The sequence below is a fragment of the Sturnus vulgaris genome, chromosome 3 (genome assembly GCF_052056855.1).
Source record: "Sturnus vulgaris isolate bStuVul1 chromosome 3, bStuVul1.hap1, whole genome shotgun sequence".
Lineage (NCBI taxonomy): Eukaryota > Metazoa > Chordata > Aves > Passeriformes > Sturnidae > Sturnus > Sturnus vulgaris.
In genome coordinates this window covers 38,193,369-38,314,509 of record NC_142245.1, presented here as the reverse complement: position 1 = coordinate 38,314,509, position 121,141 = coordinate 38,193,369, and the positions used below count along the sequence as shown (strand labels likewise).

Genomic DNA, 121,141 nt, shown 5'->3' with positions numbered 1-121,141 from the left:
CTTTGCTATTGGGCCCAGATTTCAGTACTGATTTTAGGAATAATTTAACTGAATCCCACTATGGATGCTCAGTTCCTTTAAAAATTTAACTTAGTAAGGCATGTGGTTAAAAATGGTACTACATCTAGTTGAAAATGAGCTTATAAACTGAAATTATAAATTGTAATTGCAAGGCAATGTGCAGTAAGATGACAGAGTGCTAGAAAATGCTAATGAGCACTGGTCAGTCTCCAACAAATGGCATTTTTCTCTTAGGAAGTCTTTTAACATCACAACACACAGGGCATTTGCTTTCTTTGCACCATTTCTCTCATGAGCAGTTTTCTTACTGGTGTGCACATAAGATGCTTTAATGAACTTTCTCTTCAGTTTTTATTATCTGGATTGTTTCACCTTCCAAATGCCACTAAAATCTATGACCAGGCACCACCAGAATACCTCCTGTAGTCCTCCTTTGGATATAAGGCAAAAAAGCCAGAAAAAGAAATTCTGGCATTTTGCAAAGTTTTTAGATATTAGATGCATAACTATTATAGAAAATGGAATTTGAAAGTGTTTTGCTGAATTTCTTGGGTTTGCGGCCTTTTACTTTCAATTTTAAAACCAAAGTACAGTTAAAAACGGATGTAACGAAAGTAACAGCACAGAAAAGATGTCCAAAACCAAACAAGTAATTTTTCTCATTCTTTTTATTATGCTCAGCTATTTTTATTTACTTCAGTTGGTGAAACAAAGTGCTTGATGCAGACACCTGACACTAAGGCATGAAAACATGTCCCTCCTTTGAATAAAAATAACAGAACTCATTTGGGTAACAGTATATTCCTTTTAGTGATAAACTACTTGCATGTGATCTACCACAAAAAACTAAAGGGGAAATTCCAATATACATGTAAGTTTTGTGGTTATTTCAAAGTGTTCTGCTTTTCTGGGTGTCACTGAACCTGCTGCTTAAGGTAGTTAATTGGAACAGGTTGAGCATCCATTGGTCCCACAAGAAGGAGATCTGCAGTCTGCTGCACATCTTCAAAGATGAAATTCTTATCCCAGGAATTCTTACAATTGAATTAAGGTCGCTGATAAACACTGCAAGCCTTAGAATAGAAAGGTGAGAAGAGGAGAATAGTAACAGAAAATAAGTCTTTATATAGCTCATGCTTATTTTGTTGATTGAGTGCATTTCCTGAGCCTGGGCAGTGTGGCAGTCATTCTGCATATCTTGGAGGGGGTCAGTTTTAATACAATTGTACTAAACCACTCCCAGCAGAAACATCTTATCAGACAGATCACCATCCTGCTACTCTGTCTTACAACTATTTATAAGTAGTATGCTTCAAAACGATGTGTATGTTCGAAATACATTCCCAAACAAACAAGCAAAATTTCAGCCAAAAATCGACTGGATCTTCAAATACAAGCCAGCTAACAACAAAATACAAATCACATATAAAATGCTTGTGGATTTTAGAAATGAAGCTGAAGAGTTTTATGAGCACCTTTATTTCTCTGCTTTCACTTCTTTTGACTGCTAGCCCACTTTAATTGATTGAAAACCCTCTTCCCCTCCGGAGCCAGCCGCCAGCCCCAAGCAAAGAGCAGTGTTTCAGCCGTGGCAGCAGAGTCGGAGCCGTGGCAGGCACCGTCCCGCAGCCGGCGCTCAGGTAGGAGAGGGAGGAGGCGGGAAGCCATTTCCTAGCCTGCCATCCCTGCTCCCGGCAGCCAAGAGCACGCAAACTGCTTCGGGAGTTGCACCGCCTGATCGGTCAGGCAAGGATCGCTTTCGAACACTCGTACCGATCAGCTGCACAGCACAGGTCGTGTGCGCGCGTAGGAGGGGAAACAAAAAAACAACAGAAGCAAGCAAACAAACAACAACAAAAAAATCGCAAACTACAAAAAAAGCGGAGCGTGCTCCAGTCACAGCCGCCGGGGCCCGAAGCCCGGAGGGAGGCAAAGCGGGGCTGTATGGCCGAATCCAGCGGCAGCTCCCGACTGCCGGCCTGCTACACGTGACGGGGCGCCGGCCGCCGCCATTTTGTGCGGGCGTCCCCAGGCACCGCCCCCCCGCCCGGGCTCCCACCTCCCCCGCCCGGCTCGGGAGCGCGCAGGGCGGCGGGGAGCGCGCACGCCGGGGCGGGGGGGCCGGTCCGGAGGAGCCGCGGGACCCCCGGGCCACTGGCGCCATCATGTACCGCTCCGGCAGCGGCCGCTCCGGCCCCTCGTCCTCCTCCTCCTCTTCCCACCGGCTGAAGGAGGGCGGCTCGTCGGCGTCCCGCACCTCCCGCTTCAGCACATCGGGGCCGGGGCCAGGCCACGGCCGCCCTCCCCCGCCGATGCCCGCCGCCGCTTGCGCCGCCGCCTCGCCGCCGCGCTCCGCTTCGCCCCGTCCGCCGCCGCTCCGCCGCCACCGCTCCCCATCGGGCCACCGCGGACCCTGCCGCCGGTCCCCGTCGCCGCACCGCAGCCGGAGGTTGCCATCGCCGCCGGGAGGAGCGGGGCTCGGCGGGCCCCGGGGCCGCCGCGGCAGCGAGCACGGAGACGGCGGCAGCAGCCGGGTAAATACTGCCGTGCACCGAGGGGGCTCGGTGCGAGTCCTGCCCCCTCGCCCCGCGGGGCTGTCACAGCCCCAAACTTGGCGTGGCGAGGTCCTTGCGAAATTACACCGGCGCCGGGCTCTCCCTGTGCGGAGGGAGATTGGCACTTTCCCCCCTATTCCTTAAAGAGCCAAATGGGGAAAAATCTATTGATTTCCATTTTAAGTGATGTTTTCCCGCTAGTTTCCATTGCATTTTCATTTATCTTACTGGCTAGAGCCATTTTAGAGAAGGTTCAAAGATGATGCTGTATTTTCGTTAAGGCAGAGGATGTAACTGTTCGTTTTCCTCCATTTAACACATTGGGTTGTGTTAGTGCATAAATACCGTTTAACTTATGGGAATATAACTTTTCAGATAGCATGTTGAATGAGCACTTTGTCTGAATTCTTTCTGCTGTCACGGCGGGCGTACAAAGAGGGCTGTTACTGATTTATATTTTTGAGAGGTATTCTTTGGTAGGCACTGCTTTGTAGTTGGGGCTATGCACAGGGTGTTCTAGCCTTCTCACTTTGTCTTGGCAGTCTGATTTGGGCATGTGAAGCTCTGTTTTGGCAATTGTAGTGGATGGCATCTTGGATGCAGACACCTTCGTAATAAATCAAAATGGGAAGACTATTTTTTTGCGTGAGTGGGATTCGCTCACTTAGGTTTTGTCTTGCTGCTTCTTGGTGTGGTGATTGTTTTGTCTGGTGACTCTGAGCTGTGTGTGGTGTGTAAAAAGTTCATTGTGCGTTTATATTACCGTGAAAGAAGAGATTTTCATACGGGGGTATTCCAGGCAGTGGTTGCATGGTCACCCAAGTCCAGCACACATGCAGTTGGAAAGAACGATATGCTTGCCTTTTCCTCATGCTTTGCAGTATATTCTGCCCTCTCCAGTGTGCTCAGATGTTCCAAAGAGTGGAACTAAATATTATGGAAACATAGCACACAGCAGATATGTTAGGTTATCATGACTGGTTAAAGTTTGAATAAAATGTTTAGGGTTTTATGACTTAAGACCCTCTCTCTTCAGAAGCTTGAGAATACAGAATGTGCAGATGTGGAGAATTGCACAAATATATTAGTAAGTGGGATTTTGGAGCTGTCACTGAAAGGACATGAATCCAGAAGCCTAAGGAAGAGGAATTTAAGTTGCAACAAGGGAAAAGGACTTGAAAGAGGGGAGTATATGCATAAGGGTGGGAGATACAGTATATAGAATGAAGACACTGATGGGATAAGGGTATTGGGTTGAAATGGAGAAAATGTTTGAGTACAAGTTCCAGGTTATTGTCCCTATCCTGCATATGAATTGGAGTATGAAAGCAGCAGCCTTAGAGATTTCTTACTAAATTTTCTTGTTTCTGGGCGTTTTGGTTTGGTTTTTTTGTTGTTGTGATTTTTTTTCAAAAATTATTATTATTTGTGAGATCGAGTACATGCATTTCCAGTTTAGAGCATCGTTGTACATTTTGTTGTAGGTACCTGGGATGTTGACAGTGGAGCTGCGTATTGGATGTTGTAAGTAAGGGATGGCGTTAGTTTGTTAATAGCCGAGGAAAGCTTTGTAGTGATTGAAAGAACATGGAGTGACAGCAAAGATTTGGGGCAAGTACTGAGAAATGTAATGGAGGAGAAGAAGGTCAGGGCTTTACAGTGAGAGATTTTGACAGGCTTTTATTTGTTCTTGCAAGGCTGACACATGCTGTTTTTATTTATCCCTGCTGACCTGCGTGCTTGTTCTTTTTAAAGGTTTTGTTTTAGCTTCTTTGCTTTCTTGTAAGAAAATTGGCTGAGATTAGAGGACTGGAGCATGTGGGGTCAACAGAGAATGGAGAAATGACAAGCAGGTATGCAACCTGTTCAGTAATATGGCAGTGGTAACTGTGGTTTAGGTGACAGAACAGGAAGGGAGAAAAATGCAGTGCAATGTACACATAGGTATGACTAGTGGTGGTGTTCAGTGCTCCAGATACAAAAGCCTGTTAAAACTGGAATTTGTCCAGTTAAGAAAAAAATATTAAAAAATCGTGAAATTCAGAAATTTACTGTCCTAACTGCTGTCTCTGGGCAATTTGTATAGGTCAGTCATAAGCAATCCAAACATCCCAAACATTCTTAGTTTTCCTTTGTCCAGAGTTTGTTCTGAGATGTAATCATCACTTCTCTGTCTTCAGTGGAGGTGATTGTCATATATATATATATGCCCACAGTCTTCATGACAAGAAGATGGCCTTGAACATAGTAATTTCTTGAGGCAGCTCTCAAAATTCAGTGTTCCAATGGGCACAAGTGAGCTTTCAGAATGTATTTGTATGAGATACATGCACCTTGAATATGTTATATCTCAGCCAGGCTGTTGCAGGATCATATTGTGCTGGACAAGGGAATTGGTCTTAAAAAGTAATTAGTGTGTTTTGATAAATGCTGAGATTCAGCTTAATGGAACAAAACAGAAATCACTAGTATGTGTCCTTAAAATAAAGCTATATGCACAATGGATTCTAGTATACATTTGTACTGCAAGTGGATTTTGATAGGTAAACTAGTAAGGGAATTATTTTGCTTTTGGTGGAGATTATGTACTGTTCTTCTGGTCTCTTGGGGGAGGATTGAGCTGAACCTGCTGCCTGTTCTCAGGATGGATGCAGACAATTCAGTACACCTGCTGCTTGCTACTGCAGTTTTCAGCAGTCAAATTGGTGTGCAGTGCATGACTGGTTTGGCAGAACTGAAGTGGTTCACTGCTTCGTCGTGTTAAGCAGAATCTATATTGTGTTAGTTTAAAAAAGCAAATTAAGTATCTCTGTCTTTAGGCAGACTCATCTGGTTTTTATGGAACTCCCTCTAGCTCTGATCATTCCTGTATTCCAGTGCTATATTTTAGAATAATATGAGGTAGTTAAACATAACTTACTATTGATGTTGTTTTGTGTACTGTGTATGTGTACAAAGGAAGGTCTGTGCAGAGGCAATGAGCTCAAGTCTTTTCTCCCGTAGGTTTTTCAGAGGCAACTTAATTTAGTTTACTCTGGTTTATCTCTACCAGTAATAAATAATGGTAGTGGGAATTTTAGACACCTATAGAAGGTGTTTCTGTTGGCATTGGTGTTTTTAGTATTATGTTGTGTTTATCTGCTGAAAGCAGCATGAGGTGAGGAAAACTGTTAAAAACATCACTGCTAGGAAAATCTTTATTTACACTGGTTTATACTTTGGTTCATGTCGTTACTAAAGTTGTAAAGGGACAGAAATCCAGACGCTTTATTAAGAAATTCCTGGCAGTGCTTTTTATGTAATGTTTATTTAGCTGCTTCTTCTCACAAAGAAAGGAGAACAGCAGCAAATTTGGGACTTTGTGACTTTCTCTTTGGTTTTACATCTTCCAAAACGGTTCTTTATGAAATGTATTTGCGCTGAAAATTTACTGATAATTTAAATATAGAGCATGTTATTAGCACCTGGGATGAGAAGTTAAATGCAGTCAATACTTTCTCCTTTCTTTAGTAATTAAATAGAATTGAAGTATTTAGAACAGTTGTTCTTCTAGTTTGATTTTCTAGTAGATCCATCCCCCCAAGACAAATTTATTAAGCAGAGCAGAATCACTTTCCTTTCTGTAGCTGAGATTAAAATCCCGTGATTGATGGACTTGCACTCTTTCTTCAATTTCCAGAGGCGTTCACCGAGTCTCCGCTCTGAGTCTTCACTGGAGCACAGTTTGCGGATTACTGTTGGTAATGACCGGTACTGCATTGGCACACCGGAGCGAAGGAGGCTGCCTGATAGACTGGGCTCACCAATTGATAACCTGAATGACAGGTATGGTCCTCCACAGGTGGAGATTCACATGGGTGGGAATGGCTCTGCTGGATGAGACCAAACATCTCATTAATTAGCCCACTGAATGCCTAGGGAGTGAGGGTAAGCATGTAGAGATGCTTCCCAGGAATATTCCCCCAGCCTCTCCAAGTTGTAGTGCAGGGAATTCCTGAACAAAAGTCTCTGTGTAACTCGAAACAGATATTTCTTCTCTAATTTTTGTCAGCTGCTTCTAATCTCCATATAAACTAAGTATGCTCGTCATATATTGTAGGAGAGAGTGTGATGTTAATCCCTCCTGTGCTTCCTTCCCCTTAAGGGTGGGATGTCACATGGAGACGCTTCATTTGACATTTCACTACTTCAGCCACCTTCTGTTTCTTATGAACCTACCTAGTCCTTACTGAAAGGAAGATTGATTGGTATAAGGATAGTGTAAACCTTCAGCTTCCTAATTTAATGGGAGGAATTGTCTACTTTCCTCATTTTTGAGACTAGCCTAGAAGAAAACTCTAGAGCAGCTTGAAGATTATTATTTTGACTTTAAAAACCTTGCAGAAGGGAACATAGACAGTCTCATATATTATAAAGAAAGCGTTAGAATTCTTAGGATCATTTGACTGAAATTGGAGAGAAACAGTTAATGGAGAGAATTCTTTTGTGTTAAAAATACTGCTGTGAACAGTGAAGTATAAATATTAGTAGATGCAATTTGGAACTCTTTGCCTTCAGTAGGAGAACTGGTATAATCTGGCCAAAGAAAGAAAATCAGAAAACTGCAAATAATTCTCTTTGTTTTGAAATGCAAAATTAAAGATGGCATAGCTTGTGCCCTGGAGCATACAGCTGCACTTTCGGGTCAGGCATAAGCATCTAGCACAGAAAAAAAACCATTACCACTTCCATTTTTGATGCAAATATCAACTGTTAAAAAAAATATGAGAGAGAGGGAAGCGAGCAGAATAAATGAATTTCCTGTCTTTCTCAAGTGTAAAGTTAAGTTTCAGCAGGTGTAGAAAATCAAATGGGAGTTTGTTTTTTTGTACTGTCACTTTTATGCCTTGACCTCAGTTCTCCTGGCATCAGTGTTTGATTTGTAAATCCCCTGTGCAGTCTGCAATCTTCTAAATAAATGAGTGTATATGCTTGGGGAGTACAGTGATTGGAAGGAAAAGGAAGTGGTATGTCAGGAACTGGCACTTCTCTGGCAAATTAGGAACATTTAGGGGCAGGGGGTGGTGGTGTTTGTCCCATTGCTTCATGTTCTCAGATGAAATTTTAGATTTAACCTGTTCTGTGGTGCTGATGCATAGTTAGAAGTAACATCAGGTATAGCAGAGTTTAGTTAATGTAAGAGTGAGAAATCACAGAAGTTGACTTCTCTATTACAGAACCCATAGATGTGAAAAAGAATGGTAAGAATAGACTCCAGAGAAGGTTTAAAAGTGACAGATGAGTTAGAATGAGAAGAAGATAAAGTGAGACCGTGTAGACTTTAATCTTAAGTGACTTCTTTGTATTTGTAGTGTAAGTATGCAAGAACTTAATATTGTTACATTTGCTTTTTTTCTTTTTTTTTTGTCCAATCTGTGCTGGCTGCACTTTTCTGAGTGAAGCCCATTGTCCAGAAGCTTAAAGTATATGACAACCAAGTCACCTGTTAGGTGCCAAAAATCACCTTTTCCTAAATCATCTAGGTACTACTTCTGAATTCTAAGTTTCTTCACTGCTAGCCATTTTATTTGTTTTCAAAAGACGCTTAGTATTCAGTTAAGGACATTATTTATCAGGTATTTTGCATCAAGTATTTTTTCCCCTCTCTGAGAGGCTGCCCTGGTACTGGGACACTGATTTTATATCTATCACTGGGCTGTAAAATGGTTCTTACTGATACTGCTCATGTCACATTTTTATTTGGCATATGGTGTGTTCTCATTCTAATAAAAAAAAGGCAAAAGAAAAAAGCGTTTCCTGAAGATATATTTGAAGATATCTCTTCAAATTTTGAAGTAATTGGAGCAAATAATTCTGGATTTCATTATTCTCAGCTATTTTTCCTAACTATTCTACCTTGATATTTCAAGCAATCACTTTGACACATTTTTCTCTGTAATTTGTAGGCCTTGGGATGGTAGCGAAGTTCATTAGTCTGTAAAGGTAATAAAATATCAAAGGAGGGAAATCAGGGAGGGCTTTTAGAGTCTCCTGCAGCAGTGGATTTTCAAGATGCCCCAGGAGACTTTCTCAGGGTGTGTGTTCACATGCAGGTCCATCCTAGAACATCTGTAAGAACTTGCCCCAAGTTTTAGGGCAGTTGGTCTCCTGCACATGTCCAAATAGGCACACTGAATGCTGCTGGACCGGGTCTTCAAGGTCACCTAAGCAGCTTCAGTCTCCTGCTTGGACCAATAAGAGTGTTTTTTTGTCTTCCAGAATCTCAGTCTGTCAAAGTGAAAAATAAATCTTTTTCTCTCTCCCTGTCTTTCATCTCTCCAGCTTTCAGTATTTTTAAGACATTCTACTACTATCTGAGCTGGCATAAGATATAGAGAGCATCCCACCAATCCTTTCATCTGAGGTTAATACAAAAGATAGACCAAATTACTGCAGAGTCTTGGTCTGTGTTAAGCTGTGTTCTGAAATAGCATTTTTTGGCATAATATCAAGAGTAACAGTTGGCTTGAATATGAACAGCTCATCTGACTCCCTGTTCAAAGACTGTGTGTTAAAGTGGAGTCCTGCTGATTGCTGACAGCAGAATACCACTATTTATTTCTGTTTCTGTGTATGTGAATAAACATGCCAAAAAGTAAATTACCTTACATTAGTTGTAGGTCTCTGAGGCATCATGTGTGTGTAGCCTGTGGTATGTTTTCCATCTCTGAAACAGCAAATACAGTGATTCATGGATTCTTTGTTGGTGAAAGAATTGAGATGATCACAGTGGTACCACCTTGCATCCTCTCTTGGGGGTGCAGTAGTCAGTAGTGGACATCACTGGCTGAAAGCATCCAAACCAATTAAGAGGGATATAACACTATTGGACTGTACACACAGAAAACATGTTTCAAACAGTCCTTTAAGGCAAGTAATAATTTTTCTCATACCTGTATTTAATTTTCAGGTTTTAAATTTGCATTTTAGCTGTTTGAGTGTATTTGGAATGTCTTGCTAGTTTTAAATACATTAGGTTTGCTGTTCCTTTCCAAAGGATGATTAAAAATTGCTTTGTCACTGCAGTCAGTGTTTGAATTGTAGGTGACAGCTACCAGACATGCACGTAAAAAATTTTATTTGCACAAAAATCAGCTGAAGGTATATGGTGAAACACATCTGTTACTCCATCAGGTATGTTCATGCAGCTTGTACAGGTTTAGCAGGCTCTCAGAAAACATGCCACTGGGAATAGACATACCTTTGTGTCGGTTGTGAAAACAACGTTTATTTATGAAATTTAATTTAGCTATTTGTAGATGTTTTTGTGGTTTTGGAGGAGGTGGATATGTGTAGTTGGCTGAAAACTGGAAAGATACCATGTAATACAATGAGTACAGGTGCATGCCATATTTGTTTTATAAGATGTGTTGGACTGATACAGTATCTAATAAATGCTTTGCAATGATGCAAGGTAAGATGAAGCTTTGTGTTGATTTTGTTCTTAAATATGCATGTGTAAACTGTGAAAATACCTAAGAAAAAGACCTTACCTGTGCATCTCTGTTATTCTTTAGTCTGTTGTGATAAACTGGGGCTGTAATTTATTTGCAGATTTTTTTGAAGACGTTTTCTGGCATGACTTGATTTGTCCCTCCTCAAATATATGGAGGGACCTTTTTGAGTAGGAGGAGGTGGTTTTTGTGGATTCAGGCCATTATACATAGTTTATCTCAAATTGATTCACTCAGGAAAGAGTCTTCTGTCTCATTGATGTCACTTAGGGAGCACATTTTCTTTCTTGGACAATCATGCTAGATTTTGAAATATCAAGAAGTAAAACTGGCAGGTGGTATCTTTTAAAGTGGTTTGATTTGCTTCTGCCTTGTCTAAAGAAAAGTAACAGAAAAGTTTTTAGGCATAGAGAAAAAGACCTTAGTTAAAACAGTACCCCTAATTGTAGATGTCTGTAGGAACATGTTCAAAAGTAGATACTCCAAGAGACGAAGCTCGTTATTCTGGTGTTACGACAGTTGCACGTCCACTGTGTGTAATAGTGCAGGGGTTGGCACAGAAGAATGGTACCATACACCTAATCTCCCTGGTTTATAGATATCAGAAACTGTGCCTTTTTTTAGGTATGGGGTTCATGTGATTAGTGACAGTGCTGTCTGCATATCTGTTTGAAAAGAAAATATTGATAGAATTTGTGGTCCTTATCCGCAGCTGAAGATAAAAAGATCTGGTTGCATTTGCTAGTGTGAAACTGAATTACACCTTGAATAATTCATAGGAAATCTGACCTTGGCATCTTACTGGGAGAGGCGAGGAAAGGGATTGTGATCTGAAATATGATAGTAAGGGCTTTTTTAAAACGTGTAGTCTCTCACATTCACAGAAACGAATCCATCCTATCAATTTTTCAAGGCTCTTATTCCTCAGTATGAGTTAAATTGTTCGTGTCCCTGTGTTTGCAGATAACTTCTAGGAGGGATGTACAGTACCATTAAAATTAAGTCTCCCTCTCTACCCTGCCTTTTAAGTATGTAAAATGTTGGTTCTGTTTAGTGAGGGAGATGTAATTTTGAAACTGGTTTGGAAATATCTTACCCTTAAGTAGGAGTAAGACTTTGTTTACTCTGATTCAAGCACTTCTATTCTGTGTTTCTCTTACCACAGGGATGATATGGCTGATGGTCCAATATTCACAAGAGGCCTGACATGTCCTCGAGGCCTTGAGAGATACCCAGCACATGAAGATCAGCCTTCAAGTCCGTTCATTCCGAGGCACGATGAAGACTACCGCAACCGAGATGTTTTCCTCCACCGTTCAGATTACAGTCCGCACTATGGCCGTCGGGAGGAGCTGCCTCGTGGGAACGATAGAGACGGTGACAAACTGAGGAGATCCCCCTACCCACTGAGGGCAGAGGAGAGGGGACGAGAAATAAAGCGTCCACGGTATGAAAAGGATGAGAAGATGCATGGAGTGAGCGGGGAGCATCAGGGCTTCTCATCAGGAACACGAAACTACCGCAGACGAAGCCGCAGCCGTAGCAGAAGCCTGAGCCCATCATACCTGAATGAAGAATTCCGAGAGCTTGACCGAGCAAGGAGGAAAAGAGAAGAAGAAGAGCGCAGTAGAAACTTGAATCATGATGTTTCAGGCAGTGGCTACGCAATCCCTGGCTTGACTAACACATTACAGACTTCTGAGCCTCGGTATACATATAGGCCTGAAGAAATCCCACCCATGCCCAAAAAATCTATTTTGAAGAAACGAGTAGAGATGGAAGTAGAGTCTGCTGTTCAGGTTTGGTCTCTGTGTGTCTGTCTATGTGCTTCTACCTTCCAAAACAGTTACTTCATGATACAAAATTTTAGTTTGATTTCCAAAATAGAAAAGCCAAATCTTTGTTTCCCTGTCTTTAAGAGAACAGGTATCTTTCTGCAGGGCTGTATAAGTTCGAAGTGCATTAAAAACTTTAAATGGTTATGGCATTTAATCAGGAATCATACACACACACACACACATATATATGTGTAGTCTGAGACAGAATAAAATGTCTTTGTGGAAATTCAACCCAGGATGCAGAGGTCTGGGGCAGCTTTCATAGAAAAGCTGACTCTCATAGTACCACTGGCAGTCAGGATATTGATTGAAGCTTTTCGTGTGTTGCAGTGTCTCTTTCTTGTTTCTTTATAGACTTAGAGAGCTGCCTAATGTATCCTCAGTACCTCTGTCTGAAAACAACTTCTAAATGTCCTTATTTTTTTCACTTTAGACTATAGGCTCGGATCAGCCCTGCTTAATTTGTACCAAACCTATACCAATTGAGTCTCAAAATTAGAGCAATGGACAGATAAGTGGCTGTGACTACTGTGATAAACTGGCTTCTCATGTTTTAACACATTACTTTGATTTGCCTGGTGTACTGATCAGTGTTGGTTTTACAGTGACATATTTATCTCAGGAGTGCTCCGATACCAAAGATCCCATTCCATACCTATTACTGGAAATGCTATTTAATATGGCATTAATTATGGATATCTGAAGAAGTGGCTGAGAATAACCCTAATGCAGTAGTTTTTACCTGAATTAAGGTATTGAAATCCTGTGTGGCCATGACTAAACTCAAAGCATATCCCAAACTATGTAACAGGGTTTCAATTTAAAAATTTCAGTTCTTACACTTGCAAAAAATTTGTGAAATATAATTGTGATTATATGTGTTCTCTGAGATAAGCATTCATTGTTGGACATGGCATTCCAGAATCATCAGGCAACTTGGTTTGTAATCTGCTGTGTTCTCTTTCCACTGTATATTGTCTCTTCTCACACTTTTATTCAGCTGTGAACTCGAGGAGAAATGAACTTGTTCTGTGAGGTGCATAGTGCCTTTGAAGTAAATAGTATCTTCTCTCTTTCAGCCCGAGGGCTTTTCAAGCAGTCCAGCCCCCAGCAAGGATCTTCCTCTTTCTGGTCAGTCTTCTTTGCCCCAAAGCAACAACATAGCTCCTTTTGCCTCTGAAGTGGAAAACTTTCTCAAACGGTTTAACAAAGGCTCTCTTGTGGAGTCTTCAAACCAGGAGTTGTGTGAAGATGTGTATGAGTGGAACCCACTCTCTGGGCCTCCCAAAGACCAAACTTTGACGTTTGAAGAGAAGTTTGGAAATTTCTTAAGTCACAAAGAAAAAGTAGAGCCCAAGTCAGAGCCCACTGATCGCCATACTGACTTCCTGCTGCCTCACGAGAGGGCCAGTCAGGATGGCAGTGGTTTCTCCCGCATTCTGGGCATGATGGCTGATTCTGTCAGTGCTCAGGAGAAGAGGAGGCGTAGCTTTCCTGACATTGAAGATGAAGAGAAATTTCTTTATGGTGATGAGGATGAGGAGACCAAAATTGAATCTCTCCCCATAGAGAGGCCCTCAGAGAGTTGTGGCAATGAGATAATAATACAGAAATTGAGCCCGCCTCCTTCTCCTGCTCCAGCTGTCAAGACAGATCCTTTAGAAGAGCCAAATGCAGAGTATGCAAAGATCCACGACTTACTCAAAACCATTGGACTTGACATTGGTGTTGCTGAAATTGGAAAACTGGCTGTTCGTACCCAGGAACGCCTTCATGGCAAAAAGGTGGCGTCTCGTTCTCCGGATCGTCGCTCTTTGGACACTCGCAGACTGGACGCCTGGGAGCTGCGCCGCAGCCGCAGTGACACCCGTTCTCCTGAGTCAGGCCAGCAGCGTTCAGCATCACCTCCCGGCTCTTTCCAGCAGTCTAAAGATGCGTCCTCCCTTCAGAAATCAGACTATACTAAGAGCAAGGCAGTGGGACAGGAGATACCTCCACATGCACCAGAACAGCCTCTTCCTTCTGTGTCTCTCATTCCTTCAATTCCACCAACTCCTCCTAGTTTGCCAACTACACCTACTTCTGTTTCCCAATACCAAATTCCCAACTATTCCCACTACACTGCTGCTCAAATGCCCCAAAACTATCCCCCTCCCACAATGGCTCCTCCAGGATATGATGCATATGGGCACTACATGGCATATGCAGCCCCTGGCTGGCCCATGTATCCCCCTGCCCAGCAGCCTAATCCTACGCTACCAGAAGCTCATGGTCTTCTTACGATGGCCATGTCAGCGAACCCCACGCGTCCCAATCTCCGGGTGATCGAGACAGTCTCTCTGGGAAAGGATGTCCCTGATGTAAAGAGAGATGGTTCTGTGCTCGTTCAAGTCCCTACCACTCCTTCTCATTCCAAAGCACCCCTTCGTCTGTCGTCACACCCTCTCAAAAATACCACAGAGAGGATATCGGATGAAAAAAATCGGGCAGCTCAAAAGCAGAAGGTATGTTAGGTGTTCTGATATTTCAGAATGTGTTGGGTTGCATGGTTGGTGGGGTGGAAGCTTTTTCTCTTAAGGTGCATATGTTTTTTTTTTCCTGCATTGCTCCAGTTTAAAAATAGTTTGACCTAATTTATTTCTGTTAGAGATTTCTGAGCATTTGTCTGTATTAATCTGTGACACTTAAAAAAATGAATTTTGAGTCTCGCTAAGTTGTATGCCATTGGCTATGGCAGAACAGATGAAATCAAAAACGAAGTTGAATTTCTTTGGACCAGCCAAAATCTTACAACAAAAGCACACGGTTGCCACAGTTTGGCTTTATTCTGCTGAGATTCAGATATTGAAATACCTGAAGATATCTGGAGATATGTAAAAATCTGAAGGGACAGTGTAAAGAAAATAAAATGGCTTTTTTTACTGATGTCCAGTGGCAGAACAAGAGGCAAGAGGCACAAACTGAAATACAGGAATTTCCATTTGAACATGCTACATTGTACGAAATACCATGTATACCATGGTACCATGTATACCAGGTTATACCTGTGTTAGACATTCTTAAATACATACTAAAGGATATCTTAATTCACCATCACATACAATCTTCTCTCTAGATTTATATTAATTCTCTTAACAAAAATCACAACATGAGAAGAATTTAGGGAAAACTCTACTTGGAGGTTCTGACACCAGTTCAGGCCATGCATGTTAATGTTTTCCTCTTCTAATTGTCTTGGTTTGTACAATAATTGCAGAGTAGTGGGGAAGAATGTATTTTAAAATAGGAAAAATAGTTACACAATTGTCAAAGAACTGGCAGATTCCCAAAAGTTGTTTACATTTTCAGACTGGTGTCCACTTGGTCTTTGTTGTTAAAATAAGGGCATAGAATTATTTGGGTATGAGGGGACAATTAAAAATCATCTAGTTCCAACCCCACTGCCATAGACAGGGACATGTTCCACTACACCAGGTTGCTCAGAGCGCCATCCAGCCTGGCCTTGAATACTTCAGGGCTGGAGAGTCCAAAATCTCTATGGGCAACCTGTTTCCATGCCTCACCATCCTCATTGTAGAAAAAATACTTCCTTTAAATCTAGTTTAAATCTACCCTCTTTTAGTTTGAAACTGTTGCCACTTTTCTGTGACTACAGACTTTGGTAAAATATCTGTATCTATTTTTCTTTCAAACTTCCTTTAGCTGCTGAGGCTGCAATATGCTCTTTTAGTATAAGAGCCTTTTCTTCGCTTGTATGAAGTGCTACATCAACAATAAGTGAGCTTCCACTACTTGCTGGAATCCTTCAGATGACATAGCTGAAATTTTGTTCTTAATGAAATTTGGTACTTTTGGAAGAGCTATCTTGGCTAAAAGTACATGGTTTTCTCCTGCCCTGACATACCCTGGTAGCTCATTTGTGCATCTTGGTAGAACTTCTAAGGCTTTGTCTGCACTACAGAAATCTTTAACTTGAGCTTAGTCCACTGGGTTTTTCCTAGGATGGCTTGGAGTATAAAACTTCACATGCTCCACTTGATGCCTCCATGCTGCAGAAAACTCAGAAGAAGAGAATGGTGCTTTGATGATAAAAAAATAGCATACAAAACCAAAATAATAATGAAAAAATTCCTTACGGTATTTAAGATGTTGCTTAACTGTCTGCTTCAGGAAGGATTCAGGGATCCTGCCAACATTGACATTGCTGTAGTAGAAGTGATTGTCAAGGGAAGTCAAGATCACTTGTTTGTTAAGGGAGGAGTCTGTAGTAAGTTTTAAGAGCCTTGTGAAAGTAAAAAAATTGGGATTTGTCTCTTGAAAAATGAAGCTGGAAAAGAAACTGAAAGAACCTTTCAGGCTTCATTTTAGTATATTGCTTTGTTTCCTTCTATGAGAATCAATGAAAACCAGTGAAAAAAGGATTTGTGAGCTCCTGATGCCACAGATTACCTTAGTGAACAAGAAACAAATTTCATCCTGATGTTTCATGTCAGTTTGAAGCAAAACATAACTAATAGCTAAAATGGGCCAGAGTCAAAGCAGGAGGCAAGGTGAAGGGCTGTGAAGGCTGATGGACCATGCTAGCTTTACAAATACTGCATGAGTCTTGAACAGCCACATGACATTGATCTTGATTAGCCCTGTAGAAGATAGTCAGCTGAGCCTAGGGGCCTTGGGAAGTGGTGCAACAAACAGCAGTTTAGAGAAATACATTGCCCAAAAGAAATAAAAATTGCCTAAAAGCTTGTTTGAAGCATGACCACACGATAGTTACCTTCGGATACAGAGGAAGAGATGTATTTATTGTGTTAAAATACTCAAGTACATTTTGGGAATAATGAACAGTGTTCTGTGTCTGGAAAGCTGAGATCTTCCTGTCATTCTTGCAAGACTCTTTAACTTGTGTTGGGAAGAGAAGAAAATCCAGACACCTTCCAATTTATTTAGGTGATAGAAGAGAGAGAAAAACTGAAGAATGATCGAGAAGCACGGCAGAAGAAGCTTTACTATCTCAAGACTGAATTGGACAGGCTTCGTAAACAGCAAGGTAAAGTGCATTACCCACCCCCACAACCCCGTCTTCTTTTTTCTCCCCCATTGGAATGTGTCACAAGTCCTGGTATCCAACAGGAGAAGGAGGACCAAAATAATAACAGTCCATAATGTATTTTCATACTCCTGGCAATGCACAACTCTTGAGAAAGCACTGACCTAGTTACTATATTAAGATCAATTGCATCAAAATTTGAGCAAACAGTTGCTCTTGCATCTTCTTGCCTTGATAAACTAAAGGAATTGTACCTTATGCATTTTAGTGCTTCTTTAGAAGAAGTGAGAAATAGTCACTGAAAATGTTATTGTGCCTTTTCAATTTTTCATTAATCTTATCTGCAGATGGAAAAGTCCTCTCTCAAGAGAGCTAATTTTGATTCAAGTAAATACTTAATTCCCTCACCTTTGGAAAATGATACTTTCAGGTTAGAATATGCAATTTAACTTTTGCTTGTTTGGTCACACAGGGAAATAAGGATTATTAAATTGATACTCTGGAGGATAATGGTGCCTCTCTTAGGATGTGTGTTATCATAGTCCTTATGGAGGCACATCATGCAGATTTAGTGATGCTGTACCTGAGAGTCAGTTCCATCCTTACAACTTTATAGTGAAGATTTAGCCTTAAAATTTTATATTAGTATTTTACTTATTGCTGGAATTATTGTACAGATCTAAAGTCAGTTTTCCTGGTGCATTTCTGACTCTTCTGCTTCCTTGATTGCCTCAGGAGAGATGTTGAGGAAAAAGCGTCGTGAGAAGGACGGACACAAAGACCCGTTGTTGGTTGAGGTGAACAGACTACAAGAGAATATTATGAAGGAGATTGCAGAGCTGCATAAAGAATCTGATGCGGCCGACAAGAAGCAGTCTGAGCTTGACAAAGTAGCACAAATCCTGGGGATTAACATATTTGAAAAACCCCGGAAACCATCTGTGGAAACTAAAGATTCCTCGGAAAAGAGCAGCAAGTCAGAAAATGCAAAAGGTGTAGAGAAAACATCTTCCTCCAACAAGGTAAAGTCTTACAGTTTGTGTTCTAATGATTTTCCCACTAAGAGAAGAGGGCATTGGGGAGACAGCTGGTCCCAAACACTTACTAAAGGATCATTTGATATTTGTTACCACATCTCATACACTGGCTTTGATGGTGCATGCAGGTGAGAGTCAATGTATCAGTGTATATAATGTCCCTCAGGTTTTGTGCAGTTCAGCACCACTCACTGTTTTTTATCTTGGTTTTGCTGAGGTGTTGGTTGGATTGAACAGCATCATGAATGTGTGTAGCTGTTTGGTCTCAATACCATACCAGGAGGACAGACCTTTTTTTCCTCTACAGAATTTCTGTCATGGCCTTTCAGGGAGGAGTGTTTATAGCAGCAAAGCTCTCTGAAAGTTGGGAGCATGTTGGTTTTCTCACTGGGTAATGATAGTAACAAATCACAGGACTTAAAGATGATGGTCAGCGTAACATGTTTTATATGTACGTGTGTCCTCTCTTAAGAAATGTCAGTATGCATCAGTATGGTCTCTCTGACATGGTCTGTACTACTCTGTGCTGGATGTACCATAACAGGCTTATTGCATGCCAGAAGATAGTTTTACTTTGAAAGTAGGATGGATACTACTACTACCTACTGAAAGGTTATGCTTGTATTCAGGAAATCACTTATCCTGCTTTTCAGATGTTTACTCAAATATGTAGCAGAAATAGCTAATGGGAAATTGTAGATGAATTTTCTGTAGATCTTAGCATATATATTTTTTGCAGGGAGGAAAACATAAGTAGGATAAGAGGTATAAGGAAAACTGAGAGGGCACCTCATCAATTTATCTGAAGGGGGAATGTCAAGAGTGTGGAGCCAGGTTTTTCTTAGTGATGCTGAGCAATAGGACAAGAGGCAGTGGGCAGAAACCAATGGACAGGAAGTTCCAGCTGAATGTGAGGAAGAACTTCTTTAGTGTGTGGGTGACTGAGCACTGGAACAGATTGCCCAGAGAGGTTGTGGAGTCTTCCTCACTGGAGATAATCCAGTACCATCTAGACACAGTCCTGTGTCATGTGCTCTGGGATGTCCCTGCTTGAGCATGGACATTGAACCAGATGATCCACTGTGGTCCCTTCCAACCTTACCTGTTTAGTGATTCTCTGTTTCCTACAAAGCCACTCAAATCTGCTTATCCTGTAAATTTTCCTTATGCTTTACTGTGGTCTGAGAACTCATTAGGTACCTTTAATTTAAAGACTTGCTTTTGGTTTTTTGTTGTTTCTTGAAACATCTCTGAAGTTTACTGTCCACTTACTTTATCAAATCAGTTGCTTTAGTCACCACTTCATAAAACTAAATAGGCAAAAATGTTTGTTATGTTCTACATTGCATTAAGTTATATTGTTTTATTTTTCTGAGATATGCATGTATGAATATATTTTTTATTATTTTAATTTGCATTGTCTGTGTCATCCAAACCCATAATGACTTGATCTCCTTTTCATAGCTTCTTATTTTAACATGGAAAATAGTGAGTTCTGGACAGGAACATTTAATATTCTCATACATATGTACGCACATAGGACACGGCCTTCAGCCTCTAAAATTCACGTTGTAGTTCTGATTGTTAACTTTTTTTTCATGAAAGGAAAGATGGTGCAGGCCTTTCAGCAATGAGATTGGTTGACTCTGCCAACCTGAGGGCAAAAGCCTTTGCCTTTCTGCTTATTTGCAAGGTACCTTGTGGTCCCTTGCTGCTGACCCTGTGTCTGTGTGTTGTTACACAGTCAGTGCAGAGGTGAAGCCAGTGTTACTGTGCTGAACAAACAGATCACCCTGTCTGGGCTCTAAATAGTAGCAAATTATAAAGGCAGCTTTGAGCGGGTAATGCACAAACTGGAGTTAAAAGTGGGCTGTCACCTGTCTATCTGAGAAGCATTATCTTTTTAAAGTTCTAACTGAAATAGTATTTTTATAGGTGTATGTCTGCAAATAACCTAAACATTGATGCTTGTGTGACATAGTGAAAATCCTTCCATGCACCTCCTGCAGATAAGTTGATCTCGTTGTTCAAGAGAATGTCTGCTATGTTCTTGCTGACAGAATATGTGCAAATATTCATTGGGTCACTTCTTATTCTGCTACCAAGAACTCGATTATATTGGGATATGGATATCTGTGAGGTGCATAGTGACCTGGCTGTCTCTTCATTCTTTGATTTACAATGCATGTTGTGGGGGATGATGTTAAGGAATTTAAAGTAAGGCAGATGTTATTTGACAATTTTGAATCTGCTTAAATAAATTTGTTCTGTGCTGGTAGTGAATGACTTGGAAATCATGCAACCAACTTGAGTCTGCTGAATTAACATGCTGTTCTTTCCAGACTGCCATGTAAAATGATAACATGATGAACTTTATGCCATTGAAAATGTAACTTAGAACTCAAAATACGTCTAGTACTATTGTAATCTAAATTACCAGGGCTCATTCATGGTGTATTTCAGATAACACTTATTTTGCTACAAGTGTTAGTTTAGTATTAATTGTGGATAGAGTCCTGAAATGTCTGTATATCATTTTATGGTGTCTTTCTGTACAGATCAATGTAAGTGCAAACATCATATGTTTAAATCACAAGATCCTTCACCTTATATGCTTAGGTAATTAACAAAACTGTCCTTCATTTATTACTAAGCAACAAGTTTTCTGGAGAATTCAGGAACACTCAAATAATCTGCTAAAACCAATGGAGTTTAAATACTTTCAGTCAACTGATTTTTGCTTCCTTTTCCATTCTGCTTTCATCCAAGCTACTTTTACAGTAACTTCTGAATGCCTCTAGGGCAACCGTTTGAGGTCTTCTGGGCACTGTTTGGCTAGTATGGTAAATTGGAACTGTTATGTGAAACCAATAAAGTGGGAAGGGTGCATGCCACAGGGAACTCGTTAATTTGGTTCCTTGATTACCTACAACCATCCAGCCATTACATCTGGATCCCTTATTGGAAACTCTTCAATGCAGCCACGCAGCATCTTAGTCGGCAATACCAGCTCTCTGAAACAGTGGAATTAACCTGGGCGCTGAAAAGCAGGTGATATATTTATTTATTTTTTTCGGTGTGTATGGCTTCTGCTGGAGGCAGGTTGAGTTCTAGAGCATTTTGTCTGTCCTGCCTTGTCTTAGAGAAGTGTTTCATTCTGTTCAATTTAGGAATCAAAAACTACTAATGAAAAATCAAGAGGTAGAAGCCCGAAGCCAGCAGAATCCTCTTCACAGTCCTCCAAACATCCTTTCCAGTTGGCCAATATTTATGAATATTATGATGCAGGGAACCACTGGTGCAAAGACTGCAATACCATCTGCGGGACCATGTTTGACTTTTTCACACACATGCATAATAAGAAACACAGACAGGTATGTTGCAGGCTTCCTTCACTAAGTGCATTTCATATTGCTATGAATATTAACACTAAAACATACATCACAGACCTACATTTTACAAGAGAACCTGAAGTAAAACAAACCCAAGAAGTAGCCTATCAAATTCTTTTCCCCTAATATTGGACTTGAGCAGTTGTACAGCTACTGGTGTATTCCAAATAGTGTAAATGGGGTGTGTGTTCAGTTTGCTCGGGTTTGCCAGTTGTGTTTCACATGGGTACCTGTTCTTCACGGTCATTTACATTCCACACTTTTCACAGGTTATTTTGCCATTGTAAATTGCAAAAATGGGAGGGAAAAGAGAGGAAAACTAGTTCTTGTAAATATTTGCACGTTGATTTTAATATTCAGTGTTCTAAAAGGAAATTAAAAAGGAAAAAGACAAGTGTACTTGCCTTGCTAGTGTAATATATGAGCCTATATACCTCTGTCACTGTGCAAATAGACCCTGGATCCTTACAACAGACCTTGGGCTTCGAAGACCCAGAGTGAGACCAAACAAGACTCCATAAAACGCATTGATAAGATAACGGTTCCTGCCAAAGGTATGTTAATTTTTATTAACTCGACTATCATCCCTCTTTGCCCTCCAGCAGGTTCCACTTGCTCAGAGAAAGGAATTTTCAAAACTTTACCTTGGTGTATAGGAGCACATATAGATACTGTATTATTAGGAAAAAGGCAAATTAGTTAGTTTCTTAACTGTTCTTGTAGAAAAGGTCATGAAGCAAGAGTGTAGGAAAAATGTGTTTTCTTCTTTTCTTTTTAGAGATTAGTTTTTTATTTTGAATACCAGTTGTCTTTTAGTGTAGTTCTGAAGTAATTTTTGCCAATGTATTAGAATTTAGAGCATGACCACGAGAGTTGGCAGTGTTTGGGTAGATCTTGCACAGTACTCCACACAGTCTTGTAGTAGACTTTTCAGTATATTTTTAGCAGAGGTTTCCCTGAAAATTGACTGATGAGTACTTGTTACAGTGCAGATACAGAGAATCTGAGACAGACATATGGAAGGAGCTGTAACTGAGTTAAAAATTAATATAAGATTTAAAATATTAATGTCTAAAAGGCCTGCCAGTGATCAACTAATTTTATTAATCTGTTACATATTTCTAGTAGTCTAGTAGTGCCCACTAAAGAAGAATCTGCAGTGTCTTAGTAACTGTAACAGGTTCTGTAGGCACAAGGATGCAATCTTGCTGAACTTCAACGAAAATACTTGTGTTCTGTTTATAATCCAGGTGTTCAGTATTTGAGCAGACTATACCAGAAAGATGGAAAATAGATCAAGACTGTAGGAAATGTTAACCTACTTTAATGCTCGATTACCTTAATAGAATGGAGAACATTTAAATCTTGAACCATAGCAATAAACGTCTTCACTTTACATGTTTATTCCTGGTAGTGGTGGTTCCTATAATGTAACTGTAAGGAGAGCAGTATTAGCTGTTCTAAAAAGAACATTACTGGAGGTTTTGCTATTGTTCTTTGACCAGCTTTGTTAAGAGCTTGGCATTTATTAAGTTTTGTTTATCTGATAATTTTCTTTGGCCTTTTCAGGCTCTGAGTTTCTGATTCCCATCACTGGATATTATTGCCAGCTCTGTCATGAATTTTTTGGAGATCAAATCTCAGCAGAGCAGCATGTGAAAAGTCATCCCCACAATGAGAAATATAAGGTTGGTAACTGGTGTACTAGGAAAGAGACATTCCCTGCATTAGCTTATGCTTGTTCTGTCTTCCTTTCCTGAAGAATGACATTAACTCCTTGGACTGTATGTATTTGGTTATCTTCACTACATTCTACTGAGCTAAATAAGCAGAACTTCCCACTACATCAGCACATAGAGAGATATTTTATCTGCATGAAGCTGAAACAGTGTCTACTGTGAAGTGACAGCACTGCTGCAAGCAGTTTGTAGTACCTCAGTTTCTTGGTAGGAAAAACGTTCCCTGTTCTCTTAGTGTTGAGGTGGCACTTACTGAACGAGTCAAAATTGTCAGAGCTGCATTCATTTATTTTTTTTTTCATGGAAACAGTGGCTAAAATGTTGCTGTTTATTTCTACAGAAATACATAGATGAAAACCCACTCTATGAAGAGAGGAGAAATCTAGACCGTCAAGCTGGATTGGCTGTAGTTCTGGAAACAGAGCGCAGGCGGCAAAACGAGCTGAAACGGAAACTGGTTGAGAAACAGAAGGAAGAGAAGGATGAGAAAACCCCAAAAATAATAAAGAAGGAGGAAGTAAAGAACATCCCGGAGTCTGGAGAAGGGAGTAATGAAAGTCAAGGCAAAACAGATTCTTCCGGGCGAAAAATGGGTATCATGGTAAAGCTAAAGAAGGAAGAGAAGACAGAGGAGAAGAAGGAAGAAAAGAAAGAGGAATCTAAAAAGGAATCACCAAGCCAGACCTCCTTTGGGAAATTCAGCTGGAAAAAGACTGAGAGAGAGGATAAAACCCCAGGAGCTATTCCAAAGGAAGAGAATACAGAAGGAAACAAAGAGGAGAACAAGTGCCAGTCTGTGAAATCCCATATCAAACCCATTGAAATCAAGCTGTCTGGGAAAACTGTTATTCCACACACTAGCCCATGGATACCAGTTGTTTCTACACCAACACCAACAAAAATTCTCCCCAACCTACCAGTCCCCACCATGATTTTCAGGAAGTCTAATACTGCAACAGTTAGTAAACCACCACCTTTGAACACCTTTTTATCCATAAAATCCTCTGGAACTACCACAAAACCACTGCCAGTGGTAAAAGAAACAAGTGCAGATCTTCTACTGCCTCCAGATATCATATCAAAAGCTTTTGGAGGAGAAGAAGTAATTTTAAAAGGCTCAGAGGAGGATTTGAAAGCAGCAGAGAAAAATGAGTCTTCTCAGACTGTAGATAAACTACCTCCACCCCGTCCTCCACCAGCAGTCCAGCCAGCAGCTGTCATCCCTGCAGATGAAGTAGCTCCAGGTGTGTCCGAAAGTGAACAGACAATGTTGGCAACACCTGTGAGACCACCACCCCCTTCAACTGCTTTCAGTGAACAAGCAAAAAAGATAGAGAAACGAAATTCTTGCTTAGCCACAGCCAATGCTAAAGATCTCTATGATATTTTCTACAGTAGTGGTGGAAAGGCTTCAGCTGACAGCAAGCTTGCAAGTTCTGCTCTTCCAAATGGCGAAAACCCTAACATAACAAAACCTGCAGACTTATCTGCAAATCACAAAACAAATAATAGCTCATCCTCGTTGAAAGAGGATTCTGAGAATGTGGATTCCTCACAGTGTAATAATCAAGTGACAGGGAGTTTGGTTCCTGTTGAAAATCAGGCTGAAATTAACACAAAGTCACTTCAGCCTCACCTATCAGAAATGTCAGTCACAGAATTGTCAGAAAAGAATCCTGTTTCTGGTATCCAGATGCCTGCAGAAATTGGACTTGTTGATACAGGAGGTGGAGAGCAGGCAGGCAGTCTGGAATTCTGTCATCTACAGAAAACTGAGGTCCAAGAGAAGGTTGGACAGGAAGATGGAAATAAAACTCCAGTTACAAATGTTCCTGGTACCTTGGAGAAAGACACAAAGACAAAAGACTGGGAAATAAAAGCAGTAAAGCCTAAGCATAGCCTACACCCAAAGACTTTGTTACCTGAGACACAGAATGAAATTCAAAGTTTGGGAAATACCCACTTGGAAGGGGAAAAATTAAATGATAACTGTAGAACTCACTCAGAAATAGATAGTTCGGACTTACACTGGGGCACTTCCAAAACTAGTAATGGAAAGGAACAGGTAGTCACAACTCGTTCTGAAAGTGGTTGGGATCTATCAAATACTCCAAATCCAGAAATAAAATCTGGTTCTAATGAGGTTAATGCTTCAGAATTGACAGAGGGACAGACAGAAACTAGAAGTACCCTATTAAAAGTTCAAGAAAAAGTTCAACTTAAACCTTCAGGCCATGCAGTGTTGGATAACCAAACCCAGAAGCAGGGAGTTGAACGGTTAGTCAATACCTGCTCAAACATTGTTGAACTCAGATCTAGTCTAGAATTAGTAGCTGAAAATGAAAAAACGTCATTAAGACACACTGGATCTGATGCAAGATTAGATAATTTTCTTTTCAAGAGACCATCAGAGGATGTGAAACACATGAAGACACCCTCCCAGAAAGCAGAGCTTGAGTTGAAAAGCACTGATTCCAATTTGGGAGACAAGGTAAAACATGAATGTTTCAGCATCATTTCAGCAGGACTTTCAAAGGAAAATACAGAAGAAGTCACAAAACCAGAAACTATTGCGTCCATTAAGCTGGAGTCCAGTAAACTTAAAAAACTGGGCATTGAAAGAACAGTGAATGAAACTGAGATTACTGATTTTGCTACACTGACTTCTGGTAGCTGTGAAGATAAAATTTGCACACGGAAACCTATGCTGCAACCTGGATCACAGACCTCAAATAGTGACACTACAGAAGTGGTCATGCCAGTTCTAGAAATGCAGGGCATTTCTCCCACCTCTGAGATACGCGTGCAAGTGAAGGAGAGCAAAGGTGGTGCTGGTGAAATGCCATCACTGAGTTGTGACAGAGGCAGCACAGAAGGTCAGACTTCTGGGTGTGTGGAAACTTTAATGCCTGGGCTCAAAGAAACACTTGGGAAGGTGGGTGGCTCAGGAGGCAAGGGAATGTGCACCATCCAGAGCAAGAAGACTGAGCAAACAGAAGGTCCTGACAGTAGTTTGCAAACTACAATGAATTCAGGAATTGTTGAAAGCATAGCAGAAAGCCCAGTGGGTTGAAGTAAACCCAGCCAGTCCCAATATTTGAGGAGCCAGAGCTGGGATTATGTATATGTTTTTTGTTTGTTTTTCTTCCAGCTGAGAGTTTTGGGTGTATTTTGCATTCTGTGGTAGGACTTGACTAAACTGAAACGTAAATCATTGGAAGGCAGTCACATACTTTATTCTGTACATAATTAATTGTGTAAAATGTTTTTTCATGTGAATTTTTTTGCAAATTTCTTTTCTACACTCTGCTATTAAAATGGAATCTCGTTTATAATGCGTGCGTCTTCTTCATTTTGGGGGCTTCTATTCTTTGACTATTCCTGGGTGATTTCCAGCTCACCCAGTTTGTGTCAGTAACACCATGAGTAGCCCAGCTGCTGAGACAAGCTCAAGAACAGCACTTTTGAACTGAGGAAATGGAGACTTGAAGAAGAACTAAAACTGAAAATTTCTTTGAACTGTAACACATGGGTTTGTTTACTTTTGTTGTTTGAAATGCAGGAATGTGTTTAGAGTTCATTTTGTTTGTCTGTTTATCTGTCTCTGTGATTTGTAATTACTGTTGTATTACATCTGTACTTAAGGTGTTTCACTGTATTGTATAAGCACATGTATGGATGCCACATCAGTAAGCAAGGGGAGAAAATCTGTCCCGACTGGCTTTTGGAGAAGAAAACTAATCGGTAAGGCTCTGTGGCCTGACACCTGGACCAGACATATTGAGGTCACTTACGTGATTTGAAATGGGCTTTCTTTCATTTTATTGTGATCCAGTAACTATTTGTGTTAAATCATTTAGCAGCTGACCAGCTCTGAAGAAGTAAGAAGATCAGAACCCTGGTGTCAGGAATTGGACTCGCTTCATGTGATACAGACACATGCATGCCTACCCTGAATGGTCCTTGAACTATTGAGTGTGATGGTTCTCATTTGTATAGCTTGTTAAAGACTAAAGTATTAAATGTGTTTCCTTGGATAAATATAACATTTTTATTTGTAAATTGTTTAAAAAATAAACACATGGAGGTCAACAAGGCTTTCTTCTTGGTTTTGTTTTTTCCTTAACTCAGTAAAAGTGTTTTATTTCAATTAGTTTCTGACTCTTGTAGTAGTTGATAAAATTGAGAAACTGTAGAGGATGAAGATACTCAACAGTTAGCATGCTCAATAAAAACCAGTTTATTCCCAGCTGAAGTCAATGGAAGAGCTACTGTCAACATCATCAGTGAAAGTTTGTTTGAAGTCCTGAACCCTGTGTAAAACCAGAGGTGGGGCATCAGGGAGGGACCCCAGCACAGCTTGAATTTCTGTAATCACTACCTGCACGTGGACCTCTGGAGAAGGCAAAATCACCATTTGTCTTCGTTTTCCATGACTGTCAGGAAGGTATGAAATGTTTCTCAGAGTCTTATGGTGGTTTTCATACAAGAAATATAAGAACTATCTAAGCTGAATTTGGAAATATAGTATAAATGGTCAACAGTAAAAAGGTAATTAAGGGAAGAGAGTTTTGAGAAAGTCTCTTTGAGCTGTTTTTATGACGTTAAGCAGTTACTGCATTGAATAGGAAACCTTTGTTAGTATCATTGCCCTACTTTCATCACATAGCTGATTTACTGTCAAAACCAAAGAAAGCAAGGTTTGATATGCTTTGATAGTTTTAAATGGAGTTGGGCAATGAGAGGAGTTTGCTTAAAGTCCTTTGTAGTTGTTTCTTGGTTTTCTTCTGTATTTTTTTATTATATACCTGAGTTTGTTTGTTTACATTTGACAGATAAATTTTTCCCCACATTTTCTTTCCAATTTTTTCAGTCAAGTGCTTGGTCTCTTTTAAATCCACAGAGGAAGAGGGGAATTGATTTTCTTACCTGCCTTGTATTGAGAGATGTAAGTGCAGGGAAAGGAAATGTTAAAGGAAAGGCTGTATTTTTCTAGAGTTCTGCACTTTAGATGGTGCTGTTTTGGAATACATGTATGCATGCTTTCTGGTTAGTTTCCTCTTGCAGATTGGTTTTCATTAAGGTCTCAGTGCATACAGTGGCAAACTGAGTTATCTGGACAGTCTTCTTCAGACAATCTTATTCAATGCTGTGTTATCTGTTGTGGAACTTGATTTTAAAAATTAACTTTTTTGGGGGGGGAAAGGACAATATAATTCCGTTATCCTTGTTCTGTGCTCTACAGTTGCTTCTACAAGTAGTGGTCATGGTCAGTGCTGGCCCTGGCTGGCCATGAATGGAGAGGGGCTAGCACCAAGGGCAAGCAAGAACTTTGAAAAGGAGAAACTGGGAGTTGTTACCCCGTAAATGTCTAAAGATTTCCGGAATCTGAACTTTCCTGTGGTCTAAATTAAATACTATTTCTCCTCATGCCCTTTATTCTATTCCTGAGAGGAGGTAGGGCTCTTTACTCCTGGAAGGAAGATTAACTTGGTCTCTTTTGGGGAAAGAGTGCATGGTAATCCTTGAACCTCTGGAATGGACAAGGACATAATGGGTGACGTAGGTGATGATATCTAGGCCAGTTGGCAGACAAGAGGCATTAACTGTAATTTTATGAAATTGCATGTATTTTTATTTATGTATTTTTTTCTTTTTTTTCCCCTTTTTTTTCCCCTGTGGTTTCCAGAGGCTTGCAGTATATGATTTATCCACTGTACTCGTTCCCTGTGCTGGCAGAGCTGTAGCATAGTTCACTGACTGGGAAGCCTAATTTCTAGCCTGGCCTTGGACTCTTCCAGATCTCAGCAGGAGGGGTGAGTTAATGGGGATTTACTTGTCTGTTTGAATGGTGCAATACATTACCTCTCCTTCCTGACATAGTTCTCTAAAAACTGCATAAAGCATAAGAAGTTATCTTTTTCCTGGTTTTCAGAAGGCTTCTGATAGGAAGGAAACAAATACAGTTTGAATGTTTCTACCTTTACTTCAAACCAGGCACAAATACCTAGTAAATTCAAAGAACAGTGGATTAACTCTTGAGTCTTCATTTGATGCTGTAACCTTTAGTTTGTCATGATGGAGGCTAGCACATCCTTTCTCCTGGATGTTGCAAAACCAAGTTTGATTAAGAAGCAGTGGGAGAAGAGACATAGAAAAGCTGTGGTCATCCTGTCAGTCTGTTTGAAGGCCAGGTGGGTTTTTAATACTTCTTCCAGTCTCTTTGAATGTATGTTTTAGAAAGGAGAAGAAACCTTCAAATGTTTTAGGCAAAACACAGTAAATTTTCCTGGAGTGTGTTGGGTAGGTAAACCTTGCTTCCAGCTTGCTGAAATCTTGTCTTTGACTAAGGTTTAGCTAAGCAGTAGTAGGCTTTTGGGAGGATTTTTTGTTTTTCTAGAATTTTAAATAGTGTGTGAGCACAGAAGAAATGTAGCAGCCATCATTCTGTTAGTAATTTTTTTCCCAATGCTTTTGTGCCCTAGTAGTAAAAAGTATAAGTAAGGTCTCTTTTCCAGAATCATCATCCCTGAAAGCATTCAAAAGACACGTGGATGTGGCACTAGAGGGCATGGGTCGGTGGTGAACACAGTGGTGCTGGGTTAATGGTTGGACTCAATGATCTTAGAAGTTTTTTCTAGTCTTTGTGGTTTTATGATTCCTTAATTTTTGTCAAGGGTGGAAATAAATGCCTAATTCTTATCTAAGAGAAGGTCCACAAAGAACTTAAATTTTCTTATGGAAACGGTAAGAAATTTGGGCAAAGGTCAATTTTTTTTTTATCCTGGTAAACCCCTAACAGTTATTAGAAATACCTATAAAAGTGACGATAGCAGAAGGGTTTTTTTTAAAAACCCACAACCTTCCACCAAACCAGTGCATCCCAAAGCATGACAAAACTGCATTTCTTTACTGCAGAGGGCAAGAGAAATCACCTGAGACAGGTTTTCATGTGGCACCTGATGTAATACTGTGTTGGTTTATTCTTCTCTCAGCACATTACAAAAGGTTAAAGGGAGTAAAGTCATTCTCTGAGACAGAGCTCGGTCCTTTTGTGCCAGCTGCATGGTTATGTGCAAACAGCCTACGTGCCAGCAGTGTGGGAGTATAAAGCACCCATAAAATTTATTTTGCTTGACTCCTCTGCTTCTGTCTGGCATGAAGAAGAGAGAGATGCAAGTTACGGTTGCTAGACTATCCTTTCTGGCAGCTATTTTCAGACAATATGGATGGATTCATGTTTATAACTGACTTGAGCAGAATAACGCAGCTGCAGACTGTTATATTCTGCCTTAGAGCAGAAATCCAAGGCTCCACAGTTAGAATTAGTTTCTGGGTTTTGTTTTCTGATCCCACTTCCACCTCCTCTTGTGCTGTTGCTTGTGTGTGATGAGAAGGCTGATTTCGTGTGTTAGCAGTCCTAGGCTCTGGTAAAATGAGTCAGGCTTCTGTTACAATTCCCGTGAAGCTGTTCATCAACTGGGGCTGCAGAGAGCAGAGCCATTAGAACTGGTTGGGCAGGTGGTGGAGAATAGATGAACACTTGAAGGAAATAAAACCTACATTAGAGCTGCTTCAAGGCAAAAACAGCATTCCCTTTCCCAGCAGCCTGACTGAAGAATCTTCATTTTACAGACAGTAGAGCACACAAGGTAATGTTTTCAATTCTTAATCAAATACGATTTTTCTTCGAGAAGCTGCTTTTGAGGGGAAGTTACAGCCAGAACCTAAGCAACAGTGCAATACTACAAGCCATTTGTGTTACCACCCTGTTTAATTTGGTTTCAAACTTTAGATGAATGTAGAAACAAAATAACACTTTAGGAGCCCTGGTAGCTGTGATGGATGAAAAACCCTGTAATAGCTATCTGATAAAGAAATTACAGGGATGGCCTTCATATCAGACCTCACATTAAGCTGTATTCATATCTTGTCAGAGATGAAAAAAACAGGAATTAAATGCAAATGCCAATAATTAGATGAGAGGAGTCTTGTAGCTAGGTACCTGCAAGATGGGTATTTAGACATGCTTGATTAGTGAGGGGAAAAAAATAAAAAAGTCCATTAACAAAGGAATATCAGTCACTGCATTTTCTCTTAAGAACTGAAGGCTTAATGCAATTTAACCTATTTAACATGGTGCTTTCCAGGTACTCTTTAAATTTCATGTCCTCTGCTAGTTAGTTTCATGTGTTCTATTGCTTAACCAAGGTGAGAGAATGGTTCAAAACCAATGTATCTCTGTCGTGTCCAAGCTAGGGTTACAAAAGTGATTCACACTTCTATTTTATGTATTCAGTGCAATGAAGTCACGCAATGGATTCAGTTTGGCTGGCTGAAAAAAAATCCGGTATTTGCATTGCTGTAGTCCTTCATCATTCACATTTGATACAAGATACAGGCATAGACAACCTGCCTCAAGCTGCTACAAAGTCTACAGAAGAGAGATCATCCAAGATAGTAAATGACATGTAATTCCTTCTCCAAGAGTTGAATTTGTCCTTCAGAATGCAGAAAAGCTTACAGGTTGAAGGCTTGTTTCAGGTTTGTAAGATGAAACCTTATGCTTCATATGGTTAACTTCTTAGGCTAAAGTATCACATATATGGCTTTTAGTATCCTACTTCTTACAAATCCCTTGTCCTAGTGAACTGTCTACATTCACAGTATATTCATTGACAGCTGTTTTCATTTTGTATTATGCTTGTGTTACAACTCATCCCTGAAGGGGGATAACTGAGGTTCTTGCTAATAATACATCCCTGGAGTTAGATCAGAGTGAAATGACACTAAATGACCAGTGTTTATAAATATATATATATGCCAGGTTTATTTCAGAACAATTTGGTTGCAAAGGATAGGAGATATGTAGCTGGTTTGATTATTATCTGTAGAAATATAACAATACAGAAGCATAAAAATAACATGTAAGAAAACGTGTAAAGAAAAGAAAAAAGAGAAGATAAAAAGGGTAGGTGAAAGGCCTCAGAAATTAGTTTGAGGGCACTTTGGGGGTCTCTGTGGTTTATGACAACTAAGACATGACAGCTGCCTCTCATGACAGTGTAGTTTAGCTAGTTATGCCCTGTCGAGAGGGTTGAACACCTTCAGGCCTATGTGTGAATGCCCCCACTTCCAAAGGGTCTTTTTGTTGGCTTTCTCCCTCATCTGGCTCCAACCCCAGCTGTAGCCCCCTCTGCACCTGGGCTGTGACCGTTCACATTGTCAGCAAAGCACCTGCTGCTCTTGCAAGTGGCCGATTGTTTTGAGTCATTGTCCATTAAGTCTAACAAGTCTAACAGCTTGACAAATTCCTTCCAGACTAGCTGTTTAGCTATTGAAAAGTTTTGATGCAGAGCGGAGGGAAACGATTAAAAGGGCCTAAGGTTTGGGATTGTAACAGTCCCACCAGATGCTCCAGCAAGTGGGATTTTAGAATGAACATAGCTTGCTGTAACAAGTCTTTGTCTTTGCTGTCTTGATTGTTTTCCACAGGAGCTAAGAAAATGTTATCTGGAATTGCCAGACTTCTGGAAACCTGTTCTGAGAAGGTGAGTGAAGATTTGCATGACTGGAATGGTGTATTTTGCTGCTCTCTTTGGTATGAGGGCATATTCTTTTCATTATTACTAATGTGATTAATCACTGAGGCTTTCTCTGTATTCTTACTGGTTAAATCTGCTGGTCATGGGTATGTCTCTAATTTAAGCTCTTTTGCCAGCATCCAAGAAGACTCTGTATGTGTGGATTCCTTTCTCTTGATTAAATAGTGTTATTTTAAAAACAAACATTAAACTTTTATGAAATTGTACTGATTCCTGAGTGTTGTTTGTTTAAAAATGATTCTTTAAAGAGAGTTTAAAAAGTGCAAGCTACTACGAGGTAGTAATAGTGGCAAGAGAGAGCACTGGATTCTGAAACTTTTAGATTCATAGGGCCTTTATAGGCCTTTCTGTATCCCTTGGAAGAGCTGCTTAAAGGAGGGAAAAAGGCTTTTAAAGTTCCTGTCTCTATACTTAATTTGGAATCTTGCAGCTATTTTAAACTCAGCTACCCTGTTAAATTATTCATGCAAACTTCTTTGTCATGTGTTCACAGAAGTGCCTTGTTAACTCTTGTCACAAGTATTTCATCTCAAGGGAAGTGGTGCGCTGTGTTTCACCAACAAAAATGTCCTGGCAGCAGCTGCCAGCCATGTAAAAGAATAAAGACAGCCTGTGTTTATATTTTTTCCAAAGATTTATCATAGCTGTTTATTATTCTCAAAAATAATCTGTGAGAGATCTCTTTACAGTGTGTAGATAGGCTCATCCTGCTTTATATATGATAAAAACCCACAAACTAGTTTGTTGTTGCTGCTGCTCAGGGAAGAACACTTTAGAAATTCTTATTTTTGCCACACAAACTTCACACAGTCAGTCATACCCATCAGTATAATCTTAAGTATTGAATTGTCAGCTCTTAGCTTGTTGTGTTATAGATCCACTTTCTCCTTCCTTGATTGCTACTGCAGAGGCTGACAGGTAAACTAATTACCAGAGCACTGACATCTGTTGGCTAACAGAGGTGTAATCCAGGGGTGGATTCAAAGAGTCTGCCTAGAAGGGATGGCCTGTACTTTAATCCTAATCAAACATCACAGCAGCAGAGATCTGGCTGCTCCAGAAAATATTCAGGAACGTGGTCTGTACAGCTAGTAGCCCAACAGAAGTGAAGCTGCCTGCATTGTTGTCTCACCAGGTCCAGGCGATATCAAGGCTGTGTGTGTACTCCCAGTAAGCACACAAACACATCTATGTGTTTGCATGTGGCCAGCCACACAGATAAACACATACAAAACCAGAAAACAGCACTTCTGCAAATGGAAACAGGACCAATACCATAATCCTTTTCCCTCTCTGGAATGAAGGTCTGCAGTGGAACATACAGAGAAGACATACAGCATGAACCTCCTTAGTAACAAGACAGGTGCTCATTTATTCAGTAGCCAGCCCTGGATCCTTGTTCCCTCCAGCTGCAGATACCTGATCATGGCAAGACCTCAAGGCTCGCTGCCCCACTCAGTTTGCTGGCACCCACAGACTGCAGATCTGCTCACTGACCAGCCTTGGGCAATCCCCCTGTCAGCTGGCCCTGGTACACTCATCTCTAATCCTCTCAGGCAGAACCTGGTGACACAGCAGTAAGGACTGAAGAAAGTCCAGAGAGCTGAAAGTAGTCAGAGGCTGGGTGAATAGTAGGGGAAGTGCCATTTGTCATAGTCCTGCTCTTGATCTTTTGTGGATCTGGTTTCATTTAGTACTACCAGCAGGCCATCTGGCTAACCAGAGCATGCTGTGAGCCAGAGCTGACATTCCTCAATACCTGGCAAATCCAGCTGTATGTCTGGCAGACAGTGGAATTTTAGCTGAAGCACAGTGGCTGGATTCTGTTGCATACAGACTCTGAAGAAACTGTAGCATCCTCAGAGAAATTAGTAAAAAAATCGATTTTGATACCAAAGTGCTTAGCAGCACTTTACCACTCTGCACCTGGTAACACTCTTGTGTGTTTCATGCTGTTCTGCAAGTACAGATTTCATATTTCATGCCTCTGTCATGGGATTTTTGATGACCACAGAGCCAACAGGCAAGACCTGAGGTGGGGTGATGTACACCCTGTGAAAATAATTTGTCTGTAATGAAATAAAGCCTGCCTTAAAGTTGTTGTCTTTGGCTAGCTTTCCTGTGGAAGTGAGGTTTAAACCATTAGGGTGTGTCTTCAGTGACCTAGGCAAATTCAACAAGCCTCCTCCACACTGTTGACAGGTGGTTCTGGCGCAGCTGAAGGAGGGGCTACAGGCTTACTTTATTAATATTAGCTGTGAGAGAATATGCACGGGAGGAAGTAGTTTATATTCAGTCAGAGGTCACAGCATCTCAAACACCAAACCCAATCAATCACAAAAGGCAAGTACACAGAGAACCAATTGTCTTTGTTTAATGACAACTGGCATCCAAACAGTGGAGTTCCTCACACCTCTCAGAATAAATACGTTTGGGCTGCAGAGCCTCAGGCCATGCATGGGCTGCCAACTTCCTTAACCTGTATGTAACAACCTGGGAGCACCTGGCCAATATCCAGGACACATATCCCCATCCCTCCAAGGCTAAAGGGGCCAGGAAGGTTTACAGGGGTCCCATGAAGAGGACAGCAGCAGTCTGGGCTGGTTTGCTTCTTCCCATAGGAGAAATCAGCACTACATGGCTTTTCCAGTGGTAGGGAGTCCTGTGTGGCTCCAGCCAGGACGCTGCAGTCAAGCAGCCTGAGTGACATGCTGAACTCCCAGCCCTACAGCTCTCTGTGAGTGAGGGTGGGGAGGGAAGTAGCCATAACAAACCTGCCCCAGGGAGAGAACAAACCCAAGGAGAGTTGAGCTCAGTTCTGCAGGTTCACGAACCTGCAGAGCCTTGTGTAGCCCAGGGAAATCTACCCCAGTTACAGCCCTTTCCTGAGCCGAGAGCCCAAGTGGCTGCTGCTTTCAGAAGTAACCCGTCTGCAGAGCTCTGGATCTCATTGTGCAACAGCAAACTGCTCAGGACAATATTATTTTGTTCAAGGAGCACTTGTACTCAAGCCAATAATGTCCGGTGTCAAAATTAATTTCTTCTAGGGTGGCCAGGATGCTGCACAGTGGCCATTCACACCCCTCGTACCTCCAAAATTTGCATGGTGAGAAACCTTATGTTAGTAAGAAAAGAAAAAAATCACGACTAATTAAGACACAATGACGAAGCAAAGCTCTCATCCCTGTTCCCAGGAGAAAATTGTAGCTGCCTGCTCCAGGTTAGCATCCCCAGCCACAAAATCCTTATGTTTTTCAAGAAACTGCTGGTTCTCACAGCATAGAAGTGACATTAAAGCAGTAATGTAATTGAGTGATACAAACTGGAGAGGATGCCTTCCAAATTGTCCCTACCCTGCAGTGTTGGCACAACTGAACCCAAGAGAGAAATACATTTACTTGTTTCAGGAGGCAGATGTCATCAACTGGGTGCCAAAATGAACACAAACCTTCTGTGCCGATGCTTGTCTGAGCAGTAAATGTAGATGACAGCAAATGCCCTCATGAAATGAGCACAAAATCCTCACTTCTCAACATGTGCAGATCCAGGAGTGGACACAGGAACAGTGTCCATGGGACAAAAGGAATTGTTTCATGTACTGCTTGCTCCTGTGAATGCCTTTAAACCCTATATTTAGGGCAAGAAAAAAAGAAGGTTCATAAATAAGGGCTAAACATTATCATGACCACAAGTAGCAGCAGCAACTGAGCAGGGTCAGACTGGATGTACTGCCCGGTTTTGTACACTTACACCTGTGCAAGCAAGGTGAACCCAACCATTATATAAAACTTAAATGAAAAAATAAAATCCAAAACCAAAACAACAAAACAAAAACCAAACAGAACCCCCAAGAACCAAACAAGCAAAAGGTTTTGGTCACAAGCTTTCAGCAGCAGTATGGAATTTGTAGAGGAAAATCCTAATCTCCAGTTTAGACTATCCAACCAGGCAAGGCTCCCAAGAACAACACCTGAGATGCTTTGAATCAAAAATGAATGGACTAAAGGAAAATCAGGTAATTCTCACAGCCCACCAGTGATAAGGCAGCTTGCCAGAAGCTTTTATCTATTTTCTTTAAAAAAAAATTAAAGCAGGCTGTGTCTACACTGTACTAACCACTATACAACTTGAAGCAATTGAGCTTCTGTAAAAAGTGAACGCTGTTACACCCCTCCCCAGCTCCCCCCAGCCCCAGAATTTAAAATAATTTTTTAGAAAGCTGCCAGAGCGTCGCCTCGAGGAGTTTCCCGGCCAGCACAGAGTCGGGCAGCCTCAGCCCGCCCAGCGCTGCCTTCAGCATCCCTAAACGCCACGTCCCGACCGGGGCACAGCTGCATCCCGCGCCACCGAGCCACGGAGCAGAGGGAGAAGCGAGACCCGCGGATTCCATTTAGCAATTGAACTGAAACGCTTTTGAGTTATTTTTATTAATTGTATTAATTTTATTAATTGTATCCGGCGCCAGGCGCCCCCCACGAAACGCCGTGACGTGCGCAAGGCATGCCGGGATTTGTGGTCCCGTCCGTGACACGGGGTCCTGCGAAGTGGGGACGCACTCTCGCCCCCTGGCGCGGTTTGATCCTTCCGCCGCCCCGTCCGCCCCCCCTCCCCCTGTTGCTGCGACGCCGCTCGCCGCAGCACATTCCTGCGCGGGCTGCGCGGCGGGGAGGGAGGAGTCTTTCTTCCGGGTCTGCCTGTGCTGATGCCTGAACACAAAAGTGAGATCCTTGGCTCGTCCCGGACTCCTCTCCCACAAAAACGGCCAGTTGTTCGGCGTCGCACCCGTGTCCCAGTTTAGCAATGGTGCTCCGCTCGGCGGATAGGCGGAGACCGCCGCGGACGGAGGCGGCGCCGGTCAGGCAGCGGGGCGGGCGGTCCTAGAGAAGCCGGGTGAAGAGGGAGGCCGGGGGCCTGCGGCACCGGGCTCCCCGCCCTGAGATGCCAACCCGGCAGTCGGCGGCGCAGCTGCGAGCGCGGTGCGTGGGGCCGCGAGGCTCGGGGAGGAAGGAGGGCGGGCGGGCGGGCATGGGTAGCGAGGGCAGAGGGGCTGCGGCGCCAGGGGCTCTCCCTAACCGCTGGGCAGGGGGTGAGCGTTGAGTCTCCCCCACGAGGCCGGGATGGGCTGGAGAAGGGAGGAATGGCGGGCGGTGGGAGTGCGAGTGCGAGTGCGAGTACTGGTGGCGCTGAGTCCCGCTGTCGCGCAGGTCCACCCTTCGTGTCCCGCCGCAGGATGGAGTTCGAGCTCCTGGAGAACGATGTGCTGGAGTCGCTGGAGGACCTGGGGTACGTGTCCGGGAGTGGGCTTGCGGGGCGCTCCCAGTGTGGGCCGGGAGCAGAGGGCGGCCCCGGCATGGGACACAGCGCTTCAGGGCGGGGCGGCTGTCTCTCCGGAGGGCCGCGGCTCAGGGCAGCGCCTGGAATGGTCCCTTTTCGTCAGAGCCGCCCCCAGAGCGGGGCTCCTGCTGATGCCTCAGGCCAGACGGGGCAGGTTTTTAGCCGCACGGCATTGGCGAGCGTGTCACTGCTCCCTGCGAGCTGATCGCCTTGTTTCTTGGATGCCATCTGATCCGTTGCTCCTCTGTTCTGCACAGCGGCCCTAGCTGGGGATGGGAGGGGATAAAGAGATACGTCAGGCAAGAAGAAAACTTTCAGGCTTCATATTTTGGTGGGGGGGGAAGTAAAAGGAATTGCGAATGAGCAAGTGATTTTCCTCCTTACATTTTTTTAAAGTGTAATATAGCGTAGGGAACTTTTTCTGTGTAAACCTGTTACTTTTTTAGAGTCGGTAAAGGTTGTATAAGTATGAAAGGGAGAGCATGGAGAACACGTGCTGCTGTAAGCTCCCATGTCTGTAAACTGTTGAGAGGACAGGCAGCTACAATTTCACTTCTGTTGCTGGTTCTATGCAAACAACTGTATTTACTCACGTTGGCCCCATTCCCATAAATCACTTTGTGGCTAGAGTCGCTATGCTTTCACAAAGATTGTATTTCCAGGCTAGCCTCTTGAAGTGTTCGGCCTACTGTGGTCATGCAGTAGGGTTGTAATACATGGGATTACAGCTTCCCACCAGCTGCCAGTAGATTAACTGTGTCACAAATCAAGCTGTTCTGTGAGCTAGAAGTTATTTTTGAGTGTGGCTTTTTCATTTTATTTGGCTGAAGTAACAGGCCACTACAGTGAATGCCAAATGCTTTGTATATGGTATTAAGCACAGGAGCAGAGTGAAGAGAATTGTATTTCAATTTGAGATGGTTTTTTTTATTCCTGAGGTTTGCCAAGACTTGCCTGGACTCATTGGATTGTTGTAATGTGGTGGATGGCTTTACCCGGAAGTTTCCAAGAGAGATTTCTGTCGGTTATGGGCACTCTTGGGTGTTTTTCTCTTTTGGGGGCAGTATATCAAAATAATATTGTACATTTTCTTCCTAAAATACTCAGATAAACTCTGACTTGTCCTTCTATCTGGTTAATAAGGCAGCTTTCTCCCTACTCTTCATTCTCCTCCTAAGAGATTATCAGTCCGCAGATGGCCTGAAAACTATGTTTTGTAAGATCTGATCTATACACTGATGCTTTCTTACACTAGGTCTGATTTTTGGCATATTTTGCATATGCAAAGAAGCAATTCCATTAATTTTTCTTGTATATATTTGGGAAGGTTGGTTTTTCAACAGAGGATACTGTCATGCAGATCACTTTTGTAGTATTTCTATCAAAGGCTTTTTTTTGTAAGGCAACCCTTTCATATGTGATAGGAAATGACAGAAAAGATGCACTTGTTCAGCAGTAATTATCCAGCATGCTGTAAAGCAGCATGTAGAGCTCAGGAAGGATTCTTTGAGGCTGCAGTTGCCCTGGATAGGTCTATTGTCAGCAACATCTTCAGGAGATGGAGGCAGAGAAGTTCCCACTCTACATAGTAACGTTTTCGAGGAGGAAACCTTTGATGATATTTTGTGACACAGTCTCTTTGATGGTAAGTTAACATGCACACAAATTCTGAGTTTACTGTGATGTTTTCACTGTGATTCTTGCTACAGTTCAGTCCAGGAATCACCATTCCAGGAGATCAGCACTCTGAATATGTTGTGGTTGTGACTTTCAATATGTATGCACCATAAAATAAATCTATCAAAGGACATCGGTCACAACAAACATTAATGAACTGTGCTTTTGTCTTACTTCTCAGTTACAAAGGTCCATTGTTAGACGACGGAGCTCTGGCTCAGGCAGTCTCTCATGGAGCCAGTTCCCCTGAATTCACCAAACTCTGTGCTTGGTTGGTATCTGAGTTACGGCTGTTCTGTAAACTAGAGGAAAACGTGCAGGCAACCAACAGTAAGTAGTCATAACTGCAGCACAAACATGCACTTAATGTGTGTTCTTGCATGCCACAGAGATTAGGGCTGGCGATATCTGTTGTACCAGGGAGTGTTGTCTGCATGCTGCCAGATTTTGGATATTTTCCATCTCATATTTGCCTAATGAACAGCCAGTAGAGGTTGAAATAATAGTGGCCATCAAACAGTCTTTCTTCTGAAAACAGCTTTTTCTTTTGATTTTTCAATCGTATTTTAAATTTCTTAGATTTAGGGAAACATTAATACTAGTGGAGTTTTATTAGATTGTGAGAATACTTTTATTTCCATGCTTCTGTTGTAATTTTGATGTAGTAGTACTACTGTTCAAGGTAGCTTTCTCATGACTACAGTAACCATACTTTCTTTTGGCTGTTGGTTCCCTGAACTCTGTGCTTGCTATGAATTTTTCCATCTTCATAAAACACTCTGAGAAAGAGCCTGAAAGATTTTGTTTTTTATTTTGATGGAGGAAGCAAACCTTAGCTTTCAAAGAAAAAGTTATTTTCTTGTCATGACATTTTACAGATTAAATTGTTAAATTGATATGATAACCCATATTTCTAAATATCTAATATATTAGCTCATAATGCCTTCATGAGCTTGGCTTTGTATTTACTCAGAGTCCAGAAGTTGCTGCCTTTTATCTCAGCATCTGTTACTTTGCTTCCTCTCTGTTTCTGACACATTGATTCTTTCTTCTTTGAGTGTATTTCACATTCTTTCTCTGTAATAATACATTATCTCGTCCCTTCTAGTTGTATAAGGTTCTTATTCTCTGTTTTGTGTAGAAATACAATCCAGAAGTTTTCCAACACCTATCTAAAATTCTTTAAACACAGCGATAGAAACATATTAGCTGGAGTACCATCAGGTCCTACCTTCAGTTTGTATGTCTTGAGTTTGGGAAAAGCAGACATTTGGGGTTGAAGTGTCTTTCCAAAAGATAAAAAACTATTACTTCTCATCACTTTTTTTTTTTTTTTTGTCTAACAAATTCTGATTAATTTCAGTAATTTTTGACAGAAATATCAGTCAAAGTTTTGGGTTGCATGACTTAAGTATTTTTAAAGGATATTGATATGAAATAAAATCAGTTGACAAATGTGAGCTTACAGGGGAAAGTAATAAGTAAAAAGGAGAACTCATCAGCCATATTTATTATTGATGGCTTTCTCATAACCATCTGACACATTTGTAATAGGAAGAGATAATTGATATTTAAACTAATGCCTGTAAAATTTATGATATTTTTGATGTCCCCTTTCATTGTAGAAACTGTCAGTGCCTGTCTGTTATAGGTTGGAAAAGGTGTCAGTGAAACATAATTTTATATTAATGAAGCATGTCGTGGTTCCAAATAGTTCGTGCTGTGTCTTGGAGGAATCCAAGAAATGCACTCGACCTCCATTAAAAACAGGTCTTAGTATTAAATAGTAACTCTAGCAAAAGATTTTTTTTTTAAATAGTTAATTCGTTCTAATCATAGCCCCATATATATTAGCAGTGAATGAATTATTATTCTTTTCTTTCTAAGGTCCAAATGAAGCAGAAGAATTTCAGCTTGAAATGAGTGGGTTGCTGTCTGAAATGAATTGTCCATATGCATCATTAACATCAGGAGATGTGACAAAACGCCTTCATAATCAAAAGAACTGTCTCTTGCTGCTTAGTAAGTTAAAAGGGTGCTTGCAAGCAAATCTGGTTTTCTGCAAGATTCATGGTATTGTTTCTTACACTTAATGAGATACTGGTTTCTTTACCACCATGTACTACACTGTAGTTACCTAAAAATATGCATTATTTTTACTGTAATTTACAGCATTGGGATTTTGTGCTTCTGGGTTAACCAGTCAGTATGTGCCCGATATATGATGGAAAATACTGAGTATTAACCTTTTTCAATCAAAATGCCTATCCTATTACTTCTCAAAAGGCACAACAAAGAGTGAATTATTTGAAGACTGCCAGAATTTAGCCACTAAACTCTACTTAGCATGGTTGTAAAAATGACCACTAACTTCAGACTCATCATAATTTTAGAGGCTCCCAGTGTGACAACTTGCAAGGTGCAACAAAACTTGCATTTTCCTACACTGACAGCAGTCAGAATTGTTATAAAAGAGAGAATGTTTTATCCCAACTCCCACTTCTTTTGATCATCATCCATAATAAATAGCTTCGCTGTTGCTTTCTGCTGATTGAAAAGAAATTAACATTAGCAATGGTGGTGTCTTCCCTTTTCCACCCATCAGATCTCAGTAGCTAAATTATTTTCTTTTTTCTGCTTATGAAATGTTAGAGGAGAAGAAATAGTGCTTGAATTTGCAAAAGATGTGTGATATTAATTCACATTCTAATAAAAAAACCCAAACAAGCCCTGAGTTAGAAACTAGTACTAATTTTATTCTAATTTTAAATTCAAAATGAGTTAATGTTTTATTTGCTTCCTCAGTTGCTACTGATTGTTTAACTTTTCAAAACAGAAGTTTAGCTCTGCCTTCATCTGAGATACAAGAAATGAATTACAGAGTAGGTTCCTGTATTTCAGCAGTAGGAGAAAGATGATTAGACTTAATCTGAATATTTTTTATAGTGTGTTAAAAAATATCAGATGAAGTGAGGTAGTTGTTGCATTTAAAATAGTTTGTAGCTCTAACAGTCTCCCCTTCAGCTTGTTTTCTGTAAGCTAAGCCATTCAATAAATTTGGCTTGTCTGTGACACACAGTTTATCCCAGAGGTCCTTTGGGATGTACGTTTTGGTAATATAAGGCCATGTCCAGGAACTGAACTCTGGTATCCCATCTGGCAGGAATGCTGTGTTTACTGTCAAATGTGAAATTGCAGTAGTGCCAAGCTCTTTTTTTTGTGTGGCACCATAGTTGCATAGCTTTCTTTAGCTGTGTTTAGTGAACTTATTAGGTGTCCTGTTGTATGTGAGCCATAAAACTAGCTTTTTCAGGAGAAACAGGATAACCCTCTGTAATGAAATGCCAGGGTATTTTGCATTTTAATGAAATGCAGCACAGTTTGTCACTTGGAAGATGTAGCAGTATTGCTGGGAGAACAAAGCACCAAATAAACCCAAGATTGATTGTCTTAAGGTGCAGCAGCATCACTAGAATACAATGTTAGGTACTGGCATCTGCAAAAACACAAAGTAGAAGAGTTTCAGGCTGGTTCAGAAGAGCTGTGTTAGAAAGAATTGCTTTCTAAAGAACACTTGTTTTAGTGATAGACTTAAAAATTTCTGTCATTGTCAGAGGAGGTTGAAGATAGCTTAAATGTGATCTCTAAATTTTTGAAACAAAATTCTTGTGTTAGTTGCTTTTTCAGTAGGCCTGAAAAGAGTGTAAATAATTGAAAGTTCAATGTAAGGAAAAACCTGTCTGAAGTGTTGCTGAAAGAACTTACAAAGGATGCTTCACTGCTTTACATAGTCTAAGATTTTTTTTTAATTCATAACGTATTCTGTATCTCTTTAGCAGAAGACATTCTAGAAGAAATTCTTGAGATCATTAAAATGCTGTGTACTTTTCTTAATCTTTTTATCTGTCCCAGTTTTATAAATAATAAGCTTCTTTTGTATAGCCATAGGTTTGCTTCCCTGCTCACAAGTGTGTCTGCAGTATCAGTTTTTCCTATTTTTAGAAGCATTTATGTACATCATTGCTGTGGTCCCTCACTATGATTTATGAGAAAAGTGCTGTTAAACCTGTGCATTTAAAAATTCAAACGTTAAAGTTGTGACACCTGCAAACAAAGGCTGTTTATATAATTGTAAATTTATATCACTGTAAATGACACCTGATGCTGAAATTCTGTGCATATACTGTGTTCAGAAATTGGGATTTTGATTTTTCTCTTTTTGTTTGATAAAGGAGTTACAGTGTAATGGTAGGCTCTTACAGTTCTGGTATTGAAGAAAATTTCAGCCATTCTAGCTTTTATTTCATCAGTTACAGCCTTCCTTTCTGAAGTTATTGTAAATATGAATTCTCTGTAGTACTTCTCAATGGGATTATTCTTCCACTCTGTGTTTTGTGTGGGGAAGTAGAGGAGATTCATCCAACATTTTGCTTGTCTCTACTCATTTCCTTGCTTGTTTCCTAGAGTCTCAAGAAGTGCTTGCTTGTCTACCCTAAAATGCACATCCCAGTCCCTCCTCCTGCTTGTTTCCATGTTCCTAGTTTCCTGTCTTTGCTGGGCAAAACCTGAAGGAAGAAAGCTGTGCTTTGTTGAACTCTAGGATTAATACTTGCTGGAATCATGAGATTTTTTCCAGGCTTTAATTGGTTGTACTAAACCTGGCCTCTGTTTGTTGTGTTTCTAGCACTGAACTCAGTAACTGTAAATATGAGTGTTCTGTAGATACAAAATTTCTATCTTCACTCTAGCTAAAACAGTCCATTTGCACATTTGTTGATTGTAAGCACTTGAGTTTTCAGTGGCTCTAAAATAACTTAACTCTGTTATATCTGATGGTCAAATCTAATTTTTCTTACCCCAGCATACCTCATCTCTGAACTGGAAGCTGCCAGAATGCTGTGTGTGAATGCCCCTCCTAAAAAAGCCCAGGAAGGAGGTGGCAGTGAAGTCTTTCAGGAACTGAAAGGCATCTGTATTGCTTTAGGCATGTCCAAGCCTCCTGCCAACATAACGATGTTCCAGTTCTTCAGTGGAATTGAAAAAAAAGTAAGATCCAAAGGAAGAAAAACTGGAATATTTATGATGTTATTATTTTGATGGAAAATACTTCTGCTATCTGGGCGAGATTTGCCTCTTGTGAAACTCCGGTGTTTGAATTGTGAAGGAGAGTTAATGTGTTTTACTGCATATGCAAAGAGTCAGAATTTTGAAAATTATTTTCAAGGCTTTTTCCATGCCAAGGCATGAGGTCAGGGACTACTGCCTTCCAGGGTGACTGCTCTAGGTTTTCATTCCATCACGTGTTGCAGAAGACATAGGAAGTCTCAGCTTAGGCCTCAGGAAGAATATTAAAGAGAAACAGTTTTTGGAAATACACCTAAACAAATTTGTATGGGAAACCAATGTTTTAAAGATGTTTTGGTTAAGATGCTGTAACTAAAGTAAAACTTAACATTTTTTCCCTAAGACTTCATAAATTCTTGTGATTCCATTTATTTTTATTCCTTGCATGTGTGTGTTCTCCAGGCTGTTGTGATTTCTTTAAAAAACAAATTTACTTTTGAGTAACTTTTATAAATCAGTGGAATTAAATGGAATGGACTGTCCAGTGCACAGACCAAGGGTTGGTTAGATCACATTTAGTGACTTAATTTGCAGGGTAGGGGAGAGCAGAACAGCAGACAGGGAACAGCGGAAGACAAGCCTTGACTTTAAAGAACAGATAAGGGTCCCTTCCCATGCAGAATATTCTGTGATTACAAAGCTCCCCAAAACACTTTCAGGGTTTGACAGATCTTTTAGTTCCATTTTGCTTAAACAAAACCAAGAAACTGAAAGTAGTGTTTTGTTTCTATGTCAGAGATTAGTTTGGGTTGATCTTTTTAAGAAGATGAGGAGAATAGTTTTCTATCAGAAGTCAAGGTGTAGAATGGAAGCAGTTTGTTTTCTGGTTTTGGAATTGTTGTGGGCGCTAAGCATACACAGAAATGCTGTGCTTCTATTTTACATAAATGGTAGAAAATATTCATCATGGACAATGCTAGGAAGATTTGCTGTTGAAAGAGACTGTCTAAAAATACAGAATATAAAGTAGATTAAAATCCTTTTAATCTGGGAGTTCTGTTATGTTTTCCTAACATATTTCTCTTTTACATTGTTTAGCAAGGTTAAATGAATATTCTCTCAATGACTTAAATAAACCTCCCTCCTCCTTAACCATCCTTAGATAATGAAATACAAACGGGAATTTCTAACCCACAGTTGTAGCAGAAATTGTATATAACAAGTGTTTACAGTCTGAATACTTCAAATGTTAGCAGTATTTGAGAATTAGAAAGTAAAGCTAGCTAATAACTGAAAAGCTTATTTCACTTTGTAAATGAAAATGCACCACAATGTTCTTGTTTCTAGAACGTGATTCTTAGAATGGCAGTATTCTGATTTAATGTGTGGAAATCAAGCTAACTCTTTCTTCACACATATAGTACAATTTGGAGTAGGATCTTTGTGTAGGTGACTCTGTTAATGATCCACCACATTAAAAAAGGAACTGCTGATACTTGAATGAACTGCTATTTGAAAGCATGTAGGTTTAAAATCTTAAATAAATTTGGCTCAGTACCATTGGAAAACCAGGTCACTGAATGTGTTAGATCACATGCTGGAATGAACAGGCTGGTGGTTTATTTTTCCAAGCTACTTTGGAAGTTTTTGTCACTGCTACTCCATTTCTTCCCCCTTGAGGTCCTAAGAAATTTTGAGATGGGATAGATAATTTAAGTTGTGCCCAGACTCCTAAAATGCAAGTTAGATTTAAAATTTCGTATTAAAGATTTTTCTCCTTTTGATTATAAAGAGGGGTCCTTCTTTGCGTCATATTATATTTCACATAGTCTTAATATAAGCATTTTGATACAAATATGGAGGTTTTTTTCTGAATGAAAGAGAGTATGTGTAGAAAAAACCTTCTGAGCAGTACCTCATGGTGTCTTTGTTTTAACTGTACATCTATTCTACAGCCCCTTCTCTTAATTTTTAAATAATTATAGCTGAGACTTCCAGAAATCTAAAAAGAGTTGTTTTCCAAAAGAAGTGTCCTTGGCTCTCTGTTTCAGAGAAAGTAACTCGATATTGAAGGTTGCTGTGTCATGCCTTTCACTGTTCAACAGTCCTGTCCTTTAATATGAATCTTGAAAAACTATTTTTTTTAGCTGAAGCTTATCTTTTTATATGTCTCCTAACAGCTGAAGGAAACTCTAGCAAAGGTTCCACCTAATCACGTTGGAAAACCTTTACTGAAGAAACAACTGGGACCAGCTCACTGGGTGAGTAGTTGCAGGTATTAGAGCCCATTTCCCTTTTTCAAGTGTACAAAGTACTGATCTTGATTCTGTGTGTTGCAAAATGATTTATCTCTTTCTGAAGACAAGAAGATAATTTCTTGCAGTGTCATGTTGGTGCAATGAATGTACAGCAACTGATAAGATCTTAGACTCATGATTCTCTAGGTCCAGGTACAGGCTAAACTTTTCCAAAATGAGATACCTATAGTGGTGGTGCTGACCAGCGTGCTTATGCAATAGCTTAAGCCTTCCTCTCCTGTCCTTTGCCAGCACTGTCTGTGTGATTTAGTCCTGCTGAGATGGTGTTACGCCTGCTTCTGGGACTTCTTTTTAGTGAAACTGTGGGTCTCTTCATAATGTCCCCCTTTTTCTCATTTGGAGTAGTCTGCTTCCTTCCTAGCCTCTCCAAGAGGCAGTGAGTATGCAGGTAGGAACTGGGAGAGACGTTGTACACGCAGGCTGTGGAGCCGTCTTCTCCAGCTGGGATTTGTCACCTGCTGTACTAGGAGCGTGGTCTCTGGGTTAATCATTGCTGCTGCACCAAGCTCAAAGCTGCTGTTGCAAGACTTCAGGTCTCTCTTGCTTAAGGCTGAAGCACGTCTTCTCCCAGCATTCTGCTTCCTTCAGTGCTTGTATTCTTGGGACTGAAAGTGGGCACCACTGCCCCCCCTCCAGCCAGGCCTCTTTGAATACATACATTCTTTCCCTAATGGTGCATATCTCACCTCCTGCTCTAACTAAACCACTGTCTGCTACCAGGTGTTTCTCACTTTTTCCTATAGGGCCCTTTCTTATTTTGCCTGTATGCAGATTGTGCTTTAATCAAGATCCTCTTACAGTACTGTACTTACTTATAGTCCTTTATCTTTGCTCTATCTTTGTCCTTAAGCTTACTAGTTTTTAAGAAGACACGTCCTATTTCTTAGGAGTTACGTATGCCCTTGCTTCAGCTTATTGCCTGTAGTATCTTCTCACCTTTGCTTTAGGAAAATAACATCAGCAGGCACAGCTTGGCTGTTGGGTCCATTTGACAAGGTAGATAATTACAGTCTTAAGCCTTGCATCATATCTCTGTCATACTCTCTTCCATCCACATAGTTTATTAAGTAGAAACACTTTAAATTATAGATTATGTTTGTACTTTTTTATTTCAGGAAAAAATTGAAGCAATTAATCAAGCCATAGTCAACGAATATGAAGTCCGAAGAAAACTGTTAGTCAAACGTTTGGATGTTACTGTGCAATCCTTCGGCTGGTCAGATAGAGCTAAGGTACAGACAGCTTGCTGTGAAGTCCTGGTTGATGGTAACCCTTTATAATAAGTATCTCTGGAAAACTGCATCATTGTTTTGTCTTCCATGATCACAGTGAATAATCACAGTGAATATCCTGTGAATAATCACAGGAGTTGTCGTTTTGAGTTTCAAAAGAAATTTATGACAATGAAAGATAACTAAAAATATTTTACTTAAAACTGATTTGTTGGATTTTAAATCAGTCTGTAAAATGAGAAGTCAGACTGTGATTTCCAGTCCAAAGCTATTGGAAAAAGTAGAGATTACTGATCCAACCATGTTCAGAGTACCATAAGGTGAACCATAAAGTGATGTCTTGTGTGATGGTAGAAAAGCATCTTCCTCTAGACCATCCCTGATCTTACTTTGTGCTGTCCACAGCGATAACATTTCCTTAATTCAAAGTGTGTCTGCACTCACAGCTCCACAGATGCTCATGAGAAAAGCTGCTAAGGCACTACTTGTCATAGGATAATGCTTTATGTGCTTCTTTTATCTTTGAACTGTGCAAGTGGCTGTGACAAGAGATCTCCCTTGAGTACGTGATATGTATTCTGCCTTTAGAAATAATTACATGGTTTCCCTATTTCTTATGTCTCAGAAATTACAGGATTTTTAAAAATAGTACATATAATTTATTTTCCAGGACGAAACCAGATCTGCTAACATGGTGTTAAATATGCTGCTGATAGTGTTTGAGACTAAGTTACTAGTGCTGAACTGTGGCACATAGAATGTTGAGAACATTGAGTGGTTTTTCTTGATAAGTGTTTTTTCAAGAAGCAACTGTACTTTAATAATAAACTCTGGTCTGTCCCATTTCCAGCTTCATCATCTGAGTAGGACTTCTACTGGTGCACTCTATTAAACCTTGTATTCTTCAGGCTTTTTAGTAGATAACTGAAGAGCTAGCTGACTGTTTAAATATTTTCATAGTGAATAAAAATGAGCAAAAATGAGAATTATGTTAAAAAAACAGGAGTTTCCAATTGTGTTCCAGCTTTGGCACCTTTATCCACGTGCTTTTGTTTTTTTCCTAGGAATTCTTAGATATTTTTGAACTTGACTAGCTATACAAAATATTTTCACAAAACCTACAAATTGTGTATATGCATTTATATCTATTAAAATGCAAATATTTTATAGAAGCATAACAATACAAATTTAGAGAATGTTGCTGTAGTATTCCAGATATACAATACAGTTTGTTTTTAAAGTAATTTTTAGCAAGATGATAATTCTCTTTTTTATTTGAAAAGTATCAGAATACAATTGTATGACTAACTATACACTTCTCCAGATAGAGGAAACACCGGGGGGAAAAAAAACCTGTGCAGTCTATTATTGGGGATTATTTTAAAATTAAAATTTCAAGTTTCACCTAAGACAGTATCATAGGACCAAACTATTGTGCTCAGAGCTCAGTCAGACTTCCTAGGGAAAAACACATTAGTACTCTGGTGAATACTTTGGTTCTCCTACCTTTAGCCAGTGTCATATTCCAGTTTTCTGCCTTTGGATGGAAAATAAGACTTTAGGATTTTAAAATGTGCTCCTAAGTTTTTGCACTGTTAAGATAGGTTGGAAAATGTGATTTGCCTGTCCCTGCTGCCCTCATCTGCATTCAGATGGCAATCTGTTTTATCCTAACTGGATCACACACTATACTCTGTTGATAACTGAAGAGAGATGTAACTTGTGTAGTAACTCATGTGTGGTAGCACAGATTTCTCCTGTGTCTCAGCTAGAGAAAGCCAGAGTGGTTAATGCTGAAAGGGGGTAGAGAAAGAGACATTGCATACAAGGCAAAGTTGAGTGTAGGATTTCGTTCTAGCTCTGCCAGTCCTTCTTGGTGCCTTGTCTTTGTGAAGAAGCTGACTGGAATGAAAAGTGAAAAGAGTTTACTGGACGTTTTTCTACTGATAAGTGTTGGAGATGGGGTGATGCTGGCCCAGCTGAAATGGGTGCAGGTCAGGGTGAAGGCACAGAAGTAGGTCTGGAGGCTAAACACAGATGTGTTTTGCTTTCAGTGTCTTCTGGATTCTAGCAGTAATTCATTTAACTATATGGCACACTTCTATTCTGTGTTTGACTGCCTGGAAGTAATACATTCTGCATGTATATATTGTTTAAATTGTCTGCTCATTGGTGTCTTGGCATTTCAGTCAGAGCTGTGTTTCTTATTTGCTTAAGAAATTAATATTACAAATACTAGTTTTATTGAAGTAATCCTCAATTATAAAGTGATTCTCACTAATTTTGTATTAACCTTTTGTTCTATTTGTATTAGTGGATCGTTATTCAGTACTGATTTGATTCTTTTAATTAGATGTCCCGTTGCTTTAACTGACTGGGTTTCATTTTTCTTTGCTCCAACAGAGTCAAACAGAAAAACTGGCTAAAGTCTACCAGCCAAAACGTGCCCTCTTATCTACTAAGTGCACTATATCAATTGCAAATCTCTTGGCAGCTCGGCAAGATCTGTCAAAGATTATGAGAACAAGCAGCGGCTCCATCCGAGAGAAGACTGCATGTGCCATTAATAAGGTACCTTTGGTTACTAATGACTTGTTCTTTTAGGAATTTTTAAGTAACTTGAATGTAGTAATAAATCCTAATCTTTTTCAGGATTGTAAGTGGAATTTGAAATAAAGATTAAGAAATGAGGTATTTATATATTCCAGATAATGCATCAGTGGATTATGGATAGTGCAATTTCAGCTGCTGAGGTCCACAGTGTCTTTTCTTTGGGGCAGTAAAAACTGTTGAAATACCTTGGATTACTTTCAGTGGGAGTAGGCTTGCTCTGTTTTACCAGAATTACTGAAGCCATTACCCTACTGCTAGCAGATTCTGTCACCATGTCTAAAATAACACCTACGTAATAACAGCGTTTCTAGTCTGTGTAAATAGAATGTACTAAGATCACAAGGCAAGGATCCCACAAATTACATTGCCCTGGGTACACAAATAGATTACAGTCAAGTGTATAGTTCTAATAATGACATAGTAAACTAAACAATTTGCCTTGTTTCAAAAATCTTGATTTTACAAGAGTAATAGGCTCACAAAAGTATATGTACTGAACTTGCAGCTCAGTAGTCATTTACAGCAGCATACTTGGTGCTTTAAAATTGTGGCAATAGGTGCATGCTCTTCTACCTTCAAGTAAATTTAGGAGAGAATAGTGGTGTGCTGATTTGTCCACAGCCCATCTAACCCAAGTAATTTCTGCACCTTTTCAGTGTTGTTGGTGTGTAAGAAATTAAGTAGTAAGACAGGTTGACTCTATCATCAGACTGTATGTATGTTTTAGTAGGAATGCAGTACTGTCTTGCTGCTGATAAATAATCTGTTAGCTTACCTCCATTATCAATATTAAATGTTTTCCAAGACAGTAGCATGAAATAGCAAAGTAGCCTACTTCCATGAAGTTACTTTGTTATATTGTTTTAAAACTTCAGGCAGTACAAATGTTCTATCCCATTTTTTTGCCTTGCTAAATTTTTAAGGTCATACCATCCTTCGACAGCTAAAGACCTGTAGAATCTTGTTCCCCTCTGATCAGTGCTGTCTCACGCCTGTCTGTTGTTAAGTTTTTTCATATCCTCACTGAAAAATAGAATTTTTGCCCTTTATTTAGCAAGTCAATGGCTTCTACAGCAACTCGGAGCACTATTTAGGAGAGAGACTGTGTTGCATTGTACTTGTGCTTCTTTGTGATTAGCACTCTGGACTAATAAAAAGTTAAGTGAAAAACTCTGTTGGTGCTGCCCATGGAGGTATGCCTTTTTGAACACAAAGCACAGGTCTCCTGACTTGTCTTTTGTCTTGGTTTAGTTTAGATTTGCTAATTTTAATACACTTAATTTCTGTTGTGAGATAGGATTAGGAGCAAAAACAAGGCAGGCTTAAAACTTAAAGGGTATAGAGAAAGACTTTATTAACAACACAGAGAAAATAAGAAATTCAGGCTAAGATTTTCAGACCACTCCTTCTTAACAACAACATACAAAGACACTTCAGTCAGTTCCCCACTTAAACAATTTCATTTAGTTCATCTTGTTAGCAGTGCTTCAAGTACTACGTAATTCCTGGAACTGGAAACAGAGGTCTCTCACATTCAAACATGCAAAATTTGCCTCTGGATGTAAAACCATTGGAGTGGGTGCTGTCAAGTGTTTCAGTAAATGTGACTCTTGTGTGAGGTGTCACAACTCCTATGGCAGTGTTCCCTTTCCCTTTGCAGGTGCTAATGGGCAGAGTGCCTGACAGAGGAGGAAGGCCCAATGAAATTGAACCTCCACCTCCTGAGATGCCACCGTGGCAGAAAAGACCAGAGGGTGGCTCACAGCAAGGTGGTGGCAGAGGAGGAAGAGGAGGCTACGACTCTTCCTATGGAGGGCGGGGAGGTTACGACCATGGGGGTCACGACCGAGGAGGAAGAGGAGGCTATGACTCATATGGAGGGCGAGGAGGTCATGAACAAGGAAGCCATGATCGAGGGGGACGAGGAGGACGTGGTGGTTATGATCATGGCGGCAGAGGAGGAGGAAGAGGAAACAAGCTTCAAGGAGGCTGGACAGATGGTGGAAGTGGTGGCTACCAGGATGGCAGCTACAGGGAGAGCAACTACAGAGATGCAGGTTTTCAAGCAGGTGGCTACCATGGTGGTGGTGGTGGCTACCAAGGAGGAGGCTATGGTGGCTACCAGTCATCATCTTATTCTGGAAGTGGCTACCAAGGGGGTGGTGGTGGTGGTTACCAGCAAGACAACAGATACCAAGATGGTGGGTCCCACAGTGACCGAGGGGGTGGGCGTGGAGGAGGGAGGGGTGGCCGTGGTGGTCGTGGTGGCCGAGGAGGTCAAGGAGGCGGCTGGGGGGGCAGAGGTGGACAGAACTTTAATCAAGGAGGGCAGTTTGAGCAGCACTTCCAGCATGGAGGTTATCAATATAATCAGTCTGGCTTTGGACAAGGAAGACACTTCACCAGCTGAGGCTGCTCAAAATTTACACTTCAGCAGAGCTCACATAATAGAAACCTGGTTTCAGAGGCCTGACTTAAATGCTGCTTGAATTAGTACAGGTTTGTACACAGCAGGTAGAATCTCTTTGGGTGGGATGTTTTGCATAGAGCAAAGCACAACTTTGTGTAGACCTCTCCTCCCCATCCACCTCTACCTGTCTGGACGAAAGACATTGTCACTACCCCCTGCACCCTAAACATCAACTAATAGCCATGCTTTCTGTATGTTGGACTGGTTCCCTCTGCTCCACTTTTGTTCTAAATATGCCTGCTGTGTTTGCCTTCTATCTTGATTTGGAGAAATACTAAGACCTGTCAAATTTGTCTATTACAGTACACAGTAGAACTTCTGCCTTTTTTCTCCCCCAAATCATTGTTGAGTTACATTTCTAAACCAGTCTGGAGTGTTCTTTTCAGCTTGCTGACCTCTTGTTTTCAGTCACGACGACGCTACAGCGCATGTGCGCACACAGGGAACTCCTCTGACAAACGGGGTTTTGTGTTATCTGAGCTCTACTGTGGATGCCGTGTTCAGTAGCCTTATCTCCCGCTAAACAACGTTTTCCCACCCGCTCAACTCTGAAGACTGACCACCGCCAAAATCTGCAAAGATCATTTCAAACTAAGCTAAATTGTGAACCGATAGTGTGTGTAGGCCTGTAGTTAGGTGTAGCAATTCAAACTGACCTGCATCCATCCAAAACAAGTTGCTCCTTCTCCAAACCTACTTTTTACTTGAAATCAGCTAGAAGAAATGACAAACTGAAGTTTATTTTATTTGCAAGTTAATACCACTGGCTCAGCAAATCTAGGGCAATTTGTTTTGGGGGTTGTCTTTCTGAAGAAATGCACTACGGCCTGGGAAGATTAATTCCTGCCTGGAGGAAGCCCTTTTATTATTGCTGCAGAAAACAAAACCTGGCTGAGTTTGGTGTTCTAATGTTTGGGTTTTTTTCTTTACTGAAAGCCACATAATGCTTCTTGCTGGGTTTTTTTGTGTACATAAACATTGTCAAAAAGCTGTGAAAGAAAATGGCTGAAGGTGTGCTGTTGTATAAAAGGTGAGCAATAAAAGTATCTGTATGTTCTGTTTGTGTTACTTTATTTTCCTTGACAGTAAAAAGCCGTTGCTGCAGTAGCTGGGAATTCATGGGGATTTCTTTCTTCATCTCTTTTTACATTTTAATCTATTTTATGTTTTGTAGTTGTCCCAGCTGTAACATGCATTCTGCCCTTTGAGGAGCTGTCAGAACAGGAGCAGGTGGGAGGAACTGATCTTCAGTTGCTCTGACTTGGTCTATACCTCCCTCTGACCTGGTGTAGCAGCTCATGGTACTCCCTCTTAGTGTGTAAAGTTATTCTTTGGCTGTGTGAGCACGTGTCTCCCAGGTTATGCTCCTGCATGCCATGTGAACTTGATATGCTGCTTCTGGGAACTTCTGATGCTCTCCAGCCCTGTGGAAATGTAGGTTCTTACTACTGTGCTCAGATCACTGTAGCAGAGGCTGTGATGATGGCAGTGTCTACCTGTTTTGTCCTTGGGGATGAATCCAGATTGATGCAGGCAGGGAGTTCCTTGGCTAACAGTATTAGCATGAGTATCTGAGAGAATCTCTGTAATGCTGGTGTTGCTGTAATTCAAAGTCATCATGTAAATAAGCTAAAAAACATCGTTTAGAACTGATATGCCTGTATTTCACGCCACAGTCAACCTGAAAATCTGATTTTTTGCGGCCACTAGATGCTGCTAGTGATTCACGGGTTTGGAAGCAAAGGTCCCTGAGAAATGCACTTGGGAATCTGACTTAATGGCTTGTCTCCTTTAGTATTTCAAACAAATTTAACGAGCCTGATGAGGAAAAAGCTTTGTGTATTGAATCCAGGTCTTTGAGGATCACTGATACAGATCTGTCTCTGCTTAACACCGTTCACATTGTCAGCATCTGAAACTGAATGTTGCTGCTTCACAAAGGTTTATTGATGGTTTCTTACAGCAGCATTCTCCAGAGAAGGTGTCTCCCTTGTGGGATGGTAATACCTTGTCATGAGCATTAGCTGGTGACCAGTTGCATTAATGCAAAAATAATTAGTGTTTTTTTGTTTTTTTTTTTAATTAGGGTTCTTAAAGTGTGGTCAGTCCTGGACTAGCAAATGTAAAGAGATTGACAAATTAGAAGAGCCTTTCGCTGGGAATGTGATCTCTTCAAGCTGACATCTTTTCTTCACACTCCTCACTGCAGAGAGGATGATGTTTTCTGTCAGTGCATTAAGAGTGCAGTAAACTTGATCCTAGCAAGAGGGAACTCAGGAAACTCTTCAGAGAGCCCGTGCTGGAATTACATCAGCGCCTTCAGAGATTGCTTTCTGTGCCAGAGCTGCCAGTTCCTCTGCAAGGCTATAGCTGTTGCTGCAGTGGAGAGTGTCACCTTTGCACACTGTTACATGGTGAATTGATGCTGGGGTAGGAGCTTCCCCTTCCTCCTCCCAGATAGCTTTTTTTCATCAAAATATGTTGTTTCTCCTCCTCCTTCTTCCAGGACTTAGGGTAAGCCAAGTCCCAGTTTATTGCTGTTTGAAGGGGAAAGTTAAAAAAAAATCAGAAGGCAAAAACAGGAGGCGTTAGTCTTCCAACAGGAAAGAAAACACTTTGCTTCTGCCAGCTGTTGTTGTTTTTCCTTATTCTATTGTTTCCTCCTAGTGTGCTGTGACTTATTTGTTCCCCAGAGAAAACAAGCTTTGTGTATGTGGAGAGAGCAGCTTTGATTAATGAAAGCAAACAGCCACTGCTTTGTTATTCTCTGTATGATGCTCAGATATTTACTGTTTTCCAAACATGATTCCTGCACTGCTGTGCTGGGAGGAATCTCTTAAATAGAAGCTGGGAAAAGAGAGATGGGTTGTGGTTATTATTAAACTGTGGTGGATTGGATATACATGCTTGATTTCATTGTGCATCTTGATCAAAAGCAGAACTCCAGCAGATTAAAAAGGCAATTAAGTAAGCAAGTAAGGGGAACAGTGTTCTTCCTCTTGGCCTTCCTGTTCTTGCCACCCTTCTCCCACAAGCTGTAGGCATCTTGTTCTGGTTTTTTCCATCTGCCTTTTTTTCTCCATCTGACCTTTTGTTTCCATTCCCTCTGTTAGGATCCCTGTCTCTGAAGCATTGTTACTGCAGTAACACAGCTATGGGGAGAGGGGGGCACACTTGCTTCCTACATCAGGTGTATTACTTTGTGACTTGGAATACCATTATCCATATGCACTGTAGTCATGCTTGGGCTTTCCTTGCAGGTCTGAGGAAGAGATAAACATTTATTTCTTTCTGTGTGTAAGGGAGTACCACAGCAAGGGAAAGTAGGTCAAACTGAGCTTGCACCATACATAACTCACCCCAGAGAGACCCTTTTGGCTTGTAGCTGTTCCCTGAGTAGTTTTCTCTTTAGCTGGCTGGTAATGTCTTGCTTGATGAGATTCCTCTACTTCAGCAGCCAAAATCCTGAAGTGTGCAGCTCCATGGTGAGGTGCCATGATGGCTGATGGCCTCAGAGGGGCTCCTCAAGCTATGGATTAGGCTTCTCAGCCAGAGCATGTGAGTAACCTGCCTTAAGACTTTGGCTATGTGTCTCCATGAAACTGTTATTTGTATCTTAATTGAGGAAAGTGGCAAGTGGCTCAACCAACCTCTGGCTCAGTTAGAACCTAGAGGCTTACCAGTCAGGTATCTAAGATAGGACTGGGGAGAAGGGAAGCAAGATTCATGATAGTAGTTATGAGAAGTGGTTAGAGCTTGAAAAGTTGTGGTGTAGGAGTATTCCCTATGAAAGGTTATGCATCTAGGAAATGAAAAACTGCTGAAGTGGGAAGAATGCAGTGGGGAATGAATTCTCACTAGACTCTGATGACTTTTGAGTGTCCAAAAGGCTTGTGTCAATTCTTGGGGTACTAGAAGTTAATTCAGCTTCCTGATAGGTTAATGAAGACCTGCAAACAAAACTCCTCAAATACCTTTTTATTGCACATAATTTAGTCTTAGTTCTGCCATTTTAGTCTGCAGTAGAGAATCCAGGTGTGGTTGACTGTCAGGCTTGTGATTCTGCTCTCGCTGAACTGATTTCCCTGGACAACAGGAATGGTACGGATGTATCAATGCATTTTTAAGGTGTTGAGCATGATTTAGCAGTCCCAAACAAGCTGGCTCATACTGAACTCCAAGTTTGCTGTATTAGCCTTCTAGCAAACCCTTAGGGTAGAGTCACAGCAGTGTTGTGATTGGAGAGCAGTATGCCGAGGTGCTTCCCCTGTGTAGGCTCTCGGCATATTCATGTGCTTGCTTATTTCAGGTTATGACTTTTCAAGGGGACACAATCTGAAAAACCAAGTGCTATTACCAGCTGTAAACACTGCCTTCTCCCCTCTTTGGCTGAAAATAAGTCACACCTCTAACAGCTTGACAAACAAGGGTAGAAGGGAAAAAATATTTTTCCTTTGTGTTTGCTTTGTGCTTTTTACAGCTCTGACTGCTGTCAGTGTCATTGTTTCCCCTTTATTGTCCAGTAATTTCCCCTTTTGTCCACGTGGGTCTTTCCCACAACAGAGGAGAGAAAAACAAGTACAAAAAGTAGGAAAACACTATTGTAAAACCAAAGAAAGAGGGAGTCTGCCTATGCTGTGGGCAGGTGGAAGGTCATAACTCGTTTTCACACATGAAGCAGAGATGAAGGTGATAAGGCCTCTTTAAACTTTCCGGCATTAGCTCCACTCATGGAAAAAGCAGACTTTTTGGCTAAATTTCATACTGCCCCAGCAGTAGCCTTTTGCTGATGGCTTTTCTGTCTCCTAGGACCGGATTGTCAGCAGCTGTAAACAAAGTTCAGCACACAGATTTTCCAATGAGTTTAGCCTGTTGGCTGCAATGCTCATTTCGAAAATCCAGATCAGTGCTGATAACTCAAAAACTTTTTCCAAGGTTGCATCCATTTCATTATTTGCAGTGACCCTGGCTGAGCCAGCTCTTTTGTCAAGGCTTTCTTGAGAAGTACTTGGAACTATTTTTTGTGCTGTATGGGTGTTCACCAGTTAGCAGGCTGATTCTGAATGAAGCAAACCTTAGTTAGATTTTTTTTGCACTATAACAGTAACAAAACAAACAAACAAACCCTTGTTTCTCCTGCCTCCTGTCTCCACAAAATATGCATTCAATCCTTCCTTCCCTCCTCCTTCCTTCCCTCCCTCTCTTCCTCCCCCCTTTTGGTCTCCATTGAGATCCCCTTCCATTCTTGGTGTCACATATAGAAAGAGGTCTTTTAGTGTGCTTCTTCCTGCATTTACTCTTTGTCTGTCTTGTTATTTGTTCTCTGTTTTTGGTGGGGTTTGTTTTGTTTTGGGGATTTTTGGGTTGGTTGTTTTAGTGGGGGTTTGCTTTGTTTTGTTTGGTTTTTTTTTCCTAGCCTCTGTCCAGGATCCTTCACATGCAGCTTTCTTTCATGGGAAATCTGTATTGCCTATACAGATGCCTAAAGCTTCTAGAACTAGTGTCCAAGGCTGCAAGGATCCCCTTGTGGCTGCTCAGGCTATCTCAGCCAAAGGCTTCAGGGCTTCCCATGAGGAAGACCTCGCAGGGGGGCACATAGGGCATGCTTTCACTCTGACTTCTGTAGAGGAATCCTTGAGCAACAGTCCACAGAGGTGACAGGCTGTTTAATTTTGGAAAAATGTAAAATTTTAGGCAATGGCTGCCCCTAACCTTGCTCTGCAGCTCAGCTTATCTGCTCACAGTACTGAAAGGAAAATGGCTCACCTTTCCCAGCTGGAAAAAAGCCATGCTTCAGACTAGTTCTAGTCAGCAAGCATATTCTCCCTGCCCCTTCCCAAGACTTCACCTGCCCAAGGAAGGTGCCTCTGAGAAGATAGCTTCTCTCTAGGAAGTAGTTTCTTTGTAAAGCTGGGTTTGTTATTTTAAAGCCTAAAAGCTGAGTAGGACTGGGGATGGGGGGGCAGAGGAGGGTGAGACTGGGAACGTTTAGAGCAGAAAAGAGAGCTGTGGTTCAAACCTGACTTTTCATTTCACTCTGAGGGAGCCAGATGTCCCCCTGACTCCTTGAGAACCTCTCAGGGCTACTCCATAAAGTTGGAAACAAAGCTGAAGCTCCCTTATGTGCAACATGAGGCTTTGCAGAGGTTTTACACAAGCACATAAAGTCCTAGTGGGTTTGGCTCAAACGGCCAAATAATCTGTTACAGGGTCTATCCAAGCACTTGCATTTTTCACCTACTCCTATTGCTTGTATTCTTTGGCATTTGCAGACCAAGCTGTAAATAAGGTTTGACATAATCTTTCTTCTTTCCACTGTGTGGTGTTTTGGGGAGTTTATTTTTTAAACAATCTCTGTCTCCCCCCCATGCTTTTTAAAAGATCCTGCGACAGGAGAGAATGGATGGGGTGGAAGTATCCAGCATAATTTGGGATTGTATCCGATTTTAGCTACTTCATTAATCCAGCATTCTTGTCATTATGACGCACGTTCTCCTGGACACTCTCCTGGAACTGCTGTACTTCTAGCAGGCAGGATTTCACCAAGACCAGCAAAGACGCACAGCTCAGCAGAGACTCTGATGGCTGATGCTTTCTGCATTTTGTTAGGTTAGAGTGAACAAGAAACTCTTTGTTCCTTTGACTAGATTCGGGAACTGAAGTTGTTTTTGTGAAGAAGAGTCTTTTCCCTGTTCAGAAAAAGATGTCCACTTGAAATAAGAAGAGAAAAATATTTTCTAAATTTCGTATATTCAGGCCTCCCCCCAGGAAAAAAAAAAAAGCTCATATTAACTTCTTAAAATGTTTGTTCAAGCCCTGTCAGCTCTCCCTACTCAGGTTCTTGTTGTGGAGCTAGGAGATCCATATTCTGTAAACAGACTGTGAATGCTTTTTAAATAAATTATTACATTGTCTATGATAAATCTATTCCTTCTTGGGCAGTGAGGGGGGTGTGTATGATAAAAATGGCTGGATTTCTACCCAGTGTCTTTCTTGTTTTCAAAGGCCCTGAATGCTTACTGCCAATAACACACTCTGTGCTCCCCTTCCTCAAACGCCTGAAGCAATGGGTTTCCAGCTGTAGCAGGTGCTTGAAATTTTCACTTATTCCTTCTCACTTTCATGAAGAATTTCAGGAAGAATTTTTTCATAGACAGGGCTGTTAAATATTGGAGTGTACTGCCCAGGGAAGTGGTGGAGTCACCATGCTTGGATATGTTCAAGAAAAAACTGGATGTGGCATTTAGTGCCATGGTTTAGTTGACAAGGCGATTAGTCAAAAGTTGGGCTTGCTGATCTTAGAGGTCTTTTCCAACCTTAACGATTTTGTGATTCCCTTTGGAGACTGCAATATTTTGCTTAGCAGGATCAGCTGCGTGAACAGGCAGACTATCCTTGATCTGCAACTGCTGCTGACAAAAGCAGGTAACTGACTGAAGCTACCAGCCTTGCAAGTGATTTGTTGATGAGATGAGTAAGTAAAGAGCTACAAATAACTTTTAAAAGCCTGCAAGAAATGAGCTGAGGTCTATAGACTAAATGCTGGTCAAAACTGTGTAATGTTAAGAATGAAGTTGCTCATGAGAATTTCATTTATAGAGCATTAAGGGGCTTATCTCACCAGATCCATCAACAGCCTGGATTGTAACCAAATTTCTCTATTCAAATTCTGCACCACATCATTTTCATTGTGTGCAAGCTGTGCACTGTAACGGTAGCAGTGTGGTCAGCTGGCTGTGACCCCTCAGCTGACCCACCACAGGAAATAAAGACCATGTTTTTGCTAATGCTTGTTCTTTGCCCACAGCAGTATAAGAATGAAGAGTGCGTCTGGCCCTCATCCTAGTTTGGAAACCAATGCTTGTGCAGTGCTTGAGTTTACAACGGTAAAGAGAATTTTTTTTTTTTTTTTTTTTAATGTCCACAGATTTACTATTGCTACTGGTTGTGTTGGAAAATTAAACATGAAGGATGGAAGATGCAAACTTGGGCAGGCATCATGTAGTCCCACTGCAGTTTACAGTCAAATTACCACAGAGGAATGCAGCTGTCAGTTTTGTGTTAAGGAAGTCTATGGAATTACTCGTCTTGAAGGCTTGTAACATGTTGAAGGGTGCACTAACTTGGATTTTGTAGGACATCTTATAACTGGGTGGCTTTAAGTCAGAGTGTGTGCTACACACATTCACACCCCCCCCACCCCCCACCCACCCCTGTTGCTGTGGGGAGATGGGATATGAAGACTAACATGTGTACCAGTCTTTCAGGTTTGAGCTTTGTGGTGTTTTGTTTTTTCTCTCTTTTTCCAGATGAGCGCTGTGCTCTTTCAATAACTTAATGGTTTTGGGAAATGCAATTTCAAACCAGACCATTATAGATTCAGGTGCTAGATCCTACCTTAGCAAGCTGCTGAGTTGGAGATTGCTCTTTGGAACATTCAGACTTAACATGTATAGCTTTCTAACCAGAGAAAAGTATCACATCCACATATACACAGAGACACAAACACACAGACACACTTAAAACTAAAGTGTTTATTGTGTGCTAATGTTACCATAATCAGTGCTGGCAAAGATGACCCTTCTCCATCGTGGTGTAACCAGACAAACACATAGTGTCTTGGAATTCCTTCAGTCTCAGCCAGCTGCTGACTATTTGAAGGATCCCCAGTCTGGGAACTGGTATCACTGTGCTGAACACCAATACGTTCACTGTAGCAATGTAAACATGGCCAAAATTCAAAATCCCAGGTGCGCAAAGAATTTCAGTATAGAGGACTTTGTGAGAGATTTTTCTTTGAGATTTAATCAATATGCACACCTACTTCTTTCCTTAAATGATCATGACAAGCCTTGGGAAAGGAGTGTTATTGAGCAAACTTGGATGCTTGGCTTCTGTCCTCACCATTGCTGTTGCTGGCAGACATAGTGAAATGATGCAGTGCATTTAAAGAAGGCCAAATCTATCCTTACTGGCATGGAGAGGAAGTTTCCACCGAAGTCATACAAAAGAAAACACTGAGTGCAGAGATCTGTTCTGCTGTGGCTGTGCAGTGTTCATCCAAATGGCTTACTTGTGAGAAAATAAATAGGGCCTTGTAACACCTTTCAGCTAAGAAAACAGGGCAATGGTTGGGTTTAAAAGGATGAGGTATGGGAACACTCCTTATGGCCAAATGTGGTCTGTCACAGTCCATCAACACTTGCTGTAGTTGTCATCTTTAGTTTTCTGTGCTTCAGAGTGAGCAATCAGCTATCCTGTAAGCAGAAGAAAATAAGCATTTACATGCTGGCAGAGATGATCAATAAAAGCATGAGGCTTTGGAAGTATAAACTTTATGGATGACAGCAACAGACATCAGATCAATATCCTGGCCTGGCCTGGACTCCTGTGTTTGTCAGAATGGTAATTGTTGTGGGTCTATCGTGGAGCCCTGAACTGTGCAGTGCAAGGGTACAACAGCACAGAAGGTGGTCAGGTATCTACCAGGTTGTTTTAATGGTTTCCAAAATGAAAACTCCTAAAAAAGCACACCAAAACCCAAACTGCCAGTTACAGCGTCATAGTAAATGTGTACTGCAGTGTAGAAAACAGGGATCTATGGATGATTTAGCATTCTTCTGAAAGCAACTCTTGTGCAAGAAGCAATGACAAATTTGAATGAAAAGCATCCTGAAATCCATCAAATAACCTTGTGAGACTTCAGACTGTAGCAGATTTTAAACTGTCTTGGCTTCTTCTGGAACTCACCTCAGATTCCTGTCTTTCTGGGAGGGTTTCAATTCCATTGTGATCCTGGATATCTTGTGGGGCTTCCGCTTCTAGCTCTAGGTCAGCCTGCATGCTAGGCTTTTCATTCTCCCACTTTGCAAAGCCTTTGTTCTTCCCGGCTTTTCCGTGGAATTTGGACTTCATTTTGGGGAAAGTATGGGAACCTGAATCATTCCAGCCTGGCTCATGCCAGAGAGGTTCTGTCTGGGTTGCTTGGCTAGTGGTCACCCGCTGCAGCCGCACAGAAATTTTCCTTGAAGAGCCAGTGACAAGGGTGATAGCTCTGCCATCAAGGTCCTGGTGTTCTGCAGCAACACTGGGAAATTCAAATACTTCATCTTGGACTGGAAGAGAGAGTGGAATTGTTTTAAGTATTCTGCTTTAAGGTCTTTACAAAAAGGTAACCCTTACATGAAGCAGGACTATAATTATCAACATCCATTGCTGCTTGAAAACTGTTTCTGACACTGTGTGCACAGATTTTATTGTCTCACCATCTGCATGCTCGGGGTAAGGCAGTGCTAGAATTGTGTCCTATGTCTCCTTGCTCCTAAGTGACAAAAAAGGAGAAGTACATTTCATTTCTTTTCAGCTGGGAGAGGAGTGCCAGTAAGGAGGATAGTGAGCCTTAGACAGGACACTAAGGCCATCACTGGAGAAAAGGATGCTGTAATCTGAGGACTGAACACAAGCTATAGTGCAGTGAAAAGGACAGGTGCTACTCTGTGTGTTGATACAAAAGAAAAATTAAAAATAGCAGCATTGACAATGGCCATTAGAGAGCATTCCAGAAATGGTTTAAAACAGGAGGAAAACTGCTCTTACCTGGAGGCAGAGATGGACTGCTAGGCAGAGACCCATGGTTGCTGCCCACTGAAGTTCCTCTTGAAAATTTCCTGCATGCCAGCACAAGCAGGTCTCTGCATTGCTTATGACAATTGGCACCGCAATCTGTAGAGAAAGAAATTGTCAAGTTATCAAATAGAAAGCCACAACTAATCCCTCAGGGCTATTAGCAGACAGATACCAAGAAAGGACTTTGAAGGAACAAAAAGTTTGACAGAAGGTGTGAAGGGCATTACAGAAATGGATCATTTGATGTGAAGGGCATTACAAAAAAATGGATCATTTTCATAACAGCCATTAATAGAAAAATGGCAGCAGAAGAGGAGGGAAGATGATATTTTTATCATTAAATAGTCTCAAGGAAGAGATGTGGAATGATATGATCCTGTGTATATCATACATAAAACTTCTGGTCTACTGCATGAGTCCCCCCAAAAGGGGGGCTTATTTATTTGGCTAGCTTTTATTTGACCCAGCAGGGTCCATTATAGTAAATGGGCTTGGTTAGAAAACACCAGAACATCCATACCCTGAGGGTCTGGAAGGACTGCTGGAGGTCAGTGTAGACTACTGTAGGTTAAAACTAGTTTAAGTAGCTCAGTAAGCAATGTTAGCACATAAATGAGCTCTGTGGAAGTGTATCACCCACCCAGACGAGACTTTTTGAGTACCTTCACTCCAAGCCTCTGCTGGGATTTAAATCACTGTGGATACATCATCACTAGGTACATTTATCTAAAGTGTGGCTGAAGTATGGATCTTATATGCAAGAAAGGGCTGAAGGGTGGAGGATGTGCCCCAAACACAATCTCTCTCTCCTCTGTACCCTTTTCCATTGTTTAAAAATTCCCATCTCCCTTATTTCGCTGTTACTGCTCCATAGCCCAACGTTTTGTTCTAGGTGAGCACTGTCAAGGTGCTGCATTTCTGACTCTGCTGTAAAAACCACTGCTCAGGGCAGCAGTGCTGGCATGATGGGTGAGTTCTGGCTTCTGCCAACACCTTGTTCCTATGACTAATGCTGTAGTACATGCCTAGCTCTGGTTTTCTCTGCCTCAAAGGTAACATAGTCCCTCAGATACACTAAAGATGTGTCCTGAAGTGCAGGACTCCTTCTGTCACTTGCAGACCATGCAGTCCAGCTTTTATCTCATTACAGAGCTGGGGTAAGCAGCAGGCCTGAAAGGAGGAACGCCTTCCCTCCCCTGCTGTGTCATAGGTTCAAACAGAGGAGGACAGCTCTGTGCCCAAAGGCAGAGTTCATCCCTAATGGGTGTCACACTGCAGTGATGCTGGAACACAGAGCAGCTGGTAGCTGCTGCAACAAAAGGCAGGCACCCTCACATTTGTTGACCACTGCAGGATCTGATCAAGCAGCTCTGCTCTCTTACTCTCATGCTTCATTGCCTGTAACTTTGACTTTACAGAACCACTTTTGCTCAGTCTCCACTGGGCCACTGCTACAGGCAGTGATGCAGGACAGAAGCTCAACTTTCAGATCTCAGATTGAGTTTACAGGTTGGTGTGACAAAACTTTACCTTCCTTTCCTCACCCTACCAGTAAAACTATAGACTGCAACCAGCCCTTTCAAAGCTTCTAAGATGACAGTAATCAGGAATATCTGAATTACATATATTGAAAAAGCCATGGACACTTCCCTCATCTCACTCTGAGGAAGAGAGGTTTGTGGCTGGAGAGAGACAGGAGTATGGTATATTCTAAAAAAAATTACTGTGAATTCTTTATCCTTCTCCTTGGAGTCTGGGTAAGACTAAGGGAAAAGAGTACAAGTGTGAATGGTCCCCTGTGAATAACTGAGATGCAGCTACAGCTATGAAAATCAACAATGCCTTTAAGCCAGAGTTGAGCTGCTTGAGAAATAAATAGGTCCAGGATTTTAAAGCCAATAAGGCCCACTACAATGCCCTTTTTGGTCTGACCTGCTTAATATAGTGCAAATACTGCATAAGAAATTAAGTATTTTATGAAGGCAAAGGAGAGAGATATAAGAGCTGTAGGATTTTTTTATAAGTTGAATGTCTGAAGAAGATCTTGCAATGAGATCTGCTGGGCAGTCTAGGAATTAAATATTTCTCTATTCCTAGCTGAGCCACTATTAAATTGCAAGTAGGCTTCCCTACAGGCACACGGACGTACATGACAAACTGTTGCCAGCAGACATTTTCCTGACCCGAGTCTCGGGGGATATATTTCAGGATGTCTCAGTGTTAGGATAAGAACACTTGGTTTTCCAATTTACAAGGTCTTTACTGGTAAAAAGAGACAGCTCATGGAGTCAGGGGCTGCTTTGGACCTTTGTCCCACAGAATCTGTGCATTCCTACTGGGTGGTATTTTCTCTAATGCAGTGAAACTTCATAGTGTACCAGCAGTCACTGCTCATGGACAATACCAAATGTAGATGCAAGATGTGTTTGAACATATGCCATTTTAGTTAAAGGTATGGTCAACTGACTTGTATGAAAACCCACCACCCATAACTTGAAAAAAAATCCTTGTAATATTTATTTACCTTTGCATTTGTAGCCTTGTTTGATTATACCCCAGAGCTGCAAAAAAGACAAAAGAACGTCAAGGAATTAGAAAAGAAAGCTGGAAGGAAAACAAGGTCACAATGAGGAAGTACCAATGGCTACAAAAGCACAAACAGGATACAACTGCTCTTAACACCCTTCCTGTCAGGCAGACCTCCCCCTCTAATTGTGATAAGACTTGTGTGGCTTCTCCCTTACTTCTGCTACCTACTCGTAGTAATGGGACTACCAGAGAAGGAGAGACACAGATGACATTTGCTTCCAGGAATGGGTTAAAATGTGCTATCATATCAAGCTTAGTGAAAACAACTGAGCACATTCTGCTTCTAGGCTCCCTTACTGTTATCTGCACGAGAATTTCCTGTGTACATCCATTCTCCAGATACATCACTGACCCATAATGTTCAAACGCAGCAGAAGGAAACACCACTGAGGATAAAAACTAGGTTCTTGGTTCCCATACTGGTTCCCAGCACACCTAGCCATAGCAGCCTGATTTGTGCACCTACCTTTTCCCATTTAAAAAACCACCCCAAACAGATGAAGAATGAAACAGGCAGAAAGGCCATTAAATTCCATCTTTGCCTTCCCTCAGAAGCTGCTCTTGTCAATGTACACTTGCAACTACCAAATGCTAAACATCCAAAGGCCAGTGTATGTGATCCCACTTTTGGGAAGCTTTCACTGCCAGGTGAGCAGGATTGCTTGGAAACAGGCAAATTCCCTAGCAAATTGTTTTCTATGTACTCAGAAACACTGTGTCTACAGCCATGGCATTATAAAAACAAGCATTTCCACTGTTGAGAGGCAGTGAGAGGAAGGGGTAGTTTTTCTAACTCTAGCATAAAAGGAAAAAAAAAACCTGGAGACTCTGGTATTTATTTTTCCTGAACTCATTCACCAGGGAGGGTGAGCACATCCAGGCAAAGTGAAACTGTGTGCAGTTTCTCACCAGATTTATAAGTCTCCATGAAGGGAGCAGGGGACGAATATGGTCATTAAAGAAAGGTTCAAAAGGAAGAGGTGAAGATCATTCAGGATACAAAAGAATAAATAAAAGAAAATAAACTGTAAAATAAACAGAATGGAAATATTCTGGATGAAAAAAAACCCAACACTACAAACACTGCACAAAATAAATATCAAACAAAAATGGGGGTCTGGAGAGAGCAAAAATAGATTAGACAAGGTAGAAGAATGGTGGACAAAAGAACAGAAAGGACAACAGTGGAAGCTGGGTCCATAGAAGGCCTGTGGCTTATTCTTTTCTTGCTAATGCCATATATGTGCACAGTGAGCACAGTGAGTGAAGCGACAGGGGAGCACATCAGTCCCTCTTTCAAGAGCAGCAATGACCTATTTTCCCAGATATCTTTTACAGGATCACTGTAAGAGATATAGATTGTTACTTATTTCATTTAAGCTCTAATCTGTTCCCACTGAAGACCTCTCTCCTCACTCCTCACCTTCTTATCTCTGCACCTTCCTCCCACTCAAATCTGGCACCACTGTTGTGATTACACACCGCAGTGAAAGCTTAGCTGAAGTGTCATGTCATGAATTCTGACCCAAAGCTTCGAATGTGTCTGACACAGCTTTGCTGCAAAGCTGGCTTGAGCCAGCTCCAAGGTAAGAGGATCTGTGCAAATTCAGATTATAAAGCTTAGCAGGATGGCTGCTCACCCACCTGCCACGTGGTGCAACTCAAGCTTTGGGGCGGAACTGCCACTGGCCATGGGCATATCAACTTCGTGCTGCTTAATGGCATTAGGTCTCAGCTTGACCTTTAAAGTTTGTATCGTTTTAATAACTGTGTGCATTGCGCTGTCATGTCAATTCATCCTGCTGCATGGGCAGTGCACATTATTTTGACTATGAATCAGTGCATCAGTTTGAAATTAGGCTTCCACCCATGGATGAGTAGCACTGAAATACAGAACAAATATGCAGCAGATTCTCTAGCTGGTTCCTGTCCTATCAGTACAACTCATCCACAGAACAATGTCAATGACTTCAGTGAGCTGACAGGAAAAATGACCTTATTTCCATTTCCTGTACAACCCCTTACTCGTTTGTATTCCTGCACTGGATATAATCAGGGAGACATGAAAAATCTAACAATGGCCAATTAGAAAATTGATGCAGGAGAAAAAAAAATGTCTGCAGGAGAGGACATTTCAGGGCAGTCCTTGGGCCTTGCTTTGCTGTGGACGCCTTCCAAACACGCACCGAGTGTCACGAATGCAGTGACGTCTTCCCAAGGCAGCCTGGAACAATAGGCTCAGGCCAGTGTCCCTGCCCCATGGATCTGCTGGAGCTGTCACACCACCAGCACACTCCTACGTCAGCACTGACCATGTCACCACCAGGGCTTTTGCAGCTCCAGCGGAAATAGGCGGAATTCCTTCTTCCCCGTGGCATTAACCAGTGGCAGCGGTTGCGATAGGGGCTTCAAGCATCCGAACAAAACTGACGTGTGGCAAAAGAAGTGAGTGGAAAATGGGAGCACAGACCAGAGCAGGAAGGCCAGAGCAGGTCTGAAAGGAGGCATGCTTTTGTGCTTTGCAGTGCTGTTGTTGTCACTTTCAACCATGAAGAAATATTGGTTCATGTAAAAGACCATGGAATAAAATTACTGCCGAGTGCAGAGGCAGATCTGTTCTGGAGAGCAGGGCCACGGTGTGAGTTTACAGCCTGTTATGTGAGCCACACACAAGCAGACAACGTGGCCCTCTGCCCTTACTGCTTTAGCTGTCTAAATGTGGGCACTTGATTTCAGCCAAGTGTGTCCATTAAAATAACTTCTATATCATAGTAATTCTTTATCCTTTACTATATTTGGTTTGAAGTGGAAAACTCACAGAAGGTTTACAAGCAACACAAATGTCCAGAAAACCAATCCTTTCCCAGATATGTACAGATCACTCTAATAAGTGACATCTGGTAAATTATGGCTGAGAGAAAAAGCAAATTAAAAAAAATCCAAGTAATAAATTCTTAAAAATTCTTATCATACAGAACTGCTGGAAGCAGTTTTGATTTCTTTACCAAATTAGAAGATCTGTTAATTCAATAGAGAGAAAATTAGGGCTGTTACAGCCATTCAGAGTATTCTGAACATATCTATGTTGCCATGTGCAATTTCCTGAGAAAGAACAGCTTTTGCCTCATTTACATCCTCTGCTCCAGACATCTATTTTTCCTTGAGCTTGTTTACATGGGAAATCAAGCCAAATTAAAGAACTTAAGATAAACCAAGTAAGACCATTCATAGAGTCTCTAACATCCTTAAGCTAATGTAATTTTGTTCCCCTCAACAGCAATTCTTACAAATGCCAGCTTCCAGAAACTGATAAACCAAAACTGGATAGCACAGCTACAACATGAGTAAATGTTTTGTGCTTCTGAATGCCACGAGATATTATTCGGCCAAAGAGACTTTAGCAATGTATGGAACCAGTTCCACCCCATATACATTAAAGGCTAAAAAGTTGTTTTTATGATATGCTATTGTTAAAATCATACTTACAAATCCTGCACAGTGCTCGCAGAAAGTTGGCTTAAGATAGGTCATTTCCTGAAAGTTATGAATAAACCCTGGTCCCATTTTACACTGAAACTGTGATTTAGCTCTCAGAAAGTAAGCCATCATTTCTTCTTTGCTTATAAGACCATCTCTGTAAGGGAAATAAAAAGTAGAGTAGACCTGTCACTGCTCATGGCACTGAAAAATTTAGGGTTTTCTTATTGCAGAAATTATGCAGCACACAAAGCACATCCTTTTGAAGAGCTGCAACAGTCCTGGAAGGAAAAAGCCCTCACAGCCTTTGTGGTTCTTGCCTTTCTTTGAACAGTAACACTGAACTTACAGCATGAGTTATCTCACCTGTTAGTCGTGTGAGAGCACAGACCAGGACACTAAATGAAGGAACTTGACTTTCTGCTCACACAGAACAAGTGTGGTTGTGCCTCTGGTTGGCCACCAGCTTTCCCAGCCAGAGGTTCTGGACAACAAGAATTATCAAGCCCAACTGGCTAGGAAATGATTGTTATATATACCTTCTAGAATATTTGTTACCCCCTCTCTGCTACATGCACTCATTTCCCCCATGCTGTACAGAAGTTATTTGTCTCATCAGTCTGATGCCTGGTCTGGATAGAGCATCTCCACTGTACTTTCACAGTACTCTAGGGATTTGACTCAGTCCCAGCAGGAATTTGTTATTAAGCTATTAGATAAATGATTTTTAAAGTACCAGGTAAAGCAGGACTCCAACCTGGGACTTAAAAGACTGACTAGAGTATAAGAATTCAAATGATAACAGAATTTGGCTTTTGGTAATCTTGTCAGACACAAGAAACTTGAGAGATGCTGTTTCTTCAATATTTGTATTTTCTGAATCTTTAAATTGAGGAAAAGGAAAAAAAAAAAAAAACCACCACAAAGGTATCTCCAAGCTTACTGGTCTTTGTCCAGCACACAGAAAGAGTCCAAGAAGGGGAAGTTGGCAGCTATACTTTCAAAGTCTTCCTGAGATATATAACCATCATGGTCGTGATCATAGTTCCTAAAGACAGACTGGGGTAAGAAAAAGAAAAAAAAAATTATTGTACTATTATCTAGCCTGTCCTGAATCTATACCAGCCTCTCCAACATTATAATTACATGTAACTTAATGTTCTATACAGCTATTCAGATGCTCTGTTGCATCTGTTTTATTCGTTTTATTTTTGTTTAGTATTTCAATATGCATATTATTGGACTCTACAGGAAAAATGGCTAATTTTAAAAGAAAACTTGACATCAGTATTTATCTAGTGATGATCCTCCACACCTCTTCACACATAATTATTCTTGCTTTACTTTTCTTCTTTGTTGGAAATGTCACTAAAATTCTGCCCCAGGTAAGGATATTCCCTTTGCTTCATTAAGTATACTTTTAAATCATTTTTTAAAAAGGAAGAAATAAAACAAAAATAACACCAGCTTTCCCATGAGTATTTCAGATGGTTTTGGCTTAGTTTCTCTTTTAGGTGGTCACCTCTACTCTGCCAAAATACTGTTTCAATCTGTTTTGTTTACTAATACTTTGACGCCCCAATCATGAGCAATTTGTGTCTAACACAGCCATTCTCTTCCATCAACCCACCACTAAGTAAAAACAGACATGGGATCAAATTTAAAAGGTCACACACAGTGATGGGTGCCCCCCTTAGCTGCTAAGGAGTTACTGTATTCTGCCTTCCTGTTTGCAGACATGTGCAAGGGGTGTTAAAGTTATGTGCAATGCTGATGGGAAAAACATGAGTGTCAACTATCTGAGAGGCACATAGTGAAGTACAGACTCCATCATTAGATTAGAATTTTGTTGATAAAGACATTAAATTAATATACTGAGACCCTTGAAAGGCATCTGTATTGTCCTTGTTTTAACAAGAACCTGATGCAACCCATTTCTATCAAATGATGAACTGATGACTGGCAGACCTTGAAAAAACATCGTAAAGAAGGAATCAAAACACAAACCCAAGTAGTATTCAACACTTTTTGTAATAAAAACAATGGCTAAAAGCACAACTCAAAGCAGCAAGTAAACAACAAATATTGGCAAAGTGAAAACAGCTGTACAGAGTGGTGTGAGCCTTTAAGTAAACTGCATCCATAAAAGCCCCAAACCACGTTTTAATCCTGTCAAACTCTAGATCATATGTCCTGAACCAGGCCAAAATTGTGGAATGGGGAGCTGCAACTCCTTCAACTATAGAAATAAATATAAACTCCCACCCAGCACATTCTAGAAAGGATAAGGATTTGTGACAGACTTCCTATTTAAACTATTAAAGAGAGGTTTGGATGTGGAGTCATTTTTATCAACACATATGGCATTGATGAAAGCAATTCAGGAAGAGCATGTGCATTTCTGGCATCTCACATTAGAACAAAAATGAAACTTTTCTGAGAAAGAGCATGCCCAGAAAGTAAACTACAAGATATATTTGAAGTCTGGGTGAGAGAACTGAAGAATTTGTTTAGGTTATCTTAACAACATAACCCCAATTAGTGATCTGTAACACAAAGTCAGAATTTAATAGTTCGTCCCAGAGTTACTTATTAATTTGTAGAAAGCAGAAAGAAAGGTTCAGTCTCTCCAAAGCAATCTGGAAGTGTTTAGCTTTGTTTACATTACCTAGCACAGCACATCACCTTCTAAATTGAAGCTAGAAGATCCCAGCTCTAATTCTGTGTGACCTCGTGTCCACATTTTTAAAGTGACACAAAGACAATGCTATCTTTACCATACATAACATGCTCTGGACACTAAAATAACAGCAAGTTGAAAACCAAGAACAGAGTTTCCAGAAAAGTTCATTGGACCTATTAATGTATGAAACCTTGTTTCTGAGTTGCTTTCTTTTCAGCTGTCTGTTACCAGACATGAACTGTGTGGCTAGAGCTGCAAAAACTAAACTTTGCTCTCTGAATTTATGTTTGCTAGACAAACCCATTAAACAGTAGCCAGGTTTTGGATGCTTATGAAAGTCTGCTCCTTTGCACCCAGAAACCTATTTACTAATCTCATTGCTGATTGCAGGAATAAAATAAATATTTCTTAACATATCAGTAATGGCTCAAATTTGTTATGGTATGTCTGAAATTCACCCCAACCATATTGTTATGGTTCTATATTGTTATTATAAGCTTGAAATTAATTATAATGTTGAAAATATCAAATGTATAATTGTCTCAGACCAGTGCAATGTTCCAAATACTTACATCCACCAGTTTCCGGATGTGCTTGTTGATGACTGTAGGGTCAGGCTTAGGTACCACTCCAGATGCCCACTCCAGTGGCACTACTGGCTTGTTGGGGGTGGTCGGGGAGGTTGGCTGCTGAGAGATGGATCAGAACACAAGGATTTTCAAATATGAATTAAGAAGTTGAATTTCCCATTAAAAGCAGCTCAAAATGGCAGAGCTACAACCACAAACTAGTGGAGTACTCGTGCTGCAAAAATGTGCTTAGCAATACATCAGGCAAGGTTTTAAAGGGCTGCTTGTCTTCACATCTGACATCTTCAGTCAGGCTCTCTGTGGCACTTTGCAGCTGCACTGCCACCACCCAGCAGCAAACCCAAGCAGTCTTTCCTCACTGACATCTCCAGAGGGTTCAACAGCAATGGGACTTGAAGGAAAAGGGAAGGAAGGAAGGTCTGTGGGGTTTTTGAACACAGTAGGCATCAGAAATAGGTAAGCCCAGAAACCTGCTTTGCTCCTCAGTAAAACCTCTGAGGAAATCACCAAAGTCTCTCCCCAGCTCCCTGGACCATGCCCAGAAGCCATGTGAGGGACTGCCACAACCTAAATAAATTCATGCTCCAGCAAGATAGTGGGATGCAGAAGCAGGGGCAGAATTGTGCTCAGCAATCCCACTGGTTTCCAGCTGAGATGTGCCAGGATGCACAGCTCAATTCATCTAGGCAGCTTGAGTAGAAAGACTCTAACCTTTGACTTGCTCTGCAGATAACACCAGCCAGATTATTTTATTTTTAAAATTTCTTGGTCTTGAAAAAACAGTAGCTGACAGCTCACTGGATGCATAGAGCTCACAGCCTGACTGCCTCCACACTACTACAGTGCTTTGGGAGTAGCTCTGGAACACAGCTCAGATTCTTCAAGCAGAAAATATAGGACAAACCTGAACACATTTTCAGGTAAGGATTCAAAAATAACCAGTAAGAGTGAAAAACACTGCAAATCAAACTGGCCTTTCCCTGCACCTGCCACTGGACATCTAGCAGGTGAAGCAGCATCAAGAAGAAAAAATTCAGTGTGTTTTGGATCAGAAGGGAGAGGGTCTACAGTCTCAGAAAGCCCCTGTGTTAGTTGATGAGCAAAGAATCTGGGTCTCATTTGTCTCGCTCTGAATTGGTGTGACTTGGGAGACAATTAAGAAACGTAAAGATGTTACATGTATCATTGTGTATAACTGTGGTATTGTAGACTTTGACATCCAGATGAGAAATGGTCACAGGTTTGTATTTTACTGTGTTTGGTTGGAAAAGAAAAAAAGGATTTGTTATTGCGTTGCCTTATTAATTTGGCTTTTTCTTTTTCAAGTGTTAGAACAGCTCTTATCAATGCCTTGATAGATTTTGACCCATACAAATGTGCACAAGTCAGTTTGGGAGGAAAACACCCCTATATCAACAAAATTCAATTTTCATAAGAAGTACAGTGAACCTGGGCATCCAGCTCTATCTGCCAAAAGCACTGACTCCAAACATCTGTATTAAAAGTGTCAGTGTGGTGCTAGACTACCAAGATCTCACAGGGAGCTTTTAACATCTGCTGGTCTGGGTGCACAGTGGCAGAAAGAGGCTGAATCCAGTAGAGTCTTCCTCTTCCTTCTGGGCTATTTCATTTGAAGCCTCATTCAATTTTTGTGTTTTTTTGACAAGTTGCAGTGAAATCCTCATGTTACTGACCACTAGCCAAAGGGGAATATTTGTTCCTTCTATTGCACTCATAGATTCAAATGAACAACCATGATATTATTTATGTATTTGAAATGCATCCTATGAGAAAAGGTGCTAACTGGTTAGAGACTACCAAGCTGAATTGATTAAACAATCCAAAACACTGTATCTGGTCACGCAGTTTGTGATTCAGACTGTATCTCCCATTAATTTTACCAGCACAGGGACCATGGTATTTAGACTGAGAAAGCATTTTCAGATGTTTGCAAACATCGATGTATTTCGGCATTGAAATGAATTCTACTGAAAACCAAAAAAAAATCACCTAAGTGCTTCATCAGTGGCATAATTTTATCAGGCAGAGTCGTCCTCTAGATAATAGCTGTATTAGTAAAAACTCCCAACAAGAAGTTCACAAATAGGTGTGGAAAAGCAGGACACTGTGACAAAGAGGTGCTATACTACAGCTGGGGGTCATTCCTCAGTGGTTTTTTAGGCTGCTATACTGACTGGAGATTCTCCTCCCAGCTTTAGCAGAAGGAAAGTCTTGCTCAAGTCCCTGTTGAAGGCAGACCCATATGCTAACAGATCAGCTCCACTTTTGCCTCGAAAATGATTGCAGCAGCATGTGAGGCATTTCCTCCATAGTGCACCTGCATGGGAGTGGTACCCATATAACAATAAATCCAGGAGCAGTTGGAATGACATAACTATGCTCTCACGTTACCTTTGACATATTTTTCCACATACAAAAGCCCTACAGATTCTTTCCCCTCTAATAGAGCCTGTGTGCTTTGGCACTCCATCAAAGAGAAGCAAGCTTCAAATAGTCCGGCTTCTGTCGATTCAGCTGCAGCTTTTTACCCATCAGGGTGCTGCAATAGCTCAATGTCACTGGTTATTCATTGATCCTTATGCAGAAGTGTCCCACAACTGCTGGGCACTGTTAAAGTTCACAGCACTGTTTAGATTGCTTTTGTCTTGCTTAAAGCTCCGGCTGGAGATCAAAGCAGCAATGTGATAATTTTCTTCATTTACAGTAGCGGTCCATTAGTCCTTGCACAGCATAGGGCTGCAACATTTCAACTCTGCTGGCAGTAAATGAGAGCATGAGGGACCCAGAATGACCCAAATAAACAGCAACTGTTGTGGTCAAATTGTATCCAACAAGGACTGGAGACTCAGTAATGAAATTTCAAATGTTCAGGCCGAGCTAGTGTTGACTCTGGAAATATTCATTAATTTCCTTAACATTGCTCATAATACATCACTGGGAGCACACACACATAGTCCTCAAACTGGTCTCCAAGAGTGATTAACAAATTTAAACCCCAGAGAAGCCTTATACTTGGAAATTAAAGGGTTCTGCTTCCTTGCTTGCTTTTAAGAAAAAAAGCTGCTTCCTTTTGCTTGCTTCAAAACCTGAAAAAGCACAGGAAGGCATCATCTCAGACTCCTGGACCCTGCTCTCATCCCCTGAGAAGCATTTCCAGCCACTCCCTTCTGCTGCTGTCAGACTTGAGAGGACTCAGCCTGAGAGCATCACAGGCTGGATATGAAAGGTAATAAGAATGTTAATATACTGAAGAAATGCTCAGAGGAAAGCAGAGTTCCCAACCTTTGGTAGCAGAAGAAAGATTAATACTTGAAGTGAATATCAACTATTATTTACAAGATTTATCTGTATCCTTTGACTTTCAAAAATAAAGAAAAATGCATGAATGCAGCATTATCTTTAGTTGCACATAACCAAATAAACATTAATACCTATTCTCATCTGTTCAAACATTGCTTGAGAGCCCAATATGCAGCCAATTATACCTAAGCAAACAGTTTTAAAATACTATGGTAAATATTTGCCTTGCCTTACACAAATATTTTAATGCAGAGTTGTTTTATGTAACTGCACCAGCAGCCAGAAAATCAGCTAAAGATCACACAATAAATAGTTGATATAAGCTTATAAAGGATATATATCTAAAGCAGAACTTTGTTTTCCAGGGCTTGCAGAGGTTTTGTTGTAAAATAATTAACAGTGAAGTTAATGTTCCACTATTTATTTTTCCCAATATGCACTAAAATATTTAAATAGTGCCTGTGTATTCTACACAAGTATAGTACTAAAAAGCTTTTATGCACATATTAATAAGGAAACACATTAACTGTAATTTAAAAATTTAATCAACTGCATGCAGAAAAAATAAACAATAAGTCAAAATGCAGTAAAAGATGACGTACAGACTTGGAGTTCCTTGGCTCCAGCACCAGCGAGAGCTTGTAGATGTCGTCCTCAGTGTGGTAGAGGTCCAGGGACAGCTATAGGTAACAAAGAATGGAAAACAGTAATATTTACTAGACTGAGTTGGATATGACAGGCTTGTAAAGCTGAGCTACACCTCCCACCGATGGTAAACACAATGTTTTGCTACTCTGAGCTCAGGAGACACTCCAAAGCTGCTTGCAGCTGCTGGGAAAGCAGATTTCCACAGCGAACACAAGCCAGGCTGGTGAAGCACACACTTCACAGGCGCTGCGCTTGAGGGCAGGCACAGCCCTCACCCTGAGCCCATGGGGAGAGGGGCTGCATGCTGGCCTCGTGCAAAGAGGGACATCGGCTCCAAAGACCACCCCCACACAAATCCCTTTCTTCTGGCAGCTCAGTGCTCATCAGAGATCTCAGAGAAACACCCTGGTGAATACAAAAACTTGAGGACAGTAGTCATAGAGGGGCTAGGCTGGAAGGATTTCAAGTTTAATTCTGGGCAAATTTTGTTCCTCGAGAACGCTCATGGCAGTGCAGCACTTCTACAGAGATCAGCCTGTGCAGCAAACACCTCTCTGGAAAGCCCTGGGCAGACAGGCCTGGGAGAGGCAGGCTGGGTTTGCCACTGCTGTTGATGCAGAAAGTGCTCCATTGAGAGCAGTCCCAGTTTAGCCCAGCTCAGTCTGCTCCTGGTTGCCTCTCAGCAAGTAAGGCAAATTGCCTTCCAGCTGTTTCTAAATAAGTGAAAGGTTTTTCTCTCATGTTCTCATTCTTTTCCCTAGAGGATTTATTGAGAAAAAAAGAAGGTACATAAATATGCTTAAAGTAGGATGAATCTGTTTTCAGTTTGGCTACTGGGGTCTTGCACTGATTAATGTCTGCAGTAAATTCCAGTGATGAAGGAGAAAGCTAATCAACACTATAGCTAATGTTTTACAATGAGAGGAAACAAACATTGCATGTTTCCTGTGATCATGTTCCTGCATTAACTGATTTTGAAGAACTGACACGATTTGAAGTTATCATCCACCTTGCAAACCCCCGGTTAAGCTAAGATTGAGTTAAAAGGATGTTCCCAAGCAGACAGATAGAATTACTACTCACTAAATGACTCTGACATAAGGTTATTTTTAGAGAATCTGAAGTGCCAAGTGAGTAGCAGCAGGACCAGTGACACCTACTGCAGAACCACCTTTAGGCACCACCCGCTCTTAGGCACAGTTTTGTGCAATGAGTAAGACACAAGCTGTGCCCTTTCCCAAGGCAGGCTCCCAAAGCAAACACATGGCTTTAGACAAATCTGGAGATCACATTTTTAATTTTGTCTAGCTGAAACACTGCTGATTTTTGCACTTTGTAATTAAGGGCACAGGGAAAGGCTGTGCATCCTGTAGTTTCCTTTACCCAGCCAGCAAGCTGCTGCCACATGTTTAGATAAGGGCCTGTCCTAAAGAAAAAATGGAATCAGTAAGTGCTGTAATAAATATTGTTCACGTGGTGAGATGTTCAGTGACTGTATTCTGAGGTTCCTTGGTGGCATAAAATAAGCAGCACTTGGTTGGAGCACATGCTGTTATCAGGTCAGACAGGGAGTGAGAGCAGAATTGGTAGTTCAAAAGGAGTTGTCTGGTTCCTGTGAAAGAGCACAGTTTTCTCAGCAGGCCAGATGGGTGTGGATTTGGGAGTGGAAACGTATTAGTATTTATTGAGCAAGCTTGTATCTCTCCCTCCCTGAATTATGTGACCTGATCTTAAGCAGTGGTTATAACTTCATTAGGCACAATGTGTAAGCATGCAGTGGACAAGGTGTTGTCTAATTCAGAAATTTCATACATTAGCACAGAAATGTCAAGCATGATGGCTATGCAGTTATGTAAGCATTCATTTTATATTTCATTTACACTAAGTAAATTTATTTGTCAGTTTTGCACTGACAAATAGAGTATAAAAAGAATTTTCCTAGAATAAGCTTTACAGTGAGTGGCAGTTTCTATTCTAATTTGACTATCATTGCTGCCCTATTTTTTTTCTGAGCAGTTTGGAGGGGCATTGAGAAGGGAGTGATCAGAAACGTATGACTTTTTTAAAGTGGAACTTACTGAACACAAGTTAGGGAGGGTGACTTTCAATTTGATTGTTTAGGTAGTTCTCATTCTCTTCACTAGACTGTACAAATGACTGGGACTTTCCAGTCATTTGCATATAGTCTCAGAACAGGTTAGATAAATAGATATCGAGATATAAAAATAGTGAGGGAAAAATGGTGGCACCAAGTAAGTTTTAACACAATTCATATAAATAAATACACTGTGGTCTAGTTAAGCAACTGATACCCACTTCTAATGCACAGAAAGTGATTAAATATATACCAACATATTTTTACCCACATTGTGAAAAAAAACCAAACCAGTGTGGAAATAATGCACAGCAGGTAAGGACATCCCTTAAGCATCCTTACCAAATATATGTTTTCTAATGGTAAAACTGTCATTAAAGCTGTTTTTCCTCTCTGCTGCATTGCCAAGCTTGTGTTTAGGTCCTCTTTCACTTCTTAGCTCCACATTTTGGATTCCAGGGGGAGGTACAGAACCAGGTACAAGGTTCAGTGAAGGAGGAACAAGTGTGGCCAGCAAGTCAGGAAAAGAGAAATAATCACAGACTAAGAGCAGTCATGGTCTAAGAAGTGAGTCCATCTTCATGTAGCATACTCTGGCTCACTGGCAGCTGAATTGTAACACATTTACTTCGCTTGCCCCTGTAACTCAGACTCATTTACACAACACAAGGCAGGACTTGCATTCCCCTCAGCTTTCCAGTCTCCTGTGCCAGTAAACCTGGCATGTGTCCCTGCTGTCCATACAGCAAACGTTTCCCTTGTTTGAGGCATGCTCACTTCCATGAAAAATGCTGGCTTCTTCCATCTGCTTGTTCAAAGCCAAAATTCTGTGAGCTAGAAGCTGACTTTTTATGTTTATAAAAATATGAGGTGAGGTAGAGGGGTGTGGGGATGGGGGGGGGGGGGAAGCAGACATCTAAGTTTGTGTGCAGACATTTAAGGCACGAGAAGATCAACTTTCCAAACTGTTGACCATTCAGCAGCTACCACTGAAACCAAGAGTCCTCCTGTTCCCCATGAAACCTTTTGGTCTGTGCTCAAAAGAACATCTTTAAAATGCCTGCAAGCACCTTGAGCAATTGGCCTGAAGTTCACTACCCACCTCTCACCCAGGCGTTTAACCCAAGTTCTCACTTCATAGCTCTTATCGAACATCACCATTTCCAAGCTACTTGAAAGAAATCATCTCTCTTAGAGCAAATAGGACTCTACCACTGAGGAAGAGAAAAACCAGGCCATATTCCCATATGCCCATGAAATGCCAGCTTTATCTTTTTTGTACAAATTGTTGGACTAGCAAGCCAGTACCCAGTAACTGACCTGTCTAGCAAGCACAGGCCAGGCACTTGCTAAGAGTGGTGTAAAAGGCAACACTGCAAGGGAGGGAGGCCAGGCAAGAGATTTACAGATTGCTTATCAGGACAAGAGACTGACTAAAAGCTTGCCCAGATAGAAGCTGCCCAGTGGGAAAACAGCAGAAGGGAAGAAACAGTTGGGTCAGCTGATTTACACACAACTGAAAAGCATTTTACATGTTTATATTCATTTACTGGATTTGAAAGGGAGTTTCTCTAAATAAGGCAAAGATGGAAAAACTTTTTACAGTTGACATTAGAGAGATAAGACCCAGCAATAAAAGGAATGGTTAATTCTTCACGCTCTGAAAATGGAAGATGATGCAGGCAGCAGGGGAGGCTAAATCTGCTAAAAGACCACTTGCACACAGCAAGGTCAACTGCTTTTAGTTGTCAGTTCTTGTCAGCTTGGGGTTGCAACCCTTTTCTTCCCCTCTTTCTCTGAATCCAGCCAATAATTAAAAACTTTCTTTTCAACAGAAAAGTAGACAGAAACATTTAATCAACAATATTAATCCATTATTACTATTTAAGAGACTAACGTAAAAAAAACCCCAAAAATGTATTGTATTCATACACACAGATAAGGACAAAATCTATGTACAGGAAGAAAAATGAAAATATTTATATTATGATATGTCTCAAAATTCAGGAACTTTTCATAGAAATTTGTTGGTTTTTCCCTTTCCAGAAGTCACAATATTAAATCAATACTCCCACACAAATGTACTTGATCCACAACTACACTTCCAGTGACTCATGTGAAGACAGAATTACCCTGGAAAGGTTTTAAGTTACCTACACCTTATTTATAACCCTTGATCAGGTCTGGAATTAACATTGCAGGATGCAACTTCATTTTTTACGATCAGATTGGCTCAACTGTAACAAAGTCAGCAGAGTTATATTATGAGTGGATGCATCAGAATATAATAAATGAGAAAGTACCCAGCATATACTCAATTACTTCTCCTAGTAAATGGAGTACACTGAAAGAAATACAAAAATACAAATAAAATCCCTGTCATTTTGCTGAAAACAAAGAAAACAAGGAAAATATTTTTTACAAATTGGAAAACAGATACACTATGTGAGCTCAAGTTGATACAATGATGAATATACAAAGACCTGCAAGGTCTCAAAAAGATCTTAAGCTTTCTGCTCCTTTTGGTAAACAGGCTGTCACAAACAAGAGAGAACATCTAATGAAAGTGGTAGCAGCAGTTCAGCTTCCATCTCTCACTTCACATTGTCTAATTTCTACCCTTTTAGACTCACTTTTTTATTCCTCAGTTCCCTAAAGCCTGAGGTTTCACTTCCCCCTATTCAAAGCCAAGCGTGTAAGAAATGACCAGGAAGGGAAAGAGTGTCACAAGAAAGCAGCTCTCAGTCCCTAAAAAAACAAAACAAGATAATAAATATCTACCTTTATAGTTAAAAACTTAAATTAAAGGATTGTTGCAGATGTCAACATCTGGTGCCTGCTCTTTCCTGTCCCACTAATGAGGATTAAGACTTGTTCCCACATTGTTCCACATAAGGTATAACTGAAGGTTTTCCAATTTCCCCAAACTTTCCCTGTCCTCATTACAATGAAGCCACAAGTATATGCATACCAGCTTGGTTTCTCCAAGCTCAGGCTTGTATTTGTCAGCAAAGCTCTGTACCTGATCAGTCCCAGTAAAAATCCATCACATTTTTATTTACTGGATAGGAAGTGTACTGTGTCACATGGAAAGCACAGGGGAGCAAAACCGGAATGATGCTCAAGCTGGAATTTCTCTAGTGTGTTGATGCCAGCACGTTACCCAATTGTTCCAGAGGAGGCATAAGCCTCCATTCTAAGTAGTCAGAACTGAGTTTTTACTTCTAACATAAATACAGCCCTCCATCTCTCATTCTTACAAGAGGTTTTTTATAACAATCCTGTTGCTGCTTCCAGCCATCACATGCAATTCTAGTAAAACTCTTCATACCTCATGCGAACTTGTTTATGTTTTGTATTTTTTCCCTTTTCTTTTCCAAGGTAACAATATGCACTTAACTTTATAGATACGAGTATTCCTACTGACATTCAACATTTGAATCACAGCAGTGAATTGAAACACGTTCAATACTTACAGTTAGCAGGTTAATTAAATCCAAGTTAGGCTCTAAATGATGAGAAGCAGTTTGCAGGGAAACCAGTTCACTCAAAGTGATGGAAAGCTGCTGCATTTTCACTATGTTAACTTTGTTCTCATCTATCCAATCAGGAAAAATGACATGGACAGCAATCAAGTCTTTCAAATGGACTCCTAAAATGGGAATTTTGAAGCCAACACAGTCAGCAAAAGCCTTGCGGTAGTTGCAGTAGTTTCCATTGGAAGAGACCAGCTCAGTCATTTCGTTCCAGTCCTACAAATAGCCAGAGAAGCAAGTCTCTGTGAAAGCATTCATTGCATTTCCTTAATCTTTAATTGAGCACAACTCTTGTCAGGGTGTCAACAGCCTTAATTTCCTCTCTGGCACAGACAATCAGCCAGAGGATCTCTGTGAGCTTATCCTGCTCCATTGAGAGGAATGCAACCAAGTGCCTTTCAGGATGCTCTGCCATGATCTAAATACTGTGTTAGTGAGACACCTGCACTGCAGAACCCATCAGACCTCAAAGAGGTGATATTCACCTCAGTATGTCTGTATTCTGGAGTCCATCATACCTTTGTGACTTCTGAGGACAGATGAGAATGAGTCTCTTTCAGGCGAGAAATAGAGCTGTGGCTTAGACCTCCCACAACTGCCATCAGTGTGTTGAAGTTCTGGAGGTGAAGGAGCTTCTGCAGGAGAGATTAACCATGCATAATTAAAAATTAACTAAATACAAGTAGCAGCTACTCAATGTCACACACAACAAGTAAAAGGAGACAACCCATCATACTAAAGCAGAAATCACTAAGCCAGGGCACATAACAGAATGGTTCAGCATTTTTTGGTTCAGCATTTTTTATTTCAGCGTTTTCCAATTAGCTTAGCTCCAGAAGAAACACACAGTAGTGACAGTTGCCAACTGGAATACAGTAAAGAAGTTATGTCTGCTAGTTAAAAAATGCTAATTAAAAAATGCACCTGAACAAATAACCTCCAGTGATGTTGAACAGGCTACTCACTTAGGAAATAACACAAAGAGCATCAGCTAATTTGTTTACTGTAATCTCCATTTATATTCCTGCTTTATACTGGAAGAAAAAGACTCATCTGCAAGACTTACCTGTGCAACATTGATAAACTTTGTGATTACTTCTGCTCTTTGCTGGGGAGTTGGTTTGCTGAGAACCATGAGCTGGACCCATTTAGAGATACCATTAAATAAAGCAATAGATCTCTCCAAAGTAGGATTGTTCTCCAAGCAGCCATGGATCACATAGCTTTGGTAGTCTGTGAACTAACAGAGAAAAGACACTTTCAGTAAAAAAGTGGACAAACTGGAGCATTAAATTGAAACTTTGATACTTTTCCTTTAAAAGCTTCTCTTTTTTAGAAAGTGACCATGATTGAGGGTCAACAGACCCTACTGCACAACAGCTCTACCTTAAAATCTTTTTGCTGTTATTTGATGTGGCTTTTCCTTAAATGTCAACTTCCAACTTGTTTGTGTGTCAGGAAATACAGAAGCCTGCAAGATCAGTGTGATTGCTACTTCCATCTTTCCTATAATTTACTCCACACATTTTATTCTGTGTAGTTATATTTGACAGCTTCAAGTCATGGTACTCTATAGGATCTCAAAAATTAAATTTCCCTAAATGTTTGAAAAACAGTTTTCAGCTGTCCCTTAAAGGGAGGTTTTCAGTAACTTATGACGTAATTTTAGCTTGTGTAAGGATTTGCTAGTGATGCCAGACAAGATGGGTTTAACTGATCAAAACCAGCCTGCTAGAAAAACATATGAGGGCATATACTCTAACACAACAGATGCTTGTCTCCTAGCTGCAGATAAACAGTATTTCAGTGTTCAGATAATTAATTTTTTTTTTGTTATAGTTAACACTGCTCTTCCTTCTCACCCATCTTTTAAAACAGGTAAAACCAAAGACAGAATTCAGACTAATCATATTCTACAATTACGTATCTTTGAGAGAACAAGTAGTACAAGATGAATTAACTCTCACTGGTTCCAAAGAATCATCTGTGATAGCAAAATGCAAGAATTAAGAATAATTAACAGAGAAGCTAGAAACAGCAAGGAAAACAAAAGAAAATTAATTGCATGTTTGAGTTTTCTTCCTGGAATTCCCCCAGAGGAATTTAAATGCATCTTAAATCTAAATAGAAATCCATGCCTTTTTTCTTGTCCTTCCCTCCTTCTTTGAGGTTAGCATTGCACAGATCACAGAAGGGTGTTTTCCTATGATTTGAAGTCTAGAGTAATTAACCTTTGAACATTATTAAGCAACATCAAAAGTGATTTTATTTAGACTGGTCTCAGCTCCTCATTGATCTCTTTTTCCTTCCTCCCTTGGAAAAAAACAAATAAACGAATACATTTTTCTTAGTTTGGAAGTTTGATTTCTCTCATTCTCCTAAACACTTCCAAAAAGTCTCATTTGTCATCCTGAGAACTTACTGTTTCCATTTACCACCTGATACAGTAACATCACATGACCCTTTCATGGATATTTGCCTGCAGAAATCAACATTTCTTTTGGCATTTGTCTTACTCATTTGTTTTGTTTTAGTTTCAACTTTAGTTTTCATCCACTTTTGCCTCTTGTCCTTGTCCAATCCTCTGTGAAAAGAAGCAACTGTGCCTGAATTTCCCTCAGCATCAAAAACCATCAGGCACAAAAGGTTCAAAGGAAGTGCATGGCTACATATATCATATGAGGGAGTATAAGGAATAAGGATACACTGAAATGTTGAGAAAAAAGTCATGTATGTGAAACCATGTGAACACTTTTAACAGACACGCTCCTAACTGCAAGTGACAAAGTTGTGGGCTTCTTACAGAAATTCTCCTAAAAGATTTATGCTCCAGAAAAGTGAGATGTTCAGCTAGCTCAATGGGCTCCAGATGGTCAAACAGCAGGCAAGCTTTTCCTTTCTTGGAAATCTTCTTCCTCTGTGTAACTCTTCTCATCCAGTCATAGGAAGGACTGCAACAGAACAGGAATAAATCTCACTTCTGTTTGGGTGTGTACCAGTGTAGCCCACAGTTGGAATGCATCATGTAAAATTGACCATGGAAGGACCATGAGACTTCTGGTATGTGACATCCAGCACATCACAAACACACAGAATAAGACCTCTCCAGGAGTGTAACAGAAGATAGGAGTTTTGGATTCACTACTCCAAGTGATAAATAATAGCAGGTTTCTATCACAACAAAAGGACAACCTATTCTTCCCCATGATACAGGAAGCCATAATTAAAGATGCTTTGGAAATACAAGAACAGCTCACAACAAATTCTGATACAGAACAAAAACATACTTGAATAACATCAAGGATTAATTTTTCCTCTGTAAGTCCACAGGTCCCTGAAGTAATGGAACAACAAAGACAGCCAAATGCTGTGCAACCGCCATAATTTAAAAGAAAATCTACAATATCAGATGAGATGCAAAAGCATGTCTGGTGATGTTTAAAAGGTAACTTTCATTCCAGCTTGTCAAGGAAATAGTAGTTGCAATCATTTTGATGTAATGCAACTACATATGTGAATGCTAAAAATTCTCCAGTTAAATAATAGAAAACATTCCAAAACACTGACAGATTACTGATGAGAGGACAAGAAAGCTTCCCTGAGAAGACCTAAGATTTACACAGCATGCCAATCACTATATTGCTTGTTATTTTATATGAAAACTTGTAGGAAAAAAGTAATACCAATCACTTAATTGGCACTTTCTTTGTCAGAAAAATAATTTATTTTCTATTTATGTGAAAAATTTATGTACAGATAGGAATCTTCTTTTTACTGTGTAACTATAACTTCAAATTTTTAGTAGCTTCAAATTTAAAGAAAATTTTGTAAGTGCCTTAATATTTTTATACTTTGTACAGAACTAGAATTCTGCTGTTCCAGACACAAAGATGTCCTTGACATGACATGCTTACATGCTGGAGATATCAATAAGATGGATGTGATCCTCATATCCAAGCTGGCTGGCTACTTCTTGAAACTCTTCAGTCAAGCGAATCAGCCCAAGATCCAAGTTAAACTCTGCAGGAAATTCCAAAATCCAGTATCTGAAATCCACAGACAGCAGTTAAGAGATGTCCAGAGACTCATGTACAACATTCAGCGGCTGCATGTATTTTACATAGATTTTTTAATAGGACATGTTTCAGATCCACTGTTCTTTAGATAGAGAGAGTAAACTCAGCCTGTTTCTGCTGTAATTATTTGTGACACTGAAGTGGCAAAAGCCCCTTTATCTTTTAAATTTTTTTCTTAACTCACAACAAAGCAGCATTCTATTGAAATGCAAAATTGAAGTGGTGTCTCAGGTGACACCCACAGAAGGCACACACAGTGTCCCGACTCAGGCTGCCAGGACACCAAGATAACACTTGCACCTAGTCCCTGTGCAAGTGAGACAACTTTGTCTGCTCAGAACAGTCTTTTCAATGGAAATGCAAATGTGCATTTGAGTGGCAGTTCCACCAGGGTGACCGTGTAAAGCAGCTGTAAGCCACATGAGCTGAGTGTAAACCATGTAAGCCCCCTCCTCTATGTCAGGGGGAGTGGAAAAGGCTTTACCAGCTTTTTCCTTCAGGAATCCCCCTCATCTTTCTTCTCAGTGATGTAACTTCATCCAGAGGAAGGAAGGAAAAACATTTGTTTGAGTGAAGCAAGCTATATCATGATTACTTAAAAATTCATTCTTTCTCTTTTACAGGGAAATGTTCCTACATAAGGACAGCCCAACACATGGAAGCTTTCCCATGGAAACAAGGTCAGAGCAGCTGGTGCAGGGTTTGGAATACACCCAATGTGTAACAGCTTCGGTATCACTAACACACTCTGGTCACCATAAATTATGTAGGGATTGCATGAACTGAAGTCTAAAGCCCAGAGACAATATTCTTCTCCCAAACTAAGTTACAGCTGGAAACAAAATGTGTCTCTCCTCTGGGTGGCACTGAACTTGTTGGCCTCTGAGAGGCTGATAAATCTTAGCACTCATGAGCCAGATAAATCATAATGCAAGTTTTCCATCAAATTTTAGCTTAATGCAGTTAAGTGTCTTAAAAGCTGGGTTGCTCAACTTAATTGTTTTATACACACAGAAATTCACTCTTCACTGCAGAATGGAGACCAAATAAAAAAACCCAAACAAACAAAATTACATTGATAGTATTAACAGAACTGTAAAACGAAAATGCTAGAGGACCAGAAGAGCATGTACCTCATGAAGTAGCAGATTTTCAATCTGAATTCATTGCAGTTCTCCCCATCAGCATCTCTGTAAGTATGTCAGCTAAAGAAAGATTTGCTTGCCTTGATTCGGCAACATTGTTTTTATTCACTGGAGGCTCACACTAGACCAGCTCGATTTAAAAAGTATCAAACTTTTCTTCTAGAGATGACCACATTATGTGGTTTTCTCTATAGAGATGACCACATTAGTTCTGATATTTCATTCACATTCATAACATCATAGGGGACTGAGACTATTTCCTGGCTGCCCCTTTTTTTCCCTATCAAAAACGCCTCTATTCTACAATTCTGAATATTCTGCTGAAAGGCTCCTTGCTAGCTCTGGCTAACCAAATATAATAATAGTTATGATTACTGAATTAAGAGGTTTAATGACATATAGGTGCTTAGATATCACTGAAAATTCACAGTAGTCAACCTGTTGTGATAAACTTGAAAAGTTATCTTGGCCTCGTATTTGTAGTTATTCAAGGTGGATGCAAAGTCAGTAATCTTGAACATATGGAGAAAGCCCACAAGGACTTTATGTGAGCATAAAGAAGCTCACAAACTTCCACCTTTTAGGTTGATGAAAAATTCACCTCTAAACCTTGTTTGTCACTAATTAATTGGCACATTTTTACAAGCAGTCAGGAAACCAATCTGCTTTTGACACTGTAATGCCAATTTGCAGCACTTTGTGAAAGGATATGTGGACAGAAGCTTGCCAGCCAGCTCTGTGGAAGGCAGATACCACCGATGCATTAAAAGAAAGGTTCTTGGCAAATGGCTGGAACACGGGTTTCCTTTGTCATCTGCAAAAGAGAAACAATGAGTTAACTTCATGATGAAAGAGGGGAGCTTTTATTCTTCAAGCACAGTCAGACAGAAAGGATCAAAAGTGGAAATGTTGGCTCCTTATCTAACAAAAAGGTAGGAAAGTACACTAGAGCACAAAAATGCCCCTTGAACAGTAACTTGCTAGAATGCAGTGACAGTTATTTAAACAGAGGAAAAAACCCAAACCAGTGCAGATAACAGGCCACAGCAAAAAAAAAATTTAGCATGGGCAGCACTGTGCTAAACTTTGTATAACCAGTGCCAGTAATCTAAGGGACAAATCCAAAATTAGTCCATCAAGAGAGTGGGAAGATGATTTATGTACAACTACTTCCAATATTTATTTTATTGCAGCTTTATAGCTTTAAGTTAGCAGTTAAATTATTTTCAAAAATGGATCTGCTTCAAGGAATTAAATGTCAAAGCAGCACCTCACATCTGTGCCCAAGGTCACATCTCCAGCTGCCTAACAGAGACCCTCGTGCCTGTGCAGTGTAGCCACTGAAACTAGACAGAGTTCTTCCTTGGCAGACTGGCTGACCATCAGTCTTCCCCACCTTCTGCAATGTTAGATTATTCTCTGCCTGTCACTTTTTTAGAAGAGGGTAGATGATATGAAACGGGAGGCACACATGGACTGCGCTTGTCAAGAGAGTTTGTACACAAGAAGAGACATTATTTCCAAAGACAGCAAGTGCATGGGCTCTGCCAATGCTCTAATTACTAGAGCAGTAAGTTTGATGGTGGCCATCAGAAATGTGTGTGTGGGATTCACTGCAGCTGGTAGCAAGGTCTGCCCATCCATCAATTGTTCAATCTCTCTTACCTTTAGATACTTGTTTCTCTCCACATGGCAAGAAAAAAAAATTAGTACTTCATTCCAATCAAAATCTGTCCTGCATCTCCAGAAAATATAAGTGTAGCTTTCTTAATCAAAGCCCCATTAGAAAACACTTAAGTCCATCCATGAACTCATTTGATTGCAATGTGATATATGTCATGATTAATGGTGTTATGGATCAAGGTCTTTTTCATCACTTCTTTCCCTCAGACCTGGTACATCACATATTAATAAGAGTAAAAAGATTACACGAGTCTTAGGTCATACTCTTGCCAATTATTGCATGATGATTTCAAAAACCTTTAAAAAAATGACTGGTCAAAACCACAGCTGTGTAACCACTCAGGACAAAGATCAATGCCAGAAATAACTCCTGGAATAATTCATCTAAACATTTCTCTTGGTAAAGGTCAGCATTTTAAAAACCACCATACCCACAATTGTGCATTATCTGTATTAAGAAAATTTAATACAGTATGCATGTGATTAAAATTCTGGCTTGCATGATTCTGGGCCAAATTGAAACATGGAAAATTTTACAGAACGAAATGTTCTTAGCCAAGAGAAAGATTGGCTAAACCATAGAACAGCAGGATTTATATTAAAAGATTAATTTCAATAACAACAAAATAAAATATTGAAAGAGCATACCAAACATTTCAATACAAGTGTTCAAAAGCTCATCTAATGTTGCAGCCTTTCCAAGACTGTTTGACCCCATTGTCTTTTAATCGTTGTCAAAAAATAAGAGACATTTTCACCAAGTAGGAGGATGCTTCTTCAAATGTCCAGCTTTTTCACTTTATTTTGTTGGTTGCATTCTTAGCTGGACTTCAATGAATATCTGAAGAAAGTAAAAGAAATCATGATTATATGACTATATGGAAGAATTATCAGGATGCAATGCTTACAGTTCAACTCATCTTTTCCATAAACTGCTTTTTTCCCCACATGATACAGAGCATGTGAAAGATTGCCATAAGCTTTCCCTACATTCCAGCTTGTGTTTCTAAGCATTGTCCAATTGTTTGTCCACTAGCACAAAATAAACCCATAGCCAGGGTCATAAAACAGAAACCAGATGGTAAATGAGGGCCTGCATGTACAGTGACGCACATTTTGTTCAAGCCATTCTATTTACACTTGATAAGTCACTTTTTGTTAATAACCCTGCTTTTATGTTTTTAAGCATAACCATTTTTCCCCCTGAGGTTACTGGTTCATGATAATGCTAATGGTCTTAATTGGAACAGACCACATAAAGTGTTTAATGAAGTTCATAGCAAACATTAAACTCGGAGGCAATTTTTCCAAGGACCTTAAGATCAGCTTTTAAAAATAAAATACATCTTCCCACAGTAGCTGGGCAGTCACAGAGAGCTGAACACATACAGAAACTTCATCTACTATGCATTTAAATATCAAATATCCTTTTAGCTGAAGATGCACAGAATACTCTATTACAAGTTATCAGAAGTAATTTTACAGGTTATATTTAAAGAACAAATCAGTATTTTATTATCTATCTGTGATTAAGCCCCACTACTGCCTGATCACACCAAGTGTTTGAAATGTGACAAACAAGTACATCCAGCAAGTTATCTAAAAAAAAAAAAAAGCAAAGAAAAAAAAAAAAAGCGCCAAGCGTCTTTGAAGTGAAACAGCAGAGGAATTTGGGAAATTCATTTTCAGAAGTCATTGCCCATAACATCAACTTTTTAAAGCTGGTCATGCAAAGCACTGATGAACCGTATACCTGCTTTAATTCACCCCCAAATAGCAAGTTTTTCAAGCCCACCATATCACAGACCTTGCAAATCCAGTCCTAATAGGACTGGCATTCTTCACCCTTTTTACAAAAGCACCCTGACCCCCTTGCCAGTGGCCGGTGTTACAATGAACACAGAGTGAGACACTGAGCTGTGTCTGTCTGCCTGCAGCCCTGCAAACATCACTGTGGTCCAGCCACCCAAGGGATGCCAGGCAGGGGCAGCTTGGCTGGCCCTGCTGGTGCTGCTTCAGCCAGCCAGCTCACACCTACTCACACCTACAGCACAGGCAGACGTGCTCCTTCTTCAGCAAAAGGCAGGGCCAACACATCCTGGCACAACTCCCAGCTCCCAGAAAGAGGAGAAATCCCTTCTCATTCAGGGTAGATCTGCACTACTGAGCTGATCATGCCCCCCAGACTGGCCTGCAGCTCCATCAGTGAAGTCTCTCAACTCCCAAGCAGAAGTGGCATGTGCAAGCTGCTCATTGCTGGCCCATGCTAGCCCCCAGCTGCACCTCATCTCCATTTAGGACAATGCTGGCTGCTTAGGGGTGCTCTAGCAGCACAGTGCACTGCATCCCAGCACCCGGAGAAGTGTCCTGCACTGGACACTCCTCTACAGAGCCAGCCAGGGTCCTGCAGTGCTGAGCCTGTTTAGAGCATGCAGCAGTGTTTGCTTGGAAGAGCTTCAAAATATTCTATTCAGCCAAAGATGCAAGTCCTACGAGGAGCAGCTGAGAGAGCTGGCATTGTTTAGTCTGAAGAGAGGTAGACTGAGGGGAGACCTTACCATTCTCTACAACTGCCTGAAAGGAGATTGTAGCAGCTGGGGGTCAGCCTCTTCTCCCAGAAAACAGGCAACAGAATGAGAGGAAATGGTCTCAAGTTCCACCATGGGAGAAATTTAGATTGGATATTAGGGGTAAACCTCTTCACTGGAAGGGTGGCCAAGCACAGGCTGCCCAGGGAAGTGACTGAGTCACCATCCCTGGAGGCATGTAAAAGATGTGTAGATGTGGCACTTAGGGACATGGTTTGGTGACTGACTTAGCAGTGTTTTGTTAATGGTTGGATTTGATGATCTTAAAGTCATCTTTTCCAACCTAAAAAATCCTATGATTCCGTAGTATTATTTTTAGATGTGTTCCTACAGATAGGTTCTTTCTGGTCCTATCCAGCAAGGGATTTAGACATTACACTCTTTTCCCTGAAGCTGAGAGGATCCTGGAGGATGTAAGCACAGCTCATGGAACAGGGAGTTTCTACCAGTCAGTGCACACACAATGCCACAGTTCAAGCCAGCCAACAAGAAACTTGATCAGAGTGGTGCAAACATTAGATCCTGCCCCTTCCTCCTAGGTGGAAGAAAGCACCCTCCCCTGAACTTGGTGGTGCAGAACCCCCTCTTGAAAGAACATGTCTGTTTTTCTAGGAATCACACAGAGATGCTGCTTGCCATGAACCGAGGGGACACTAAACTGATCCTTTCACACAACAGTAAACAGAGCATGCACCTAAGAAGGAGGAGGAGGTGGGTACACAGTGGTCCTTGGCTGCAAGCCTGGGTAGCAGGTGGTGTCCTGAGGGTTGGCTCTGGGGCTGGGCTGGGCTGGGCAGCCTCAGCCCTTCCTGCTAGAGCTGGGCTAACACCAAAACCCAAATTTGTGTGAACAAGAGAATGCAGAGAGTTGTGTGGCTCTCTAACCTGCTGGTCAGGCCACAGGAGCCATGGTTACCCCAGGGTTAGTCTTTCTTCCCAAGACTGTAGACTCTTTATGTATTTAATGTGAAAAAAACCAAAGTAAGCAGAGCACTTGCTTGGTTTGCTTTCAGAGTTAACCAACAGCTGTGCAGTGTTTTTCAAGATCACAACTTTGTACACTTAACTTTTTCTAGAATTCCACTTTGGGCATGTTTTTCCTTTTTGACCATACCCAAATCCTTCCCTAAATGCTTAAATAACTGGTGTAATTTTCACAGAGCCAGCTATCTGGCTCTTCCAGATTCATCTGACTTAGATTTTCTTTCAGGAGGAGGAAAAATAAAATAATTTTCCATTTCAAAGTATTTTATAGTCAGTGCTTCAAACAGTTTAACAGGGAAAAACTATTGCATTTTCTGTCTAAGCCTAGAAAATTGCTGAGCATGAAATGTAAGAATGGAAGAGATTTGATCTGGCTTTTAAGTTTTGTTGGTATTCCCATTATCCATAAAATATAACATAGGAGTATCATCTCTGTCTTCCACTGACAACAGTGTAAAGGCAGCCATATGGTAATTAACAAATAATGCCCTGGGTAAAATTGAAGGTTTGTTTTTTTTCCTTCAATTTTATAACAGCTACTTAAGTAGCAGACACCTAGATCCTGACATTGCAGTGCTGTCCTCCCAGACAACCTACCTGACCTCTAAAGGTCAGAGCATTATTATAATAATGATTCTTAAAGAAGAATAAAATATTTCCACCGAGCGGAGAACTGGCTGACTGGGTCCAAGCCAAAACATCTCTTGACTGCAGACTCCAAAAGCCACAACCATTACATCATTATTTGTGTGATTAAGCACTGCTGTTCTGCTAAAACAATAAAGGGATTGTCTATAACCATGCCACAATGGTATCCAACCACACACCAGCACCTGTAGAGATGGATGAGTAAAATACAACTCTAAACTTCATCTACATAAATTAAATAAATTATAGTCTGTCAACAGTTCAGTGCAAGAAAGACACAAAATTAAAAATAAAATAGAATCATAGCAGAGTTTTTCTACATATAAAAAATTAAAAACGTTTGAAATATGTGGCTATTATTAAAAAATTGCTCTCCAAAAGTGCAGTTGGACTTCCAAACAAAGATAACTTTGAGAATCTCTGCCTCCAGCTGCTTTCCAGCATAACACTAAAATATCTTATTGCCATCCAGCTTTTTCAGGGAATGATTGCCCACTGTAATGAAACTAATAAATAATTTTTTGCCTTACAATGCAATTACAAATCCAATTGAGTTTACTGTAATTAACAAAGGCTGTTAAGGACACAAGAGGCACACAGTCCTCCACAGCCTCCCATTCTCATTTATCAGGCCACTTGGAATTACAGTCTCCCCTGCAAGTCTTGCTGATAACCCTCCACATGCTGGGAAGGGATTTCAGGGGACAATCAGGAATAGGTGAAGACTGCAAGTGATACCATCAACATAGACCTTAACACTCACTCAAAGCCAACAGCTCTTTCTCCTTCATTTAGGAAATAGAGATAACCATAATATCCCTATGAACCAAGGCATGGTGTCAGGCATGTCATGCTTTGTTTTATGAAATAATTCTATCATGGGATGTGCACTTCCTCCCTAGGGGAAAAGCAGAAACAACTGCAGTGATGTGCTTAGAGGTTAGAAAATTGCCATGGACTGAACTACAAAATAGAGAGCTCCTTCCAAGTCCCACCATCACCTTGCTGCACACACTTCATTTGAGCAGATGGTTTTCCTTAGTACTTTTGTGCAGTGTAATGGCATTTTGTGTTCAACATTTTGGAAGTCTTGAGATGGTGCTATTGTGGACTGTCTTGATAGATTACTTGAAATGAGTATGTAGGCTGTGAGCTCTTGAGACAGATGTGGTGAGGTTCAATACATTAGTTTTTAGAAGAAACAGGATATTCTGCCAGCAAACTTGTGATCTTATGCACAAGCACCAAATGGTGTGAACGGGGTGGGCAGCATGAAGCCAAGGTTTAAATGCTGGCTACTGGTTTTACTGTTTTAGTAAAACTAAAAGACTTTGCTTCTACTGCTGGAGGCTACTAAGGGGAGGTCCACACCCACAACCTACAGCAGTTTAAATAATATTAAAATGTCAAGCCGGTACAAATCCATGTGTGGGCACTTCCAGGTGGATTTCAGGCAAATTGTATCAGTTACGGGTGCAAGCTAAATCAAAAAGTCAGCTTTAAATAGGCTTAAATTTGACATACAGGGTACTATTTATTCAGCTAAATTAAATTCAAGCAGTATTTCAGCCAGGCCAAATTAAACGTACATGTAGCATTTTCCCAGTTTATTAAAAGTGGGCTATTTTCCTTCTACTTAAAGACAATAAACAGAGGCACATGCAAAGAGTCCCACCTTGATACAGAGGCACATTTACGGGTCTCAGTTTAGCCATAAACTTTCCAGAGGCCTGCATACAGAAGACTTGCATTCTTTACAAGATTAGGACATTCTTGGGGTTTTAAATAAGCCAGACCTCCCCTCATCCTCCCTGCTCCAAGCCTACACAACACATCAGTGAATGCTTGCATTAAACAGCTTCCACCTGGCAGCTGGAGAAGTGCTAAGTGGGAGCAGCTCAAGTGGGAAATCCAATCAGTAGCAGTTTGCAGAAAAAGAAGTTGAGAAGAAATCATGAGTCTCATTAGAAAGTTTAAGGGTACCTTCGCTTGCTATACCTTTTCCATTATTCTGTCTTAATCATATCCAGGATGAGCTCTTCAGGACAGAGGTCATCTAATGGTGGCTCCCACAGTAAGACTCTTTCCTGTAATTAGTCTCCACATATATTCGTGTAATTACCACAGCAAGAATCCCAGTTGGGACTGCACCTTTGCCAAAGCAGGTACAATCAAGATATCTGCTTGGGCTCAAGTCAGTACAATCTTAGCTTGCTTACTGTGTGGCTCCTGGAGTTTACTCTCTCCCAGCATTATGTATTTCTTGTAGCTGGTCAGTACCAGTTTATTTATTACAATTCACACAGCTCTATTTCTAGAAAACTCTGAGCAAGTGACACAGGGGTCAGGTTTCTCCAGGGTCTGACACAGGCAGGAGCTGTGCTAGGCAGGACAGGGCAGAGATGCTGGGCTGTCAGGCAGCCTAATGCCACTGCTTCTGCCCAGCCATGACCTCAGCCATCACATGCAGCTGGCTGCAGGATGGCACATCTGGCTTACCAGTGATGTTTGCTGTATGGAGCAGGGACACAGCACAAGGGAGAGATTGTGGCACTGCTCCATGAACACAAGATACAAGTCTTGCTGTGGGCAGGAGAGGAATGAAAATGGAAAATGGGAGTCTTGGGCTCATCTGACTTCCCAGTACTCATTCACCTTTGTTGTACATCTTCAAATCATAGTTACACAATAAACCACAGCAACTGCCTGCACCCTATTGCTTTGATTCACTTTTTTTTTTTTTATCAAAGGGGAACTTCAAAAGACACTGAATAGAAGAGTGGGATATCTGTGTTTGAAAAGAGGATAGGACAGGTACTCTGCTGGTGGCTAGCTAAAGCCAATCCTTTGCTGAGACAACCAGCAGTGCACAAGGTTAGGGTCTGTACTCAGCAGTTTCTCTCCACTGCTTCTCCCTTCTCACTCTGGTCCTGTGCTCCAGCATGGGTTCCCTATGGGCCAAAGTCCCTTCAGAGGCACATTTGCTCTTCCATGAACTTATTAATGGGCCAGAGGCATTCCAGGGAAGTACCTGCTCTGCCACAGAGCACCTCCATTTCCTCTGACCTTATTATTCCCTCTCTTCTTCCCTCCTCCTATCCATTCCCTTGTTCTTTCCGTGTTTCCTCCTTCTCAGAATTTTTTGCCTTTTCTTAAATGTGTTTTTCCAGAGGTGCCACAAACTTGGCTGATGGGCTCAGCTGCATGGGGTCCCTGCAAAGACAGCTGGAAGTGGCTGTGTCTGGCACAGGGCAGCCCTTGGCCTCCTCCCACAGAGGAGCTCCTGCAGACTCTCTACTGCTAAAACCCTGCTATTTACATCTCATATAGCCTCTAAGGGATGAGCACTTGTGCCTTAGCACAAAACTATTCAAGTTACAAATACTCGAAATATATTTTATTATACTTAGTTTTGAGAGAAGCTTAATATTAACTTTCACGAGTCACCCAATCAACACAGAAGGGCATTATAAGCCATTTCAAGCCTTAGACAGCTTCTGTGGGAACAGGGGTTAAATTAATAGGGCCACAGGTAAGAGACCAAGTGGATATATGGATCCACTCACATGGACTATCCAGCTGTTAGTTCAGACTCACACACATAAGATCATGGTGTCTTGTACAAGTTCCTAAATTAGTATACAGAGTGCAATACAGGCTGACATAAGATAGAAGAGAAGCTTACAGAAATCATGAGGAATGCCAATGGACAGTCACATGGCCAAAACTTTTCAGTACTCAGAAAGTCACTTGAGTAAGGCTTGATAGGATTTTATTTAGCATTCTTTTTGTGAAACATAACGAAGATGATTTCAGAGATAACATCTCTACTGCCACAACCCCCAGGTTTTCTCCTTATAATTCACCTAAAATAATGGACAGCTTAATCACTGGATTTGTAAGAACAACAAAGGTTACATTCCCAATTGCAATATTAGTATTTTATGGAATTGGTTATCTACCATGCTTTAGGTTTGTCCCATCCACTTCTGTATTTGTTTCCTGTATTCACTTTGTTGGTATTTGCCTCTGTAATTTTAACTCCAGCTAATAATTGGCAGTAAAATCCGAGCAGACATCCTTAGTTTGTTCCATATGCTATGCTGATGACATCTGCCACTTTCCATGGGTCAAGCTGGTAGAGTTGCCCAGAATACATCAGGTTAAAAGGGACAGCTAAGGAAGACTTCAGGTTTTTTTTCAAAAGAAGGAAAACTCCCAGCCATACTTCTCAGCAGATTTGTAATGAAAATGATTTTGCTGTTCCCAGTAAAGTCAAATTACCAGTATCAGATATTTGATTAACTTTTGTGACACCAGGGGATGCAGCTTTTCTGAGAATCGTTGTGCTTCAGACACATTAGAGACCTCCAGCACCGAGGGAGAGGACAGCAACAGCAGTAAGATTTTCACACAATCTACCTTGATCTTTTTTTCAGAAGCCAAGCAAGACATCATCAATACCTCCTACAAGATATACTACTGCCTGTAGGTCTTCCAAGAAACTCTTGTCAATTACCTTTGCTGTTCACAGACTTGCATAGACTATCTTTCAAGAGTAAGTCTGCTTTGTTAGCCTGGTCAAGACAGAGTTAAAATACATCTTATCAGCTAATATTCACAACTGGTTACACTGTTACATGCCTGTAATGAGGCTGGTCCAGCCCAAGTCAAAAACAATTCTTTTAGTTATTTAAAAAAAAAAATCTGGGGAAGTAATCAACCCTTCAGTTCTGAAAGACAAACCCCCAGAATATTTATTACCACAAATCTGTTACAAAATATTTTAATATTTTAATATTGTTTACCTTAATCAGTTATGTTCTCTTCAAGACAAGCCAGAAGAATCACACTTATTTTTAAATTAGATTATTAAGAAATCCTAGAGCCCATCTGCCTAGACTTTCTTGTACGTTCAGCTTGAAATTTACCACAGTGTTTGTATGTCTTATTTTTAACTAAGTCAAATTTTTTCAGTAGTAGCATAGTCCCTGGTAGTGACTTCTTTCAAGCTGTTAAATATTCCAAGAATTATGACAGTTTTAGAAGTTAACATTGCTTTTAGTTTCACACAACTTTTCAATCAATTTTAAGGCAAAGAAGAGTCATAAGAGCACGTAACTTGTATTAAAATTCCCTAAGTTGGGTATCAAGTTCTTGTCTAACAAACCCATAGCTTCTAAATCAATTTTTCCCTTAGAAAAAGCTTTTTCACTCTATATCATTCTGTAATTTCCCACTGTAGACTAACTACTCATGGAGCAGTACTTTCTGGGCTGGGAGACAGCCACACTGCAAACATCTGTGCCACCCTTTGTAATGATGCCACAGGAATTGCAGACACATATGGAGCTTCTCAAGTCCACCAAGCTCTACAGGCTTGTGCTGGTCACCCAAACAGTACAGATTACAGCTAAGTGTCCCAAAAAGGAACATTTTAAAACACTCTTCCTGTTCCACAGGCCACCTCTGCAGCTATGTTGCATCAAGGTAAGACAAAATCATTATCTGCAGTCACAGACACCACTAGGAGAATTCAACACCTCCTACTTACCTGCTATCATTTTCAGCAATGATGATCATATTTGATTTCTCACTCTCTCTGGTTTCTGGCCTTTCCCAAACTGAAGAACAACTGCAGTTACTGTACAGCTACTAAAAGCCAGGGTATCCCCTTGTGAAAAGGGAAGGTGAAGTGCATGTCCATCTTTTCTTCTGCAGTCCTGGTGACCCTTACATTCCCTCACATCTCTTCCCATGAATTCACAATCTATATCTACTCTAGTGTGAGGAGTGGCCTCCCTGTGTAATGAGAGCAATTTTGCTGCTGACCTTTCCTCCTGTGACTACAATCAAAACCTAGATTGCCTTCAGAAATGTCTCAATCACGTATTTACAGCCTGGGAAGTACTTATCAGTGCAGTAAATTGAAGGCAGCAACTGGCAAAACAATAAAGGCAGGAAGAGGCTTGCAGAGACTTAAGTAATGGGAAACTGGATGTCTGAGATGGAGCAAGACAGCGTGAAAAGGAGAGAGGGCAGGACAGAGCTTTGGCTGCTTTTGCTCATGTGGCTGTTAGGGTGCATTTGTAATCGGGTAATCCCTTGTTTTCCCTTTGATGAACGTAGAAAACGATTCACACGTAGCTGCTATTTCCCCACAGACCTGCTAATGGGTCCCACCTAGGAGGGTGGCTGGACCAGCTGCTAATGGCCAGCAGCCCTTCTCAGTCCCTGGTGGCAGCTACCATTCATCTGAGAGCCGTGTCTCTTCAGGGAGAGAGTGCAAATTAAAATGGCACACTGGGGAGCAGTGCCAGACACACACGGTGCAGCCAGAGCCGCTGTGTGACCCCTGGGGCTCATGCAAATTGCAGCCTCCTGCACGCTCACATGAAGCAGGGGTGCCTGGCTTGGGTGGTGCTGTGGCTTGGCAGCTGCAGCACTCACAGGCAAGCTGGCCTGCAAGAAGCTGGAAGAGTAAAAACACAGCCCGGAGGTCAGGAGAGATCCAGTATCCTTGTTTTTGGAATTCTGTCAGCAGAGGCTGGGCATCAAAATCTGTAAGCAGTTTCTCACCTCTAGTTATTATTTCTGGGTTTCCCTTGGGAAGATGGGTGGAACCATGGAGACTTCAGATTTCTTAATGATGCAAAGAGAGCATTATAAACACAGGCATACAGTGCTTCTAGGGCCAGTTCAGAGTTTTTTTAAATACTAAGCCTCCAACAGAGAAGAGCAGTAAAGAGATTATGACCTGGTTTTAGTGACTAGATTTTGTACTCTTTTTTTCAGAGGTAACACAGCAACCATCAGTGAGCTGACTAAACTTCGTTTCCTCACAAAGCAATCTACTAAGAAACATGCACTGGCTAGTACAAACATGAAGAAACCTCTAAAACTGTTTATGATACAAGAAGTCTACAGAGTACAGGATATGAGACCAGTGTCACCACAGTTCCTATATTCCTATATCCAAGCTCTTGGACCAGAGTGAGTTTTATTAATAACCACATACCTTTCTAACAATAAGACCACTTGCAGCCAACAAGTTAAATGCCTTCTTTATAAAGGGAGTATTGTAAGAATGTGCCGTATATAAAAATACACAGAACAGCAAGACAACTTTAAAAAGGGGAAGGAGCAGTGTAAAAACAAAATCTCAAAGAAAAAAGAGGAAAAGCATCTTACAGTTCCTGCTTTAATAAGTAATACTTCAAACACGCAACTTTGATATTTATTTTGCTAATATTATTTTGGCAGTTACATATTTATTGTAAGAAAGACTATTTAACACAGGACTGCAGCTACACAAATATCCCACTTCCACAGCCACAGAACACACTACTACCATAGGACTTCAGAGAAACAAACCTTATCAAAACCCATTGGGTAAGTTTGCAAAGCTCTTGTCTTAAGATACAACACTGTAATTCTTAAAGCTCATGTGTGCTAAAGATTCATCATTATTTGAAAAGCAACAAGAGCAGCTGCTGTAGCTGTAACAGCTGAGAATCACACACTGCACCCAGTACACTTTTGGCATGGTAGATAAACCCCTGCCAGTTAATTGGTAGTAAAACAACTTTGCAGTGGCCAGTTCAGACCATCCCAATCAACTTGAAAGACTCTTATTGAATTAATCCAAACCTGTTTGTTTTGAATTTATAGAGGACACCCATCACTCTTTACTCCTTAGCATATAATTATCAAATTTAAGGATCTTGTCAGAATTTCATTACAGATCTGCTAAACTCCAATAATTCTAAAAAAGCCCAACAAACAAACGAACAAAAAAGCCCCAAAACAGACAAATAAAAAAATCCTGTGGCTATGTAGCAAAGCTAATAAAAGGGTGAAGGAGCTGGAGAGATCTTGATTCAAAAGCTGATTTAGAGGTTTAGGGACTTGTTTTTCTTTTCCCAGTATTTAGCATTGAAAGACTGGTTGCTGTTGCAGTCAAGATTTCCAAATAGCTCAGTCCTTTTCAAACTTGTTTACGGGAGCAAACTATATTTCTATAAGCACTAGTATACCAGATACCCATGCTCAAGTCAAATTTTACACTAATTTCTAATTCAATATCATTAAATCAGTTCAAGTATTCAAAAGGGAGACGGTTTTGAAACGTAGACACGAAGCAAATTTAAGATACATTAATCTGAAAACCATGTCTCTTATTTTAGTTCTGCAATATGAGCTGAGAACTGGATCCAAAAGAAGGATTAAGAGCCCAAATCCTGACTCCCTTTCACTCCTATAGCCTGACTCCAGGGGTATGTTTCCCAGCCTGGTCTCTCACTTCTCACCTCCTCACCCCAGAAGGTGACTGTCTAGAGCTTGTAACCTCTTTCTGCACTTTTGATATTAAACTCTGAGTCAGTAACATCAAGAAGCTCCCTACTTAGGTCACTCCTAAATCCTTTTGGGACCTGTACACACAAAAGTCCCCTGCCTTGTCTGTGTTAAGCATTCTTTAGTCACACCTAACATGTCAATCCCACACTACATAGGTGCAGTCATGATGCCCAAATTCTTTTTCCAAGACCTGTGAATGCTCCTTAAAGCTATGAGAGGTTCAGGATCAACTCTTCCAGTTAATGGAAGGATTGCAGATCTCATGCTATCTTGGCTGAGACTACAGAGATTTACCATCCTCAGAACCTCAATGTAATTCCATATTACATGAAATAATGACGTTTCTTTGTTGTGCAGGGAGCAAGCAAGCTATAATATGGCTGTGTAAGGGGAAGAGCACTCACTCAAGAAGAGGGGAAAAAGGTGAATTCTAATTCCTGCCCCAATTCCTACTTCAGATAAAAATATACAGACAGTCATTAGGGCAGGGCCTGGAAACCAAGAGTTTTAGGAAGGGTGGCAGCTGTTCCAGGAAGTATGTGTTCTTGAATTCAGCAAAGTAGAACATGAGTAAGCAAGCTAAAGCAGGCAAGACATCTTTAGAAGAGCAGATTATTATTAGTTTGTTAAGGAAGCTATTTCATGAGCAGTGTGATAAGGCTGGAATGTCACAGCTATTCTGATTTGGAGAACAAAAATCACTATGCATCCAGATAGTGAGTTGACTCAAGCTCTAATTCAGCAAACTTTTTCTGATGTAAGTTTCCCCACTGGTAATCAATTACGTATTTGCATAGACTGGGTTTTTTTTACTTCCCACTAGCAACACCAGAAATTTCCAAACAAGCTCTGGGCTCAAACAATGCATTGCTGTGAAACAAACAATTTACCAATGTGTGCCACACGAACCAGCACCAAGATTATGGATTGGGTGGACCTAAGTGAATTATGGGTTATGAATAGAAGCCTATCTGTAATAATGCTACTTCGGATTAAGGAAATTCAGTTTGCTGAGACCAGAGTTTAAGCTGGAAAAATGTTCATCTTTCTAAAGAACAAGAACACAGCACTGCAACAAAGAATACATGAACCTTTGTCATGGTCAAAGGCAGCCTTATCAACTTGCTTAGCAAGCATGCAAATACCCCCATACAAGCCATGTTCAGTCTATTTGACCATAATATGTACGACTTACTTTATTTCCAGTCTCTAAGACTGATTTCTGTGTTGAAAATCTTCAACCTGTTTCAGGCCTGGAGAGCAAAATATACTTCAGAAATAATGGAAAATCCTTGTTCATCTCAGATCCTGTTCCAGCACACACCTACACTCCAGACCCCCTTGCACAAGCCCATCACTGCTCTGAGTGGAACAGGTTTCCATTGAAGAGGTTGAAAAGAGAGGCAGTTTTAACAGGAGTGGAAGGAGTTGTATATAGAAATGTATTGATATATATAAAATGCAATATCAATATATGTATATCAGCTACTGTATATTAAGCTTGGTATGACTTTAGTGGTAGTCCAAAGCAGACATACTGCTGAATCACTAATATGAAATCTGTGTTAATTCGAGATGCTACAGTTATTTTCTCTTTGCAGGAACTAAATATATGAGGTATCTGAACAAGAATAGGTCAGGTCTCACTAATTTAGCATGTATTATTATGCCTGGCAGGTTCTCAAGATGCTGAAGCCCACTCCCCTTGCCCAAGAAACTCCAGATCATTAGTAAGGAGCATATGCATAAATCAAAGGTGGGAGAGTACTCTGTAGAGAGAGTCAAACCATTTCACTTATTTGAATGTGGTCAAGGGGAGCAGTTATTCAGAGAAGTGAGACAGCAGATGGCCACCAAAACAACCAGAGTAGTTCTCAGGGGTAATTGTATTTTCTGCTGAGCTGTAAACATCAGCCCTGTGGGTATTTCCACACACCCACATGTTGATCCTGACCTCATACACACTTAGAGGTTAGCTGAGCTTTCTAATGGAATCTCTCATTAATTCAGCTCAGCAAATACCTATGTATTTGCAGGATTAGTCTTTATAGCTGAACTGGACTCACCAAATCTCTTTTGTTGATGGTGCTGGTAGTTGTTAATCTTTTACATCCATTACAAGAGAAAAGCTTCCCCCCCATCACAACACCTCTATTCTGGTGGTCAGGTGGTTTTTATATATGTTATCTTACCAATAAGAAAACCTATAGATGATAAAGTACTACTTCACTGGCTATTCACATTGAATAGAAAAAACACAGAGAAAAGCAATGAAGTGCAAAAATCAGAAGATCTGAGAATTTGTTTCAGGCTTTTGATTCAAACTCTTAGGTATAAAACCTTGCTATTTCTGTCTTGTAAGAAAGGGCCAACATGAAAACAAATTTATCAAATTCAGCAGTGAAAAATGAATATACCATAAATATATTATAAGAAAACACTAAGCACATGTTGTTTATACTACCTGTACAAATGTATTGTAGCCAGGCCTGCGTAGCTTAGGAAAAAAAAGAAAATGACACAAGTGCCCTTACAGTATTTTTAAAAGTAGTTTCCTCTCTTTATTCGGGAATATCCTGGGAGTGGCTCCTTGGTACAATGGCATTTTCAACAAGAGAGAGGGGCTAGCACAAGTGCAGCTGCTCCTCAGCTAGATGTTTTGCTATAGAGCAGAAATATACCCATTCAGAGAACTGCCAGGCTGCCCTGATCATTTCATCAGAGTAAAGGTTTAACAGGAACCTTATGGTGCTCTCAGTGACAAGGGTCTGCCCTGAGCTTCTGCACAGGGACAACAATGTTCCCACTGTTACCAACCTCCTGTACAATGTAATAAAAAAAATTCCAGGATGAACTTTCAGTTACATATTGGACTTTCTAGAGACACATCAAGGGGAAATGCAAGGGCAGAGCACTTCCCTGAACAAAGAATTTGGAATTTAATGAATGTGCTTGATGCCCATGCAGACCTGCCTTGACTTACATGAACATAATGGGGATGTGTATTCAAGAAGCTGTGAATTGTTCTTTATGAGATCAGGATATTATAAAATAATATAAAAAGGTGGTGATAGTACAGAGGTTGTGTTTTCTGCTCAAGTGAAAAATCAGTGTGTGTCCCAGTGCTGTTCCATGACTGATGTGGCAGTGACAGATATTGCAGTTAGAATTAATGAGAAAAGCCAAAAACCGAGGAGAGCATGAAGACTGCACTTATTTCTCAAAGTACACTGGCTGTGTTTAACATTAAATATTCTTACCAAAATGAGTTAGTGATAAGGATTGAACCAATTACACTCTTTAGAATCTTGTGATGTTGTTTCTTCATTTGTGGACAGAGACTTTAAAAGTTTAGTCATGAGTATTGGAGTATTGAATTTAATTCAGAATCAGATACAGTAATGACAGCTGGAAGCTGCAAATAATCAGGGGTTTTTATATAAAACTTTGCAGATCCAAGTGATGAGTTATTCTCCTTGATTGTAAGTTGCCTTTTTAACCCACAGTAAAGAGGCACAAAACTCAGCTCTCCCACCACATTTCTTTGAGACAATTCATTTACCACTGTAGCAAGATGTTTTCAGACATTATTACCTGAAGGCAAGCTCAGTAGTGCAGTTATCTAATGTTTATTTTGTAATCATCATGTTGTCTTTTTTATATTACACTTAATTCCCAGTGCTGCCAGAGAATTACTCAGCTGCACAAGAGGCACCTATAGCTGGCTCACAGTCCAGCAGGTGCAGAGCCACATGGCTTTACATCAACCTCCTGGCACAGTGGAGAATCAGGGACAAAGAAGTTACAGCAGGTATGGACTGAGCTTATACCTATTTGCTGGTGGATTTGGGGTTTAACTTAGGTTTACAACAAGGTCCTTCAACAGTACTGGACAGTCTGGTTAACAGAGAGCACTCATTACAAATACGAAATACAGTGTCTGCAAACAAGCACACCATGGCATATTCTTACTCAAAAAGCAGAATTCCTACAGTTGTGAAGAAAAACTTATTCTGTGGTCAGAATAGAAAAGTGACAGGAAACAAGTCATTCTCCCTGCCCCACGTGGAATGGAGATGTGGACAGGCTGGAGGGTGCCCGGGGCACCAGGGGCTCCTGACACAACACCAGGTAGCTCAGGACCTGTAGGTCTGCTCCATTAATGGCGTTCCACAGTATTCCTGTGGGAGGGCTGCAGTGTGCTGAGAGCACTTCAGTCCTTGGTTCAAAGGCAGCCTACCCTTGGAGACACAAAGAGGCAGGAAGCCACACAGACTTCTGGTTTTGTGAACAACCGAAACCATTGACATTTTCCTATAAAATTTCCAATTAACTGTCAAAAATCATAAACGAGGGCTTAAAATAAAAGTAGAAGTCTTCAAAGAGAAATAATGTTTTGCTTTCCTATGCAAGAAATCTTTGAAAAGCTTGTTCTCTCCACCTTTAAAGGAGAGACTGCATGCAACCTGTCAGTGTTTAGTCTTAGACCTTCCTCAACAGGACCCCATTGCTCTGCCCCTTTAACCTTCCCCAGAGTGCCTTAGTCTTATCACATATCAAGATCCATCATTCATTCATCTCTTCCTGTTCCTCCTAAGTCTTCCTCCAAAGAAACCTGATTCATCTCTATGTAAATAATTGATCAAAAGTTCCTTTTTATGTATCCTACACTCCTGTTTTAAAAGAAAACTTCAGACTGTAAGAGTCAAAAATTATCAGACAGGGACATCAATCATTCATGAAGCAAAACCACAAAACATGCAAGTACCCAAAAATAAATTGAATTAAAACCTTGGAGGTATTTAGGGGACACCTTTCCTGTTTTTTAGGGAGGATTTTTCAATCTTCATAATCTAATTATGCATTAGTATTCAGAATGGCTCAATAATATCTTTATCAGTACATCTTCAGCCTTCCTGCATTTCTCCACTTCTACCTTTTCCTTTCAAAAATCTCTGCATTCATCCCCAAAAAGTAACAAGTCACAAGCAATTTTGTTCAGATTGATCACACTGTTTTGAGGGAATACCTCTGTCAATTCCTTACACTAGTACTTTTAAGCCAAGCACTGCAATTTCTCTATACTCAAGTTGCATCACTACTTATTGACTATCTCTACAGAGAAAGGAAAATTCAGTCATCATAAACAGCCTCTTCACTCCATCATCTGAATAAATAATCCCCATATTCCCTTCCCGGCTGGCACGAGGGCAAAACACCGTACCTGCCTTGTTCCCACAAGACCAAAAACAACGTTGTTAACCACAGGTCAGAAAAGCACAGGCAATCTGAGCATGAATGACAGCTTATCAATGAAGTTTCCAAAATATGCTTCACCCTTTCAAGTATTTTTATGAAAGCTTGAGGATGAAAATGGGAAAGCAGTGATAGTTTAGGGAAAAAAAACCAAAAACAGGGAAAATCACTTACTGTACTTGGTTCTTGCAGAGGTATTCAACACAAACATCACCCTTCCTTGTCCAGCTGCCAAGTGCTAAAGCATGAAATGAGCAGCTGTTTCCTTCAAGCTGGGGCTGTGTGTCTTAACTAGTCACATGCCCCTCCTGATAAATCTCACTGCCGTGCCAGGAGGTTAGAGTCTGAAGATCATTATTCCCCCTATTAGAATATCCTTTTCATAATAGCAGCCTTTGCTAAAGCATTTGACTGGAAACGTGGTGCTATGTGCTCCATAACTTCTGTTTTTTTGTTGGCAGTTTTTTTTTAAATGACTAACACTAAGCAGTAGATAAGCCTTAATCGACAGTAGGGGCAGCACAAATGGAAAGTTAAACACATCCCCGTTGATCACTTCAGGGTTTTTTTTCTGACTTCAGACTTCGCTGTGTTTTAATAAACAGGAAAATTTAAAATACTGTTGTGTTCCTAGTGTCTTTAACACCAGGCCACTCCAGTGATCATGCAAAATACATGAGCAATCCCACTTTTGGGTAACATTACTGTCTTTTGTGTTTGGACAGTAGAGTGATGAGTATTAATAATGGAGATCATTTTAATTTTGGTATCTGGCATTTTCACATCATGGATTATGTGGCTGCATATTGTCAGACATTGTATAGTCAGACTGAGACAGACCCTTTGAGGTGAGGACTATCAGTCTAAATTGAGAGAGTAAAAAAAACCCCATCCTTATCCCCACGTTCCCAGATGTAGGACAAATGAAGGAGAAATGCCCAAGTCAAGAAAAGAACAGGTTTTGATGGAATTTTCCAGGGTGATACGTAGTCACACATTTCTGAAATTCATTTGAGACTTTACACTTAACTCCCTTTAGCTTGGTCACACATTTAAAGGTATTTAGGTATTTAAGGACAAAGCTGTACAGTCAATGGTATTTCAAGGATGAGGTGCAAAATATAATTTTCTGAATTTCTGAAATTCCCATCCCACATATAGGATACACCGTGCTGAAACCCTGGCAATACCACAAATTGGTAAGACTGAAAGGACACAGGCAATTTCCAGACCTCAGTATGGGACGTGTTAATGGTATTTTGATGTTTGGGTAAGCAATCTGGATCCTGCAAGATGGCACGGTCTCATTGGATTACAAAGGGCATTGTAGGGCAGTTTTCTGAAATACAAACTGCACCAATAGATAGTGCTGCAACCGAGATTTGGACGAATTAAAGGAATTTCTCAGAACCAGGTGCCTGTTTTAAAAATTGTTAAAATAAACTAGCACGTCTGGCTGGCACATTTGTCAGAATCCCATGAAAGCCAGCAAATCCCTGAAGATGAAGCCTGCAGTAACAAAGGGTAACTCGGGTTGCTTCCTTTGACCTTACCCAGCTCTTCATGTTATATAAACCAGCAGCACATGGTTACAAAACCACGCAGTCACCAGTGCTGCCAGCATAGCCTGGGGCAGGGAAGAAGCCCTTGTGCTAATGACCCACGCTGCCTTTGTGAGCTTCTCCCCTTTCTCACGACTCTGGGGAAACAAGTTTTCAGGGAACAAGCTCCTGCCTCGGAGGAGCTCTCTCCACCTGGCTGGGCATGGGCGTATCCAAGGGGGAGGCTCTTGTCCCAGCACAGCTGCTGAGGAGGCTTTAAAAAAGGAGGTTGTAAAAACGATGAATTAAAAAATGAGAAATTAGCCCTGGAGGAGTGGGTTCATTTAAATTTAGGCCACTGGAGGAATGGCAATTTCAAAAAGGGAGCGAGAGCTGCCCTGGCAGAACTGAGTTGGAAGTTCCAGCAGACCCTGGCCATGGATCACAGAACTGGAAAAGGCACTCACTGTGCTTTAAGGCACGGCCCATTGACCAAATGAGTTATCCTCGATAAATGCCATTTCATTCCCCCTAAAATGCACTGAGATCAAGGGAACAGAACTTTACATGCAACTTTAAAATTACTCCTAAATTTCTTTACAACTTTGTACAAAATTACTCCCTGTTGAAACTGAAGAAAACGTGACTGAAATATGTTCAAAAATAATCTATTTATCCACAAATACAACTTTTATTACTTTGTCCATTTCTCTCATTATGCAATATCAACTGCACTCTTTTACATTTATCAGCAACAGTTAATATAATTGATTAAATACTGGTAGTACCTGGGCCATTTGAAATAGCACAGAGTACAATGTCATCACTGTGCACTGAATACCCGCCTTTATTTGGTAGTCATGCTCCACAAAGGAGCATAATTTGATGATAATAACTGAATGTCAATATTCCACAAACAACTTGGGATACAGTCCTTAAAAAGAAAAGTAGCCTTTGTGCTTTCTGAAATGAGTAGACAAATAAATTATTTTTTATGGTTCTTTAAACACTGCCATAAGCTGCAGTTTATGTAGGAAAAAGTTTATCTATCCTCATGCTAGACAGACAATTCAAAGTCATTGTGTGAACAGAGAAATAATTTGGGTGTAATTCCTAAAAGAAAAGTCTTAAAAAAATTGTGGAAGTTTTTTCCTATTCTTTCCTGCTTTTAACAAGAAACACGGACATACAAAACAAGATCAGGTAGTTAACACAGCTACAAAACATTAAGTGTTGCGTTCTTGCATCCATCAGACAGCATCTAAAATATGAAATAAAAAGTATTGTTGTGTGGAACATAGCAGTATTCTGCCTTCTCCTGTGGAGAAAACAAATGAAGACTGGATTGAAAAGGATACATTTCTTTCTCTATGGACATTAATTTGCAAGTAGTACATGATGATCCTTGTGAGTTCCTTACAACTCAAAAGATTCTATGATTAATGCCTCAAATAAAAACTAAGAGATGAACACAGATTTCTCAGTCATGCTGAAATGAGGCATGAGAAATACTGAAAAGGAGCAACAAAAAATAAGTACATTTATTTTAAGTTAGCCCTGAATTGTGATAGGGATGTGTGCATGTAAGGTAAAAATTTTAATGCCACATAGTATGGATAACTTTTAGAATAGCCTTAAAAAACTAAAGAATAGAACAGTTGTTAATTTTTGATTGGGTTGAGATCAGGAAGGTTTTTGCTTTTACTGATGCTGGAAAAATGGATCCTTTCTGTAGGAGAGGCTTTTTGGCTTTTTTCATGGCTTCTTTTTAACTGTTGTTTATCTTTTTTTTTAAATGCACTTGGCTATGTCTTGCTATGTGTGATTTAATTTACTGTAGGTGTTTTAACTTAGAAATTAATCACTGATAGAGAGCTTATCTCAACATCAATGTTTTGATACTGTGCAGAATTTTGGGAGTTATTATAGAGTTATTTTCTGCATATGGCAGTTATGGACATGTGTTTTGTGGGTTGCCTGAAAATGTCTCTTTTCTATTAACATATTCTTCTGGAATTTATGGAACAGGATGTAAGACTCTCAGTGGAGATAAACATCAGGTTATACTAACTGCAACTCTCTGCTGCTACCTTTGTTTCCTAAGTGGCTGCACTGCTATTCGACTTCAGGCTTTTAGAATATGGGGAACTCAAACCTAACAGACAAACTGGCTGGTTTGCTGGTCTACCTCACTGTCCCAGATATTATATAGCTTTCACTATCAGCTGGAGTGAATGAAAACAGACCATGGAAGCCTTCACTAGACAGGATGCTTTATAAATACTGAAGTGTGATTAAAGGGGCTGCTATAAATAGTCCAACAGCTCTTACACAAAGCTTCCAGCTAAAGGACATATGAGGGACATAACAGATGGGAAATTTTGCTGAAAATACTGCATATATGGCTCTCAACCTTACATTACATTAAATCAGCTTCGAACATTTATGGGCTATATTCCATCCCTGGCAATCTAAGTCAGTTCCAAGTTCTTCAATGCAATGCTCTAGGGGGCACAGGAGTACTGCAAATGCCCAATGTACCTCCCCTTTCGTGCCCAAGGGTGCACACAGTAGTCACATCACCTCTAAGAGATTAAGAGTTGAGAGGATAACTTATCAAATTAGGGCACCCCTGGAAATCAGTCCTTCCTTTGTATCATCAATTAAATGTCACAAGGCAAGCCCAGAGCAATGCTAAGAGTCAAGGCTGCTGGTTGCTTTTCATTGGAAAGCAGTGCCCTTCAGTGGCTTAAGTATATGAGAAAATAATAATTAAAATGGAAGTTTGATAGGCTGTGTACCCATCTGAAATTCGGAGTTTGTGAATTAAGCTAAAATATCAAATAATTCTATTGTCAGAAATTATGGATAGACAGCCCTAGGCTGTCTTCCCACTACTTTTGGATGGCTCTTAGTTTTCTCCTAAGTACTTGGTCTGCTTAGTGGAAAATCCAGAAGCAGTACGCCTGGAATGGAAGGCATAGGAGAGAGAATAGAATAGAATAGAATAGAATAGAATAGAATAGAATAGAATAGAATAGAATAGAATAGAATAGAATAGAATAGAATAGAATAGAATATTTCAGTTTGAAGGGATCTGTGAGGATCATCTGTTTGGATGAGCATCATCCAACCATGAAGCACAGAGCTATAAGAGTAAAGGAGAGAGGATCCAAGAGGTAGAGATGGGAGGTGGAAGGATGAAGCTTAATGATAAAGGTGGAAGGCAGCTTTTTCTCTCATATACATTACTAGTGGGACCTTCCTCCTTTTCCTTCTTTCCTCCTCTTGATGTCCAGCTTGGAATCTCTGCACTGGCCTGTGGAAATGCTGGACACTCACAGCTGCAGGTCAATGGTAATTGTATCTTAACTTATGTGATATTTTCTTTAAAGAAATATAGGGAGGTACTAGGTTTTAGGTATACAAATTTGGGATAGTGTTATTTTTCTGCATCTTCAGTTCTCAGATTTAGAAAGGGGATGACAACGACTGATGGGATGAATGAAAACCTCAAACCTACTCAAACAAAAAAACCCCCATCCACAAGACAACCCTTATCACACTTACTCCTTCCTTTCCAAAGCCCACAGAGAAGCTGGAAATTTATAGTTTCTTCCTTATATAGACATATGCAAGAAAATTTAATTATTAAAATTGTTACTATTATTGTGAGAACACTGTTCTTTATTTCCAGTTTCTTTACTTGGTTTTGTTTCACCTTGAAGTACAGAGGTGGAATGAGAAATATAAGCTGTTCTGCACTGTGAATGCTAAAGTGAGCTGGCATCTCCCTTGCTAAGAGGTAGGGTGAAATTGTGCCATGCAGTGATAGCAGGCACTAAGGACAGCTTCTGTAGAAGTGACAAAAGACTCATGATTACAAAAAAAACCCCCCAAAAACCAAAAAAACAAAACAAACAAACAAAACAAAAAAAAACCAAAACAAAACAAAAAACCAAAGCAACAAAAGCTCCTCATTGTCTATTACCAACTACACTGAATAGTTATATTCCACGGGGTGGATATTCTCATTTCAGAACCAAAGTTTAAAGTCTGTTCCAGTAATTCTAGACTTAGATACAGTAGCACAAAAGTACATCTGTCCTAAAGGTTTTTTTTACAAGTCTGTCTAGATGGAAGCTGAAGATTTCTAAACAGACCTGTGCATTTGGAGGAGATTGGTTCTCTAGGTTTCTCCAGCCATCCTCATTGTGACTGATGTGCTAAACAAGGATGGGGCATTGCTGTAATGTTGAATGTACAGCAGCTCTCAGGTTTTGATATCTTTTCTGCATCTGGTAAGTCTGAGCTAACCAGTATTTCCTTTACCATTTAAAACTCTCCAGTAAATATGTTTTTTTACCACACTTGTTGCAAACGAATACAAGAATCCAAGAATATGACATCAAGGCTTTTTTCTGAGTTCTTCATTACATCCTGTCACAGACTTTAAATGAAATTATAGTTGCACAGAAAGTTTTCAATTCAATGAACATATATTTAAAAATGCATTTTTTTCTGTTTTACCAAAAGTATCTTTCTACATTTTATTTGTCTCTCCTATAGTAAGTTCAACTGCTGTCAACTTTGTTTTGTATAAATAATTTCTGAGAATGCTTTTCACTCAAATTTTACAGCAGAGGGAATGTTGTCTGCCAAATATGTATTACACAGGAATAGCGAAAAATGTATTTTTCACATTATTAATTTTGAGAAACACGTTGTCACCACTGATGTCAGAGAGGTTCTTGGTTTGGTAAGTCAGTCTTTCCTCAGTGATGCAGCACAGGCTGGCACTGAGTATCTAAGTATCAACTTAGAGCACCACAATCCATGTTGCAGCGTGACATAGTCCATTTGCATGGACATTACAAGAGTGGAAACAATGGAGTCTAGTAACAGAACCAGAAAAGAGCAAAAAACCAAGCCTATTCCTTTCTTCTCTCTAGAAAAACACCTGACCTTTTTTAACAGTTTCTGTCAAAATACTGAAAATTAATGTACTGTTTGCTTATGAAGAGTAACAGAAAACCTGTAAAACGAGGCATGGATCACAAATGCCTACCCTGATAGAACTGCCAGGCAGGATCTCCACTTAGTCCAACACACAGCATGTTTATCAGTCAGCCTGTGATATCCAGCAGCCTGTCTGAAATCTGCTGCAAATGTCTCAGGATTCATGCTCCCAGCTTACTCTGAGATGAGTGAATTTGCATCCATCTGTGCCTTCCTACTATCTATGAAGTATTCAGTGCAAAGACAAGAGGGAGGCTATTGCTTCCACGCTCCTTAGTTGAGAGGAGATTTGCTTATTATAGTCACAACACTTAATATTTTGTATGACAGAGCCCCTTGGGGCCAAGGTCTCTATATATAACTGCTGGATTTACTACACTTGTTTTACTGTGGGCCCTTCTCTGCTTTTAGTGGTATGAAGACATTATCCTCCTCTTGTATGTTTTTACTGCTTTTAATTATTGCTTAAGGCAGTTATCTCTAATAGAACATATTTGAATGAATAGAACTATAACAGAATGGTGTGCTTGGTCCAGAATTCCACATAGGTTGTGTTCCAGTGTAAAACCACAGCATTATACGAAGGATGAAAGTTTTTTCTTTTAAGAGAGAAAGAAGAGACTATCCATGACTAGGAAGAAAGTCAAGCAGCAGGGACAAATTTAGCATTAACCCACTTCTCTCCCTTGCCTGTTCCCATTTATGAAGTTATGAAGCATATTCTGTAGCTCAATTTAGATTGAGTTTAGTTTTCCTTTTCCCTTTAGTAATGAGCTCTTCTTTGAAGATTTATCTTTGTCTCCAACCTTCCAAAATAATTGTGGTACAGTAATAATACAAAATACCTATGGAACACCATGCTGGAACACTAAGCTGAAAAAATAAGGTGTGTTAGAATATAAAGGATTTTAAGAATGCTGAACTGTCTAAACAGAGATGTTGGTACACATTAATTTTTGTTCTTTGTAACTCAAGTGAATTACAGCTCTATAATGTAAACTGTCCTTAATCAATTAGTGAGACAATGCCAGTCCTGTTAGCTTGACTTCAAATTCCTTCATCCAGCCCCACCAACAGAGTTATTTGGTACATGGTTGGACCATGAGCAGACTGCATATAATGCTCTGTGTCACACCATAACTGCTCTGGTTGTTCACTGCATTTTTGCTATCTTGACTAAGTGGCACAATTTCATTGCAATACTAGCAACAGAGTGGTCACTTTGCATCTTCATTTTCCTGGGGCTGTGTGGTGCTGCACCACAGAACCCTTAGAGCAGGGCTGTGCTTTGCACTGTGCAGTTTGAGCCCACGGAGTCTGTTGGGGACCATTGTGATAAATGGGTCTGCAACCATTACTAGACAGGGGGCTGGGAAGGGACACTTCAGAGATGACATCCAGTGGAGAAATGAGAACAAAGTGCTGCAGTGAGTTTAGAGAAGAGCAGAGGACTAAATTTACCTCTACACAAGGTAGAGTGTTTGTCATTTCCCCCTGCTGCCAAGAGCTGGGACAAGCTTCTCCTTCCCCTAGGTCCCCCCCTCTGCTTCCCAGGAAGTACTGTACTAAGTAACAAGAATTACCAACCCTGAAACTCCATGCAAATAGGAAAAAGATAAAGACACAAATACTTCTCAAAGCCAACAGATTTCTTTTTTTTATGGCAACCCAAGACATGAAGATACATGCATGGTTATTGTCAAGATGGACTTGTACTCCAAGACAGTCTTTCTTGTTCCCTCTTTTTTTTTTTCTTAGTACCATATATTGTACATATCCTTCAACAGCACTCTGCTGTTCATGCAGCAGCATCAGAAACCCACTGCTACTAATCCTTGGAAAGGAGACCCCAGGTCAAGTCTCCCACTTTTTCCCATCAGTTGTTCAGATAATAAGTCTTTTTAAACTGCCTAGGTGTGACCAAGTAAGAAATTTGACAAATTCATTCTAGATGTATTTTTCTATTTGGTTAATATAGCTATGTTTCATCTGTTCCTGAACAATGGCTCCTTATTTTGAACCACAATTTGCACATGGTCTGGGTTGAATGAGAGAACTTAAGGTAAAATAATATAGCTGTGCTTTGACATAAAAATTGATTTTAAAGAAGCTTTGTTTTTTTAAACCTTGTTTATGCAACAGTACTTTTCTAGTCCTCTAGAAGAGTCAGAAAGAAACCAAAGTAAAGTTAATGGCTTTTTCTGATAGCACAGAGACTTCTGGGAGAAACACTCCATCTTCCATACACACATTGACCTTCACCCTTGTGCAGTAAGTTGGTGCAAAGCCTGCACATTTAATTCCCATTTGAGCTAAAGGATTTGTGTCAACCTGAACAATTCTCATGCTGTGGGTCGCTACTCAAGCGTGTAGAACACTGCGATCTTCCCTTTAAATTTTTATCTTGAACATACTACATTCATACTCTTCTGTTGTAAGCAGGGAAGCTTTGGGGTTTTGGATAAGAGAAATGGTGAAATTAACATGCTGCATTTGTAGTCAGACTAGATGATCTAATGACTCTGCCAGGCTTTAAATTTTATCAGTCTGGTGAAATAATTTTGCTTGAAGTCAATGAGACTACCCCATATGCTTAAATTTAAGCACCTGCATAAACATTTTCACGAGTCAGGATGTTATTCAGCACATAGTTATGAGCTGGGCATTTTAGACATTATCAAAGAAATTATTTTTTTAACACTTCACACTTCTGTTGTGTTGAACAGCTGCATCTCTTTGTGGAACTATTTTGATGCTGTCCAGTATTGAATGTTGATTTCTTAATGTGTCTTAACTGGGTTTCTTTTTGTGTTCCCTCTTCCCCAGTTCTGTTTTTCGAGTGAGACTACTGTAGACTGTACATGGGTTCACAAAAAAAATCTTGCTTCGACTGCTCCAAACACTCGTAATTCTCTGCTCTTTTTTTCCCCTATAATCTTAGTGGGCCTGACTGTGACTTGGAGCACAAAGCTTCCTTGTAAGAGTGTCTGGTATAGTAGAATAAGGGCTTAGAGAGAAATTAAGATGCTTACTACAGAGCAATTGCATGAGGAATAATAAATCTTACTAAACCTGAACTAGCTTTGCAGGAAAGCATGGCATGACTTGTCACCCAAAGTGCATTATTTTTTAAGTCATGTGATTTTTCTTCAAGTCAGTCAGCTTTCCTGGAACCAGAAATCCACACTGCCCACACAGTAGTGGCAGCTGACTGAAGTATTTACTTGACAACCCTAAACCTCTTTAATTGCCTGGTGAAATAGCATCAGGGTAGGAAGCATGTGAACCTCAACTTCCTTCTGGTATATCAAATTCTCATATTTAATTTTTAGCTTGGAGCTTTAATAATTGTAGCCCTGTTAGTACTTGTGAACACTCAAAAGTGTTTATGTAAAAAGAATCTCCTGCAGAGTACTTAGACCCTAGCAGGTGGTAAGATTTTATAAGGTGCTGGGGTGTAAATTTCATTCTAAGGCCTTCTGAAATCATAGAATGGCTTTGGAAAAGCTTTGAGAACATCAAGTCCAACCTGTGATCTAAGGTAATGACCTTATCAGCTAAACCATGGCACTGAGTGCCACATCCAGTCTTTTTTTAAACACCTCCAGGGACGGTGACTCAACCACGTCCCTGGGCAGCCCATTCCAGTGCCCATCACTCTTTCTGTGAAGTATTTTTTTCTCATGATTCTCACTTCAAGACAAAACCCTCAGTTTGCAAATTTTGAACTATGAACATGTGCACTCTTGCAGTTTAGAAACAAATCTTTTTATGTGTTTATTAAGAGTATTAATTAGGGAATTTTTAAGTGCCATCTATAGGATTTTTTCCAAAGGCGAATGTGGAAGTGCATTAGTACATTTTTGATCACCTTTTCCTGTAAACTACAATGTAACTGGCTGATTTGTAAATTATATTCTCCTTATAGCTGAGGAAAGGTTTCTGTTTTGCTACATTCATGCAAATTCATTCAGTGGTATCAAGCCTTAAAATAATGTGGTGAGTGCTGCTGGCCTGCATAAATCTGAACAATATAGTATGTACTGTTCATTTGTATTGCAGTTGCTGTGCAACTGACATCTCACGGAAATTATTACATTTAGGGTTTATTACATTTCTCTTGCAAATATCTGTACAAGCTTCTAGTTCTACTGTCATTTTAGTCTTCACAAGACCAGGCTTATAACCACCTAGAGCTGAGAATTACTGTACATGCTGAGTACTTTGAAACCAGACAAAGAAAGGCCTTTCCACGAGGGCTGGTTTACATCTGCTTCACTGGAATTGCTGCTGGCACCTCCCTGGATCAGCTTTTCAGCTGACTGCTGCTGTTTACAATTGTCCTATCACGGCTTTTCACCTACATGGGTGACATCCTGCCTTGCTATCTTCACAATAGCAGACTCTAAACATAATGGCATCCTATCGGGATACAGTAGAATAACAACACATCACACTTCCTTTTTACTCACCAGCAACTTTTTACCATAAACTGCTAAACCAGGACAACATCTGAATAACAAATGAATAATCTGAATAGCATATGCTTAGAGGCAATGTGTTAACGAGACTAATACAAAGGTTATTCTCACAGATCTTTCAAAGAAGACAAAATTTGTATGGTGGAAGCCTGAGTCTATCATTCTACAGCTTCTATTCTGCTGCCTGCAAATCACAACAGCATTTCCTCTATTAGAAGTGCAAAGGACATTTTGAGATTCAAAGAAATCAAACACAGTCTTAAAAATTTAATTTTTCCATCTTTAAAGTCTGCTTTGTTGATGGTAATTCAGTGAATTAAAATGGTACTGGTCTGTACACTGGTCTATCTTAAAAAGAGCTTTTTACACACGCAGTCATGATAGTATAATATGTATAGTAGCTGAAAATAAGCAGCTTAGAAATTTCCACTTGTATTCTACTATCAGTTTAAATTAGACCTCAGAATGGCAACATGTAGTATTGCAATGCAAGCAACAATGAATCTCTTGATTTGATATCTCTATGTAACATATTTTTGTGTATATGCATGCACACACACGAATTACCTGTCATAATAAATTCTAGAAGTCTAGGAGCTTTCAGGTACTTTAATTCAGGCTAAGGTCCTCCCTTCAAGTGTGCATCATAAGACTAAATTATCACAAAACTTGCATTATATACATTTAGATATGTTTCTATATTCCATATTAACACATCTTGTATAAATCTATATTTCATATCCTTCTCCCTCCCTCTGTCTGTCTCTAGATCTGTATTTTTAAATGAATGCAGAATTGACATCATATTTTCCTTTGGGGCATACATTTACCATAACATTTCTATAGTACTTAATCACAGCCTATAAGATGAACATGACACAAGTCAGGAGAACAGCAGTTATGTTATGGATTTATGGCAAAGGCTTCTTTTGCTTAAGAAAAGTTCTGAGGGGTCCATAAGTGAATTCAGATTTCTTTATCTGAAAATCAGACATCCTGCCAAACCTTTATCTAAAAGTCTGTTGCCATTCCTTCTCCAAAGCTCATTCTTTTTTCCTTTACCAGCCTGGTCAAGCCTGAAAAGAAGTGGAGCGAGCAGAAATGCCAGAAGGAGGCACTTACCTTAATTCGATAGGTATCCAACTTGCATCACTCTCCTTTTTTAAAAGTGTTCTTCTCAGGATATCAAGATGCTGAGGTTATTTGCTGCCAGCCGTGTCCTGGCCATGACTCTCCCACCCAGCAGCCCTGGCAGAGCCCTGGAGAGAGAAGCAGGATTGTGCTCTGTTCACTCCCAGCAGCTTCACTGAGGCTGGGGCTCCTTTGAGCTCAATTAGTTCTAGATTGTTTGGCTAAATGGCAGCCACACTTCCTTCTATTCTTTCCCAACTTAGTTTTCCTGCCTCCAGTGGTGCTTTTTCCTTTCTTTGGGCTATAAATAGGCCTGTCACAACACAGTCTATAGCAGTAAGGAAGGCAGGAAATGCATTTAAACAAAGGAAAGATCTTAGGGGGTTTTGCCCTCCCCTGCCAATATAAGTAAAAGAATTTGGTAGGGATTGGTCTTCAGACACAGTTCTCTTTGCATGAGGAAAACACTTGTTCAAAAACATGCCAGGATGTCATCTTTTGTACTCCACAAAAAGAAAAAAAGGAGACACAGCAGCATTAGGGCTTAGTCTCTCCAGTAATTATAAATTCCTTAAAGGATTTAATTATGGTTAAATATTTGAATTTCCTTCAGATAGGCGAGCTTGAAAAATGATTATTTTTTGGCTTAGAAAAGAGGACAAAGTTGGCTAACGTGCTTTAAGAAGACAAAATATGTCTTACAGGACGTGCAAATCTTCCATGGTGAAGAATAACATTTAAAATCTATGAATCTTCATTTTGTCTGAGTAGTCTCTTCCTCAGTGGAACTTATCCTGCAGACTAGAAGTGTTTAAGCAAACTAAGTGTGTTTACACGCAGGGAAACAGAATTGCTGTGCATGTATTCAATGAAGATGGCTGTGCATCTATAACTCTCAGCAACTATGTTGAAATCCTCAAATATGCTCCATAAATTGAGAAAAATAATTATTTTGATGTGTTTTTTTTTTTTAAAAATCAGAATTTCCAATTTAATTATTTTCAACTTAGTGGCTTTAAAAATACATACCAAGCTTCTAAGCCTCTCCCAAGCTTGAAAAAAGAAATTAACAATTTTCACATTATACTCAGTTAAGATGGGAATATAGTGTAGTCTTTATCAGTCTCTCTCTCTTCATCCTATCCCTACATTTTCTGTTGTCAAATGTACATGCCTTTCCTTCACTTTATATAAAATAAAGTAATCACTGTAAAAACCTTCCTGGTGCTTT

General features: G+C 40.5%; 3 protein-coding genes across 13 annotated transcripts; 2 read left to right on the top strand and 1 right to left on the bottom strand.

Annotated features, from left to right (window-relative positions):
* The first annotated feature begins 2,186 nt into the window (after window positions 1–2,186).
* ZNF318 (zinc finger protein 318) lies at window positions 2,187–32,933 on the top strand. Of its 6 annotated transcripts, none has more exons than XR_015802295.1 (11): window positions 2,187–2,555; window positions 6,256–6,401; window positions 11,235–11,868; window positions 12,987–14,411; window positions 16,855–16,954; window positions 17,690–17,976; window positions 21,162–21,365; window positions 21,838–21,937; window positions 22,953–23,071; window positions 23,463–26,866; window positions 26,983–32,933. XR_015802295.1 is itself a non-coding variant. In XM_014876250.2 (10 exons), the coding sequence occupies exons 1-10, from the start codon at window positions 2,187–2,189 to the stop codon at window positions 26,193–26,195; spliced, it is 6,117 nt and encodes a 2,038-aa protein (XP_014731736.2). In that variant the 3' UTR covers window positions 26,196–32,933. The 6 variants fall into 6 exon arrangements, 2 of the variants coding, with proteins under 2 accessions (XP_014731736.2, XP_014731728.2); XR_015802296.1 differs by having other exon boundaries at window positions 23,463–28,938; window positions 32,618–32,933; XR_015802294.1 differs by having other exon boundaries at window positions 23,463–28,938; window positions 31,422–32,933.
* Window positions 32,934–37,628: 4,695 nt separating this feature from the next.
* On the top strand, window positions 37,629–54,492 carry TSLIG3A (tRNA splicing ligase complex subunit 3A). Its single transcript, XM_014876261.2, has 9 exons — window positions 37,629–37,703; window positions 37,932–38,010; window positions 39,920–40,068; window positions 41,626–41,760; window positions 44,600–44,784; window positions 46,983–47,063; window positions 48,236–48,352; window positions 50,756–50,923; window positions 52,626–54,492. Exons 2-9 carry the CDS (start codon window positions 37,958–37,960, stop codon window positions 53,373–53,375), a joined length of 1,638 nt encoding a protein of 545 aa, XP_014731747.1. The 5' UTR covers window positions 37,629–37,703; window positions 37,932–37,957; the 3' UTR covers window positions 53,376–54,492.
* A 7,457-nt stretch (window positions 54,493–61,949) lies between these two features.
* Window positions 61,950–120,088, bottom strand: RASGRP3 (RAS guanyl releasing protein 3). 6 transcript variants are annotated; one of them, XM_088161384.1, is made up of 18 exons: window positions 107,913–108,007; window positions 103,678–103,735; window positions 90,553–90,745; window positions 88,935–89,035; window positions 88,210–88,274; window positions 86,915–87,046; window positions 85,804–85,951; window positions 84,067–84,240; window positions 83,519–83,635; window positions 82,941–83,216; window positions 77,324–77,401; window positions 73,383–73,499; window positions 71,071–71,186; window positions 70,137–70,284; window positions 66,586–66,622; window positions 64,032–64,157; window positions 63,186–63,550; window positions 61,950–62,692 (listed from the first exon to the last, which is right to left on the bottom strand). In XM_088161384.1, the coding sequence occupies exons 3-18, from the start codon at window positions 90,620–90,622 to the stop codon at window positions 62,684–62,686; spliced, it is 2,079 nt and encodes a 692-aa protein (XP_088017510.1). In that variant the 5' UTR covers window positions 90,623–90,745; window positions 103,678–103,735; window positions 107,913–108,007; the 3' UTR covers window positions 61,950–62,683. The 6 variants fall into 6 exon arrangements, with proteins under 6 accessions (XP_088017510.1, XP_088017511.1, XP_088017509.1 ...); XM_088161385.1 differs by lacking the exons at window positions 103,678–103,735; window positions 107,913–108,007 and adding an exon at window positions 119,902–120,087; XM_088161383.1 differs by lacking the exon at window positions 103,678–103,735 and having other exon boundaries at window positions 107,913–108,048.
* Window positions 120,089–121,141: the final 1,053 nt, after the last annotated feature.

Coding starts and splice junctions, on each gene's coding strand:
- ZNF318 (XM_014876250.2), top strand. CDS start 2,187: ATGTACCGCTCCGGCAGCGGCCGCTCCGGCCCCTCGTCCTCCTCCTCC. Junction 17,977..21,161: donor AAACATCTTCCTCCAACAAG/GTAAAGTCTTAC, acceptor TGTTCAATTTAG/GAATCAAAAACTACTAATGA. Junction 21,366..21,837: donor ATAATAAGAAACACAGACAG/GTATGTTGCAGG, acceptor CTGTGCAAATAG/ACCCTGGATCCTTACAACAG.
- TSLIG3A (XM_014876261.2), top strand. CDS start 37,958: ATGGAGTTCGAGCTCCTGGAGAACGATGTGCTGGAGTCGCTGGAGGAC. Junction 40,069..41,625: donor AAACGTGCAGGCAACCAACA/GTAAGTAGTCAT, acceptor TTTCTTTCTAAG/GTCCAAATGAAGCAGAAGAA. Junction 41,761..44,599: donor GAACTGTCTCTTGCTGCTTA/GTAAGTTAAAAG, acceptor TTCTTACCCCAG/CATACCTCATCTCTGAACTG.
- RASGRP3 (XM_088161385.1), bottom strand. CDS start 90,622: ATGGGGTCAAACAGTCTTGGAAAGGCTGCAACATTAGATGAGCTTTTG. Junction 85,952..86,914: donor CTTATTGATATCTCCAGCAT/GTAAGCATGTCA, acceptor GTTCTGTTGCAG/TCCTTCCTATGACTGGATGA. Junction 66,623..70,136: donor GCGAGCACTGTGCAGGATTT/GTAAGTATGATT, acceptor TCTTTTTTGCAG/CTCTGGGGTATAATCAAACA.